The sequence below is a fragment of the Quercus suber genome, unplaced genomic scaffold, assembly GCF_002906115.3.
Source record: "Quercus suber isolate HL8 unplaced genomic scaffold, Cork oak 2.0 scaffold_39, whole genome shotgun sequence".
Taxonomy (NCBI): domain Eukaryota; kingdom Viridiplantae; phylum Streptophyta; class Magnoliopsida; order Fagales; family Fagaceae; genus Quercus; species Quercus suber.
Window position 1 is genome coordinate 1,905,292 of NW_027069504.1, and position 124,014 is coordinate 2,029,305.

The 124,014-nt window shown below is 36.1% G+C and overlaps 10 protein-coding genes and 2 pseudogenes across 10 annotated transcripts in view; 6 read left to right on the forward strand and 6 right to left on the reverse strand.

Moving 5' to 3' along the window:
* LOC112014229 (nucleoside hydrolase 3-like) overlaps window positions 1-15,646 on the forward strand; it is a 25,512-nt gene extending 9,866 nt beyond the window's left edge. Inside the window, 11 exon segments of the mRNA XM_065771114.1 lie at window positions 1-146; window positions 342-626; window positions 915-1,037; window positions 1,266-1,463; window positions 1,735-1,988; window positions 13,962-14,023; window positions 14,026-14,113; window positions 14,115-14,142; window positions 14,426-14,545; window positions 14,547-14,732; window positions 15,122-15,646. The exon segment at window positions 1-146 is cut by the window's left edge and continues 31 nt beyond it. Of these exon segments, the coding sequence (XP_065627186.1) occupies window positions 1-146; window positions 342-626; window positions 915-1,037; window positions 1,266-1,463; window positions 1,735-1,988; window positions 13,962-14,023; window positions 14,026-14,113; window positions 14,115-14,142; window positions 14,426-14,545; window positions 14,547-14,732; window positions 15,122-15,403 (1,772 nt within the window). The 3' untranslated portion in view covers window positions 15,404-15,646.
* A 615-nt stretch (window positions 15,647-16,261) lies between these two features.
* On the reverse strand, window positions 16,262-18,442 carry LOC112014215 (histidine-containing phosphotransfer protein 1). The gene is made up of 7 exons (XM_024046593.2): window positions 18,215-18,442; window positions 17,990-18,068; window positions 17,704-17,834; window positions 17,461-17,529; window positions 17,034-17,105; window positions 16,671-16,743; window positions 16,262-16,562 (listed from the first exon to the last, which is right to left on the reverse strand). Exons 2-7 carry the CDS (start codon window positions 18,047-18,049, stop codon window positions 16,503-16,505), a joined length of 465 nt encoding a protein of 154 aa, XP_023902361.1. The 5' UTR covers window positions 18,050-18,068; window positions 18,215-18,442; the 3' UTR covers window positions 16,262-16,502.
* An 11,091-nt stretch (window positions 18,443-29,533) lies between these two features.
* LOC112014223 (probable prolyl 4-hydroxylase 4) lies at window positions 29,534-34,297 on the reverse strand. Its single transcript, XM_024046600.2, has 7 exons — window positions 34,000-34,297; window positions 33,839-33,896; window positions 33,646-33,750; window positions 32,541-32,598; window positions 30,767-30,942; window positions 30,276-30,345; window positions 29,534-30,170 (listed from the first exon to the last, which is right to left on the reverse strand). Exons 1-7 carry the CDS (start codon window positions 34,131-34,133, stop codon window positions 29,872-29,874), a joined length of 900 nt encoding a protein of 299 aa, XP_023902368.1. The 5' UTR covers window positions 34,134-34,297; the 3' UTR covers window positions 29,534-29,871.
* Window positions 34,298-41,941: 7,644 nt separating this feature from the next.
* Window positions 41,942-42,376, forward strand: LOC112008350 (uncharacterized). The gene has a single exon (XM_024040683.1). The coding sequence runs from the start codon at window positions 41,942-41,944 to the stop codon at window positions 42,374-42,376; it is 435 nt and encodes a 144-aa protein (XP_023896451.1).
* Window positions 42,377-54,742: 12,366 nt separating this feature from the next.
* LOC112014220 (receptor-like cytosolic serine/threonine-protein kinase RBK2) lies at window positions 54,743-59,106 on the reverse strand. Its single transcript, XM_024046598.2, is given in 10 exon segments — window positions 54,743-55,168; window positions 55,170-55,238; window positions 55,664-55,813; window positions 55,912-56,047; window positions 56,147-56,226; window positions 56,863-57,017; window positions 57,112-57,363; window positions 57,523-57,882; window positions 57,996-58,099; window positions 58,952-59,106. Coding segments are annotated over 10 exon segments (1,455 nt in total). The 5' UTR covers window positions 58,987-59,106; the 3' UTR covers window positions 54,743-55,054.
* Window positions 59,107-61,567: 2,461 nt separating this feature from the next.
* On the reverse strand, window positions 61,568-66,290 carry LOC112014218 (uncharacterized protein At4g15545). Its single transcript, XM_024046596.2, has 9 exons — window positions 65,794-66,290; window positions 65,646-65,714; window positions 64,202-64,258; window positions 63,989-64,058; window positions 63,263-63,358; window positions 62,819-63,076; window positions 62,672-62,714; window positions 61,878-61,956; window positions 61,568-61,795 (listed from the first exon to the last, which is right to left on the reverse strand). Exons 1-9 carry the CDS (start codon window positions 66,085-66,087, stop codon window positions 61,703-61,705), a joined length of 1,059 nt encoding a protein of 352 aa, XP_023902364.2. The 5' UTR covers window positions 66,088-66,290; the 3' UTR covers window positions 61,568-61,702.
* Window positions 66,291-75,107: 8,817 nt separating this feature from the next.
* On the forward strand, window positions 75,108-79,721 carry LOC112014224 (putative pentatricopeptide repeat-containing protein At5g08490). The gene is made up of 2 exons (XM_024046601.2): window positions 75,108-78,827; window positions 78,908-79,721. Exon 1 carries the CDS (start codon window positions 75,951-75,953, stop codon window positions 78,570-78,572), a length of 2,622 nt encoding a protein of 873 aa, XP_023902369.1. The 5' UTR covers window positions 75,108-75,950; the 3' UTR covers window positions 78,573-78,827; window positions 78,908-79,721.
* A 1,094-nt stretch (window positions 79,722-80,815) lies between these two features.
* LOC112014211 (VQ motif-containing protein 31-like) lies at window positions 80,816-81,409 on the reverse strand (annotated as a pseudogene).
* Window positions 81,410-97,664: 16,255 nt separating this feature from the next.
* On the forward strand, window positions 97,665-99,101 carry LOC112014210 (anthocyanidin 3-O-glucosyltransferase 5). Its single transcript, XM_024046589.1, has one exon. The coding sequence runs from the start codon at window positions 97,665-97,667 to the stop codon at window positions 99,099-99,101; it is 1,437 nt and encodes a 478-aa protein (XP_023902357.1).
* Window positions 99,102-104,466: 5,365 nt separating this feature from the next.
* Window positions 104,467-111,343, forward strand: LOC112014209 (putative pentatricopeptide repeat-containing protein At5g08490). The gene is made up of 7 exons (XM_065771115.1): window positions 104,467-105,990; window positions 106,091-106,251; window positions 106,349-108,198; window positions 108,954-109,007; window positions 109,150-109,216; window positions 110,121-110,378; window positions 110,457-111,343. Exon 1 carries the CDS (start codon window positions 104,471-104,473, stop codon window positions 105,752-105,754), a length of 1,284 nt encoding a protein of 427 aa, XP_065627187.1. The 5' UTR covers window positions 104,467-104,470; the 3' UTR covers window positions 105,755-105,990; window positions 106,091-106,251; window positions 106,349-108,198; window positions 108,954-109,007; window positions 109,150-109,216; window positions 110,121-110,378; window positions 110,457-111,343.
* Window positions 107,596-108,123, reverse strand: LOC112014208 (VQ motif-containing protein 31-like; annotated as a pseudogene).
* LOC111989670 (uncharacterized) lies at window positions 108,978-120,790 on the forward strand. Its single transcript, XM_065771045.1, has 3 exons — window positions 108,978-109,007; window positions 109,150-109,216; window positions 120,408-120,790. Exons 1-3 carry the CDS (start codon window positions 108,978-108,980, stop codon window positions 120,788-120,790), a joined length of 480 nt encoding a protein of 159 aa, XP_065627117.1.
* Window positions 120,791-124,014: the final 3,224 nt, after the last annotated feature.

Below are 124,014 nucleotides of genomic sequence, written 5' to 3' on the forward strand. Positions count from 1 at the left end.
TTCCTCTGGATGCAACAAACACCATCCCAGTAAGTAAGAATTTCTTTGACACATTTGAGAAGAGTCAGAATGCATATGAGGCACAATACTGCTTCCAGTCATTGAAAACAGATCGTTATACAACACTTGGCCACCTGTTTTATACGGTAATTTCTTAAAGGTGCTTGAGGTTGACTTGAAGTCAGTGTATGTTACCATTATCTTACTCTTTTCAAGACTTTTCTTTTGACTGCCGATTATGAGTATGATGTATAAATACATACAAAGCAATGAAACACATATGATTTGCATCAATTACAAGGATCAAGTAAGTTAATGTAATACAATTTAACATGTTGCAGAACTTTTATATGTGGGACGCCTTTGCAGCTGGTGTGGCAATTTCAATCATGCATAAATCCAACAACACCAATGGCGAAAACGAATTTGCTGAAATGGAGTATATGAATATAACTGCAGTTACTTCAAACAAACCTTATGGGGTGCATGATGGCTCCAATCCATTCTTTGATGGCCGTGACGTTCCAAGATTCAATTTGACAAAGGGTGGAGTACATAGTGGTCATGTTCAGACTGGACTTAGAGATCCATTCTGCATTGTGAAGAATGGGACAGGAAAATGCCAGGTAGTAGCTTTTGTAGCTTGCTTTAGTCTTGTAACACTCAATAGACTGATAGACAACCTTTTAGTAGTTACCATCAATTGGACTCATTTTTTATCTGTCTCACCCACAAAAGCTCTAGCTTCTTTTCCTCCAAAATTCAGCATTGTTAGGGGGATACATACATATAAAATACTTAAGCTCAGGCTGAGCTGTAGTTTTCTTCATTTGTAGAGAATTAATAATATTACTTGGACTTATATTTTGTCTTGTTCAAATGTTCATGCCCTTTCTAATGCAATAATCCAACAGGATGGTTATACAGCAGAAGTAACTGGTCCAGAAGCAGTTCATGTGCTAGTTGCCACGGAAGCAAAGCCAAATCAGAACAATGACAGCACACTAGACAAACAATTTTATATAAGTTTCTTGGATGTGAGTTCATCTGCGTATCTTTCCTTTCATAAATTCTTGAATATTATTTATTTAACACCATTTTGTTATTTTATACTTGATACACATGAATATACATACACACACAAAATTTCCATGCACAATTCATGTCTAACTGTATCCTGAAGTACACCAATGCATTCATTATGGTTGTCTTTCATCCTTACAATGACATATATATTGATGAAATTATATCACACTTTCTTGCAGACTCTAAACCGCCCTCCAGATACTGGCAGATTTAATTTTACAACACAATTTCCTTATTACAAAGAAGTTCTTTACAAACCAGATTTTGGATCTAAAAAACTTGGGAAAACTGTTGTTTTTGACATGGATATGAGTGCCGGAGATTTTCTAGCTCTGGTCTACCTCCTTAAAGTACCTGTGGAAGTGATCAACCTCAAGGTATAGTGGTCTTTATTTTTCATGTTTCACCCAGCATCCTCTTTTAGGTTCTTTTATGATGTTGCCTTTTAGTTGTCCCACCTTTCTAGCAATACATAATTTGAGCACTTTGTACAAGCTGCTTTCTGCTTAAATACTACTACTCATTCTTAACATATTGCACAATATAGGTTTTATCCTAGAATACATGGCTACTATTTTGGTTGTAAAATCTCAATTGATACCAAAAGCAAGTAGTTTTGACATGAATTTTACTTCTTCTTTCATCAAGGCAATAATAGTAAGTCCAACCGGTTGGGCGAATGCTGCAACAATAGACATCATTTATGATTTACTTCATATGATGGGCTGTGATGACATTCCAGTTGGTCTTGGAGATATATTTGCAATGAACCAATCTGATTCAATCCTCTCAAGTGTTGGAGACTGCAAATACATTAAGGCTATCCCACGTGGGAGTGGTGGACTTATTGACTCTGACACTCTCTATTCTCTAGCGCGAGATTTGCCACGAAGCCCTAGAAGGTACTTAAAATTATGTTCCTTTAAGAAGTACACATAAAGGCTAATGTTTTATACATAGCGCATCAATTTCTTAAATATCTACTTAGTCTTTTTTATTATTTTTTTTATTTTTAAATAAAATATGCAATGTGAATTAAATTGTCTGCTTTCTTTTAAAAAGTATGACAACTAGTAGGAATTATGATCTCTTGGGTTTCCACTCTCACACAGTTAGTTCCTTCTTCATCATATATCAATAATATTTAGTTAATCCAATCCATTAGCATTAATTTTCCATCATTATATATGTAGGGTTGGTATTTGTGGCTCAAGCCCAAAAACAATTAATTTGTAGAGTATGGGTGAAAGAGCTGGGTTAAGTATGGGATTGATAACAATGGATCACAGCCTTCAAACACAGGCCAACATTAATTTGGACGTAGAATTTGATAATCCGAAGAGCTACACTATTTGTTTTTCTGATGAACAAAAATCTTAGGGTTACAATCAAGCTCCCTCTCCCTGTTAGGAGCTACCTTCCTTTATATTGTCACTCTTCTCCTCATCTCCATCGTCCACGTGTTCCTCATCCATGAGTTTGCTGAAGTACATGTCACGTTAGGCATCCTCTTTTAGCTCTGTGTGAGTGGCGTAGATTAGGATGCACTGTTCAGGGGTCTTCTCCACATAAATGCGGCCAGAAAAGTTGCTGCAGTGCATTAAATACGGTGGCAGCAGCTTTCCCCTTAGATATTTCTCCATCCTTATTGTTCCATAGCATACTCAGAGCTTATCTTGATCAGGTGGAGTCCTCGGAAGGTCATTCTGGCCTTTCACACATTCAATTGATTTATGATATTGCATCAGAGGATTATAACCTCTTCGGACATGAGATATCCTCTTCGGATTGTGATAATTCTTCCTTTTGAGGGTCCCACTTCCAGCCGGGCCCTGCCTTTTCCATTTTCTTCTTCTCGGTCGCAAAATAGCCCTTCTATGGGCCTTCAACCCATTATGTTGGGCGGGGCCCTTTTTTCCCCACAATAGCCCCTCAAAATTTTAGTTTTTCCCTCACATCCGAGGAGAAAATGTAAGATTTTGATTTGCCACGCTAGAAAAAAGAGATAGAAATAAGAAAAATTAAGAAATTTAGAAGTGGGAAGTCATAAATACCCTCGTTTACAGGCGCGAGGGTATAGAGACACGCGCCTCATTATTGCCGCTGTAAATCCCATATTCCTAAAGCGCTGTATCAATCACTCCAAGCGGTTTTTTGTCTTTTGCATCCAACGGTGGATTGTTGATCAAACTGCCAAGGTTCGTCTTCGGGATTTGGGCGGAATGAATGACACCGCTTCATCTGTCTCCGTATATAAACCTCTGAAGGAGGTTATTTTTCTTTACTTTACACATTTTCAAAGTACCCAGAGCATTCTCAGAGCACCCAGAGAGTTCCTTCCTTCGAAAGCCTTTCACGCCTCTTCGGATTCCTGCGTTCTTTGCCTTCAAGATCTACAAAGAGTTCATTTCGAGTTTAAGGACCTCACTCCAATCTTGTTTGTGTAAGTTTCGGCGTCTCCTAATCCTTTATTTTCTTCTCGGCTAACCTTTTCTCCCCTCAAAACCATTCTTCTGTTCATTGCTTCAGCCACTCTCTTAGAAATTGGCAAATTCCAATATCTCGTCGATAGTCCGGCGTTGATAGAGGAATTCAAGAGAAATTATAATATCCCGCGGGGGGTAAATCTAAGGTATTGTCCTCCAGAGAGGGTATTAACGGCCCGAAGAGAAGGAGAGGTCATAATTCCTATAATAGCCTTCATTAAAGGGGGAATGACCCTCCCAATGGGCTCCATCACCTTAAACTATCTCCGCAACCACATCCTGAGCAGTGCGCGCCCAACACCTTTAGGATACTAGGGGCCTTCGATGCCTTGAACGAGCAGTTAGGACTAGGGCTAACTTGGCATGACTTAGCATACCTATATGAGTGTCGTGGCCAAAAAGGGGCGGGATACTATCTCAAATCCCGCTCTGACGTCGTTAGACTGTTCTCCTGCCTTCCCAAATCAAATAAAGGGATGAAAGACAACTATTTGATCGTCTCGGGCGCATGGCATGACGGTCTACATTGTCCGACCGAGCCAAGAGAGCCAGGTGTACCTTCTCGGACTTAGAGTCTCTAACAATAGTCTTAGGGCTTTCATTCTCCATAGCTACTTTTTTTTTATATCAGCCTGTTTTTGTTTTCTGACCCGACTGGTTTGCTTGTTTTACAGATAAGGCGCATACTGCTCCTCGGCTCAGCCTTATTAACGCCCCCGCCCTCAATTATCTACTACGCTCGGAGATATTCTTCAGCAAGGACGGACAACTGCGGTCCATCCCTCTCATACTCGGCTACACACCCAAAAAAGCCGACATCCAGCCAGCAGGTAATGCCATCACCCAAGGTGATTACCGGCTGCGACGAATAGATGTTGCTCAGAAAAACTTTTTGGCCCCCTACAACCTCGCACCTGTTCCACACCCCAACCCCCAGGGCGTTCCGTTGCTAATCCGACCAGTTCAACAAGTCCCCCTTGAACCGTCGGTCGCAAGAGAAAGGGTCGGCTTTTCATCCACTTCATTAGAAGAGCAAATCGACAAGTTTAAATTTGAAGGGGACACTGAAGGAGGGTCCAGATAATACCCCTTTCAGATTCTGAGGAGGAACCTGACAGGCAATCCTGCATCCGTCCACCCCTGCTGTTGACCACAGTCCTTGAGGACTCTTTGGAGGAAGAAATGTCTGACCTAAAACTCCTTCTGAAGAAAAGGGGCAACAAAGTTGAGGCCAAGGGGACGGGGACCTCTCGGCCGGCAGTGAATCTACCTCCACCTCCACCCCCACCCCAGGTCTCCGATCCGGCTCTCAAACCGATACCGGATTTAAAGAAGAAGAGACCAATTGATCCCGAGGAGAGGGAGGTGGTATTACCACCAAAGGCTAAGCAGCAGAATGTGGGAAAGGACCACCGCAGTAAAAGGGCCTCCTCTATGGAGAGTAGGGAGGAGCCCCCAATGGCCGACGTGCGCCGAGGGCAACGTACGTGGTCTCCCAGGCTAGAACTTGATGGCATCCCTTTTTCCTGGGAGACCTCTGTCAGGAATTATGATGGGGGTAGGGATGGTCTTATAGCCGAAGCGCTGCAGCAACCACTACTCCTCCCCTGAGACGTGGAGTCATATAGGCGTTTCAGCCAATATGAGCTCTTTATGTCCTTGAAGAGGGACTTGGCCATGGTAAGCACGCTCATTCAACTCCTCGGTCATAGTATTAATTTTCTATGTTTATATGCTAACACTATTACCTTTTTTGTTCAAATCACCCAGCAGGTCTTCGTGGCCAAAGAATGGAACTGCAAGGCCTATGTGGAAGCCCAAGCAGAGGCCCAGGCTAGGTCTGAAGCGGAAAGGGCCCTGGGTGGCCTAAGGACGAGGTCTCTCAAATCTCGGACCAGCTAAAGGGAGTGACCCATGAAAGGGATAGCTTCCATGCTGGTCTTAGAAATGCTGAGACCCAGGCCAAAGCCCAACGCAAGCTACTGAACGAGACTCAGAAAAATCTGGCAACCGAGAAGGATCTTGTGAAGGAGCTTCGCACCGAACTGCTGAAGGCTAAGAAGGATGCCAAGGAGGCTTGGAGGGATGCTCAGCTGGCCAAGGAGGCGACCGAGGCCGAAAAGAAAGCATCCTATCAGCTGGGAGTAGAGACAACGGAGAAAGGTCTTACCGAGCAATTCGCTTCGGTCGCTCGAGACTACTGTGATCTGACCTGGGGCAAAGCGCTGGACGCTGCTGGAGTGCCTGCTGATTCAGAGCTGAGACTGCTAGAGAATATCTTTTATGATGAAGACATCCGACAGCTTCCAGAGGCTGATGCCCCTCCTCCAGCACAACTCCCAGAGGCCTCGGAGCAGCCTTTGGTTGACCAAGCTCCCCCAGTCATCCTTGAGCCTACCAAGGATTCCAACCCGCTAGGTGATCAGGCCCCCTCTACTGAGCCACAACAGGAAAAGGACGAGGTTTTGGAGAGAGAGAAAATGCCCTCAGATCCCCAAGACCAAGCTCCAACAAAAACTTAGGCTTTAGTTATTTTGTTGTTGCTGTTTTTTTTTTTTTTTTTTTTCCTTTACTGTAGGGAGTTGTAAACTATCTTACTTTGATTAATGAAATAGTTTTTGTTTTAGCTTTGGTGTATTTGTTGCATTTTGTATGACTTTCTTTTGTTACAAGTAATTTCACTTTGTGGTTATAGCCATAGAGATAGACATAATTACTCTGCCTCGCTGACAACATATGCAATTAAAATTGGTTCCGAAGAAGGCAGTACATAGAGGTTACAGCTAAAGGATGACCCTACCAAATATTACAAGAATGGACAAATCCTTTTGCATGTATACTTAGGAATGTTAACACAGGCTTAAAGTTGACATTAAACACAGTCACTAATACCAGACAAGATTTATTCTAAAAATAACTTAGTATTAATAATGGTACAACAATATTAACTAACTAAAAATCACCTGATCGGAAGATCACCAACATGATTGGGTTTAACCATAAGTATTTAGGGAACCAATAGGGAGTGTTAACTAACCCACAATCATCTGGTCCGAGGATTACAGGCATGATAGGGTTCGAGTTTAAACACTCAGAGAACCAATAAGGAGTGTTAACTAACCTAAAATCATCTAGTCCGAGGACTACAGGCATGATTGGGTTTAAGTTTAAACACTTAGAGAACCAATAAGGAGTGTTAACTAACCCAAAATCATCTGGTCCGAGAACTACAGACATGATTGGGTTTAAGTTTAAACACTTAGAGAACCAATAAGGAGTGTTAACTAACCTAAAATCATCTGGTCCGAGGACTACAGGCATGATTGGGTTTAAGTTTAAACACTTAGAGAACCAATAAGGAGTGTTAACTAACCTAAAATCATCTGGTCCGAGGACTACAGGCATGATTGGGTTTAAGTTTGAACACTTAGAGAACCAATAAGGAGTGATAAGTTATCATAATAGACAAAAGAACGATTCGATTAATAATAGTACCTTTTGAGGTTATTTACATTCCAGGGGTGGGGTATTACATGACTATCCAAGTCCTCTAGGAAACATGCCCCAATGCCAACACATGAAGTAATGCAATATGGTCCCTCCCAATTTGGTCCTAATTTTCCCCAGGCTTAGTTTTTCGCAGTGCCGACGACTTTCCTGAGTACCAAATCACCAGGTTCTAAGGGTCTTAGCTTGACCTTGGCATCATAGCCCTGCCTAAGCTTCTGCTGGTAGTGAGCCAGCCGAACCATTGCACTTTCTCTTCTTTCTTCGATCAAATCCAATCCTGCTTCTAAGAGCTCATCGTTGCTGGCAGGACTGAACAAGCTAGTTCTCAAAGTTGGGAAGCCTGTTTCTAAAGGAATGACAGCTTCAGCCCCATAAGTCATTGAAAAATGAGTCTCTCCAGTAGATCTGCAAGGTGTAGTTCTATAAGCCCAGAGCACATGTGGCAACTCTTCGACCCACTTTCCCTTTGCGTCGTCCAACCTCTTCTTTAACCCACTAACTATGACTTTATTAACTGCTTCAGCTTGCCCATTCCCCTGAGGATAGGAAGGAGTAGAGTATCTGTTCGTGATTCCTAGTTCGCTACAATAACTTCGAAATGCACTACTGTCGAACTGTAAGCCGTTGTCCGAAATGAGAGTATGAGGAGCTCCGAAACGAGTGACAATACTTTTCCACACAAATTTTTGCACATCCACATCTCAGATATTGGCAAGAGGCTCGGCTTCGACCCATTTCGTGAAATAGTCGGTGTCGACTAGAAGGTACTTCCTGTTTCCTGCAGCCTTAGGGAATGGACCCACTATGTCCAAACCCCATTGGGCAAACGGCCATGGACTAGATAGTGGGTTGAGGACTCCACCTGGTTGGTGTATGTTCGGTGCGAATCGCTGACATTGATCACATTTCTTCACATAGTCATGGGCCTCTTTTTGCATGTTCGGCCACCAATACCCCTGAGTAAGGGCTCGGTGGGCCAATGACTTGCCTCCAGTGTGGCTCCCACAAATTCCTTCATGCAATTCTTCTAGTAGCGACTCAGCCGCCTCTAGGTGAATACACAACAGGTATGGTCCCGAGTAGGAACGTTTGTATAACTTTCGGTCTTCGGATAGCCAAAACCTGGTAGCCCTCCTTCAGATCTTGTCAGCCTCTCTCCGCTTTTTTGGCAAGGTGTCATCCTTCAAGAATTTGATTAGGGGATCCATCCAACATGAACTTTCTCGAATCTGGTGCACTTGAATTGCATCCCCTCCTATTCCAGTGGGCTCATGGAGATCCTCAACGATGATAACTCTCGACAAATCTTGATCCGAGGACGTAGCTAGTGTGGCCAAAGAATCTGCGTGTGCATTGCTACTTCTAGAAACATGTAGCAAGCTAAAAGATTCGAATTCCCCTTGCAGACATTTGACTCGATTCAAGTATCCTTGCATCCTTTCATCTTTGCTTCAAACTTCCCTTCTACTTGGCCCACAACTAATCTTGAATCCGAGAACAATTCCACGACCTTTCCTCCCATTTTTCGGACCATAGCCATTCCCATCAATAGGGCTTCATACTCGGCCTCGTTATTGGTCGCACCAAAATCCAGCCTTAGCGATTTTTCAATGATGATTTTTTCTGGAGATGTCAAGACCAGCCCCACTCCAGAACCTTTTCGGTTCGCAGCGCCGTCTACATATACTTCCCATCGGGCAGGATCTTGTTGAGAGATCATGCCAACCGATTTTTCATCCATGCCACTCTTTACCGTTACTTCTTCTAAACTGGGCTCCGTGAACTCGGCCACCAAATCCGCAAGGATCTGTCCTTTGACTGAAGTGCGAGGCATATACTTGATATCAAAAGCCCCTAGAATAGTGCCCTACTTGGCTATCCTCCCCGTGTAATCGGCACTTCGAAGTACTGTCTTAAGTGGGAGTTGCGTAAGTACCACGACAGTATGGGCTTGGAAGTAATGGGGCAATTTTCGTGTTCCAAGTACTACGGCCAAAATGGCTTTCTCTAATGGCAATTACCTGATCTCGGCTTCATGTAGAGACTTACTTACACAGTAGACCGGCCTTTGTATGCCTTGATCCACTCTTATCAGCACTAAACTTACAGCGTGGGGGACCACTGCAATATAGGCAAATAAGACCTCATCTGGCTTAGGGCTAGACATAATTGGTGGCCGAGACAAGTAGTCTTTAAGTTGTTGAAAAGCCGAGGCACATTCTTCAGTCCATTCGAATCCTTTCCACTTGTTGATCAGCGAGAAGAAGGGCTTGCATCTGTCCGCGGACCTGGAGATGAATCGGTTTAAGGCAGCTGTCATTCCCGTTAACTTCTGGACCTCTTTCGGATTTCGAGGAGGCTGCAGATTTTGAATAGCCTTTATTTGATCAAGATTGACCTCAATTCCCCTGTGCGTTACCATGTAACCCAAAAACTTGCTTGATCCCACACCGAGTGAGCACTTTGACACGTTCAAGCGCAACTTATGTCTCCTCAGAGTCTCAAAAACATTATCAAAATCCTTCAAATGCTCAGAAATAACCTTGCTTTTAACAACCATATCATCTATATAGACCTCAATGCTTTTACCCAGTTGTGATTCAAACATCTTGGTCATCATCTGCTGATAGGTAGAACCTGCATTTTTCAGACCAAACGACATCACTTTGTAGTGGTAATTACCAATAGGGGTAACAAAAGCGGTTTTCTCTTGGTCATCTGGGGCTAGTGGTGTCTGATGATAACCTTGGAAAGCATCTAAGAAACTCATCCGAGGATGGCCAACAGTAGCATCTACTAATTGATCAATCTTCGGTATAGGGAAAGGGTCCTTAGGACAAGCCTTGTTCAAGTCTGTGAAGTCCACACAAACTCGCCACTTTCCACTTTTCTTTTTTACCACCACGGTATTTGCCAACCATTCGGGGTAAAAAACTTCTTTAATAGCCCCAGCCTGTTTGAGCTTCATTACCTCCTCCTTGACTGCCTCAGCATGCTATCTGGATGGCCGCCAAGGAGGTTGCTTCTTTAGTACACTCAGAGGGTTAACCCTTAAATGATGGCAAATGAACTCCGAGTCCATTCTTGGGGCTTCATAAGTACTCCATGCGAATACATCAATATTTCTTTTAAGGAATTCAACTAGCTCTTCTTTCTCTGACTGAGGTATCTGAGATCCGATTTGAAAGTATCTTTCAGGATTGGTCCCAACCAAAACCAGTATTAAGTCCTCGCATTTTACGCTTTCATCCTATCCCTCGGCGGGTGACAACCGTCCCTTTAACTGCTACAGGTCTCCCTCCACCCTAGCCGAGGATTCACCCTCGGGCTCGTGTCGTATGGCCACCACCAGACATTGCCTAGCCGAGGATTGATCTCTGTGGATCTCACAAACGTGCCCTTCGGAAGGATATTTGACTTTCTAATGCAGAGTGGAGGAAACGGCCCCTAGCGTATGTAACCAAGGCCTGGCTACAATCGCCGTATAAGAGGAATAGACATCTACCACAATGAAGTCCACCTCAACTACTTCCGAGCCAGTCTGCACAGGCAGCCGTATCTGTCCTTTCGGAGTAACCATCCTTCCCTCAAAGTTGACCAGGGGAGAACAGTATGGAGTCAAGTCACCAAGCGTGAGATTCAGCCCCTTGAAGAGGTCAGGATACATGATCTCCACCGCGCTACCCTGGTCCACCATCACCCTCTTCACATCATATCCCCCGATCCTGAGTGTGACTACCAAGGCGTCATCGTGAGGTTGAATGGTCCCAACTTTATCTTCATCCGAAAAGCCTAAAACGGGTGGTTCAGCCTGTCTAGGGCTCCTCGGATTTCGGTCAGCATCTCCTACTGGCAGCCGAGCCACCGACATAACCTTTGTCGGCCGGGATCCTGTTCTCCCTAGCGCTGCAAAAATGACATTAATAATACCTAATGGGGGTTTTGTAGAATCTCTCTTTTCGGACTCAGAATTCGATTGACCTCCTCGGTCACTGGAGTGATGCAGAAGATGCCTCAACTTGCCTTCACAGACCAATTGGTCCAAATGATCCCATAGGCTTCTGCAGTCTTCAGTAGCATGCCCATGGTCCTGGTGATACTGACAATAGAGATTATGATTGCGTCTCTCCAGATTCCCTACCATTTTACTCAGCCATCTAAAGAATGACTCGTTCTTGATCTTTTCCAGGACTTGATGAACGGGCTCTTTGAACACTGTATTAACTGCTTGAGCATTTGCTGAGCCTGAGTGCCTGGCGAAATCTCTCATCGGCTTATTGTTGTTATAACGATCTGACCTAAAGTTCTTCTTGTCTTAGGGGGTAACTTTATCCTTACCCTTCCCTTGCTGCTGATCCTCTTCAACCCTTTTGTACTTCTCAATAAGGTCCATAAGCTGGCGCATGTTAATAACAGGCTTGCCGGACAAGGATGTTCTTAAACCATGATCAGTGGGGAGGCCTAGCTTGAACGTCTCTAAGGCCATCACATCAAAGTTGCCCTCCATATCATTAAACATCTCCCAATATCTATCCGAGTACGCCTTAAGTGACTCGCCCTCATGCATCCTTAAGGATAGCAGAGAAGACAAGGGTCTGGCCACCCTTCGGCATGTGACGAAACGTGAACCAAAAGCTTAAGTGAGCTCTTGATAAGAATCAATGGAGTCAGCTTTCAGGTATCAAACCACCTCATGGCCACGGACCAAGACTAGAGGGGAATACCTTGCACATCAGAGCTTCATCCCTGGAATAGACAGTCATTCTTTGGTTAAAATGGCTGACATGCTCCACAGGGTCAGTTTTGCCGTTATAAATCATAAAGGTTGGCTGGTTGAAACACCGAGGAAGCTTCGCTCCTTCGATCCTACGCGTGAAAGGTGACCTGGAGATCTAATTCAAGGCCTTACTCATGGCATCATTACCCACCCCTCCATGTGGTGGTCCTTAAGGTTGCTTCTTACGAGGGTGCTCGTCCTCATATGAAAAAGTTTCATTGATTGGAGTTCGAGACCTCTGCTCATAGGTGATGTCTTGTCCGTCATCCGAGTCGTCATCATGATGCGAGGCAGCACGTTTTCTCTTCTCATGGCGCAGCTCCCTTTTTAACCTCTCAATCTCTATTTGCATATTGTTTTTCTCTGCATGAGAAACGTAACTTCCGCCACGAGGTTGAGTTCGTTCAGTGTATGTAGTATGCACACTGCCTTCACGGTCTTGCCTTTGCTCCAAATTGAGAAAAGGATCAATATGCTGGGATGCCTCAGATTCCGCCGGTTGTTGCCCCTGTTCAGCCATGATCAACTGCTGCTACTTTCCCTTACACTCAAGCCCTTCCCACAGACGGCGCCAATTATAGGGTTGGTATTTGTGGCCCAAGCCCAAAAACAATTAATTTGTAGAGTATGGATGAAAGAGTTAGGTTAAGTATGGGATTGATAACAATGGATTACAGCCTTCAAACACAAGCCAACATTAATTTGGACGTAGAATTTGATAATCCGAAGAGCTACACTATTTGTTTTTCTGATGAACAAAAATCTTAGGGTTACAATCAAGCTCCCTCTCCCTGTTAGGAGCTACCTTCCTTTATATAGTCACTCTTCTCCTCATCTCCATCGTCCACGTGTTCCTCATTCATGAGTTTGCTGAAGTACACATCACGTCAGGCATCCTCTTTTAGCTCTGTGTGAGTGGCGGTAGGTTAGGATGCACTATTCAGGGGTCTTCTCCACATAAATGCGGCCAGAAAAGTTGCTGCAGTGCATTAAATACGGTGGCAGCAGCTTTCCCCTTAGATATTTCTCCATCCTTATTGTTCCATAGCATACTCAGAGCTTATCTTGATCAGGTGGAGTCCTCGAAAGGTCATTCTGGCCTTTCACACATTCAATTGATTTATGATATTGCGTCAGAGGATTACAACCTCTTCAGACATGAGATATCATCTTCGGACATGAGATATCCTCTTCGGATTGTGATAATTCTTCCTTTTGAAGGTCCCACTTCCAGCCGGGCCCTGCCTTTTCCATCTTCTTCTTCTCGGTCGCAAAATAGCCCTTCTATGGGCCTTCGGCCCATTACGTTGGGCGGGGCCCTTTTTCTCCCACAATATATATAACCATGAGTCAAAACCATGAGTCAACATTAAGATATACCATACTTAGTTCGTAAAAAATTAAAAAGCCATACTTAGAGATGACAAGATGCAATTACTTAGATGCACTTTTTTTTTAATGAAAGAAGAAACAATTTTAGTATTTGAGTAAATGTTGCTTGGGAGAAAGCAACAAACTTTATTCGTCTCCTATAGAAAATACCCTGAACTAGAGGAAGCCATTTAATCAACCAAAGCTAAAATATACCCTTGATTGACTTGGAAACATTAATGGTATAAAGTTGGATGAGACATGCATGAGTTTGGTAACTATTGTACTGTTGACTGATGCCCAGGTCTTCTTTTTTTGCTTTTCAAGACGCTTCTTATAATGATATATTTTTTGCTCAGAACAGATCTCTGTTAAGGAAACAATCCCTCCTATATAAACAGGAAAAATCCATCTCTTTATAGGTTTATGGAGACAAATCGCTATGTTAGTAAAAATTAAATAAGCAGATGATAAGTCAATGGCTGGTTAATGTAAAGTAAATCACATTTGTTTTATACATTAATAATACATTGGCATGATATTATACTTGTTTCAATATTTCCCTCACGCATCAGAACAATTGGCTTGTGTCATGACTCATGAGCATGTGTATATCTGAGTCTGACCTGGTCATAGTTATGTTGGTAATGACAGTGTTTTGATGTTGTTGTCTAGCCTATATGTGGCTGAATAGTCTGATAGTGAGACTGAAATCTAGACTTCTGTACCAGGTACACACAAGATGACTCTGCAAACGATGGAGCTACTCAGAAGCAGCCTCTAGCATTGGAAGTTTGAAGTCTGTAGTGAAAACACTTGATCCAGGATCTAAGATTACCATACTGACCAATGGACCCCTTACTAATTTAGCAAAGATTATTCAGTGAGGAAAATACAACCTCTTTTATCCAGGTAAGTAATTTCATGCACTAGTTAATTTCTTATGTAAATTTGAAGAGGAATTGAAAAGTGCTTGAGCAAGCTAAAGATTTTGAAATTGATGCATATCTTACCAGAAATATATTTAGAGATTTCTAGGTGAAGCATGATTTTCTTTTCACATTACAATAGTGTTGTAATGATGAATTGGACGACATGAGCTCAACATTTGTCTTGACATATGTTAAAATAAATCAAGTATCAGATGATAGGCTAGTTGATGGTATTAACATTATGATTTCAAATCTCATTGCAGGATGTATATATAGTTGGAGGACACATCAGCGGTGGTGACTTCGACAAAGGAAATGTCTTTACTATTCGCTCCAATGAATATGCAGAATTCAATATGTTTCTTGACCCTTTGGCTGCAAAGGACAGTCTTTGATTCAAACCTTAACATCACCCTCATCCCACTTGGAATCCAGCGTAGAGTCGGTTCATTACCAAGGATCTTACAAAGATTGCAGGAGACAAAAAGGACACCTGAAGCTAAGTTCGCCAGCCGATTACTGTCAATGCTTTATGGCTTGCAACAAAGTCACATTTTATATCATCATGTGGTAAATGTTTTAATCTGTGAATAGAAGTACTTACAGCTACTCCTGCACTTTCCATGATTTTCATTCTAAGAATAGCATTCTCATCCACACACAATACAGAATGATCCAACCTAATTTCAACTTTTTCTTTTGCTTTAGATAAAAGGCTTTTGGCTTCTTCCATTGATTGACCTATTAGTCACTTTTTGACTTTCTGCAAAAGATTTGAAAGATTGTAACATTAAAGACGATTTTTGTAGATTGTTGCCCACATAAAACGCTAAAAGTTTAGCAGATGGATACAAATTGGATACATGTATATGTTGGATCTGCATGAATTGAAGAATCTTGGATGTCCCACATGTTATTTCCACTGCTTAGCTACTAGACTGAATGTTATTCTTCTACAGGATATATTCTCTGGGGAAATCCTTGGTGCAGTTGCACTCGCTGATGATCTGAAGCCAAACGTGCAAGTAAAGCCTGTCAAAATCTTTGCTGAAGGTGTTGAATCCACAGATGGACTAACTGTGATTGATGAAAAAGAACGAACATTTGTCAAAATTTTGGAAAATGTGAATTCTACAGTGTTTTATGACCTTTTTGCCGACAGGCTAAACGATACCAAGCAGTCTGCGGTGATAGGAAGTTTTTATGGTCAAAGGCGGCAGTGGAGTAGACCACCCATATGAATTTGATTTTGCTTGAAGGGAGGCAATTCTCTGACAAAGGCATGGCAGCATTTTTCAGTTGTATTACTGATTTTCTTTAAAGATATTTTTTAATAAGACCATTTTTGATACAGGAAGCGGTCACTCTGCTTTGTATTTAGCTCAATGAAACCAAAAACAGATAAGATAGAAGACTAGAATAATACCATTCAAAGTTTTTCTTTTTCCTATATCTTTATTGAAGCTAATGTTCATTGTCTATAATTACCCCTCTCTCTCTCTCTCTCTCTCTCTCTCTCTCTCTGTGTATGGGGTTTTGCTTTTACGATCCTCCATCATACGAGATTGATATCTTTAGCCCCATTTTCCCAAGCAATAGAATAAGTTCTCTTTAGCAGTGTCACTGTGTTGAAGCATCGTGGACCTGACATGTTCGAAAAATATGGAGAGAGCCCCAACATCAAGATTGACCTTAAAGAATCATATCTTTGAAAACGGATTCATATTCCCAAGTCCCCCTAATTTTACAAAGTAGTTGGATGTCCATTTCAATGGATTATGCTAGGCGTTCAACATGATCCCCTTTTTTAATACTTCCAAGATACGATGCCAACTAAAAGCTCCAAATGGCTCATTAACAAACAAACAAACAAACAAACAACAAAACTTTACTTCTCTTTAGCAGTGTCACCAAGCACCAGCCGAAAGGCCAGATTTTCATGTTCCTGATGTGATATGGACAAATTGATTCCTTTTTCAACCTTAACTCCTCTTTCATTTTATAGTGCTTTCAACCAAAATTGTGTTTCCCAACTGATAAAAAATGCATGGAAGCCATGCATTGCATTTATAAAGCATTAAAATAACTCAACAGCATGATTATCTAGTTAATATCATATGAATAACAGAAGAAAATACAAGTTAAATAAAGAAAACCATAGTTTGAGATCCAAATCTCATAATGAGAAATGACTCTAAATAGAAAGCTCTTTTCATTCATACAAGCATAGGAGTTAAAGAGAACCATGAAGTGACAAAAGTGGTTACAGAATTCATATAATAGCTTCTCTACAGCAAACCCCCCCACAATTAGACTTGCTTTCCCAGCAATTTGGTAGCCTTAGAAACTCAATTCCATCATAGGAACTGACCCACCAGCTGCTACAATTTGTTGCTCCAGCTGCAACCATCAATATTTTTTAAAAAAAAAATAATAACAATAACATATATAACAATTGTTAGTCTTGCAATAATCAGCAATCTTTGAGCGAAAGTCTAATCTACTCACCCTGAATAGTGCCTCAAGCTTGTTCTTCACGTGGTAGTACTCTTGTTTTATTTGTTGCAAACATCTCAAGCTCCTGCAATCCAACATAATCATCATCATTAAAAAATGAAATAAAAGAGCTAACACAACCTTTTTTTCACAACTTGTTATAGTGACAAGTTGTAATTGGAGCAACATCACTTTCACACGGAATCACCGTTCACAACAGGCCATAACAAGTGTTAAAACAGTTGCAAAAAATTGTGTCCCTGATTCCCAATCCTTATTAAAAATAAATTCATCTTCCAAAATTTTAGGTTCAATTACTGATAATTAAAAAGACAATTATGCTTGCAATATGTGAGGTAGAGTACAAGAACTCACCCATCAACGTTCTGTTCCTCACAGAAGTTGCGAAAAGCAATGCAGCCATTTTTAACTCTCTGTGCACCCACGCTGTTAACCAAAAACAATCCATTTGTTCTTTAGACAAAAGATGAAGAAAAAAAATTCATCATGACTGATATATTACTCTTGTTTTTCTTTTCATTCTAAACCATATATATCAAATACAGTACCAAGTTTCTGGTGAAATTCAATATATAATTCAAGGGTGTAAAAGTGGGGTTCAAATGTTCAATAAACACAACATGGAGAAACATAGGAGGAGCTTAATTACTAGGGTAGGGACCAACAATTTAAACGAAGATCATATTGCATAGTAGGAGTTTGTAAGAATAACAAAAGGCAAAAAAAAAAAAAAACAAAAACAAAACTAGTGGTTGATAGGAGAAGGAAAATTAATGTGTACCTGGCACTACTACCCTTCAGCTGGTGGACATGAGCATCAACCTTTGGGAAGTCTACACTTTGCTGATCTCTGTACAAAGAAAAGTGGGAAGCCAAGCCCACAAGAAAAAATGGAAAAAGTTAAAAACTTTTTATGCTCAACTCAGAGTATCCAAAAGCAAACCATCCCCAAGAAAAAAGGAAATCCAACATGATTATGCGTGAGCGAGTGAGAGAGAGAAAAGGAGGGAACTTGGATACTCACAGAGCGCTAGTGATATCATTGAGAAGCCTCTCAGCATCTTGAAAGAAAAGAGAGACCACTTCAACAACAAAATCTGGGTTGCTCTCATCTTGAAGTTGTTGAAGCTGCAAAAACTGATCATCCAGGATCCCCTTCTCTCACCAAACAAAAATAAAGCAGAAAAACCAACACATTCAAAAAAAAAAACAACAACAACAACAACCCCATCAGATTCAGACATAACAGAAACAAAACAAAACCGAAGGAGAATTGCTTATATACTTATAATACATTTTCTTGGTTTTACCTCCATAAACAAGGACTTGGTGTATTCAATCAACCGTCTCTGCATCTGACCAACCTCCATGCTTAGTGTTTGCTACTCTCTACACAGACAAAAAAAACCAAACCACTCTCAACTTCAAAAGGCTGTGACCCAATAAAGCTTAAAGCTTGTGTGTTAAATTTTGCAGATCTTGAGGTACTAATATTATTGCAAAATCAAAGACCCATAAATGCTTAGTTAAAAAACCTTGAATGGGAATTGATGAATCGAATGAGCAGAGCTGAATCCCAAGGTTTCTGGCTTTTGGGTATTGGGTATTGGATTTGGATGTGTCTCTACTGGCCAGGTAGGGTCAAGTCTTCAACCCCTACTTTTATTATCCTCCTCTCTCTCTCTCTCTCTCTCTCTCTGCTTTTGAGTGTTTTCTGATCTCACGGTATCACAGGCCCCCCACCATTCTCTCTTCCTTTGCATCATTTATAAGCATTTATTTATTCAGCTTCAGCCCCCATTACCAGTATTTTTTTTTTTATTAGAGTTTTAGGACATGTTTAGTTAGGGTGAAAATAAGTTTGATGAAAAATAGGGGGAGGAAAATAGGGTGAAAAATATTGTTTTTCTCTGTTTGGTTAGGAAAGAAAAATGGGGAAGATAAAAAACCCGGGAGAAAGATTTAACCTTTTAAATATTTCTGTTTAGTTCTTTTAACACATTTTTTTTAAGGAAAAAATTCTAATACCACAAAAAATATATATAATTTAAGTATAGTATTTATGTACAGTTCTTTAAATTTTCTTTTTAAAATTCGTCCATATAATTGTACTTAACTAAAAATATATTTCTATTTCATAAAAAAAATGTATAATTTTTATTTAATTACTATATCTAAAAAATAGTATCTAATTACTGTAACTAAGTTTTACTCCATAAAAAATACATAATTTTTATTGCAAATTCTTATGTGACTATTTGTATTTTGTAATTAATTAAAAAATGGTAAATTTATGTAAAATTACTAGCAACCGGTTAAGGTTGATGTAGCCAATTTTGAATTGGTCATATCATCCTATGGCATATCCTAGCTAGGTACTAAAAGTAATATGTCTAACCATTTTTGAAAAAAAAACAAAAGAAAAAATAAAAGATTGACTTAGAGTAAAGATAACGCGATAAAAAGAGTTCTTTTTACTATCGTAAATAAACTAACAATTTATGCTACAATTCTTTTAAGTAGTAAACTGTGGCAAAAATTATGTATTTTTTGTGGTACTAGAATTTTTCTTTAAAATATGTTTTAAAGAACTAAACAGAAATGTTTGAAACTTTGACGAAGAGAATAATTAAACCAAACAAAACTATATTCTCAAATTTAAAAAAAAAAAATTTAAAAAAAACTTCAAATCAAGCGCTGCTTGTGGACTTGATTTAGAGTTTTCATTTACCACATAATTGTTTTTTTCATCCACTAATTGATAAATTTTTTTTTTTTTACACGTTTAAAAGGCCAAGGACTTAGTTAAAATATTTGAAAAGTTAAAGATGATTTTGAAATATAAGACAAATGTTAAATATGAAATATATAATTAAATCTATTATTATGAAGCAGACGTTATATATTTGTAGGATTGGGATTTGTGGCCCAAGCCTAAAACAATTAATTTGTAGAGTATGGGTGAAAGGGCTAGGTTAGGTATGAGATCAACAACAATGAATCACAACTTTCAAGCACAAACCAACATGAGTTTACACGTAAAGAAGGAATATCCGAAGAGTTATCTTATTGATTATCTGATGAACACAAATATTAGGGTTACAGTCAAGTTCTCTCTTTTTTTTCCTCCCCCCTCTACATTAGGAGCTTCTTTCTTTTATATAACCTCCCTTCTCTTCATCTCCATCGTCCATTTGTACCTCATCCATGAGTCTACTTGAGTATGTGTCACGTCAAGCATCTTCTTTAGCTCTGTGTGAGTGGCGGTAGGTGAGGATATACTTTTCAGGGGTCTTCTCCACAAAAATGCGGCCAGAAAAGTTGCTGCAGAGCATTAAATACGGTGGTAGCAGCTTTCCCTTTAGATATTTCTCCATCCTTATTGTTTCCCAGTATACTCAGAGCTTATCTTGATCAGGTGGAGTCCTCGGAAGATCATTTTGACCTTTTATACGCTCAATTGATCTATACTATTCGCGTCAGAGGATTATAACCTCTTCGGACAGAGGATATCCTCTTCGGACTGTAATCATTCTTCCCTCTGAGGGTCTCACTTCCAAATGGGCCCTGCCCTTACCATCTCCTTCTTCTCGGTCGCACAATAGCTCTCATATGGGCTCTCGGCCCACTATGTTGGACTGGGCTCTTTTCCCCCCACAATATTTATAATTAAAATTTTTTTAATTTTTTTTATTCCTTTTATTTTTCTAAAAAAAAATATTATATTCATGTCCCAATTTCACAAGAAGATGATATGGTTGATTATAAGTGGTCAATTAAAAGTGATACGTCTATGTAAATAAAAGTCGATAAAAAGTGTAAATCATTTATAATTGACCACATTAACAAATTGTAAATTGAATGCATCCCTAATATTACTATTTATCTAAATACCCTACAAATTATTATTTACGAATCAGTGAATCTTACTAGCAACCGGTTAAGGTTGATGTAGCCAATTTTGAATTGGTCTTATCATCTTATGGCAAATCCTAGCTAGGTACTAAAAGTAATATGTCTAACCATTTTTGAAAAAATAAAAACAAAAGAAAAGAAAAAAAATAAAAGATTGACCTAGAGTCAAGATAACGCGATAAAAAGAGTTCTTTTTACTATCGTAAATAAACTGACAGTTTATGCTACAATTTTCTTAAGTAGTAAACTATGGCAAAAATTATATATTTTTTGTGGTACTAGAATTTTTCTTTAAAAGATGTTTTAAAGAACTAAACAGATTTGTTTGAAACTTTGAGGAAGAGAATAATTAAACCAATCAAAATTATATTCTGAACCAAAAAAAAAAAAACTTCAAATCAAGCACAGCTTGTGGACTTGATTTAGAGTTTTCATTTACCACGTAATTTTTTTTTTCAACCACTAATTGATAAAAACTTTTTTTTTACACATTTAAAAGGCTAAGGACTAAGTTAAAATATTTGAAAAGTTAAAGATCATTTTGAAATATAAGACAAATGTTAAATATCAAATCTATTATTATGAAGCGGACGTTATATATTTATAATTAAACTTTTTTGCTTTTATTCTTTTTATTTTTCTAAAAACAATATTATAAACATGTTCCAATTTCACAAGAAGAAGATATGATTGATTATGAGTGATCAATTAAAAATAATAGGTCTATGTAAATAAAAGTGGATAAAAAGTGTAAATAATTTATAATTGACTACATTAACAAATTGTAAATTTAACGCATCCCTAAAATTTTTATTTATCTAAATACCCTACAAATTATTATTTGCAAATTAGTGAATCTTATTAAAAGATACACATGGATTTGAGGATAGTAGTGAAGATACACATGGATTTGACTATAAAAGTGACTTCACATATATGTAACTTTTCCATGTGCATCTTTTTGGTGTATCTTTTTCCCCTAAACCTTTTCTTTAAGTAAATGAAAAAAAAAAAAAAAAAGGGTGTAATTAACTTGCTTCATTGTTTTTTTTTTTTTTTTTTTTTTTTTTTTTATAAGATGTACAAGATAGTCTTGAGAAGGTGGGCAAACTCCATGATTGAGTATTGGATATTGTATCTGCCTCAAATAAGGATAACTTGTTTTGTCCTACATGTATTTCCTCCTCCCAAAAAAGGGAGGGTTTTTTGTCTTATTCCACAATTTCCCAGAAAAATTATATCTAGTACCTGGCATACATGCCGGGTCTCTCACACAAATACAGGCCTCACATGTTGTGTGACATGTTGTGTGACTCGCTGTGTGTAAGAGATTGCATGTGGGGCCCGCCTTTATGTGAGAGACCCAACATATATGCTGGGTACCTCCTTTCAAGCCTATTTATAATTTAATCTTTTAAACATATTTTATTACTATAAACTAAATGCACTTGTTTTTTACTCTCTACTTACTCTTGCCGTTGCCTCTCACTTTCATTTCTCAGTTCTATCTAATCAATGATAAACTGCCAAATTAGGGATGGTTAAAAACCTTCATCTCGTGCTCTGCAAGAAACCTATGACCCGACCCACACCCCACGATATTGTCATCTCTAGCCTCAATGAAGAAGACTTATCAAATCATCATGACATTGGTTTGCTAGTTCGATGGCAATAATGTAAAGAACGCGAGACTAAACTATACTATAGTCGTTAAGAGCTTCAATAAATGCTATTGCTAACACTAATCACAATCAAACTACTTTGAAGCTAATAATAGTGAAACATAATTTTGAGAATGGAGGTTAATGAAACGAAACTGTATACTTGTATTAAAGATTACAGTAAACGATCTACTGTGAGCGAGGCTTAATCCTATTCTACAAATTAAAGGAAATACATAGATAAATAAGTAAAGTTTGTGTTGTTTTTGTGTGGTTCTTAAAATGCAAGTCTTATTTATGCTTGGAACTCCACAGTTACCAAATATTATATTGAGCATACATGCTACAAACTTTGTTGGAGCCTTTAGGCTTCAACTTACAATAGGAAAATGAAAAATGTGTTCATATTATCAGCAGTGTACTTGTTTCAATTAAAATAATTGTACAATCATTTAAATGCGGTTAAATACTCATGTCTAATGCATATAAGAGAAACACAAGTTATCTTTCTTATTATTTAGTTGAAGCCTAAGAGGCTAAGACTAACTAAATTTGTATCCAAATTTTGTCTTACTTTGCAATGACTAAAAGGAGGAGAGTCAACTTTGTAACAATGATTTTGTACAAACACATAAATGATATACAAAGTCTCTTTGCTTTGCAATGACTAAAGGTGATTTTGTACAAACACATAAATGATATATAAAGTCTCTTTGCTTTGCAATGACTAAAGGGAGGAGAGTGAACTTTCAAACCAAAACCCTCCATTTTCATAAAAGAACACCTACAATAAGTTTATGAATTGCTTTAAAAAAAAAAAAAAAGAACAGAAGATTTGAATCATAATTCTCCTTTTATAGACAATCAGTGAATAACACTAGTTTTGAAACTCTTAACGAAGAACATCTACATTTAAATCATTTATGGAATAAGAAAAGATGAGAAGGGAATGTCAAATATTCTTGAGGATAACTGAAAAAGAAGATGAACCAAAGATAACTGAGACTTAAAGAAAATTACACTTATGTTGGTTAAGGAAGATAACCTTATACAATTATGATAGTCAAATTCAACTTTTTCCAGAATCTTATAAAAAAAAAAAAAATCTTAAATAAGTATTTTGAAGAAAAAAAGCTCATTTATTAGTTATTGTAATATGTTGAATTTCAATTTACAAAATTTTTTTAATGAAAAATTTCAATTTAAACTTTTTTTTTAATAGAAAACTTTCAATTTAAACTTAGTGGGAACAGAATTGTCATGATGTAAAAAAAAAATTAATAAGATAATTGACTCATTGGAAAAGTTAGAAATAATATTTGACCCTCCTAAGATCCCTAATATAAAAAGAATAATATTAAAAATTTCTACTATCATTATTAAATAATTAATAAAAAGCAATAAGACCTATAAGACAAAAGGAACAATATATGAGAGTCAGACTATCAATATGTAAAAATAAAAATAAAAAAGTTGGCGAAAAGAGAAATAAAATTTTGTGGCTCTAGAATTTTTAATGTGAATGGGAGAATTCACATGATGCTTTTTCATGCAAGTTTCATGCCATTTATAAGACCGGTCTGCTATATGAAAACATTCTAAATAAATTGTCAGTGTCAAAAATCATTCACAATAAATTATTATATAAGCATAAAATAATTACATATTATATATATAAGTCTTGTCCAAAAATTACAATTAAGTTCATGCAATGCAAAAGCCTTTAACTACTTTATATATATATATATATATAAACTCATTTTTGAGTTCATCATTACAATGGACAGGTTCCATTTCCATATGATTATTTTTTGTCCACCACAATCTTTTGTGGGTCCATTGTCTAAAGACTTGCCAACTCAACTGGCTTGTTGAAGATATGCTAACCTAGTCACAGATTTACTAATCAATATTCAATAGAAAGAAGAAGAAGATATAAATATAAGTCTTTGCACCTCCAGATTCTGAGATATAAATAAGGGAACAGGTCCTGTCAAAACAAGCTGGTTAATGCTTTCCGGATATCATATATATAGAGTTTCTTGCACCAAGTTGTCCAAGGGTAGAGTTTTTATTTTTATTTTTGTTTATTTTCCAATTTTTATTTATTTATTTATTTGAGTTTATGTTTCATTTAAAGTAGTAATTAATTAGCGTTACAAACACAACTTTATTTCACAAAAGTTTTTACAATTATTGAAGTGCTCGACTATGACTCTATAAATGATGAGTTTAAGAATGTCAATTACGTCGACCACCATTAGCCAATCGCAAAAGGTTCATCTGGTCTAGCAACTCTTAACATTCCATCCCAGCATCTCTTCACGTTTTTCGTTTATTTTATTTAATTTTTTGAAAGGGGCTCTGAAGGAATCTTACAACACAGCCAATCCTACAGCTATTTATATTGTTTAAATTAGTTGTTTAATTTAATAATATAGGAACAGTTAGGAGGGAAAAGCAGGCCAAAACTCTAACTTTTCTTTTTCTTTTCCATTTTGAGGTAAAGATGCTCTAATAATAGTCTAATATATGGCCTTTGCAGTGGTCCATTGGGTTATCTCTTTGACACCATAATTGTCAGTGGAAGAATCCTGATCAACATTTTATCATGAGCTTTTCAGTTTTAGGTTACATGAAATGTATATGGTTATTGTTCTCATTTTTAAAAAAAAAAAAAAAAAAACCCTTGTATAGGACCTTGTCGTTATAAATAATAATGTTGGGTGGAAAGGTATTTTCGTATCTTTAATATATAAATATGCACACTATTGTTCAATGACTCATTTATAAACATTGTTTTGAATCGTGGGTTTCAATTTACTTAATTGATAAAATATTTTATTATCAAATGAATTTTAAAAAATAAAAATTAGTAAATTTAATGATAAAAGACGAAATATGTGCCCATTTGAAATTATAGCTATTTAAAAAAAAAAAATTTTTGAATGTAGAAATTTCCAGTAACTGGCTGGTATTAATCTGGACCAATATTGACGTAGAAGCTGAATATTGGAAATAGTAATGGTCATATAATTGAAGTGGAAATGGCCAGCTTTAATTTAGCTTTAATCATTTCGCCCTACTTATTTGCCATTAAGTGCAAATTGATTACACTGATGGATGAGCAATGTTCTTTTTGTGACATAAACTAGGGAAAAGTAAATTGCTTTACCTTGTCACTTGTGAGAGAACGAAATATGTCCCCATTTGGCATCAATTATGTTGTTGAGAATTAAGATATATTCTTTTCTTCTTCTTTTTTTTGCTAAAATAATTAAGATATATATTCAGAACTTGAATTTATACTATGCTGTAGACAACACTATATTTAAAATTCGTATAGAATTTGATGTTTAAGATAACTTTATACAAACTGGTTTAGAAACTAAATAATTTATAATTTGACCATTATAAATAAAATAAAAATTTTCTAAAAAAAAATAAAAATAACCACGAACATTAATAAATATCTTATTTAGCATAACAAAAATTTTATTTTATAAAATTAACTATATAATTATTTGTATGGGAAAAAAGCGAAAAATAAAACTTAAGTATGACAATATTAATAATTCTCCCAAAAGTAGGATAACATTTCATATATATATATATATATATGCGCGCGCATGTGTGTGGACGAGAATCCGAGGATAGGGTCAAAAGTGAGAAGTTCGATGTCAGAAGAACAAACCTCAAAAAACACTGATAGCGAGCCCTCAGAAAAATATGAGCAATTCATCACAAGTCTAGGGAAAGTACAATGCCTAAGGACCCCGAGGATACTCTTATATTCTCAGGAGGGTCGAGGACCAATTCTAAAGACCATCGGGCATAAACCAAGGAAGAGGAGGAAGATTTGTCGATGAGCAAAGAAGGGAAGAATGTAGATAAATCATCCATCACCTTCACTTTCAATACTTTGAACCCACTTAGCTGGCTATATTAATGAGGAAATGACCCCTAAACAGTGTCATCACGGCTCATAACTTGGTGTAGAAGCCTTCTAGTGAAGTCCTGATGGGACAAGTTTCAAGGGAAACACACCTAAACCCTCTAAGTGGAAGGTTGAGATACAACCTGGGAGGCTATATAAGGTGGAAAGACCTCTGTAAAAAAGGGATGGAAAATTAGAGAAGAAAAAAGAACATAATAGTGTAATTGTAAGCCAAGAACAAGTGTAACCAATACCTCGAATCAAACCTGAGGAACATAATATTAGTCTCCCGAGGCCTTTTTTGACCAACTTTCATCTTTTACTCTTATGATTAATGTTGACTCTTTCAGTTTTAGTTAATCAAGCACGTTTAAACAGGGGTATCAAAGGTTGATTAGCATCCCACCTCTACAAATTAATTGTGTGAAGAAAAAAGCAAGTTTGACTTATTTTTACCCGCTACAATATATATATATATATATATTCATGAGAATTAAGATGTTTAGGGAAATTATAATTCTCAAGAATTTTGTCAAATGAATAATCAAATATTCTCAATTATTAACATTTCTCTTATTGAATTCTTAGGTAAAGAATACATCCTTAAATAGTTAAATCTTCTTTCTACGGTAATGTACACTTCAAAACATTCACATTCTCATGACTAGGGAATATTTTATTTTTGATAAAGCTAGAATAAAACTCTCAGTTAGAAATCTTTCAATGGACAAGAATAAACTTTCCTTTATTAGATTACAATTCCTCACCCCCCCCCTCCCCCCCTTTTTTCTTCTATTAGGTTTAAGAAAAGTTTAATTGTACTTCAACCTCCAACAGGAATATGACATATGTTCCTATCATGAATAATGCATATAACTCACTTGATTGGTTAAATTAAGTAAGTTGTGTACATTACACATAACAGAGACACATATAATTTTTTTTTATAGGAGGTTGAAACGTAGGGCTCCAACCATGTTTGAAACCAAACTTTGTCCTTAGATTCATGGTATTGCTATTATGGACATATTTTTTCTCTATACTGGTTTGGAGAAAAGTTCATCCAAACCATTATGTGGAAACTCAAAAAACTATCCACGTGTAATTGTAGTCATGTGATTTGTTTATATGATTTAATACATGTATATAGTTTTATAAACAATCATATAATGAGTTTAAATAGATTTATCCAATTTATGTAACCACACTCATATGAGTGTGGTTATAGATCAACAAAAAGGCCTTTCAATCCAATACTTGATTGCCATAAATCATGGAAGAAGCAGAATCATTTTATCATTAAGTACTTTTTTTTTTGGTACTCTAATATTAATAATTTTTCTAATATAGTCTTTATTTTATTTAAGAAGACAATGACAAAATTTAGCTACAAAATTGATTGTAATTTAAGGTTACAACCTTACTCAATATCATTAAAATTATTACATATTTCGAAAATATAAATGTTGGATTGTATGTTCTTTATGTCTTAATACACATGTCAAATTTTTTTCTAATCGGATATTATTTACTATATAATCTATAAGATTATATTTTATGCATAATTTTAAACTATAAAAACTTGCAATTTAAAAATTTTATTGATAAAATTGCTACTAATCTTTAATTTTGTAGAAATTTTACAAGCATGAAGAATAGAAGAAGAAAATGTAATCCAATTGTGGATTTGTCAAAATTCACATCCAATAAAAAAAATATTAAGTAAGGTTGTAAGGTTGTAAGCTTGTAACCTTAGATTACAACCAATTTTGTTCAAAAGACAATACTTCCCATTTCTTTTTTCTATAATTTTATGCCTTTATTTGGATTTAAATTAAGGAAATTTTGAAAGCTTTTGTAGCTTTTATTTGAAAAGCAATGCATATATTAATGTTACCTTAAAATATGATTTGGTATACAGAACAAAACCAACAAAAAGAGCATTAGTTTGGTTTGAGATTAAAATGTTGAGCCTTGCATTTCTTTTATTTTCTTTTTTCTAGGGATCGAACCTAGATGTTCCCATTGGAGACACCAAAAGGTGTCATCCAAATCCAATCACAGGTATTACCAATTCATTTGCAACGAGCATGGTGCCCTCCTTCCTTCTAGCCTATGCATTTAGTAATTGACCCATAAATTGCCAAACTTTTATAACAAGGATACGAGAGAGGACACCCATGACACTTAATGCCCGTTTGGATTGAGGGAGAAGGGAGGGGCAGTGAAGGGGAATAGAGTTGAGTTAACTACAAATAGACTAATTTTAAACAAATTTTACTCTACTCTATCCTACTCCCCTACTTCTCCTTCAATGACCATTAGTCTCTCTTTTCTTTCTTTGCCTCTGATATGATGGGAATCTAAATTCCAGTGTGGTCCATAATTAAAAATTGCTGCTTTTATGGCCTCACTATTTCATAGCAAAGCAATAGTGCGAATACGATAGAATCTGTCAGAGCATTCACATCAACAAATTCTATCCTATTTTATTTTACCATCTCAAAAACTTACTTTATCAATTATACAATATCATTTTACAATACATTCAACATCACAACTTTTATTTTCCTATTCTACTCATTAAAATAATATATCTACATAATAAATTTTTTTTTTCTTTTTTTTTTTTCTTTTTCCCAATTTTCTCCTCCACACGCTACCTTCTAGACTCTTCCATTAACTTTACTTTTCACCTTCTTCCACACAACTCCTCCATCATCCATATCAACCCAACTCCTCCACACAACTCAGATCGACGAAACAACAACAACAACAACAACAAATGATTAACACCCACACCAATCTCTACCGTCGTCAAAACCCATGACCTACCGTCGTCAAAACCCATGCCGACCCATGCCCACGCCAGTCACAATCCCACCACCACTAGAGAGAGAGATAGAGAAACCCACAACCACCAGATGAGAGAGAGAGAGGGTCATTAGAGAGAGCACGGGGTCTTGGGTCTGAAGAGAGCAGAGAGCAGATGAGAAAGAAAGAAGGAAGAGAGAGAAAAGAAGAGAAATAATGAGAGAGGAGAGAGAAATATCAAGGTTACAAAAGGAGAGAGAGTATTAAAAACTATTATTTCGGTTTAGAATTGAGCTACAGTGCAATTCTAAAGGTAAAATTGCACTGTAGCACTATTGGAAATTTTTTGCAAAAGTTGAGTTTTAGAAGTCCGGATGAAGCTTGGTTTTTGTGTGAAAATGGTAAAGCTATCCTACATATGCCATTTAGAAGTCCCAGTGCGAATGCTCTCCGTAGCCAAATCAATAATTAGTAAATAACAAATGACCACAAGTCACCTGGATGGCTTCATGTTCAACCCCTTTCCCTACGAACAAAATGTACTTGGAAATGGAACAAATCCCATTCATTCATCCCTCCAAGAACATGTAATATATGTAAAATTTCAGCACTCTCTATCTCTGTCTCACAACACAAATATTCTCTCATGCATCTAAAATTTTAAGCATGTGAGATTGACATGGAAACAATGTGGCGTCCCTTCCACTTGGCAAGAGAATGGTCTCATATAATATCAAATTATATTTCCACTACTAACCAAAAAAGAATATAAAGTTTCTGTAAAACCACCTTAACAAGACATTAGGATCCACCAAAAAACCCCTACCACCAAAGCTGTTCAATGAGGAAAGTGTAAGTTAACTTTCTAACACACCTTACAACTCCTCCTACAGTAGCCAGGAAGCTCTGGAGATCCAACCATATACTCCGGATTCTTTGTGCACTCTCCAAGTGCAGCCCATCTGTCACAGCTATCATTCAGATCAGTGCAGTTACCACTAGCTGGGTTCAAGATCTTGTCAAACGAGTCCACATGAATCCACTTTGTTGCTGACCATTTCTCACCTTCAATCACAGGGCAACCTGCATGGAGACTGTTTGTGTCTGGAATGGCAGTTGGGTGGAGACTGAAGAAAAGAAGTGCATCCCCCCTTCGTGGTTTCACTAAGTATTTCCAATGCGGGGTTGGAAGATAACAGAAATCATGTCAGCTTATCGAAAAGGCAATATTGTGAATGCACAACAATGATAATCTGACCAGTGGCTCACCTGCTATTCCTTTTTTTGCACATTCAGAGAGATTACCATTCGTTTCAGAAGCTTTACGACGTGGGGGTTCCTGTTGGCAGATTGGCATACATAAATTTAAATAACTAAAATAATATAAAGAAAATAATCAGATCAGCAAATGTTCCAACATGCTCATAGAAGGAGAAAAGTTCCAACCTCCCCCACCCTCCAACAACAAAAGAGAAACCAACAAAAAAGGAAAAGAAAATCCAAATTTTCTGTATTAAATATCAACATTGAGAGGAGCATTGCATCATCCCCACCATGAGGTTAAGCGCATGTATGATGGTTGTGTCCCTCTTTTATCTTTTAAGAGTTCAATGAATATCTGCTTCTCTTTTTCTTTTTTCTTTTTTCTTTTTTTTCTTTTTTCTGAAAAAGTTTTGCCAAGAATGTCAAAGAAGGTTGACTGCAATTATGAATATAAAAAAGTTCTAATGAAAATGAACAGAGTCAATACTTGAACTGACCTCTGCTTCAGGGAACACTGTTTCGCCACCTTTGGCCACATCAGTAAGATACATGAGTACTGTTGCAATTCGGTGTCCACCCCGGGCTATATTAACCTTGTCGGCAAAGTAATCATAGTGTGGGTCATATTTCTGCCCAGGCTCATATCTTAACACTTGTATGTCCTCCCCATTTTCTGAAATTCAAGGAACACAAATCATATCTAGTTCGTGTTCCAGTATCAAGATGAAGAAATCAAGCTATATCATTTCACATATTACAAGATGGACATTGATAATACACTTTCCTAATGATATCTACAATGTAACACACATTTAACCATACATAAAAATGGTGCTTTCCACATTTTTTTTTGGGTAAGTTATACATGCACACAGTGGGTCATGAATCCACTGCCTCACCCTCCATCCAATTAATATGGGAGGAAGAAATGCTAGTTGAGCATAGCTCATTGGCAAAATGCTTTCCGTTTTATTATATCACATTCTGAATTATAAAAAATAAAAAAAAAATAAAAAAAGTTTATTGACCTGTGTAGATGGGATTCAGAAGGCCTTGGTAGCATGGCCAGAATTGCTGATTTAGCAACATTAAGTGAGCAAGGAGCCACAAAAACTTTTGTGGCAGACCCTACATGTAATTTCCCCCCCTCCCTCTCTCCCTCTTTTAACTGGTAAGTTACACACACAGAATGAGTCTTGAAACCACATCTCTACCCTTTATTTATTCTTTATGAAGGGAGAAAATGCCACTTGAGATAAGCCTCATTTCCACAAACCATACCTCTAAATCCTAATCAGTTCTGAATTCTAAGCAGTCTTGCATCATCTGTATATGGAAAGTCCACTGATGAGGCTATGTGACATATGACAGATTGCTCAGCTATCATACCTGATGCAAGAATTAAGCTTACCACCATAAATTTTGTACCTTCGTTTTTTGTTAAGACTTAAGATGACTTTTCTACCTTAAGGTTATCGTCAATGTTGAAACTTTTGTTGGTTGTTGGGGCTTAGAGAAATAGGGAATAGAAAAAAAAGGTTTTACTGGTTCAATTCAATGGTTTCAAGTATGGTTTACTGCAGGAAGTTAACAAAAGTTTTATAGAGCAATCACAATGAGCAAAGAAGGTATCACACCCTTGAGAGCAGCTAAAAAGTCACTTTAAATTCTCCCCATTGATGCCATAAAATTCTATAGATTACAATGCTCTTTTTAAGGGCAGCTGTGACATCCTTTTAAGAATGGGAATCAAATATAAATGGGAATTCAGAACGTATGGCTAGTAAACTAACATGGAAGCTCCTTAACAAGTGAAACCAAACATAGAAAGCCAGGAAATAATCCTACTGAGAATATTTATCCATGGAAAAAATAAAAAATAAAAAAAATCTAACAGAGAATTATACACATGGGCCACATCTAAATCCCTTCCAGAAAATATGGAAATTGCCTGATTATGATTGGCTCAATAAAAAATATGAAGAAAGGAATAAATAAAAATTAAAAAAGAACTGATGGGCGAAGCAGCATAGGAGCATGAAGATTATCTTCACTTATAGACCATCTCTCCTTGTGACACACTTTTGTTATTTTAAGGGTAGACAAAAGCATATATCCAATCAGTAAATCAACTTATTTCTTTTCTTAATAGAATCACAATTATCTTTCATTCAACAAACAAGCTTGAAGTGATTATACAAAAATATCTAGATAATGATTGCATTAAAAGCCCCCACCATAAAAGAAAGAGTGCATACACAAAGGGCATACCTTTTGGAAGAAATGTCCATGTAGCTAACTTGTCCTCTATACCAGAAACAATAGGATCCTACAAAAGAATGATAAGAGTGAAAAACTTGTACCTGTTATAGACAGCAAAATATGAGGTAATTGAAATGGAAAAGTAAGCAATCAAGTATGAGTTTTAAACAAAGGGAAAAGAACTAAAGAAAGCAAAATAAAGTAGACCCACAACGAAACACTAAATCAATAGAAAGGATTAAGACTGTATTTCACCCAAATGAGTACTATAGGTTATTTGGTGTAAAAGAACTCACAAAAGGTACACATAATTTTGATCATTATCAACTAAAGCAAAATTATCAAAGTTTTTTGTGGTTATGTGTTCCTATTTTAGAACCAAAATGTTAAGAGAAGTTTGAAATGCCGACAATTATAATTCAATAATAACTCCTTCTAAGCAAAGAAAATTAACAAAGTAGAAAGACACTAACTTTTACTTCATAAAAGAAACCTACAACATGACTAAACATGCCAAACAAGGAAGATAGCATATATGTTACTCATATAGGAAATATTTAGAGAGAACTCAGATTTTAAATGAATCAAATAAAGTATCAAAGGACAAAGAGTAATCCTAGAGATACTACAAATTTTACTACACAAGTCTTACAAATTGATGACATGTCACCAATCACTATGCTATGCTGTTGAAGTGGCATCAATATCATTCATTGTCACGTTAGTATGTAAAGTAGTAGCTTAATATATGCAAGATTTACAATTTATTAAGTATGTGGATTTGAAATAAGGGTCCAGTTAATGGGTACCCTCAGGACATTTGATAAGTTATTTTTAAAAAGTTTTGATACCAATTGCATTTTTTTTTTTTTCCATAAAAAGTTTCTAAAAATATTCCTTAAACCAATGACCTTTAACATTTTAATTAGATATAAAATGTTATCATACTAAAATTAAAATCAATCTTATCTTTATTAAATTCATATCAAGCAACTTATAAATAGCAATCATTCTTCAATCCCCTTGATTTTAAATCCTCAATCCAAATGCAAGCAAAGTAGAAAAACACAAATGGATTCAAAAACAATAAAAAAATTTCACAATAGAATTAAACCTTGCCCTTATTGATGAACATTCCGGAGCTGGTACGAACTTCGCTGAGCTTGCTTTTACCGGACTCGTTATCCGCCACCGCAGATCTCTTCAGCTCCGATTTCGCCTGAATCACAATTATGCAATCAACGAATTCTAATTAGTAATCGAATCGAAATTCCTAATTGAAATCAAAAATCTCAAATCACACTCACAAGAGAGATCAAATGGTCGCATTCTAAGTCCGTAAGAAAACCTTCGTACACAAACGCTCTGCAAACAAAAATTGAAGTAAATATTGAATCTTTGCGAATTGAGCAATTTTAAGAGTGAAAGAGAGAGAGAGAGAGAGGGAGAGAGAGAGAGAGAGATTGACCTTGGCTTCCATGAAACTTGTTTAGCTTTAGCGGGATTGATGATGGAGCTAGGAGAAGCAGCATAGGAGGACGAAGATTCACGGAGGATCGAAGAGATCGAGACCAAAAACAGGAATAGATGAGACCAAACCATTGGTTGGAATGCTTGGTCGTTGAAGAGAGAGAGAAAGAGAGAGATTTTCTGGGAAAATGTCAAATTTTCTGAGAAAAATTAAATAGTGTTTGTTACTTTGGTTTTGGATTTGGTTAACTCTGTGTGTATCTGTCTGAAGTTCTGACTCGCCTAACTGTCAGTGCCACAAGGATTTGTCTACTGTTTCACGCTGTCGTGTCGACCTCCTACATTAAAATTTTTTTTTTCTTAATAAATACTATACAATTTCATTGTTACGTCTACAATAAAATTGACATCAATCGTAAGAAATTTTAATAATTGAACTCATTGAGGAGTGATTGGTATATGTATTCAAAAACTAAAAATCGTTGTTTAAAAATATGTGTAGAAATATATGTAGATGATAAAGTATGTGAAAATATGTGCAATGTTATTTAAAAATTGAAAACAAATATTTGAATGAATGTACTAAACAAGACCTAAAAATTTAAAACTCCCAATTTAAGGTTTTGCTAATTAAACTAACTAAAACCCACGTTTCAAACCTATATTTTAGCCAACAATGACGCAACAAATAATAAGATTAATGATAAAATAAATTTCACGTCATTTTTCAAAAATACTTCAAAAATACTAGAGATTGTAGGTTTTGATCCTTATATAGAAAAAGCAATGTCAGTAACTGTACTAAAAAAAACTAAAGTTGTAGAATTTATTGTTTTAGATAAATTCTATATAATCATTATTAAATTTAAAAGCCCTTTTTTGTCTTCATAATTCAATATAGGAGGAATAAGAGATTTGAGTTGGAGTCGTCTCCACGTTAAAAAATAAAAACATAAAGAAAAGTCAATTAAGCTGTTAAAAACTAGTGGCATTTAAAATTTATTATATAAACTTTTGGCCAAAATGGTCTAGTATTACTATTTGGCAAAATATGTATGGATATATCACTATTTATATAAAACTTTTGGCCAAAATGGTCAAGTACCACTATTTGGCAAAATATGTATGAATCTATCAATGTTTGCAAAATAAATTCAGGATCTACCACTTTTTTTAAAATTTGAGTTTGTGAAACTTGAGTTTGTCTTGTAACTTGGAACAACCTTTCCAAATAACAATAAATATAAAAAAATTTAGTTAGTTGTCACATTTCAAAACAATGTTGAAAACTAGCATCTCGATTGTCTAAAATTCGAGTTCCAAGATAAAACTCGAGTTTTTAAGTCTCGATTTGTAAGCGGATGGGTCTGATGTGGAAAAAAATTCACATGGAACTCGAGTTTTAAAGACTCGAGTTCCATAAATTACAAGAAAACGCCGCTATAGGACTTTAAAACGTCACTATAGGGCTTAAAAAGACCATTATAGGGCTCCCTGAATCTGGTATGGGGTGATTACACTTATAAAAAATTTTGCAAGAAAATGTCGCTATAAGAATTTAAAACGTCACTATATGGCTTAAAAACGCCACTATAGGGCTTCTTGAACTTGGTATGGGTGATCACACTTAAAAAATTTTTTTGCAGAAAAACGCCGCTATAAGGATTTAAAATATCACTATAGGTAGGGCTGTCCAGACCCGACCGGAGCCCGACAACCCGGCCAAATGGCCCGCCAGAGACCCGATTTCGGCCCGAACCAAAGGTCCAGTCGGTCAGCGATGGGTTTCCGTTCTCAAGAACCGACACCGGCGGGTCAAGTGGCGGATTTGCTTCTCCAAAACCCGAGCAACCTGAACCCGACCGGAGATGTATAAAAAATCCGGCCAAACCTGCAAAATCAGGCCAAATCCGAGGAGATCTCGACCAAATTCGGCTATATCTAGTGGGATTTATCCAGATCCGACCAATTCCAGCAATTTTTAGTCAAAAATTTTAGATTCCAGCGAAAAAAATGCAGATTCCGGCGAGATTTTCCATATTCCGACATAATTTTTCAGATTCCGACTAGATTTTCCAGATTCCGGCGATATTTTTCAGATTCCAGTGACTTTTTTTTTTTTTTCCAGATTTCGAAGATTTTTCTTACTTCGGCGCCCGACCGACCCGACTGACGCTCACCCTCACCCAAAACCAACTCGACCGATTTTTTTGACGGTCGGTTTCTGGTTCCTCCACCCTCCCACCCGACGCCGGTAGGTCGAGTCCGGGTTGGGCCCAAAACCGACCCGGCCCGACCCGTGGACAGCCCTAACTATAGGACTTAAAAACGCCACTATAGGACTTAAAAACGCCACTCTAGGGGTGATCACACTAAATTTTTTTTTGCATGGAACTCAAGTTTCTAAAACTTGAGATCTACGTGGCATTTTCAGTCCAAGTTATCCAGCAAAACATTCGCAAAGTGAGTCTTTGGGACTCAAGTTTTAATATGAATCTCGAGTTTCTAAAACTCAAGATGCTATTTTTCTTAAAACTTTGAAACGTTGCCTAACTTACTACATAGTTGCCCCTCACATTGCTAGTCTGCCCATTTCCCCTGTAACTCGAGTTTCACAAACTCGAGTTCCATGGAAAATAGTCACCATTTTTTTTTATGTAACTCAAATTCCATAAAAAATAGCATGACAAACTTGAAAGCTATTTTTTCAAAGAACTTGAGTTACAAGGCAAACTCGTGTTTCAAAAATGTGGTAAATTGCTAAATATTTCGCAAACAATGGTATATTGCTAAATATTTTACTAAATAGTGATATATGTCTATTTTGGCCTAAACTTTTGGATGGCTATATTTGAACTTCTAAAGTTTTAATTAAAATAAAATTGTTAAGAGTTCACTTTTAAATTTTTTTTCATTTAATGTATTTTTACCTCTAAGATTTGAATTAAAATAAAATTTTTATATTAATAATAAAATATATATATATATATATATATAAACTTTTTTTGCTTTCAGCCGTATAAATTCACCTTCTCGGTACTGTGCGGCTACTGTTCAATGAACAGTAGCCGCACTTGTTGACTTTTGACAATAAACAGTACATTTGTACACTGTTCACGGACCCACAATTTTCACTTTTTAGCAACTTTTTCATTAAAAATGGGTCCCACGATACTATTCACACATTTAAAAATTATTTTGCTACAGTGTTTTCAGTTTTCAGTTTTCAGTTTTCAGTTTTCAGCTGCATCCAAACGGGCCCTTGAGTTGGAGTCGTCTCCACGTTAAAAAATAAAAACATAAAGAAAAGTCAATTAAGCTGTTAAACTAGCGGCATTTAAAATTTATTATATAAACTTTTGGCCAAAATGGTCTAGTATTATTATTTGGCAAAATATGTATGGATATATCACTATTTATATAAAACTTTTGGCCAAAATGGTCAAGTACCACTATTTGGCAAAATATGTATGAATCTATCAATGTTTGCAAAATAAATTAAGGATCTGCCACTTTTTTTTAAATTTGAGTTTGTGAAACTTGAGTTTGTCTTGTAACTCGGAACAACCTTTCCAAATAACAATAAATATAAAAAAATTTAGTTAGTTGTCATATTTCAAAACAATGTTGAAAACTAGCATCTCGATTGTCTAAAACTCGAGTTCCAAGATAAAACTCGAGTTTTTAAGTCTCGATTTGTAAGCGGATGGGTCTGATGTGGAAAAAAATTCACGTGGAACTCGAGTTTTAAAGACTCGAGTTCCATAAATTACAAGAAAACGCCACTATAGGACTTTAAAACGTCACTATAGGGCTTAAAAAGGCCATTATAGGGCTCCCTGAATCTGATATGGGGTGATTACACTTATAAAATTTTTTTGCAAGAAAACGTCGCTATAAGGATTTAAAACGTCACTATATGGCTTAAAAACGCCACTATAGGGCTTCTTGAACTTGGTATGGGTGATCACACTTAAAAATTTTTTTTGCAGAAAAATGCCGCTATAAGGATTTAAAATATCACTATAGGTAGGGCTGTCCAGACCCGACCGGAGCCCGACAACCCGGCCAAATGGCCCGCTAGAGACCCGATTTCGGCTCGAACCAAAGGTTCAGTCGGTCAGCGATGGGTTTCCGTTCTCAAGAACCGACACCGGCAGGTCAAGTGGCGGATTTGCTTCTCCAAAACCCGAGCAACCTGAACCCAACCGGAGATGTATAAAAAATCTGGTGCAAAATCAGGCCAAATCCGAGGAGATCTCAACCAAATCCGGCTATATCTAGTGGGATTTATCCAGATCCGGCCAATTCTAGCAATTTTTAGTGAAAAATTTCAGATTCCAGCGAAAAAAATGCAGATTCCGGCGAGATTTTCCAGATTCTGACATAATTTTTCAGATTCCGGCTAGATTTTCCAGATTCCAGTGATTTTTTTTTTTCCAGATTTCGAAGATTTTTTTTACTTCGGCGCCCGACCGACCCGATTGACGCTCACCCTCACCCAAAACCGACTCGACCGATTTTTCCGACGGTCGGTTCCGGGTTCCTCCACCCTCCCACCCGACGCCGGTAGGTCGAGTCCGGGTTGGGCCCAAAACCGACCCAGCCCGACCCGTGGACAGCCCTAACTATAGGACTTAAAAACGCCACTATAGGACTTAAAAACGCCACTATAGGGGTGATCACACTAAAATTTTTTTTGCATGAAACTCAAGTTTCTAAAACTTGAGATCTATGTGGCATTTTCAGTCCAAGTTATCCAACAAAACATTCGCAAAGTGAGTCTTTGGGACTCAAGTTTTAATATGAATCTCGAGTTTCTAAAACTCAAGATGCTATTTTTCTTAAAACTTTGAAACGTTGTCTAACTTACTACATAGTTGCCCCTCACACTGCTAGTCTGCCCATTTCCCCTGTAACTCGAGTTTCACAAACTCGAGTTCCATGGAAAATAGTCACCATTTTTTTTTTATGTAACTCAAATTCCATAAAAAATAGCATGACAAACTTGAAAGCTATTTTTTCAAAGAACTTGAGTTACAAGGCAAACTCGTGTTTCAAAAATGTGATAAATTGCTAAATATTTCGCAAACAATGGTATATTGCTAAATATTTTACTAAATAGTGATATATGTCTATTTTGGCCTAAACTTTTGGATGGCTATATTTGAACTTCTAAAGTTTTAATTAAAATAAAATTGTTAAGAGTTCACTTTTAAAATTTTTTTTCATTTAATGTATTTTTTTATATATATATATACTATTTTTTTTTTAGAGAATTTCAACCTATGACGTTTCTTTATCATCAGACCAAAACACCAATTAGTTTTTGGTGTAGGCGGTGATTGAACCCTATATCTCTTATACAACCATTAGAAACTTTACCCGTTGAACTAACTGGAACCCACAATAATTAAATTTTTATGAATTAAACAGTGAAAGGATCACAATTGTTGTTTTAAACTATAATTTTCTTTATACATTTATCTATATATATATATATATATGTACAACACCCTACACCAGAGCCCATTTAGGCCTGGGGACCCAGTATGGGTGAAGGGCCCATGGGCCGCGACCTTTTTCTGCTGAGAATCACGTCCTGCAGCCATACAGGTCACAGGCCCATAATATACCACTTCAGAGTTTCTCGGCAAGTCGTCTGTCCCGTTCCCCGAGCATGTATGGACCACCGACATTTGCCCGACCATTGCATGTTCGGCAGTTCAGACAGCACCTCCGCCGAGGACACATGCAGATGGGGAAGAACAAGTTCCCAGGTCGCTTGCACCGCCTCCCACTACCACCTAACCACCCACCTATGAACGATAGCATTGGACCGCTTGGGGCACAAAACCCGAAAGTAATCATAGCCACTCCCCACAGTATGAGCTATAAATAGAATGGACAAAGGAACGAGAAGAGGTTGTTGAAAGTGGAAAAAAGGGAGCCAAGTAGAGAAAGAGAGAGAGAGAAAGAATAAGAGAAGCAGTAAAAAGAGGGGAGTGTTTCTGGCAGGACAAGAGAGAAAAGTGACCTCATTGGGTCTTAGTATTGAGAACTACCCCATGTAGAAAACCCAAGCCCACCACACAAATAAGTTGTCAGCCCAAGTAAGCCTCAGCCTAGTCTAGTGGTCTCGCTTTCGGTGCGCACAATTGGCGCCGTCTGTGGAAATCTCCTACAAAGCCGTAGTTCCAACGAGACTCGCGCGAGGAAATGGCCGGGAGACATTTTGTAAGTGGTGCGGAAAGTGGTTCGACGGGATCTTCTCGGGGATCTTCCTGGCGAGAACGAAGGCAGAAGCGGCTAGAAGATAGAAACCACGAACGAGAGGAAGAAAGGTCTAGTCTCAGTGAGGGATCTTTCTAAACGCAGCGAACGGCGTTAGTAGCATCAGGGCATAGACTGCGCGATTACAGAGATGAAGAGCTTGAACGGTTGCGCAGGTTGGTGAGGGATTTAGAGCTGGAAGCAGAGAATATGCACCGCAGAAGGGCCCGGGATGACCGAGGAAGAAGGTCCGATGCCGGGGAAAATAATCAGGGGGCAGGGTCCAATAAGTCTAGATCCAACCGCCGCCGCGAGCGGTCCCATTCACGGGAATCTCGTCGACAAAGAGAGCGTTCCCATTCGCGGGAATCCCATAGCCATCGAGATCGTTTGCGGTCAGGGGGTATGCGGACCGAGGCTCGGATTCCCCCGAAGAGCGACGTCCCCGTAATGCGGCCATGGATATGATGAGTCGTGCGCTACGGAAAGCTGCGAAGTCACCGTTTTTGGCTAGCATCAAACGGGCACCAATGCCGAACAGGTTCGTGCGACCCCCGTTCAACTCATACGATGGTAAAACTGACCCCGTAGAACACGTTAGCCACTATATCCAGATGATGTCCTTGCATACCCACAATGACGCACTGATGTGTAAGGTTTTTCTCTCAAGCCTCGGCCCTACCGCACTGAGGTGGTTCAACGGTTTACGAAAGGGATTTATTCACAACTTCGTCGAGTTGATACAAGAGTTCAAGATATGGTTTGTGACTTGCAGCCGAGTCCCACAACCGGTGGATGTGTTATTGTCCATGAAGATGAGGGTAGGAGAGACCCTCCGTAGCTACCTCGCTTGGTATTAGAAGCTTTACAATGAGATTGGCGAAGGGAAAGAAAAGATTGCCGCTAGCACTTTCAGGATGGGCCTGCCCAAGGACTCCGGTCTTCGGGAATCATTGACCAAGAAACCCCCCGAAGATATGAGACAACTGATAAGGCACATTGAAGAATACAAACGACTAGAGGACGACCAGCTTCAAAGCAAGGGAAAAGTGCCCGTGTTGAATCGCCCTCGTCAGAATGTTTATCCGCTCAGAATCCGAGGAAACTTGAGGATACAGGAACCGGAAGCACAAGTAGGGGAGGTAAATCTAACGTTTAAAGAGCCAGTGCATAGGATCGTTGATAAGATTAAGCACGAACCGTACTTCAAGTGGCCAAACAAGATGGGAGGAGACCCGTCTAGGAGGAATCAGAGTTTATACTGCACTTACCATAAGGATAAAGGCCACACCACCGAGCAATGCCTAGTATTGAGGGACCATCTCGGATAGCTGGTCAAGGCTAGACACTTAAAGGAGTTCGTAACGGACGGAGGAGACCGAGGAGCAGGGCAGGGCGCCCCACATAGAGGCAATCTCCTTCCACCTCCTCTTGGGATAATCGAGGTCATCCACGTTGCCCCTAGGGGCCTCACTGCAACTGAAGGAAAGGGGATGTTGATCGTGGCCTCCATAGGAGGAAGCTCAGTCGCGCCTCCCGCGAAGAGGATAAAACCGACCCAAGAGTTGAGCGCTTTCGATGATAGCGATTTGGAAGGGACGATTTAGCCGCACGTCGACGCATTGGTGGTCACGGCCCGCGTAGGAGGGTTCGTTGTGAAGAGAATAATGATAGATCAGGGAAGTGGTGTTGAGGTTATGTACCCAGACCTATTCAGGGGGCTCGGGTTAAAGAATGAAGATCTCTCGAAGTATAGCACGCCGTTGGTCGAGTTCGACAGTAAAGTGGTGGTTCCCGAGGGGCAGATATCCCTGCCCGTCAATATGGAAGGCAAGGAGGTGGTGGTGAAGTTTATAGTGGTTGCTTTATTCTCTCCATACACGACGATACTGGGAAGGCCGTGGATTCATGCGATGGGGGCCGTCCCATCCACTTTACACATGAAAATGAAGTTTCCTACCGATCATGGTATCACTATAGTGCGAAGAAGCCAATGGGCAGCCAGGCAATGCTTAGTCGCCGTAGTCAATTGCAAGAAAGAGCAGACCAACCAAAAGGAGGAGGCCGAGAGTAGCGGCCCTTCGTCGGGAAAGCCCTTATAGCAATTACAGAATTCACGGGAGAGGGGGGAGGCATGTGCTAAGGAGATGCTCAAGGTGAAGATATTGCCGGATGGAGACAAGTACTTCCGCATTGGGGAAAGCATGAATGATCGGGAAAAGGTAGAAATGCTGTTGGTCCTAATACAGAATGTGGACGTGTTTGCATGGAGCCCGTACGAAGTACCGGGAGTAGACCCCGAGTTCATAGTCCATAGACTTGGGGTCGATCCTTTGTTCACTCCTAAGAGGCAGAGGCCGAGAAGGTCATCCTGGAAGCACGTACAAGCAGTGAACGAGGAAGTTCGAAGGCTGAAGGATGCTGGGGTAATAAGGGAAATCTTCTTCTTGGATTGGTTGGCTAACACCGTGGTGGTGAAAAAGAACTGCAAGTGGAGGGTTTGTGTGGACTTCATCGACCTGAACCAGGCATGTCCAAAAGATCCTTTCCCTGTGCCAAAAATTGATCAGCTGGTGGACGCCTTGTATGGGCATCCAAGGATGAGCTTTCTGGACGCTTTTCAAGGGTATCACCAAATTGCCTTAGCTCCCGAGGATCAAGAGAAAATGGCATTCATCTCCCTAGAGGCCAATTACCATTATACGAGGATGCCCTTCGGACTAAAGAATGCCGGGGCCACGTATCAACGAATGATGACAAGAATGTTCCAGGACATGATAGGGCGGACGGTTGAAGTATACGTTGACGACATGGTGGTAAAGAGTAAGCAGGTAGCCCGGCATGTGGAGGATCTTCGGGAAGTATTTGGGGTTCTACGGCGGCCCAAGTTGCGTCTCAATGCCGAGAAGTGCGCATTCGGTGGAGGGGCGGGAAAGTTCTTAGGGAATCTAATCACTAGCCGAGGAATTGAGGTCAACCCCAACCAGATCAAAGCAGTAAGGAGATTGAAGCCACCGAGCAGCCCAAAGGAAGTGCAGGTGTTAACCGGGATGCTGGCCGCCCTAAACCGATTCATCTCCAAGTTCGCGGACCGCTGTCGACTATTTTACCAACTTTTGAAGAAATGGATCGGATTTCGCTGGAGTGAAGAATGCGACAAAGCCTTTATAGACCTTAAGGACTATTTGGTAAGGGCACCCGTGCTTACGGCGCCAGAGCCCAGTGAGGATTTGTTCATATATTTGGCAGTATCCAAGCACGCTGTAAGCGCCGTGTTACTGAGGGATAAAGGAATACAGCAACCCATGTACTACATCAGCAAGACTTTCGTCGATGCAAAGATGAGGTATTTACCCCTGGAAAAGCTTTGTATTGGCCCTAATACACGCCACTAGGAAACTGCCGCACTACTTTCAGGCACATACAGTATACGTTCTGACCGAGTATCCCTTACAGTCATTATTGAAAAGATCAGACTTCACGGGCCGAATAACAAAATGGAGGACTAAGCTTGGTTCGTTCGACATACGGTACAGACCACAGAGCTCGGTGAAGGGTTAGGTCCTTGCGGATTTCATTGTCGAGTTTTCGCCAAAGGGGAATGGGGAGATAGTATGCCAGCTAGAAGTTCGCCCATGGAAGGTGTTCGTAGACAGTGCATCAAATTGCACGGGGGCTGGCACAGGGGTCGTAGTGATCACCCCAGAAGGAATACTGCTGGAACACTCGTTTAGATTGTGTTTTAAGGCGTCCAACAACGAGGCAAAATACAAAGCCTTCTTGGCAGGGCTAAGGATAGTTTCGAGCTTGGGTGCATGGGAAGTGGAGGTGTACTCAGATTCGCGTCTGGTGGTCAATCAGGTGCAAGGTCGTTTTGAAGCCTGTGATCCCTGGATGAAAGCATACCTTGAACAAGTGAAACAGGCTATAGCCAGCTTCAGCACAGTAAAGGTATCCTAAATAGCTCAGACACAAAACCGACATGCCTACTCACTCGCCACGATGGCATCGTCTGTGGCCGAAGAGATACCCTGACTAGTTAAGGTCAAGCTTGTTTGTGAGCCGAGCGTCAAGGTGGCGAATAATTCGGTAACTACAGGAATCGATGTCTCGGCAGTCACAATCCTTGGATCGTGTTGGATGGACCCCATCATTGACTTCCTTGCAGAAGACCGGCTCCCAGATGATGAAAAGGAGGGCTGCAAGGTACGTAGAATGGCTCCCCGATATTGGCTGTCTAAGGATCGGATTTTATACCGAAGATCATACGGAGGACCGTACCTATTGTGTTTACACCCCGAGAAGGTGGGCGAGCTTCTGGTGGATCTACATGATGGGGTGTACGGCAGCCATGTAGGGGGACGTTCATTGGCACACCGGGCAATGACCCAAGGGTTTTGGTGGCCTCAAATGCAGAAGGACTCTGCCGAGTACGTACTTAAATACGAACAATGTCAGAAGCATGCACCTTTGATCCATCAACCCGCCAGTCATTTGAACCCGATCAGCAGTCCGTAGCCTTTTGCACTGTGGGGGCTGGATATCATCGGCCCGTTCACCCGAGTGACGGGAAATCGGAGATTCTTGCTTGTAGCCGTCGACTATTTCACCAAATGGGCAGAGGCAGAAGCTTTGGCCAACATACGGGACATCGATGTGAAGAAGTTCGTATGGAAGAATATAGTAACAAGGTTTGGGGTGCCGAACTTCCTCATATCAGACAACGGGCTGCAATTCGACAGTCAGGCATTCCGAGTTTTCTGCAGTGAACTTGGTATAAAAAATAGATACTCGACTCCAGCTTATTCGCAGAGTAACGGTCAGGCCGAGGCAGTAAATAAAGTGATTGTGGACGGGCTGAAGAAGAGGTTGGTGGGTGCTAAAGGGAACTGGGCTGAGGAGCTGTCCAAAGTCTTGTGGGCTTACTGGACAACTCCCAGAAGGTCCATCGGGGAGACTCCTTTTTCTCTCGCGTACGGAGCGGAAGCCGTTATACCAACAGAGGTAAGCCTGTGCAGTGCACGAGTCGCAGGGTTCGACCCTACCCGGAACGACAAGATGGTGGTGGGATGCCTGGACAAGTTAGAGGAATGCCGCGAGATGGTGACCATACAGCTCGCTGAATATCAACAAAAACTCGCCCGGAGATATAACCGAGACGTAAGAACGAGGGAATTCATAGCCGGGGATCTGGTTCTCAGAAGAGTCGTGGGGAACATGCGAGATGCTAACGCTGGGAAATTGGCGCAGACATGGGAGGGGCCCTACAGGGTGACCGCGGTGGTCGGCGCCGGGGCCTACTACTTAGAAGACCTAGACGAGAGACCATTGCCCCGACCGTGGAATGTTCATAACCTGAAGAAGTACTATCACTGAAGGTGTGGTGTCTTGTGTGTATGTGCTTTGTTAATAAAAGAAAACGATGTTTGTCCATGCATATTGGCATTATTCTACATTAAACTCTCGGTTCGATCTCACCAAGCAGGTTGAACTTAAATTATTTATAAGGACAGAAGCCTGACCCTCGGTTCGATCTCATCACCGAGCAAGTTGAACCTAAATTATTTTCAAGGACAGAAGCCTGACTCTCAGTTCGATCTCATCACCGAGCAGGTGGAAACCTAAATTATTTCCAAGGACAGAAGCCTGACTCTTGGTTCGATCTCATCACCGAGCAGGTGGAAACCTAAATTATTTCCAAAGACAGAAGCCTGACTCTCGGTTCGATCTCATCATCGAGCAGGTGGAAACTTAAATTATTTCCAAGGTAAGTTCTCAGCTCGATTCCTATCGCCGAACAATAAAGAAACGGCTGGCGAAGATAGGTCGCTCGGCCGAAATGAAAACATCTGATAATAAAGCATTCATAAACATAACTCAGGACAATGTTTAAAGATTAAACTAATGTCTAGTTGCCGAAAACCGGGCGGCTCAGAAGAAAATAAAAGCGTAAAGGAAATAAATTGTTCCGTCACCACAACCCAGTGACATAGGCAATTCAGTTCGCTTAAAAACGGTAAAGGAAAAAGGAAATAAAATGGAAGAAACCCGGTACGATTATCAACATCATAGATCTGTTGCTTGAACAAAAGATGGATCCTCGGGAGCTGAAGATGCTTGCAATTGGGCGTCCCCTCCGGCCTGAGGATGGCTAGTCGCCTCCATGTCAACTGGCTCCACATGAGAATCGATGGCGTTCACTAGTACCCTCATACTGGTCGTCTCTTCCTCATCAATCACCAAAGGGGCATTCTGCGCGGTAGCTGAGGGGTTCGGGAAGGGGATTTTGCCGTAATCCCTAAGGGAAGAATCCTCGGGAACTCCCATGGCTTAGAGGGCAACGAACCAGCCCTCTTTAAAACAGAGCAGGTGAGCCTGGCAAATGATTGGCTCTGCTGAGCTTTCCGCATCGGTGAACCCTTCGTTGTACCACTTGCTTTCGCAAGCTTCCAATGCCGCCTTCGAATCGGCTAGTTGTCCCTCCAGCATGACGTTTAAACTCTGGGCTTCGGCCAACTTAAGCTCGATCCCTCCCAACTGCACTTTAAGCTCTGTGGACCTCCCTTCAGCTAGAGCCTGGGCCTTTTCTACAGCAGCAACTTTTTCCTCTGCGTCCTCGGCAAGTTTCATCTTCTCCTTGGCCGTGGCCTCGGCAACATCTTTCAAAGCTTTTTCCCGCTCGGAATATTCAGCAAGCTCCTTCATCCGCTCGTCCACAATATATGATAATTGCGCGGCCTGCCCACAATAACGATATTTATAAGGGGAAAGAAAAAGTATGAGGATGAGTAGTAAGCCAGGAACGATAAAAAGGACGAGACAGTTGCCGCTATGGTGTGCCACTGCAACCGCCTTCCTAAAGACTCATCCGTTCCTTCCGAGAAGGTGTGCAAGTCCTCGGGCAAAAGAAGGCCGCACGCGAGGCTCTAAGCAACGCGACCCCCGTGACCTTTTTCCCACATGCGAACGGAGGCTATCGCAGGAAGGGGCTTGCCGTCTAGATGGAAAGGGGCTGCCATTCTGCTGAGGCCCGGGACGAAGATGCCAAGTTCGCCGAGGTGGGTGCTGTCTGCTCTCGAATTACAATGCCAGATGACGGCCGGAGAGGTTGCCTAGGAGGCGCATCGTGCGAGCTTGTTTGAGTTTGCTCGGTCGTGCGCTTCTTCTTTCGGGCACGGCCCACGGGGGCAAGGGGAAAAGTGAGATCTGGGCCAAGGGATTGTTGCTGCTTCTGTGCGGGTTGGGTGCTCGGGATGAAGCGGTTGATCGTCATTCTTCTCCTGACCACTATGGCGTTGCCCTGGTCGGATTCTGTTTCGAATGAGCTTATTGATTCTGCGGCTGCACCTTCAACCTCCTGAGCAGGAGCCCTGAGTTCTATAGGGTCCTCGAGCGGAGGGGGATTTTCTTGCTGAACTTGCTTGTGAGCTCTCTCTCAACGCACTCGCGACACGCGTTCGGCCGATTCGTCATGAATGGGCGATCGTTCGTCTGAACAAATAAACCTGGGACCAAGAGCACGTGCTTCACCAACGGTAAACTTAGGAAGGAGGAAGTTTGCATGTCGTACGTCTATGTATGAAAGGAGCAGGCTGTCCACTAGCAAGGCTTGACTAAACCTCTGCCAAGTCGAGTAAACGGGATCTACGCCGAGGATAAGGTGAGATGCCCGGAGTTGCCCATCGGTGTGAACAAAAATTTCCGACCTGAGAATAAAATTCAGGTCCCGAACATGTACCACCCTAAGATCTGGCTTGAATCTTTTACTTTCTGCACGGGAAATAAGAGTTAGACGGTAGTTATACACAGACTGAAATTAAGAGATAAAATGAATAATGCGTTGTACTGACCAACATCGCGCGGCGAAAATGCGCATGGAAGTTCCTTGGCAAACCAGTTGCCACTCACTCGAACAAAGTCTCTAGCCGAGTTTCTATTTGAGTCCGGTAGGCACGAAATGAGCCATACCCTTACATCTCTTGTTTTTAGGTAATAATCCGATTCAATATTACCACATAAACTATACATGAAATTAATGTCATGGTGATTTAGTTGTAACCCGTACAACTGGTTCAACCTACTCACACAACTCACTACCCGGTAAAAGTTAAGAGGGAGCTGGTCGGGGCAAAGGCCATAAAACCTAAGGGTACTAAGGATCATGGGGTCAACCGGGAACCTAAGTCTGCCCTCTAAAATAGCCATCAAGGGAAAGAACACCGTATTTACACCACGGTGCCTTTGAATGTCAATATCACCCATTTTACAGTAGGCAATGTCAACGTCCCTAGGAACATTGAAGGCATCCCTAAAACTAGCCAAAGCATTGGCAGAGGAAAGGAGGTGGGAGTAACCCATTCTACAAGCAAAGATGTTAGGAAGAAATGAAATAGAGTATTAAAAAACAAAATGAAATGGAACAAGCAAGAAGAAGAGGAAGAGGGAGAGGAACTTACTGGGCTCTAAGGAGGAGGTATGCTCTGGGCTGGGAGATGAACCTCAAAGAAGTATTGCTCGGCAGAGAAGAAGGATGAATAGTGAGAGATGCAAAAGTGGATGAAAGAGACAGGAGTGGTTATTTATAGGGATGAAGAAGCAAGGCGAGATGCATTAAATGATCCGCTGATGGGGAACCACGCGAATCGCCATCTTAATTGCCACACGCGTGACGCCTCGGTTCACGAACCATCAGACAATAATGATGGCTATACCATCAGTCAGGTTTGGACGCGTCTTTTGAGAGGCGCATTAACACGTTCCTTAGTTGACGGACGCAGACTCTTCAGTTTCCTGGGAGGATTGCCACCCCTTGGGATCCTTGATTCTCCCCGAGAGTGGGGACGAATCAAGGGGGGGATAATGTACGGCACCCTACACCAGAGCCCATTTGGACCTAGGGACCTAGTATGGGTGAACGGCCCATGGGCCGCGACCCTTTTTTGCCGAGAATCACGTCCTGCAGCCACACAGGTCACAGGCCCATAATATACCACTTCAGAGTTTCTCGGCAAGTCGTCTGTCCCGTTCCCCGAGCATGTATGGACCACCGACATTTACCCGACCGTTGCATGTTCGGCGGTTCAAACAGCACCTCCGCCGATGACACATGCAGATGGGGAAGAACAAGTTCCCAGGTCACTTGCATCACCTCCCACTACCACCTAACCACCCACCTATGAACGATAGCATTGGACTGCTTGGGGCACAAAACCCAAAAGTAATCATAGCCACTCCCCACAGTATGAGCTATAAATAGAATGGACAAAGGAACGAGAAGAGGTTGTTGAAAGTGGAAAAAAGGGAGCCAAGTAGAGAAAAAGAGAGAGAGACAGAATAAGAGAAGCAGTAAAAAGAGAGGAGTGTTTTTGGCAGGACAAGAGAGAAAAGTGACCTCATTGGGTCTTAGTATTGAGAACTACCCCATGTAGGAAACCCAAGCCCACCACACAAATAAGTTGTCAGCCCAAGTGAGCCTCAGCCTAGTCCAGTGGTCTCGCTTTCGGTGCGCACAATATATATATATAAAAGCTGAAGCGTAGCATTTATTGTTGTTACACTCCAGTTAAGCCACATCAGCACCATATTATAATTTCTTTTCTTCCTTTCATTTTTACTTTTTGATTTACCGGTTGATATTTATTGAACATCTCTTTAGATTCAAGTGTTACTCTATCTCCAACTCTATGTGTCTCTCCATTAACCCAAACTCTTCAGATACTGCTATTATATGGAATTTGGACAGTCATCAATAGATTGCAATCTCTTCATCTCCTTACCTCTCATTTTTTTTCTTTATAATTTCCAATTATTCTCTCTCCACAAATTGATTGGCATGGCCTTCAATGGGATAGTTTCTTGAGTGTTTTAGCTGTTCTTTTGGTCATGACTTAAGTCTGCCAGCTAAAACCTAATCAAATGAATGCAAGAGATAGAGAGTGACTCTAGAGCTTGCGGACAAAATTGAAGCACATGAGAAGCGAACATTAGTTGCCCAGGTCCAAAGGGTATGAACTCAAAATTAGTTTTGTTATTTGTATTATTATTATTATTTTTTTTATTTCTATCTCATTATTAGGAAAAAAAAAAGTAGAATATAATTCAATTTTGGGATTTCATGATGAATGAGTTTGAGTTTTCAGTCTCAAAAATATTCACATATATTTTTTCTTTTTCAAAAATGATTTGAGTTGGCCATTTGATTATGTTTGTTGTAAATTGCTTTATAGTTGCCCTTCTCTAGACTACAGGAGTGACTCTCAATATGTTTGCTAAAATGTTTTTCTGTTTGATAATTAGCTTTAATGTGATGTTTTTGTTCTGGTCTTCATTTTATAGTAAGAGTGTTATTCATTTTCATCAAAGAGAAATTGATATTGTCTCTTTTTCCTATCATTTTAAATGTGAACTAAATTTCATTTTTATCTCTGTTCTGTTTGTCAATTCATTGACAAATGTCAACGATCAAGTCTTGCAATCACTAAAAGCTTTTTGTTCTTTTGAAAGTCATACCAATCAATTGGTAACCATTTTTTCTTAGATCCTTTTGAAGCAAAGGGGAATAAAGTTGTTGTTTTTTTTTTGGGTGGTGCTTGATAATTTGCTTTTTATGGTTCAATACACAACAACTATATTAGATTTCCCTTTCCTTATATTAATCATTTGTTGTTTATTATTTAATTGGACCATTTGGTGCCCTAGAAATTGCGGGAAAATGGAAGAGAAAAGAGAGTAGCATTTGAATCTTAATTTTTATTTTTTTGGTTGTATGGAACTTGGGATGTAACAGTTTAATTTTTTTTTTAGTCTTAATTTTTTAAAGGAAACATAAATTCTTCAAAGTACATTGGCTTAAGTAGGCTATTGTGTTGTGGTTGGAATTTTTGTGTTTTGAACCTTAGTTGGCCTGTTTGGTTTTGACAAACAACTTTGTGGATTGTTTAGCTTTTGAGAAATTGTTTGGGATTCTAGGAGTGAGAAAATTCAAATAACTGAATTCTTTTTAAATTCCATTAGTATCTAGCTTTAAGTTAATTATTGTGTGGATGGAAAAACTAATTGGTTCTTGATTCTTGAATACCTATCTATAATATTGTGCATATGAAAAATAGTTGGGTTTTTAGTTTTAGATTTTGGATTATGCTATTTTTTTTCAACAACTTGATTTTCTTTTTAGAATTTTCTCCTCTTGAATATCTAGAATACTGTGTACATGAGTATTAGACAAAACTTAACAATACTACTATACCGCAAGTTTAAAATTTTGGATTTTGCTATTTTTTTTCCTTATTGAACACATTATGATATGGTTGATGTGATCCAATGAAGACAAAAACAATTACTATTTTTGAGGCATAGCAACTGATACAATCTAATAATTTCTTGTAACCTTTTAAAGTTCATGAGCCGGAATGCTAATAGCCATCTTCTCTGAGGCAATAACAATTGTCCGAGTTTAGCAAGTTTGCTACCAATTTCGACCTCAACATATTGCACAATTTTTATAAAATTATTATTATTGATTAAATGGTCATTTAAGTGGAAAGATCAAATTAATTTAATTTTCATAATCTTTTTATTTTTCATATCCTTTTCATCAGTTCTCTTTTTTACCAACTTTTAAGCTTTTTAAATTGCATTCTATTTAACAATTAATCCCACATAGTGATATAACGTATGGTTTAATTGTTTTTTGGCCACAAACTTAAGGCTTTGTGTTGAAGCTTTTCAAGGTTCTTTAAATTCATAAACATTACGTATACCACTATGAATCAATGGGGAGAAAAAACTTGAATGCAATTAAAATATGGACTTAATTTGGGAAGGCTACGTCTGACCACCAAAAATATATATATATATATATATATATATATGTATGTATGTATGTATGTATGTAAATGTGTGTGTGTGGATGTGCATGGTTAGGTTAGTAAGATATAATATATACACCTATGTTCTTAACCCACTTACTTACAATTCATATGCGCGCTATTTTAATTCTTTGTGAGAATTCAAAACATTGATAAAATGAATGTAATGACAAGTGGGTGATTTGTATATGAACACATTGATGAATCATGAATGTGTGTGATGGATATGGGTGGAATCAATGTGAGAATGCAGAACATTGATAAAATGAATGTAATGACAAGTGTTTTGTATATGGACACATTGATGAATATGTGTGAAGGACATGGGTGGAATCAATGACACAATACTGTTTAACAATTTGTATATATATATATATATATATATATATATGTATGTATGTATGTATGTATGTAAATGTGTGTGTGTGGATGTGCATGGTTAGGTTAGTAAGATATAATATATACACCTATGTTCTTAACCCACTTACTTACAATTCATATGCGCGCTATTTTAATTCTTTGTGAGAATTCAAAACATTGATAAAATGAATGTAATGACAAGTGGGTGATTTGTATATGGACACATTGATGAATCATGAATGTGTGTGATGGATATGGGTGGAATCAATGTGAGAATGCAGAACATTGATAAAATGAATGTAATGACAAGTGTTTTGTATATGGACACATTGATGAATATGTGTGAAGGACATGGGTGGAATCAATGACACAATACTGTTTAACAATTTGTTCTTTGATGAAAATTGGTATAAGTGAGGGTCTATTAAATTTGATCAATTTGCTGAAGTAAGGTTTGTTTAAAACATATTTTATTTATTCACCTTATTGTAGATAAATTTTTGTATATGATGATTCTAACCGATTAAACCTTACTTTAATTTTTTTTTTTGGGTGGTCTTATCATTTTTTTTGGCAACTAACTAGACATCACTTTTAGGAATTAAGAATCCATGTAGCTGGTATGAAGTTGCACCTCAAAATTCAGAAGAATTAAAATATGATACAATCTTATCACATGAAGAAAAAAAAAGGAAATCTAATGTTGTGTTAGCATGTCCTCCCATTATAAGGTTAAATATCAAATCTCAAATCTCAAAAAAAAAAACAAAAAAAAAAACAAAAAAAAAGACCAAAATAATATAATGATATATTTGTAAAGATAGAGTTGGAAATACTTTTAAAAATAGTTCAATTTTTGAGGTGACCATATTATCTTCAATAAATTTTAGAGAATAAATTATAGATTATAGCATATTACAAAATAATTATATATTCCCACGCATCACGTGGGTCTGCGACTAGTTTATAATAAAAGTAATTGTGCCGGCGACCTTAAATGTTTGGAGTCAGCCACTTTTAATTTGAAAGCACTATTTTGATTGAAATGTGTTGTGAAATCTTTATTAAGGCCTATGTGAAGACAGCTTCAAAAGTGTATAGTTTTTTATTCAAAATTATCTGTTTAAGCCCATCTTATGTGGCTAGCAAGTGAGAAAGTCTAATTTCGGAGGCCAAGTTAGGTATGAGACACCCATCTTACATAGTAAACTCCTCTTTTAAAGTCATTATAATTTCCCTTATCCAGAACACTACCTCTCATCGAGACATTTAAGAAAGGTTTTAAAAATGAACATTTGATCTAAATTCGGACGCCAAGTTATGAGGTGAGAAAATATTAGACACTCATCTTACTTGGTGAATCCGTCTTTTAAACTATGATAGCTACTATCATGTCACATCATGCAAATAATTAATGTCATATAGAAAAACATAAAAAAGCATGTCATTCTTAAGAAAATCCAGATTAAGCATCTAGAGTTTCTAAGAAAAACATTAAAACATGTGAGCGTGATTGCATGAACATCATGTGATTGACTAAAGAAAAAATTAACAGGCATAGCATTTGTAGAAACAAATGATCTAGCATGTGAGCATCTCAAGAATATCATGAAATCATGTAATTTATTTCAAGAACATCAAGTGATTTTTATTCCTTAGAAATCACCATGCTTTTTGTGTATAATATAAGGAGAACGATTAGACAATCCAAAACAAGGATATTGATCAATTAAGAAACTTAAGTTCTTGATCAAGAACCCCAATCTGAATCCAACTCCAAAAGTCCATGCTTTTATGTATAAGCCACTCGTTGTATTTTTAGACTAATAGGGCATTTATGACTTAAGAGACTTAGATTGAAAGAAGGAAATGGTTTCTGAAGTGGTAGGTACTAGGTACTTACCACATTAAAAATCTAGGCAAAGTTGCAATTTATGTGCTCACCTTTTAGAAGTATGCATAAATAACACTGTAAAGAGTCATAAAGTTGCCAAAATGTCAACATTATCAATGTATCCAAAGAAAAAGAAAAGCAAGCCATAATGTTCATTACTAATTTATTAAAAAAAAAAAAAAAAAAAAAAAAAAAAAAAGAGGAATGGCTTGTAACACAAGAACAATGAACTTCATTATCTCAGTTGTTAATTAAATAGGTTTAAACTTATTTAATCAAACTTACATTCAAAAAAAAATATTAAATAAGTTTAAACAACTTTGACATAAGGATATAGCAAACCACCATTAATGAGAATATTAGCAGAAAGTACTATTTATCATTCAAACATCTTTCCCAGAAAAACAGTGGCTCTCAAAATGCAACCTAAGCTTGTAAACTTCACAGTTTTTAATCCACATTTCTATTATACTCATGATACATGATACATCATATATGCAAGTCATAGAAGCAATACATTTAGCATTTAGGCCTTTCTGATGATGTTCCTTCTTTCTTCCAAACTGTTTTAGTCCCTCTATGTTGGGTTGTAGAAACAAAATCAAGTCCTAGAAACTCAAGCTCCCTTGAAATCATAGTTATTGGTCCACACAAATATTTTAAGCATCATTACTGGGCTCCAAAACAATCTCCCTATATCGACCCAGATCTTTTAAATACTTAGTTGAGTTATACTCTTCTGCATCAGACAGCTCCTCAGAGTATGTCCTTTGAAACTATAGATTGTTGGCATTGTTTTATGGAAGCTAAAGTGTGGGCATCGCCTTTCAGAATCTTTTCAACCTGCATCAAAGCAGTTTAAACCAATCAAAAAACACATGACAAATTAGTAACAAATTTACCATTCTTCGCTTGTTATGCACTTGCTAATTCAGATTCATAGTAGTGTCAAGAACCTTGTCAAGCACTTTGCAGCTTCCTACAAGTTCTGTACATTTTTCTTCTTTTTTTCCTCCATGTATATAGAGAAATGGCCAACCCCAAAATTTTGGAATTAAAGCTTGGTTGTTGTCGTTGTTGTTATGTGTATATAGGGAAGGCAGTAGCAGGTTATTTTTTTTGCTTCTGGTGGTGCCATAAAGTAGGGCCTATATTTTGTGGATCCATGTCCACCCCTATAACCCCAATGCTTGGAAAGATGAATATGATGGTCTAGCTCACATATAGTAGATTTTTTTAATATATCATTTTTAGATAAAAAGACATGCCTCGCTCATTTGAGGACGATGGATTGAAGACTGATGGATGCATAAAGAAGCTGTCAAGGCCATACGATTCATCTGTTCTGAGTCGTAGGCATCCACAAGAAATGGATCAACAAGCTCCAAGATACAGTTCTTAGAGAGCAAAGGTTTGGCCTGCAACAAATTGGCCAAAAACAGCTTTCATTTTCAACATTATTCCACAATGCAGTCTCAATAATACATGGAATTGGAGCAGAAAGAAGCAGACATACCCACATCACGAGGCTTTGCTGTGAGCTATCCAGAGCTTTCCGTCCAGTGATGAGCTCTAAGATTAGTACTCCATAAGAATAAACATCAGTTTTCTCATCTACAATGCCATGCATGAAGTACTCGGGAGGAAGGTAGCTGTCATGATTTTGGAGGGAGGAAGGATGTTAAACAGTTGGAAAGCAAGAGCTTTTAAAGAATAAGAAACAGTACTGTTGAGTTTTGGTATTTACAAACCCAAATGTGCCTTCAAATTTTGATACAGTATGGTGAGTCCATTGATCGGGTAGCCACTTTGCAAGCCCAAAATCAGAAATCTAGATCAAGTTTTAAGTCACACATCAAATCATGAAGACTCAAACTATCGATATATAGATTCTGTAATTGTGTTTTACAGAAGTCACTTATCATATGGGGTACAGGATAACTTAAAATCTATAGACCTAACAAATTAGACAAGTTTATATTTAACTAAAGAGTAATGACAGTCATACTCTTACACTCCTTATCATATACTCACCGTACATGCCACATGGACTGAAATCGTGTTTTTAAAACACAATTTCAGTTAAAAATGTGAAATTGTGTTTTGAAAACACAACTTCAAAAAGGAGTGTGCAATAGCAAGTGTGTAATAATATTTTTCGTTAACTAAATAATTCAAACACCATCAATACTCTTGTTTGCCAATGCTGATATATTCATCAAAAAGCACAGAAATCGATTTTGTCAGTATAGTGCATTAACATAATTTTCTCTGAGATACATTAGAAGCCTTGATGTCTTTATTTAATAGTCAAAATCTGTAGACCTAATGTTCTCTCAGATTTGATGTCAGTATAGTGCATTAATATAATTTTCTCTCAGATAAATTAGAAGACCATAATACAGAACCAAAAATAGTTGCAAAACGGGATGTTAATCATTAAATTACATTCAGGTTATAAAGTTACCTGAGGCTCAAAATCCTCTGCAAGCAATATATTAGAAGCCTTGATGTCTTTGTGGATAATTCTCCTATGACATCCCTCATGAAGATAAACAAGGCCCTCAGCAATCCCTAATGCAATCTTATGTCTGATTCCCCAATCCAATTTCTCCCTTGGCCCTGACAATAGGTAACAAAGAAATGAACTTACAAATTTTATTGTTTGGGAACTTCAGAGGATTCAAAATTCATAGCTTCATGATGATGAGCAAACCATAAAGTATAGATGCTAGACTCCCATGGGGAGACAATTCAAGAACAAGGTGCATCCCCCCTTCAACCCCATACCCAATCAATTTAGCAATATTAGGGTGATCCACATGGACTATAACCCCAAGCTCAGATAAGAAGTCGGCAGTCATTTCTTCTTGAGTTCCTCTTGTCAGTCGTTTAATTGCAACCAGCTGCCCATCTTCCAATGCGCCCTTGTAAACTTCAGCATAGCCTCCCTCCCCAATTAAATTATCTTCATAAAAGACAAACAGAAATTGTTTATCAGACTAGAAATGTAGCATTAAAATGACAGAAGAAAAACATTCTTCCTTTTAATCAACATCAGTACAGTTAAAAGGTTAATCTTCACATTCAAAATGTAAATTAATATCTGAAGAAAGTAACTACTGACCATGGCTGAAGTTGTTGGTTGCAGCTTCGAGCTCTGAGAGTGTGAAATTCTTCCAGCAAGATTTGAAGCAGCAAATTTCACCGTCTATAGAAGGCCTGAGTGCTGGAACCATTTCCTCTCTAATTCTTTTGTTTTTCCTCCTAGTGAGTTTTGGGACACTTTTCCATTTCTGAAAGCCCACATTCGGTCCTTTCTTCAACATATGAAAGAAGCCATTCCAGCGTGTAGAGGACCCTGGATCTTGGTTACCTTCCGAGTCAGAAGTACTGGCCCCGGGAGAAGCTGTTTCAGATTCTAAGCTTCTTGAGCTGCCCTCTAGAACTCCTCTTGGAGAGGACTCATACATGCCCCCCTCCATGTCTATTGAATTATATTGAATTTAACACTTGCATTAGTACCATTACAGATGATCCTTAAGTTCAAATGCTCATAAATCATGATATCTAAATGACAAATAAAGACAGATAATTTACCCTGAGATGAAAAAGAGTCAGAGAACCCAGCTCGTGGCCTTCTGCCTATAGAAGTATTAGCTTCCCATTCTTGATTTTCTGTGTCAATGTCATGAGAACCATTGCTGCACTTATAGTCCTCATGTGTCAAAAGGCAACAAAGGATATGACAAAATTCAATAGAGGCAATTAAGTGCAAATTCAAGGCAACCCACAATTGCAGGTACCAACTACCCAAGTTGGACAAATAAGAAGAAACGGCCAAATTTTTTTTTGAAGAAATATCCCAAGATAAAATCAACATGTAATTGATTAGCATTAAGAATAATCAATTAAACATAATAAAAGAGGAAGAAAAGGGAAATTAATGGACACTAGACAACAAAGCAACGATGTAACAATAAAAAACATATCCACTTTGTTAACAAGCTATGCCATATATTACCAAAAACAAAAGCAGAAAACCAAACTTAACAAATATTGGCAAAACCCTGTATATAGGAAACAATCATGATGGGTCTAGATCAAACAGTGGTAATTTTTAAGCCCCCACCTTTCATACAGTTAACAATTCCAAGTTCCCCTTTTCTTTTTCAGGTGTGTTTTCAAACAGTGGTAATTTTTAAGCCCCCACCTTTCATACAATGAACAATTCCAAGTTCCCCTTTCTTTTTCAGGTGTGTTTTCACAAACAAATGAAGCATTATGGAAAACAAAACCATATGCAAGTAAATTTGCCATTGGCTTTTTTTCTTTTCTTTTCTTTTTTTTTTATTCACGTCTCTTAGTTAATAACATAAATGTAACCGTCCATATACAATTAATAAAGCAGAGGAACTCATCAATGCAGCCACAAAAGTAGAGGTTAGAAAAAAAAAAGGTATCGATATAATTATCTCAACTGTTACTGCGCATTAATACAGAAAAGAAACCAAACCCAGAAACTTAAAAGCTCAATAAGGAGCCTCAGCAACTACCATGAAGAAGCAGAAGGTTCTCCAGCATTTTCCATGAAACCCCAGAGAGGGAGAGAGAGAGAGAGCTCAGAACTCAGAAGCCAAAAGGGAAATGAGAGGGACAAAGCAAAAGAGAGAGAGGGAGGGAGGGAATGAAAGTAACGGTTGGCATGAAATGAAATTTGTGTGCCATTCTCTAATATTATCCAAATATGTTTGACATTTCAGCGGATATCCCTGCTACAATATCGGCTTTCTTTGTCATTGTTGCTTGTCAATCCAACTTCCGTTGCTCTTTTAGTTTAGAAATAGTAACAATTAAGTAAAAATATCAACTTGAAACTTGAACATCAACATGGGATAAATAAAGTATGTTTAATTTGATATTTGTGGAGATCTTGAAAAGCTTGTAAGCATGCACGTAGAGACTATTCATCTTTCTCCGTACATGCACAACACAACTCAGAGGCGGTATATCCTGTACCCAGCATATAGCGGTATATCCTGTACCCGGCATATATGCCGGGTACAGGATAAACAAAATCCACTCGGACAGCTTGACTCCCACTTTTGGGCTTCCAAGTTCCAACACGTGGACCAAGTCTCTCTCTCTCTCTCAAATCAAGAAGTTCCAACACGTGGCCAAGTCTCTCAAATTTTTATGATTGAATAAGAGATCTGGAATTTAATCTTACCTATACCAAAAACCGACTAGTGTTTTGGTCTAATGATAAAAAGTATAGATTGAAACTCTCTCTAAAAAAAAAAAATGTTATATTTGGAATACAAATTCTCTAACTACTTTATGTTCAACCAATCACAATTTGTAATGTATTTAATTTTTTTTCATTTTAAATATTGGCTATTTTTAAAGAAAGTAAAGTAAATTCATGGTAAGTTATAATTGGTGAAATATAAAGTGAGACAAAAAGTGATACAAAGAATTCTTATTCAAAAATTCTTATTCAATTGTCATTGCCACGTTTATTAGATCCAAGGTGTTAGGAATACTAAAATCCTTATCCATGATTAGTCAAGGCTGTTCTTTCTTTCATTTTCTTTTTTTGGGTCCATTAACAAGTGCCCTCAAGGCATTTATTAGTTAACCATTATAGGAAAGTTTTAAAACCGTTTTGATAGGGAATATAAAAAGTTATCAAAAAATCACTTGTTCTTTTTCCCATAAAAATTTTTTAAAAATATTTTCTAAACTCATGTCCTTAAGGCATCCGTTAACATTTTTCTTATTTTCTTTTTTTTTATTGTCTTTTGTTTGTTTTTTCTCTCTTATTTGGCAATTTGCTCAGCACCAAGGATTTTGGAATTAGGATTTCTAAGATTCTTAGGTAAAATCCACCACAAACTTCCTAAAATCATTTTCATTGTAAAATTAGTGGGTTGAATTTTACCATGTGATTAACTATTTTAGTATCTATTTAAATTATTAACAATGTAGCAAAATTTAATCCATCCATTACAAAAATTGATTGAGAGAATTTCAAAAACTTAACCAAAAAGTTATCCTTACAAATCTAAAATCTAATCCTTAATTTTGTGGGGCTAAAAAAAGCTAAATCTAAACCCACTTAGAAAGATGTCAATTTCAATTTTGAGTGATGTTATATCACTAATTACAAAAAACTAATTTAAGCATTCATTTATTAGAATGTCAAAGTCCACCGATCACATTCATTGTCACATCAATTTGTAAGTATTTTAAAATCTGAAATAACTTTTCAAAAAAAAAAAATCTATAATAACTTTGCATTTTCCTTCAATATATCAAAACTGCCAACCCAAATAAAGAAATTAATTTGTTTCCGGTTTATCTTAGCTGGATTATGCACACACCCATGTCACAGAAGAAGTATATTGCCAAAAAGCCTTTCTTGAAGAAGAGAAAAGGCCTACCTTAAAGGCAAGATCTCACTATTTTTAAACTGCATGTGAGGAATTGTTTGTGTCTGAGCCAATATAGCATAAGTAAAGTGTATTACCATCTTAGAATTGGTATCCAACTGACTAGTTCATGACTTGAAGAAATAGTCATCCGATGATATTAGCACGTCAAAGTCCATCAAATGTTGAAGGATAACCTTGAGTGGGACTTTGCTCATCTTGGAAAAGAGAATTTTGCAACAAAACTGAGGTCAGATGTTTTTAGATTTCTGAGTTTACCTATTGTTGTTCTAGCAGCAACATGTATAGGAACTCTGGAAGAGCATTGACTGAGTTAGAGGATACTTCTAAATATGAGGCAATTTTTATCAGACACAAAAACACAAAAAATATCCTGAATCACATTGCTAGGATGATGTCAGGCACCTAAACTTTATAGTGCTCGCAATATATATTACTTTAGTTTAGTGATGTGTATTCTTCTTGGTATAACGACACAAAGGACAATATCCTAAACAACTAAGGGGGTGTTTGGCACATGTGCTTAAAAATTGAAAACGTGTCTGAAAATATGTGTGGAAATATGTGTGAGTGAAAAAGTGTGTAAAAATACGTGTAATGTTGTTTAAAAACTGAAAACATGTGTTTGAGCGGGTGTACCAAACACGGGCTAAAGTTTCAAAACTAGTCATTTATCACAATAACATGCAAATTCACAACCGGGTATGCAATTGAACAGGAGTTCAAAGAATAGTTTCATTACACTTTGAATTAGTGTTTAATATATAGAGTGGAAACTGCTAAGAAAACCTATAGTAATAAACAGCAGTGCTTACAAAATGTAATTACAATTCCAGTGTTGGCCTCAAAATTTCAGCGGACATTGCGAGTAATCAATCCCTCAAATATAGCATAAAGGTCCTTGTTCTCTTGGCCAAAGATCTCATCAGCCTTCTGTAGAGTCTCCTGAAATATTCCAGATATATAAATAGATGTTGGACACTTCATAAAGTGTTGTTAACAAGAAGAAAATGGAGAGAGCACATACCTCTTTGGTTTGCTTGTGCGCATTCAATTCCTTAACATTTGCAAGAAAGGCACCAAATTGCTCATAAGACAAACGGCTCCTGATGAAAAGAAGGGAAGGGATCAGATGAACAGCTACTTTACTTGAAAAGCCTAGAACATTTTTCTTTTATTGAAAACAAATACACCTGATGCATCTTGAACCCACAATTTCATCCTTAACATTATCCCTTTAAGAGGTGGAGGCACCATTTGAGACAAAGATCAATGGCAAGAAGCCAAGAACCAAATCATAAGCACATTAACACAAAATTCATTTTTGGGGTTCCAAGACTGCTGTTACTTGGTGTTCAAGATTACTTAATAGAAATAAGAAAATCTACTTGAGTTGAGAATGGGAAAAGCTACGCATGATAGGAAAGGAAGTGAAATTTTTTGCCATGGCTCATGATTTATCACGTTACATTTACTTAAATTAAAATTAACAATAGCTCGTGATTTGCCATGTTACATTTATTTGAATCAAAATTTGGCAATGGTATGAATAATTGTTATTCCCTATATCCAGATATTTTGTTTGAATGAAAACCTTTGGATTACCAAAGGACTTAAAAGTTTGGTCCACCTCAGGATTGCAAGAAAGCTGCAAAATGTTGCATTTATGGAATTACATTGCCAAAAGAAGCACCATTTTAGCCACAAAATGGATGTGTGAACTCATTATATGAATTCTTGATTTTTGCATAATTTAGACACAAATGTGTTTTTTAAAAAGTTACTTCCACCATTCTGGATCTAAAAGCTCAGTGCCTTTACCTTACTTGGCGGAAGAACTCTTTCCCATCAACCCGTGTTCTTCCTGAAACAGATGAAAATGAGGACAAGTGAAACAGGTTAAATACCCAATAAATAATTTTCCATATGCAATCTTCTTACACAGGTCCATGGGTGTGAAAGAGGTACCAGTTTGTGATCCTGTGTCAGAGCTTGATACTGAACTGTGATGGCTCGAGTGCATAGAAGAAAACATTGAAGACCGATCATCAAACAGGCCTCTTGATGATGAAAATGACATTGAATGTCGTCTTGGGGATACAGGTTTAGATGTTCCTGTTGGGGACACCGACGCAGATAAGATAGGAGGGGAACCTGGAGGAGTAAGCCGAGGTGTGCTAGTTTGGGATGCTAACAGGAGGCCATGAGATATGCGAGGTCTTAAGGCTGCAAGGGTTAGCAAGCAACAAAATTAAGGTTAGAACTGACAAGCTCAGTTGCAGGGTTTTAAATCCACAAGCAATACGACATATGGGCTGCATACGATGCATTAATTCATGCAATACACTTATTCCAATTGCCTAAGGGAAGAAAGTCTTATATTAGAATGCATCCTTTTTAACATGCACATACCATCTGTCTCATGATCCTCTGCAAATGAATATCCTACTTCAGACGTCTCACTCCGGACTGAAGGGAATCTAGGAGGTGGAAATGTGGCATCATCTTCTGAAACAAAATAGACAGTCTCCTTCAGATTAATGGTGGCATGGATAAAATCATATACCATAATTTGAATCAAACGCTTTACTTTAAAATGTTTGACAAGTCATTGCATAGCATTAGGGTGAAAACATTGGTGTAAGTTTCAGGAGCAAGCATTTTCAACCCACCAAAAAAATGCAGTATGTTTTGGAGCACATTCAAATGTTAAACAGACATATTTAATAACTTCCAATTTATTTCAGTCATATGAGATATTGCAAAATTTCACAAAGCAATTCAAGAAACCTATGGCTTTGGATGAATTAAATTCACTTGTTTTCATTTTTCATTTAGATTAGATGGCAATAATATGCATAGCTAGTCCTCCCTCACCCCCCAAAATCTCCTCCTTAACAGGTTGATTAGTTTAGACCTCACCCTTTTAAAAAGGGCCCTTTCCACTTGGCCATAAAGGCCAAGTGTTTCAGGCCCAAAAGATTCCTCTGCAGGAATTAAGACCCATTAATCAGTAAGTTTCTTGTCCATGTGCACACTGTTGGGACATTTATCAACATGATATGCAAATAGATCACCTAGAATCCACTAGTTTGAATAAAATCAATATGAAAAAGGAACGCAAGTAATATAGAGGACCTCCAATCTGCGATGTGGAAGATACACTTGACTGGCTTTGTAAATTAGCAACAACCTCTGGAGCTCCTGCCTGTAGGAAATACCAGATTTAGTGCTGACACAACACCAACCAGAATATACTAACACATTCGGCTAGTGTTCATGAAATTGCTACTTTAAGATAGACAAAATCTTCTTTATAAAACTTGAGAATGCTGAGAGAAGATTACTCACAGGATTTTCATCATCCTCTTGAAGTGATTTCATGAGTGTCTTCCTAAAGACCTCCAACTGCACACACATTCGAAACAATAAGACCCCGACCTCCAACAATAAAACCACATTCTACTCTCCTTCAATTATATATACTCTGTATCAACTCTGTACTTTTCAATGGACAAAATTTCTGCCAATGAGCTCTAGCTCAACGGACACCTTCTCCCCCTTTTTAAGTATTAGATTGAGAGTGAGGGTGAGGTTGTGGGTTCAAGAACCATCAAGTTTGTGTAACTTACCAATAAATAAAAATGTCAAAATTTTGGAGGAATCTTTTCCAACTCATTACATGACAATCATCTACGCATATTTTAATCACATGACTAGTTAAATAATTTACACAAGGGAAAACTTAGATACAATTTCTTATATGTTGTATTTTAGGTTCCATGATGAAATTCAATCACGTGACCTTGAAAAGTTGTAACCTAGGAAGCATGGACACTTCAATTAGGGTGTCATATTTGTGTCATATCAGTGTCGTATTGGCCGTTTTATGTTATAATTTTTCAGAAATTGCTCGTGTCGTTATGCCGTACCCATGTCTGTGCTTCCTAGGTTGTAACTATATACAAGGAAGTGCAATGGCTAGTAAGTCAATAAACCAAAATGGTTGTGTTGTATTGGTTGGTAAACAACATTGTTGAATTTAGTAAGTTTTGCCTTTTTAATCAATCCCATGACTATAAATAGTTAGTCATGGGACTTAAAGTACACATATATGATCATTTATCCACACAAACATTTCTCTTTTGGATTTATGAGAAAGATTCATACTTGATAGACCACTATAAAGCACTGTACAGTTAAAAAAAAAAAAAAATCAACTCAAAGCATTTCATGGTTAGAAAATTTGCACTCTTTATGAATAGAAACTAACGTTTCAATTTCACCATTTAACAGCTGAAATAATAATAACATCTAATCACTGCCCTCACAAATCTTGCAACCATATTTTTTAAAATTTATTACTAATTATTAAGCTTTTAAAGAAAACCAATAATTATACAAAAACAACGAAACCGTTAAAGCAGTTGCATGAAGTAGTTAGAAGAACTCAGTACCTTGGAGACATCTCGGTTAAGCTTCTTCACAGTGTTCGAAAGCAAAGCGTTCTCTTTCACCAACCTCTCCTACAAATACCCCTAAAAAAAAAAAAAATCAACTCAAAGCATTTCATGGTTAGAAAATTTGCACTCTTTATGAATAGAAACTAACGTTTCAATTTCACCATTTAACAGCTGAAATAATAATAACATCTAATCACTGCCCTCACAAATCTTGCAACCATATTTTTTAAAATTTATTACTAATTATTAAGCTTTTAAAGAAAACCAATAATTATACAAAAACAACGAAACCGTTAAAGCAGTTGCATGAAGTAGTTAGAAGAACTCAGTACCTTGGAGACATCTCGGTTAAGCTTCTTCACAGTGTTCGAAAGCAAAGCGTTCTCTTTCACCAACCTCTCCTACAAATACCCCAAAAAAAAAAAAAGTTAACAAACAATTTGAAGAACCCGGGTTGGGGAGAACAGGGTCGGGTCGGACCTTGTCAAGGCCGGCTTGGGCGAGTTTATCGGAGACATCGGAGAGGGAAGCGTCGAGGGAGTGGACCTGGGATTGGAGTTCGGCGATGAGAGAGTCCTTCTCAGCGAGCTTGGCGCGGAGAGTGGACGACTCAGATTCGAGGGCGGCGACACGCGTCGAGAGGGCGATGGATGTGATTTTGCGGGCCACATCGAGCTGTTCGAAAGGATCGGAGGGCAGAATTTGCAAGACCTCCTCGGGAAGATCGTAGTTTGAGGAGCCACGCCCACCAACATCCGACTCATTCGCTAACATTTTCCAAATTCTAACTTTTGTTTTTGTTTATTCTATTTTTTTTTTCTTTTTTTGGGATTTTCTTTTTTTAAATTTTTTAATTTGGGACTGTGATGAGGTACAGTATTATATAATAATAATATTATTATATAGTACTGTGTATTGGTAGGAACATTTTGTTTGTTTTTTTTAATGTATGATGGTGGGAGAATAATATGTGTGGTCTTGGAAAAGGTTTGTGATTTCTGAATGGATAGGACATGGATACAATAGACAAAACAGCACCAGTGGTGTGGAAATGACATACAATCCTCTTTTCTTGTCTTCTTTGAACTTCTTGTTGCCTTGTTGGGTTAATTATATTAAAATTTATAAATTACTTTTTTATTTACCATAGAAAATATTGTGAGAATATTCAACTGCTTTAATTGGAACCGTGCCATCAACAAAATATATATATTCTAGTCTTATCACACGTTTCGCGTGTGTGATGAGTCTTTTTTTTTTTTGTTAGTGGTCTTATTTTGTAAAAAAAAAAAAAATTTTTAAATTTTATATATATATATATATAATTTTTATTTTGAAATTTTAATTTATAAGTGAATAAATTAATTTGAAAATTAATAGGAGAATGGTCCTATTTTTTAGCAATGTTTTAGTAGGAGTTAAAGTTACATTTTTACCGGATTGTCCTTTAATTTTGTTTCTACTTAAACATAGGAGTGTAAGAGCATTTTTGAACTAAAAAATGAGGAATCCAAATAGGAGAACCCCTTAAATAATAAGTATAGATATATGTGTGTATGTTTGAGACCTAAATCTTCTTTACAAATCAATTTGAACCATTGAAAAAAAATGGTCAAAAAGTGCGTTTTATTTCTAGTTCTATAAATATATAAAATATATATTATGTAAGTGTAAATGAATGAGCTAAGTAATCTTTTTGGGATTAAAACTTTGTTGTTGTTAATTTATGTAACTTTAAAGAAAGATCATTTTATAAATATATATATATATATATTGTAGGGACACGTTTTGTATCCCAAGCCCAAGATGTATGGGATTTTGGCCTAGTGAGCTCAGTACAATAAATTTGTAGAGAGTAGGTTGAAGAACTAGGCCCTAATGAATTTGACAACGGCTAATATGGATCTAAAAGATGACCAAGCAAGAATAAGGAAAATAAAGCTGAATGAATTCACTATCCGATGAGGTATTTTTTCATATAAAGTAATAATAGTTGGGTACAAGTACCACTTTGATTGCTACAGTATTTTTTCTTTATTTTTCCGATCCCCTCTTCATGGTGGGTCTCTTACATTATATAGTTCCCTTTGGATCATCCTGATCCTACACTTGTTGATTATTTGAGTCCTTACTTGAGTGCCCGTCCTATCAAACACCCTCTTTGAAACACCCTATTTGGCTTTCTGTGAATTGTGGTAGCCAAGGCATCACTCTTCAGGAGTCTTCTCCACATAAATGCAGCCAGAAAAGTAGATGCAGTGCATTTAATGTGGTAGTACCAGCTTTTCCTTAGATATTTTCAAACTCACTTCCTTCTTGTATGTTCATAAGGCACATCCCTATCANCTGGACTAGACTTTTTTTTTTTTGGAGAGAGAGAGGCTGGACTAGACTTGAAATAAGGAAATGAACATTATTGTAGTCCTCGTTGTCATAACGTGGACTAAATGAAACCTTTTTTTCAACCAAAAAAAAAAAAGTCTCAAAAGTCAAAACTTACCGTCATGTTTGGTAACTATTTTTATTTTTTATTTTTAGAAACTTGTTTGTAGTAATAAAAAATGCTTTTTTTTTTTCAAAGTTAAAAACATGTTTGGAAAACTTTGGAAAAAAATATTTTTCCAAGAACATAATACAAAAAAAATAATTATTTGGATTGTTAGCTAAAAAAATAATTTTTTTAGAACAAAAATTAAAAAGGAAACCTAATACCTCATTGAAAGGCGAATAATATCCAAAACTATCAATAAATAAATCAAACAAGTGAGCTTTATTACAAGTTTACAACATTGCTCTAATAGAATTTTAAGCACAAATTCTTTAATGATTTTACCTAGTAGAAGGGATGGGTACACATTATTTATTTTTATTATTTTTTATGTTGGTACACATTGTTTAATGATACCCACTAGGAAAACAAATGCATAATTCAATTAAAGCAGCCACTGTCGTGACTAAAAAAAGATAAATTTTAAGAGAATATACATACAAAGTCCATTAAAATTTATCACAAAAAATAAAAGTTTATTGAAAATTTTTACAAATTTTTACAACTCAGTTAATGCCTTACGCGGGTTGCGAGCCAATTGCAAGCTAGTGATGGCAAAAATTATTTCAACAAAAAAGAATGTGTTTGTTCAAGATATGGCCATAACGGAGAAGCGTCAAACTAATCAAATCCGTTCTACCTATGTAGACTATATATGCCCTCTTACATACTAGCAAAGGGCATACGCAAACCAATAGACACAATTTTTACAAATTTTTACAAATTAGTTAATGCCTTTCGCAGGTCGTGAGCCAGTCGCAAGCCAGTGACGGCAAAAATTATTTTAACAAAAAAGAATGTGTTTGTTCAAGATATGGCCATAACGGAGAAATGTCAAACTAATCAAATCTGTTCTACCTATGTAGACTATATATGCCCTCTTACATACTAGCAAAGGGCATACGCAAACCAATAGACACAATTATTTGCAACTCAAAATATGAAGAAGTAGAAAGATTACATATATATTGACCTCTTGGGAAAAATTATGTAAGCCTAAAAAGAAAAAAAACAAAGGGGATTTAAGTTTTAGGAGTCAATCAACTACATGGTTTTTATTTTATTTTCAAGCAAATTTATGATATTTAGTCCCTGCATTAACAAGAAGCAAGGAGAATATAAAATTAACTATATAACTTTTCATTTCATGACAATCAACCTAGAAATATAGGAAGAATACAAAGAGAGGTAAGAAGTTGTTAATGGTTTAGGCTAACTCACTAGGAATGGCAGCGACCATGGTTCCACCCTCCAAAAGCTCTTAAATAAGAAAAAAATTTTGGCTGGGCCTTTAGAAAAACCAATAAGTAACACCACGTTTAGATGGTGATCCATTCCTAAATACAACTTTTCAGCCTAACACAAAAAGTAAAACAAAGCAAAGCAAAGCAAAGAAACAAAGATGAGAAACTTGAAGAAAACAGAGAAGAGGAAAGCTTGAATGGTAAGTAAAACAATAGAGATAAAGGTAGCTCCTTATTTTTGCTACCTCATATAGTTGGGCAATCCTAGTGCTCTTTGAGTGTGACTTCTTCACAGCTACATTCCGCTTAGGTAGGTTATGTGGGTTGTTTTCAGGAATTACTCATTGAAATGTGCTACAAAACCCACCTCTCTCACCAAGTTGCTTTGCAAACTCGTTGGTAAACTTAGGAAAAAAATAGTTTTCTGAGAACATAATAAATAAAAATAAAAATAAAACTTGTTTGGATTGTTAGCTAAAAAAAATAATTTTTTTAAAAAAAAANAGAACGTAATAAATAAAAATAAAACTTGTTTGGATTGTTAGCTAAAAATAATAATTTTTTAGAAAAAAAAAAAAACCTAATACCTCATGAAAAGTGAACACTATCCAAAACTATCAATAAATAAATCAAACAAGTCTCATAAAATCAAAAATCAAAAAATCAAAAAAAAAAAAAATCAAAAAAAGTGAGCACATAGGGTTTTTTTTTTTTTTTTTTTTGAGAAACAAGTGAGCACATAGGTAGTCTATCAATATAATCACTCAATACCCTTTTAATGAATGCTATTACAAGTTTACAACATTGCTCTAATAGAATTTTAAGTACAAATTCTTTAGTGATACTACCTAGTAGAAGGGTGGGTACACACTGTTTATTATCTTCTTCTTCTTTTTCTTTATTTTATTATTATTATTTTTTTTTATGTTAGTACACATTGTTTAATGATATCCACTAGGATAAAAAAAAGCATAAACCAGTCAAAGCAACCACTTTAGTGACTAAAAATATAAATTTAAAGAGAATATAGATACAAAGTCCATTAAGATTATTAAAAAAAAAAGTTTATTAAAAATCTTTAAAATTCAATTTAGGTGTGCAAAAAACCGAGGAATGAAAAAACCGCTTCAAATTGACCGAACCATTGCAAAAATTTCGGTTCGGTTTGGTTTCAGTTTTATTATATAAAAAACCGAAAATTTTGGTTTAGTTTTCGACGATAGATTTGAATGCACCGAATTGACCGAACCAAACCGAAATATATTATTATATTATATTTTATATTAAATATATAATATAAAGTTTGTAAGTATTTGAGCTTTGGGCCTCTAACTTGTGTTATTATATATGCTTTGCTTTGGGCCTCCATCTTATTTTAAAACAATTAGGCCTTTTTTTGTTTATATGATCAAACAGATCAGTCATCAAATCCGACCCTAGCTTAATGGCTTTTCTGCCTTTTCATTTTATCTTTTTAAACATGGCATTTTAAAACCCATTAGATTAATTAACTATAATTAAACTAAAACTAATTAGCCTATAAAAACAAAAGTTAGAAACCCAATCCTACATACCCTACACTTTTCACTCTTACATTTAGACAGCCTCCACTCCACACTCCCTCTCACGCCAAATCTGCCTCTGCCACCTCCTTCACATGCTGCCTTCCCCTCGCCACCCTCCCCACGCTGGCTTCATCATCGGCTTCTCATCTCACGATGAGTCTCTTTTGAAAATCTCGATACCCTCTCTCTGTTTTGTGTTTGAGTTTTGTTTAATACTGAATTAATAAAGTTAGAGCTTTGAAAATAGTGAATCTCTGTTTTGTAGTAACAACATAAGATGAAGATGTTTATTTTTTTCAAGTTTTATATGCAAATAAAGTTCGGATTTTGAAAAATCAATAACCCATGTGCTTGGCTACTTGTGCTAGTTGGTTTCTTTATTAAAGTTAGTTGATTGCCTTTCTCTCATGTGTTTTTTGAAAATCTTGATAAACCTCTCTCTGTTTTGCATTTTGGGTTTTGTTTAATACTGAATCAATAAAGTTAGGGTTTTTAAAATACTGAATCTCTGTTTTGTAGTAACAACATAAGATCAAGATTTTTTTTTAAAACCAAAACCGAAACCGATTGAGTTCCAATTGTTTTGGTCAGTTTCGGTTAAGAACTTTGCAAACTGAAAATTTCGGTTTCGGTTGGTCAGATAAAAAAAATACCGACTGAACCAAACCGATTATAGCCCTAATTTAGTTAAAGTCTTTAACAAGTTGCAATAGTCGCAAGCCAATCACAAGCAAATCACAAAATCCCCTATTCTAGTAGTTTTACTTGAATTGGGGGTCTAAACTAGCTCTAGTAGTTTTACTATCAAGCTTTCAATAATATTAGTTCATTGAAATAACTAATGGAGTAAATGCATATATTAATTATATATGGTTATACATCAATTGTTTATATTAGAGGAATTTAAATGATTATTATATGTATTATATAAAAAATTATCTTTATTTATAATTATAATGATTGATTTAAAATATGAAATTCTTCCTTATATGAGAAAATATTTTTATTTATAATAATAATAATTTACTTAGAATGTTTAGTCGTTTTGACAACAATTGACTTGTGTGGAGTCAAGTACCCACAATTATTATTATATGAATTATATAAAAAATTATCTTTATTTATAATTACAATGATTGATTTAAAATATGAAATTCTTCCTTATATGAGAAAATATTTTTATTTATAATAATAATAATTTACTTAGAATGTTTAGTCATTTTGACAACAATTGACACAAAGACCATAAAAAAAAAAAATTTGTGAATTCACTAAAATTAGTCCTAACCATTTAGATTTCTTAACTTCTTTTAGTGATATTATATATATAACCAATATTGTAGTATTTATTCTATGTGATTAAAAAGATTACTTATATGATAAATAAATATATATTTTTATATAAATTATTTTAAGTGGTTCATTAATTATTTAAGTATAATAAAATTTTGATGTTAGTTTTCTAAGATTTATATGATAAAAAAATTGATTAGAAATATGGTATTCTTGCACAAATTTAGTTACTTTTGCAACCTTATCGAGGTTCGATCAGGTCAGGTCAAACCTTATTAAGGTCGACTTGGGCGAGCTTATTAGAGATTTCGGAGATGGAAGCGTTGAGGGAGTTGAACTAGGATTGGAGGTCGATGATGAGAGTCCTTGTTGATGAGTCTGGCCCAGAGAGTGGACGACTAAGATTCGAGGGTGAAGACACATGTCGAAAGGGCAATGGATGTGATTTTGCGGGGCCATATCGAGCTATTCGAAAGGATCGGAGGGCAGAATTTGCTAGACCTCCTCAAGAATATTATAACTATTTCTTATTTGTTCTTGTTCTATTTTTAGGCAACAAAGAATGAGAGAATAACAAAGTATATGATACTGGCCTTTATCAGCTTCGTCTCCCACATAAAATAGAGAAGGCATAATAATCAGACAGAAAGAGAACACAAGCCAAAGTCTCCTTGCCATTAAAATGAACAATTTATAATAGCAAATTCAAAAATATTTTTGGATAATATTTTCCTTGAAGAAGATAGGGTTAAGTGAGGAACAAAAGAACACTAAATTAATGAATGGTCAAGATCAAAAGAACACTAAATTAATGGTTTAGATTTATATAAGTACCGTAGGGTAGAATGACCCTTTCTTCATACTTTGTTTTATACATAAAGGAAACAAAACTAATGCTAAAATAATTCCTCTTGCACTATCTGGACGCATCAACACATATCAGAAAAAAGGGCCAAGTTAAACTTTTCTTGGGTCTACATTCTAATTCTAATTGCAAACATTATATATAGGGAAAAGAAAAAAGGGTGCATCACTAATAGAGAAAATAAAGTCTTTTACAAAGGATTTAATAAACAGATGCCCTTGAAATCAAGTCTCTACTTCTTCTCCTTGTTCTCCTTCACCATCTGTTCAATCTTGCCTACAAAGGACTCCAACCTATCCAAAGAAGATGCATTGTTGCTCAAACTAGACTCCATTGATTGCATTCGAGCATCAATTGAAGTTTCCAAGTGCTCTTTTATGGATTCTAGGTGTTAATGACTCTGTTATAGAAAAATTCATAGCCTGCAAGAATAAAACTTTTGATGGTTCTAGTTGAAGTAACAAAGGCTGTAATGGCCGAGGAAGCACGGGTGCGTCGATTAGGCTGGCGCACTCGAGTTAGATACATATGGATGTGCTGTGCAGGCGTGGATGTGGATGCACACGCATCTGTGGCTGAACTTTTTTTTCATTTCCGATTCGGCCCAATTCGGTCTGAAACGGGCCAAAACAGGCCCGAATCAGCCAGTATGAGCCGAAATAATTGTTAAAAAAAAAAACGTAAAATAATTCATCAAAATACACTATTTTGACAACCTACTTTAAATAAATAATACTAAAATCATCTCAAAGTCTCTCTCGTTCTCTCTGTCTCCACTCTCTCTCTATAACCCATGGCTCCAGAAATTGAGCTCTCCCTCAAAGTCCTTCCATCTCTCACTTTATTATCTACTAATACTCTTAAATTGCTATATGTTTACCATAATATGAAAAAAAAAATGCTTAACAATATATAGAAAATAAAAATAAATATATATTTATTAATAAACGTATCTGACCGTACTCGTATTTTATTTTTTCAAAAATTGTCGTGTTGCCGCACCGCACCCGTACCCGAACCCAAATCCACATTTGTGCTTCCTACCGCTACTTTCCAATTATTCCTCATTTTCTCTTCTCAAGGGAGACGAAATCCTCATAAATGGTTGTTTATAGCAAGGTGTTTAGAATGTGATCTTTTTGCAATTTAACACCAAAATGCCAACAATTTTGTTAGTTAGCATTGTTTCCAAACTATTTAGGAAACTAATATCTCAAGTCTCTTACACTCGAGTTCACTGTAGCAACTCGTGTCATAGAGACTCGAGTTCAATGTGCTGGCAGAGCTAAGGTGGAAAATTTTTCCACGTGGAACTTGAGTCTTAAAGACTTGAGATCCCTAAATAAAACCCAAAACACAATACCCATGCTCTCTCATCTTCCCTCAACAAACCTAGACCAAACTCCAATCCTAATCCCAAGCCCACACACTCATCTTCTCTCAACAACAAACCCAGAAAACAACAACAACAAAACAAGAACCAAACCGTAATCCTAATCCCAATTCCATGCTCTCATCTTCTCTCAGGCAATCGATTTCAAACTTCAAAGCAATCGGCGGTGGCGGTGATGAGAAGGGAGAATGAAGAGTTGGTGTCCAGCAGAGCTCTAAGTGGTGGCTGGGTGGTGGCGGTGGCTGCTGTGCTCGACCTAAATGAAGCTGGATCAGATGCCTTGTTGTCTCATAGCGTCATCTTCTTTCTTCTTCTTCACTTTGTGGTCTGTACTCCGTACGCCTTCTTTTATTTTATTTTAGCTATATGGTACTCGAGTGTTTCAAACTCAAGTTCCATGTGGATAATTTTTTCCATATCAACTTGGAACTCGAGTATTTCAGGCTCGATTTTTACATTGAACTTGAGTCTTTTAAGACTCAAAATATTAGTTTCTTAAATAGTTTTGGAAACCTGCTAACTAACAAAATTGTTCTTAAAATGGTGTTAAATGGCAAAAAAATCTGTTTAGAATAATATAGAAAGGAAACATTCAGTACAAGCCATACAAACAATTAACAAGTTAACATAAAAGATGAAACACATGTAAATGTTAATTTTAGCAGTAAAAATTCCATTAGGTTTTTTTTTTTTGGGCGAAATTCCAATAGTTGAATACGTACTATTACCATAAAATTACGTATACTAAGATGAAACACATATTGTTTTACCATATGGATTATAAATACGTCACACAGAGAATATGTCACACAACAGAGAACAAAATGAGAAAATGATGTTTTTACCATGTGGATTATTTAGACTATGAAAAAGAATATGGCACACAACATAGAACAAAATGAGAAAATGAGTCGCACCTTGGTCTTGAAGATCTAAGCAACGTGAGAAAAATGATGCTGATGGAAAGACAAAGAAAGCTGAATAGTAGGCAAAAGGAGTACGGGAATAGTGGAATGGTATTCGTATTTATAAGCGTCTGGATAATTTTCTAATACCAAAATGGCCCTTTGCATGGTGAGCAAGAATGGGCTTGGCTCTCAAGCACTTCCATTGTAAATTTGTCGCCAAACGTGCTAGCAGCAAAGGGCATTCATGGAAGATAGAAATTTCCCTAAAAATGAGGAGAGAGGCTGTGAGCTTTAGGATTGCTAGTGCAACAGCACACTGTTTCTATCAGCTGCCACGTACCAACAATGCCAAGCGACACAAACATAATCCGACAAATTATTATAGATGGTGATGATGTCAAAAATTTCAAAGAAACAAACGGATCCAACGGTTCTTATTTCAATTGAAACGGATTCAGGTACCTCTTTCACTTTCCCGCCACTTCATTCCCATTGAGCACTTGTTTTTACAAGCAAAGTCACAGCCTTGAATATTAATCCAACTACTCCTGTTTATTTTTTCAATGATTGCTTCCCTGATCATAGCAAAGAGAGAAGACACAGAACGCGTTTTTGGTTTTTTAGTGAAAATTAGATCTCAGTGAATCAGTAATATAGGACTCGAAGTAATTATTCGAATATGCACGAAAGGTGTATGAGGAAATGATTGTCGGAGGAGCATTTTCCTGAATGGGGTCTATTTGATTCAGTGTTTGAACACCACGAATTACAAGTTGTTTTGCTGCATAAATTACTCTGATTTTTTGAAACTGCATGAGGATATGATTCACCTGGATTTTGGAACATGGAGTACCATAATCAGGAACTTTTGTGTAGAAGCCAGGCACAATGAAGCTTTGTCTATTTTCCTTCAAAATGTACGATGTTCGTCAGGCTACAAACCTGATCACCAAGTCTTTGCAGCCATTCTTAAATCCTGCACTGCCCTCTTGGCTATCAAATTGGGAAAGGTTCTTCATGGTCATGTTGTGAAGCAGGGTCATCTTTCCTGCCACTCTGTGTCTAAAGCTTTGCTTAACTTGTACGCCAAATGTGGTGAGCTTGATGATTGTCAGAAACTTTTTGGTCAGATGGGTAACTCTGATCCTGTCAATTGGAACATTGTACTGTCTGGATTTTCTGGTTCCCGAATATGTGATGCTGAGGTGATGAAATTTTTTTTTGCAATGCACTCAGGTGGCGAGGCTAAACCTAACCCTATCACTATCGCAACCACTCTACCTGTGTGTGCTCGCTTACTAAATTTATATGCAGGGAAGAGTGTGCACTCTTATGTAATTAAATCTGGATGGGAAACAGATACCCTTGTTGGGAATTCGTTGGTATCATTGTATGCAAAATGCGGGCTAGTATGCAAGGATGCGTATGCTGTGTTTACTAGCATCAATCACAAAGATGTTGTTTCGTGGAATGCAATTATTGCAGGGTTTGTCGAGAATAAGATCGTGGTTGATGCGCTCGAATTGTTCAGATGGATGTTGAAAGGACCAATAGAACCGAATTATGCAACAATTGCAAATATTCTGCCTGTTTGTGCTTTTTTAGATAAGGATGTTCCCTACTGCTTTGGTAGAGAGATACATTGTTATGTACAGCGGCGGACTGAATTGCTAGCAGATGTTTCTGTCTGCAATGCTTTAGTGAGCTTCTACTTAAGAGTTGGATGGATGGAAGAAGCGGAGTCATTGTTCCGGAATATGATATCAAGAGATTTGGTTTCATGGAATGCCATAATCGCAGGATATGCATCACATGGTGAGTGGTTGAAAGCTTTGGACCTGTTTCGTGAATTACTCTCTTTAGAGGTGACTGGGCCAGATTCTGTAACTGTTGTTAGCATTCTTCCTGCTTGCGCACACTTACAAAATCTACGTGTGGGGAAAGAGATTCATGGTTATATTCTTCGACATCCTTACCTATGTGAGGATACAACAGTGGGCAATACCCTAGTTAGTTTCTATGCAAAATGCAACCACATAAAAGCTTCATTTCAGACATTTTTGATGAATTCTGAGAGAGACTTGATATCATGGAATTCTATGCTAGATGCCACTGTAGGGAGTGAGTATGATACTCAATTTCTGGGCCTATTAAACTGGATGCTCAGTGAAGGAATTAAACCTGATTCCATTACTATCTTGACCATAATTCATTTTTGTACTTCTGTATTTGGAGAAGACAAGGTTAAGGAAACACATTGCTATTCAATTAAGGCTAGTTTATTACAAGGTGATGTTGAACCTACTGTTGGAAATGCATTGCTTGATGCATATGCCAAGTGTGGTAACATAGAATATGCATTCAAGATTTTCCAAAGTTTGTCGGAGAAAAGGAATTTGATCACATGCAACTCAATGATCTCAGGTTATGTCATTTGTGGATTACATGATGATGCATATAAGATTTTTAATGGGATGTCTGATGCAGATCTCACCACCTGGAATCTAATGGTTCGAGCTTATGCAGAAAATGATTCTCCTGTTCAAGCTCTCAATGTGCTTCAGGAGTTACAAGCTCAAGGAATGAAGCCTGATGCAGTGACAATCATGAGCTTCCTTCCAGTATGTGCTCAAATGTCCTCAGGTCACTTTCTGAAGCAATGTCACGGATATGCAGTTAGAGCTTGTTTTGTGGATGTCCACTTGAAGGGAGCTTTGTTAGATGCATATGCAAAATGTGGGGCTATAAAGTATGCTTATAAGCTTTTTCAGTCAAGCTCCCATAAGGATCTGGTTATGTTTACAGCTATGGTTAGTGGGTATGCCATGCATGGTATGGGAGAGGAAGCACTTATGGTTTTCTCTAATATGCTTGAATTATGTGTAAAGCCTGATCATGTTATCATCATTGCTGTTTTATCTGCTTGTAGTCATTCTGGCCTAGTAAATGAAGGGTTAAAGATATTCAATTCAATAGAGAATATCCATGGGTTAAAGCCAACAATGGAACAGTATGCCTGTGTGGTGGATCTCCTCGCTCGAGGTGGAAAGGTAGAAGATGCATATTCTTTTGTGGCTAGGATGCCCATTGAAGCTAATGCAACTGTGTTGGGGACACTGCTAGGTGCCTGTAGGACTCATCATGAGGTGGAACTAGGCCGTCTTGTGGCAGATTGTCTTTTTGAAATTGAGGCTGACAATATTGGGAACTATGTGGTGATGTCAAACCTGTATGCAGCAGATGCTAGATGGGATGGGGTCATAGAAGTAAGAAAGCTTATGAGGACTCGAGATCTGAAAAAGCCCACAGGATGCAGCTGGATTGAAGTGGAGAGGCGGGAAAATGTTTTTATTGCTGGGGACTCTTCTCATCCACAAAGAAGCCTGATATACACTACACTGAGCACATTAGATCAACAGATCAAGGAGCGGATTCGTTTTTGAGTCACTTATGGGTTTAGTTATGGCATTTTTGGTGTCATAACTCATAAGGCCGGCAGAACTACTTTGCAAATGAGCTCAGACTTGATTCCCTGCAGCTTTTTGAGGCAGAATTCCTGTGTGGCTTTTGGGTGCAGATGCATCACTTTACTTGAGTGACTCCACTCCATTGACAATACTGATTGACCTTCTACTACAGTCATACTCGGTTTAGTTATGTCCAACTTTTTTCTCAAATGTAAAGGATGGTTTGCTGCTGTAAGTGCCACATTTCTAACTACAGAAACTTCCATTTTGAAATTTCTTGCTTACTCTTCTCCTCCTTTTCCCTTTTGTAGGTGAGTTTCAAATTTCAGGTAAGCTTTTGAAGACCATGTGTGACTGCCTGCTTTAGCTTAATCGCTGGGATCACTCTGCATCCCTATGGATGAGATGGATAATGTTAAATCATTTCGTTGAAAGTTCTTAGGGTTATCCCTTCAGTTGCACACCTTGGTAGGTCAGAGGCATTGGGATGAAGTTTTTCACGATCTTCAGATACTAAGGGTCTGTTTGAATACAGCTGAAAACTGAAAACAGAAAACAGAAAACACTGTAGTAAAATAATTTTTAAATGTGTGAATAGTAATGTGGTACCTATTTTTAATGAAAAGTTGCTGAAAAGGTGTTGAAAAATTGCTGAATAGTACACTGGTGTGCACTGTACACAAACAGAAAGTACACTGGTGTGCACTGTACACGGGCAGAAAGTCAAAAAAACATGGCTACTAAAAAAAAAAAAAAAAAAAGAGAGAAAAACGCAAAACACAAAATGCCATTTCATCCGAATCCAAACGCAACCTAAGAGTTTCATATCTTATTTCATCTTCAAATTTTCATTCTCTCTCTTTATGCAGAATACCAAATCGGGTTCTTGGCATTCCGTTTGTGGGAAGTTGGGAAAGATGAATGAACTACAAAGTTAAGGCATAATCAAACAAATTCTTTTGTTATGATGTATGCTCACCAAACATGGTTTCACACATACATGAAGTGCATTATCCTCAGTCCTCACACCTTCTAAACTCCACTTTCCTGTCCTTTTACACTTGTCCATGTGCTATTTCTGGGTTAGACATTTTAGCAAATATGAAATACACCCTTCTTATAGGATATACCATAATTTGTTAAATACTAATCTTTTTGTTATATAATTGACTTCATAGTTATAGCTGCTCCCACATTTTCTTTTAAATGCAATCCAAATACAGTTTTTCAGTTTTTTACCATCTATTATTCTGCTTGTTATTGCTCTCTTAGGAATATGCTATGTTAGAAATATTGTTAAATGACTAAATTCACCGTTTCCTAATAACTTAAGTTTTTGGAACAATCTGCTTGTTATTGCTCTCTTGGGAATATGCTATGTTAGAAATATTGTTAAATGACTAAATTCACCGTTTCCTAATAACTTAAGTTTTTGGAACAATCAATAATTTATCATCATATCAGAGTAGAAGGTTTTGAGTTTGATCTCTTACTCCACTCTCCTTCCATTTAAATTGTTAAAAATACCACATGTTGGACCTTACTTATTAAGGGGGAATTTAGGTCCAAACATGAGGGGGTGTGTCAGAATTATGACTAAATAATTAAATTCATCATTTTCTAATAGTTTTAACTTTTAGGACAATCGGCAATTTATTATGCTAAATTGAAAGTGTTGGCAAGGTTTGAATGTGTTAATTTTGAATGATTGCTAAGCTTGAGATCATCACAACAAGATCTGAATGCAGGCAACGGAAAACCGATCATGCCTCTATCCAAAGTAATTCAACATGGGGCTGGCTGCAGGAATTTTAATGTACACTTGATCCAGAGCTATAAATCTAAAGCCTACAAAATACAAATTCCTCTAAAATCTGCATTGGAGATTTGGAGGTCCAAACTTTAACTCATTTTTATTTTCAAATATATGCCCTAAGTTGTCCTATTTTTCTTAACAAAAAGTTAGTTTTTATGCCTATTGCTGTGGGGAAAAAATAAATTTATTAAGATAGATTTTGATCAAATTAAAAATCAAGTAAGAGTAAAAGATGATTAGTTTCCAAAAGAGAACTACCCCCCCCCAAAAAGAAAAAAGAAGAAGAGAAGAGGGATTTAGAAGTTATTCTTCTTTTTGAAAGATGTACTCTCTATATGGTGACATAATGTTCTGTAGTTTGAAGCCGCCAAAAACAAAGGTCTTAACAGGATCAGCTGCATTGTCAAAATTTTGGTTTCTCACTTGTTTTTGGAGATGTCAGAGGGCACAAGGTAAGCAACTCTGGTTCAGTGTATCCTGGTTGGGACCGTGGTGATGAATGCAAATAAATTGCAGCTCTTTGATGGCTTTCTCTTCTTGGCTATTCTATTCAGGTATTGCTGATTCTTTATTCTTTTCCTCTTCGAAGATGGAAAGCTTTGAGAACATTTTAGAAGGGATCATGGTGCTTGGAAGAAAACCACAGTTCCCTGATTTGATGGGGGAGAAGCTGTGCTGGTCAGTTGATCCAGTTAATGTACCAGGTTTAAATGGGCAAGTGGGTTTAACTATCGCAAGCTTGGGCCTAGAGTATTGCCTTCTCTTGGACAATGGCCTTTTTTACACCCACGACCTTTGTTGCTGCCCCTTCTTGTGCTGCATTAGTTTCTAATGGGCCTGTTAAGCGCTGTACTACCTCTTGGAAAGTATGTGCGTCTGTTAATACGAATGTGGTTAAAGGTTTACAACAGGTTGTTCCCCCGATTATCCATGGATGTCTATTTCATTTGACAAGCTTTTCATCTCTATCAGGCTCTGACCTGCAATAGAGACCCATTTATAAACTGGTTTGTGTTCTCATTTTGATAGCATCATTGTAGATAGGAGTTTGACATCTCAAGCTGATTTGAATGATTGTATGACCTAGTGATTTATCAAGCAAAACATATAAAATTCAACAATGTTGCTTATTAACCAATACAAGACATATGTTTCTTTTGATCTCCTGTAGTTCTTGGTAGCTGATCTGCTAAATTTATTAAATTCACCATGTGTGTCTTTTGGTGGTGGTGCTGTTTTTTTTTTTTTTTTTTTTTTTTGGGAATGACAGTTTATTGCTTTTGTGGGGAAAAAGTGAGCCAAAAAACAAAAAAGTAAAAAGATTTTTCCTTGTGTATAGTTAACTTTCCAAGGTCACATGATTGAATTTCATTAGGGAACCTAAAATATAACATATAAGAAATTTTATCTAAGTTTTCCCTTGTGTAAATTATTTAACGAGTCATGTGATTAAAATATACATTGATAATTGTTATATAATGGGTTGGAAAAGATTCTTCCAAACAAATTTGGAGAAAAATTTTGTCCATTTTTATTATTGGTAATTTACACAGACTCAACAAGTCTTGAACTCACAACCCCACCCTCCATCTAGCACTTAAAAAGAGAAGGAGGTGTCAGTTGAGCTGAAGTTGGTTTTCAGTAATTTTGTCCATTCAAAAGTACAGAGTTGATGCAGAGTATATATAATTGAAGGAGAGTAGAATATGGTTTTATCTGTTGGAGGTTTAACGAGGTCTTATTGTTTAAGATATTTGTGCAGCTGAAGGTCTTTAGGAAGACACTCATGAAATCACTTCAAGAAGATGAAAATTCTGTGAGTGATTTCCTTTCAGCATTCCCAAGTTTTTTAAAGAAGTATTTGTCTATTTTAAATTAGCAAATTCATGAAAATAGCTGAATGTGTTAGTATATTCTTGCTGGTGTTGTGTCACCACTAAATCTGGTATTTCCCACAGGCAGGACCTCCAGTTGTTGTTTCTAATGTACAAAGCCATTCAAGTTTATCTTCTGCATTGCAGATCGGAGGTCCTCTATATTACTTACATTCCTTTTTGTATTGATTGTATTATAACTAGTGGATTCTAGGTGATCTATTAGCATATCATGTTGATAAATGTCCCAACCTGTGTGCACATAGAAATGAAACTTGCTGACTAATGGGTCTTAATTCCTGCATAGGAATCTTTTGGGCCTGAAATTGAAAAAATTAGCTCACTCCTGGCCTTTATGGCCAAATGGAAAGAGCCCTTTTTAAAAGGGTGAGGTCTAATCGACCTGTGAAGGGGGAGATTTTGGGGGTGAGGGAGGGCTAGCTGCACATATTATTGCCACCTGATCTAAATGAAAAATGAAAATGAATGTATTAACTCATCCAAAGCCATAAGTATCTTAAATTCCTTTGTAAAAATTTTCCATATCTTGTCTGACTAAAACAATTGGAATTTGAAAACATACTGCATTTTTTTGTGGGTCGAAAATGCTGGCTTATGAAACTTATACCAATATTTTTATCCTTATGTTAATGCAATGACTTGTCAAATATTAAAGTGAAATGTTTGGTTCAAATTATGGTATATATAATTCTATCCGTACAACCAATCTGAAAGAGGCTGTCTATTTTGTTTGAGAAGATTATGCCACAGTTCCAACTCCTAGATTCTCTTCAGTCCAGAGTGAGATGTCTGAAGTAGGAAATTCATTTGTGGAGGATCATGCGACAGATGGTATGTGCATGTTAAAAATTAAGGATAGAGTTTAATATAAGAGTTTCTTCACGTAGTCAATTGAATTAATGGGCTATTTGGATGGAGGGGGGAAGGAGGGGGAGTAGAGAGGAGTAGAGTAGAGTTGGCTAAAAATAAGCCAATTTTGTGCTAAATCAACTCTACTTCCCTTCCCTCTCCCTCAATCCAAACAGAAGTGTCTTGCATGAATTAATGTGCATTGTAGGCATGCCATATGTGGTATTGCTTATGGATTCAAAACCCTGCAACCGAGCATGCCAGTTCTAACCTTAATTTTGTTGCTTGCTAACCCTTGCAGCTTTAAGACCTCATATATCACATGGCCTCCGGTTAGCATCCCAAACTAGCACACCTTGGCTTACTCCTCCAGGTTCCCCTCCTAGCCTCTCTGTGTCGGTGTCCCCAATATGAACATCTAAATCCCTAAGGCAATATTCAATGTCATTTTCATCATCAAGAGGCCTATTTGATGATCGGACTTCAATGTTTTCTTCTATGTTCTCAAGCCATCACAGTTCAGTATTAAGCTCTGGTTCAGGATGATAAACTGGTTAGCTCTATCATACCCATGCACCTATATAAGAAGATTGCATGTTTTTGGAAATTTTTATTTATTGGTCATTAAACTGTTTCATTAGTCCTTGTTTTATCTGTTTCAGGGATGAAAGCAGTTTGATCGGAAAGAGTTCTTCTGCCAAGTAAGCTAAAGACAGTGTTTAGATCCAAATGGTGGAAGTAACTTTTTCAAAAAAGATCTTTCTAAATTATGCAAAAATCAAGAATTCATATAATGAATACACACATCCAATATGGCTAAAATGGTGCTTCTTTTGTCGATGAAATTCCATGAGTGCCATATTTTGCAGCTTACTTGCAATCCTGAGGTGGACCAAACTTTTAAGTCCTCTTGTAACTTGAACATTTTATTTAGACAAGAGGTCTGGATATAGGGGATAACATTTATTTATACTATTGCCAAAAGCAATAGCAGTCCTGGAACCCAAAATTTAAAATTTTTTGTGCTTATGATTTGGTTCTTGGATTCTTGCCATTGAGCTGTAGCTCAAATGGTACACCCTCCCCTTAAAAGAGTAATGTTAAGGGTGAAGTGGGTTCAAGACCCATTGAGTTTGTGTGTAAGTTATCAATAAAGAAAAAGGTTACTGGCTTCTCAAATGAAGCAGTTGTTCATCTGATCCCTTCTCTTCTTGTCATCAAGATCCGTTTGTCTTGTGATCATTTTGGTGCCTTTCTAGCTAATGTTAAGGAATTGAATGCCCACAAGCAAACCAAAGAGGTAGATTCTTTCTCTCTCTCTCTCTCTTTTTTTTTTTTTTTTTTTTTTTTTTGTTTGTAGTGTCCAACATCTATTTATGCTTTTTTTTTTTTTTTTTTTTTTTTGTTTGTAGTGTCCAACATCTATTTATGCTATATTTGAGGGATTGATTACTCGCAATGTCCACTGAAATTGTGTAACGCTAATGCTGGAATTGTAATTACAGCTTGTAAGCATTGTTGTATATTACTAACTTACTATATAGTTTCTTTAGCAGTTTCCACTCTATAGTAGAAGTTAATTCAAAGTGGAATGCATTCTTTGAACTCCTGTTCAATTGCGTATTGGGTTGTGAATTTGCATGCTATTCTGATAAATTACTAGTTCCAAAACTAGAATAGGCTATGGAATATTGTCCTTTTTGTCATGTATGCTAAACTAATACAGCCCTGTTAATTACTTACCCGTGTGTACGGACGTGTGTATCACATCAGTTAAAATCGTAAGTTCAAAACACAATTTCAGTTAAATTGTACAATCATGTTTTTAAAATACGATTTTACCATTTAAAATTTATAATTAAAATCGAGTTTTGAAGACATAATTTTCATGTGCTATGTGTATGGATGTGTGCACTTTGCAGCGTGCAACAGCAATTTCCTTAAGTCTCTTACCAAAAAAAAAAAAAGACAATTTCCTAAAGTGATTTACATACGTTGTAAAGCAAGATAAAATTTAGGTGGCCAGACATCATGTTAGCAATGTGATTTATATATCATTTAAGACAGCTTTGATGGAACTTCTCCAGGATCTAGCTGTTGGATGCAGCTTTTTGCTAAAAGTAGGAGTTTTTTTTTTTTTTTTTAAACAAAAAAACACTCATAAGACACGATGGTGTTTGGTGTGTGCTCTTGGCTTCTTGTTAAAAATTGATTAAAGTGTAATTGTAGCTATAAAAAACACGTGACTTTGAAAAACTGCTCATAAAGACACGACAAATAAGAAGCATAAGCAATTTTTCCTCTACTTTTAAAACCATAGGTAATTCCCAATAGGAGAAAGTACTTGTGCATTACTTTCGACGTGTGCTAAAATGAGTTTCCCTTATGTTAATCTCTCTCTCTCTCTCTCTCTCTCATCATTCCAAATTAGTCCTTTCTTGTGAACCATTAATTCATATCATGGTTACTAATTGAGCAATGTTACATACACAAAATTTAACAACATTTTTGACATTTGTTATTTGAGAAACATTTACTGATTTTTATCTTGGTCCACTATTGAGTATTGACATCACTTTTTTTTTATCTATTATTAACAATATGTTATATCAACGATAGTTAAATTTGTTGTCAAATTTTTTGTGTCTATAGACTTTCTGTTATCAATTGGTCTTGGTCTTCACCTCTTTGTTTGTAAGCCTATTTATGTACTGTATTTATTACTCACGGTGTGTGTAAATACTCTAAAAATATTTTTACAGTTACACACCGGGTGCAATATATTTTTTCCTATATTTATTTATTTATGCTGACATGAGAAGTGAACTAGACTCTCCAAGCAAGCCAACCAAAATACTATACATGGTAAGGTAACAAAAGTGATCCCAACACAAGGAAGATATTTATCTATCTTTCCGTAAAGTTTTTTGCACCTACCAAATTGTAAAATTAGTAAAATAATTTATTTCGCTTTAGGAATAGAGAAAAAAATAAAACAATAATGCCAGCCGGGTTGGAATTGATTGGTGAATCTGCAACACCTGTTGCCTTATATTATTACTCCTTTATTCCGTTTTGAAATGTTTCAAAATATAGTACACTTGAAAAAGTTAAAAGAATAAGAAGTTGTTAGTACCTTTCTAATTTACTTTATATTTTATTTAGCTACAAAATTAATTGTAACCTAAGGTTACAACTTTATTCAATAAAATAAACATTACTGCATATTTTGAAAATCTAACCGTTAAATTGCATGTTCTTCATGTTTTTAATACACATAATAAATTTTATGTCAATCGGATATTATTTATTATATAATCTATAAACTTATATTTTATGTTTAATTTTAAACTACAAAAACTTACAATTTAAACAATATATTAATGACATAGTTATTAATCTTTAATTTTTTAGAAATTTTGCAAGTATGGAGGATATAAGAAGAAAATGTAATCCAATAGTGGATTTGTCAAAATTCACCTTTAATAAAAAGATATTGAGTAAGATTGTAATTTTAGGCTACAACCAATTTGTAGCTAAACTTTGTCTATATAAAAAATAACAATTTATTATATAATATTTTCTTAAAATTTCTATTTTTGTAAGTAAGATCAACAAATTGAGAGAGAGAGAGAGAGCGTAAGAAGACAGCTATAGTCCTAAGGATGACCATAGCATCTTTCTTTCTATCTTCTTCTTCTTCTTCTTTTTTTTTTTTTTTTTTTTTTTTTTTTCTAAAGACATGAATATAAGCTTTCATGATTCTTCTCTATAAACTTTAGCACGAGTTATCATATTTATTTTTCTTTTCAGATAGGTGGATGTTTCCACTACCCTTCCCAAAATACCTACTTTATAAAGGTTGGTGGAAGACTAGACTAAAAGAGGGAGCATCATTGCTTCCTTCCAATTCATTTCTTATCAAAAGGTTCATTTGACCCCACATTTTTTTAAAGTTTCATGGATTTGTTCCATCTTTTCCTTTTTTTTCTTCCTTTTTTTTTAACCGAATAATATTGTGTTGAAGAATTAGGTGGGGACAGCAAATCAAAGTCTACTGATTAATCTTGTTAAAAAAATAGTTGCAATTAATAATAGAGGCTGAAGGATCAAATAATCAAATGATTGAATTGAGCACTCTAAAGGTGACAAGCTGGAGTCCTCTAAGTCCTCTTCCTCAAGAGTGCTTGAGAAGCAGAATATAGAATGCCAAAGTTGCCCTCTGCTTGGAAAATGAAATAACAATACATATGTAACAAAGAATTGGTATAGTTTAATCGATAAAGTCTTTTATCTATAGGTAAAGAACTTAGATTTAAATTCTGCCTAAAAACTGATTTTGCTTTTATTTGCTAATAAAGAATAACTATCATTGAACAATCGTTCAAATCCTGTCATATCCCCCCAAAAAAAACAAAAAGTTTAATTCTTGCAATACAAACTTATTTTATGGCAACATGGTAACATAATTATATTCATTTAGTTTTGTATCTTCATTGATCAAATTTCGTTAACATAATTATATTACTTTAGTTTTGTAACTTCATTGATCAAATTTCGTTTAAAATATACGCTTAAAGTTCCTCACTTTTGATAGGGACTTTAATTTTCATAACCATTTCTAATTAAAGAGTCCTCTTTGCCTTTTCTGGCATCCAATTCCAAATTGTATGCAACCATCACATCAAAGTCTCCCATACTCGAACGAGTCTATGTGATTCTATCTGAAAGATCCGATCTTAGGGTTGGTTTTGGAATGGAATTAATGAGTCTATTGTAATTTGCAATAGAGTGAGATGTCAAAGGATACCATGCTGTCCGTGCCAAGGTCCCAATTCCCAAGATCATCTCAAACCTACCTTATCACATCAAGTTCTCCTTCTCTTTGCTTAAGGGGCCTTCAATGTAACTATGTAGCGGGCCGGTTCACTACACGTGAAAGTGGTATAGTGGTAGAAAACTCTTATGATTCATCATTTTGTAACTCTAAAGATGTAGGTTTAAGTAATAACTAGTATCATTATTACATAGGTGGCCTCACGTCATTTATGAGTAAAGTTTAAGTGGGCTAGGGACAGTGACCACACATATAAACTTTTTTTTTAATTAAAAAAATGTAATGGACCTATATGCAACTAGCTATTTGATTAAAAAAAAAAAATAAAAAAAAAAAAAAAAAAAAAAAAAAAAAAAAAAAAAAAAAAAAAAAAGTTTAATTCTTGCAATACAAACTTATTTTATGGTAACATGGTAACATAATTATATTCCTTTAGTTTTGTAACTTCATTGATCAAATTTCGTTTAAAATATACACTTAAAGTTCCTCACCATTGATAGGGACTTTAATTTCCATAACCATTTCTAATCAAAGTGTCCTCTTTGCCTTTTCTGGCATCCAATTCCAAATTGTATGCAACTGTCACATCAAAGTCTCCCATACTCGAACGAGTCTATGTGATTCTATCTGAAAGATTCGATCTTAGGGTTGGTTTTGGAATGGAATTAATGAGTCTTTTGTAATTTGTAATAGAGTGAGATGTCAAAGGATACCATGTTGTCCATGCTAAGGTCCTAATTCCCAATATCATCTCAAACCTACCTTATCACATCAAGCTCTCCTTCTCTTTGCTTAAGGGGCCTTCAATGTAACTATGTAGCGAGCTGATTCACTACACGTGGAGGTGGCATAGTGGTAGGAAGTTCTTATGATCCATCACTTTGCAACTCTGAGGATGTAGGTTTAAGTAATAATTAGCATCATTATTACACGGGTGGTCTCACGTCATTCATGAGTAAAGTTTAAGTGGGCTGGGTACAGTAACCGCACATATGAACTCCTTCTTTTATTATTAAAGAAATGTAATGGACCTATATGCAACCAGTTATTTGATTAAAAAAAAAATGGACTTTGGAGCCATTGGTTATTTGATAAAAAATGAACCTTGGAGCCATCTGAAAGGATTTGATCCATACCCCTCTCAAACAATGGCCATGCTTTAACTAGGCCTCTCCAAATCACTGATTGACCATCCTTTGCTTTCCTGGCTATTGTAGATCGCCAATTCAAGCATTTTGTTTGATTTAAATTTTCCTTGTGTACCAGCCTCCATTTCATGCTTGGATAAAAGACTCATATTTTTTGCTTCAATGTTTACCATTATGTTGTAACTAGCATAAGGCAGATGATTCTTGATCATAATATTTGGACACTATTAACTATTGTAGTTAAGTGATGCCACTTCCAAGTCCTAACTATAAAGTGTTGCATGGTCTAGTGATTACCAAACCGATTAATCAAATGTTTTAAGAGCATAATGTATCCCCTTAATTAAAAAAAAGAATAAGAAAAAAAAAAAGGAGATGAAGAAGAAATGAAGGAAAATCTAATACTTGATCATTTGGCACGCACTTAAGCTTCTATGGAAGAGAGAGCACTCGGATCTTAACTCAAGATATCATTATTATTTTTCGTTATCTTTAGGTTGGCAAAAACTTATATTAAAAAAAAATATATATATATATATCTTTATGTTGGGCTTGGAATATTTAACAAATATAAACTTGCTTAAACGTTTCAATTAAAGTGACATGATTTATTGATAGAGCGAATCCTTGACTAAATCAATACCCAATATCATCATGAACCACATTTTTTTTTTTTTGATGGGACATCATGAACCACATTAACACAGATAGTAGATCCCTTTTTAACTTTTCGGACTATTTTTTTTTATCTACAATATTTGTCATCTCCAATGAATTCTTGCTTAAAAAGTGAGATTACCTTTTATTGTTATTTATTTTTTATATACCTTTACTTATTATAATAAACAAAAATATACTAGTGGGGACTGTGGTGTAATTAACTGATTATATATTTTAGAGAAACAAAAGTCAGATCCTAAGATAAGTTTCGATTATAAGCAATTGGTATATATTTTAGATTATTAATTAACTAGTTAGTGGCTTTTTTTTTTTTTTTTTTAAGGAAAAACTAGTTAGTGTGCATGAATGATGCAATTATAAATTCGGTATTAGAATGATGCAATTCTAAATTCGGTATTAGTTCCCCCTAGGCCGTAGGCCCCCAGTTATATTGCAATTTGCAAGTTGCTGGATGGTTTTGCCTGCATTATGTGAAACATGCATAACTGTTATTATCAGACCGACCAAGACATTTTTGTTTTTATAGTGGAAAATTATCAAGGACCAAGACAATTTCAATGCATAGAAACTTGGACTTGCCTCACTTACCTTGGTTTACAAAGAGACCCTTGAGAATATTGCCGGGGAAAATTAAATGCATTCACATCCGCATTATATTTAAATATTACATGCATACGTTAATATAGTCAAAAGTATTCTCACAAAAAGAAAAAATAAATAACGTTGGTATGCCATAATAGCTTTCATAATAGAATACTTATTCTTGGGTAATAACTATTCTTTTTTTTAGAGAGTTTTAACTTATGGTGTTCGCTCTTAATGATAATTTTTTATCATCAAATCAAGACACCAATCAATTTTTGGTATAGGTAGAGATTGAACCCCAAATCTCATATTCAATCATCAAAGACTTTACCAGTTGAACTAACTAGAACTTACGAAATAACTATTCTTTAAATTGAAGAATAATTATTCCTCTTTAAAATGGATGTAATAGCTATTCGGTGGTGCATATAATAAGTTTTAAAATAAATATATTTCCACAAATATAAAATTTCCTTATATATCATCTTTTACAAGCTTTTCATATGTAACAACCAAATTTATGGATTGTTAAGTTATGATTTTTCTCATAACATTTGTATTGGCTTATTCCATGACGAAAAGTGTTGCAATTACATAAATTTATTTCCTTGTATTTTTGTGAGATTTATTTGTAATGGGTTTAGTATTTAGTGGTGGAGATTTGATCAAGACAGTCAAAAGTCACATGAGTAGCACATGCTAGAAGCTGAAGAGTTAAGAGCCAGCTGTGGAAGTTGAAGAGACATGTGCTCGCTATTTCTGCGACTCAGTCAACCCGCGAGTGACTCGTGAAAAACACTGGTTTGAGGATTTTTTAGTGTAACCTATTTGTCCATCACCTATACTATATATATACCCTCATTACCCACAAAAATGGTAAGGAGCCTATTGAGAGAAAAATCCTAAGAGAGGCTTCTACAACACACCCACCCTATTAGAGAGAGGTACTCATTCTTAGAGAAAAATCTTTGTAGTCTTTTCTCATTCCCTCTCCCATTGTTATATCCATTGAGAGGAGATTTGTACCCAAATACTACCTACACCCATTTAGAGTGTTGAGAGTGTTTTTGGAGCTTTGGGAAGCATTGGAAGATGCCAAGGATGGTGGATGCAATATGGAGCTTATTGCGGGATCCGGTAAGCTAGAGAAGATAAGGTTCGGCGTAACCCTGTTGGAGCAAAAAGCTTGGAGAGCTTAGGTGCACTAGGTAGATTAGGCTTAGAGGGTCTTCTGCTATTTATGTATTCCAACTTTATTCTCTAGTGGATTATTGACCGCTTGGAGGGCGGCGGAGAGGTTTTTCGCTGAGTACTTCGATTTTCTCTTCGATAACACATTGCCGTGTTATCTTTGTGTTTGCATCTCTCTTTCCTTTCTCTTTACTTTTTAATTGCTGCTGTATTTGTAATTAATTATGGTTTAGAGTATGTTACCAATTTGGTTATAACTTATATTTCATATTCTGCACATATATTGTTTGATTTTAAGCTTGTGTTGGTAATTTTATATATGGGAGTAAACGCTCATTGGTGTTTTATACTCTATTTGAACTTTCATGGATAGTAATAGTTATTTCATTACAATGTTTTATATTCTCAGTAATAAATATTATTATTCATAATAATCTACATTCAGTGTACCAGACGTACCTTTAGTATTAATGTATGTACAATTTTATAGTATAGCATAAATTACAACTTACCAACCTGTGATTTGGACAAAATTTAAGTTGCCTACCGGTAATTTGAAAATTGACACTTCACTCATCTGAAATTAGCTCAGTTAGAGTTTTGTAACCCACTTATGTTAAAAATATGGCTCAATATGTAATTTTATTATACTTTTATGTCTCCCTCCTCTAAAAACACAAAAAATATAAAAATACAAGATCAAATAAGATAAATAAAAGAATCTAGTGGAACACTTGCATTATGAGATTTCAAACAGTAGGTAGGCAACTTAAATTTCGGTCAAATCTCAAGTGGGTAAGTTGTAATTTACCCTATAATGTGTGTGTGTGTGTGTGTGCGCGCACGTGTGTAGAGAGAGAGAGAGAGTATTTTGAAGAAAGCATGTGCAAAATAAAAAGCTGTGAGACGTTGGAACGTGGAACCAAGTGAACAAACATTCAATTATTTTATTGCCTAAGCTAAAGAATTATCAATTTTTAGAGAAGCATAGTTGTTTGTTTGTTTTGTTTTGTTTTGTTTTTTGGTGAGAAACACACATAAACACAAACTCCACTCAAAAGTCAAGAACACATTAATTAAAATCCATTTTAGCTAATAGATTTATAATCCAATGTGATCATTTTTAGGGGTTTATTAAGCATATTTTGGTTGAAATAGTATTTTACCTAATTTATTGTGAATAGTCTAAGAACATGTAGTTTATAAAAAATGCAAAATTGGATGTGAATCTCTACCTATGCAACATGTTCTTTAATTTCTCTAAAGTAAAGTCCTCTTAGCCAAGATAATTTCAACCTTAACCCTAAGTCTTTTTCTTTTTCCCTGTAAAATTGCAAGAAGGAGAGAACGAGAATGATAATATTTATAAGTGAACTTCCTGTTGGGGTTTATGCCCTAAAATCCAATTTATTGGCATTTCATAAATAATTAAATTGTTTAATTATATGAGACTATTTATAAATGAACTAATGGGACATTATTCTAGTCCATGAGATGCATAGTATGTGATTTAGTCACAAAAGATATAAATCACAAGTTCTTCATAAATTCAGAATTTTAGTTCGTAGTCGGTGATGAAATTGGGCATTTTATCTGCGAAGATTATAATATATCAACTAAGATGATTTGTCTTGATCATGGAAGTGGAGACTTCTAGTTGATATGTTTTAAGAGTTAAGACATTGAACTGGACCGCCGTGAGATTTATTATTCTCCTAACGACTGTCAAATGAATAATAAATTTCACTACTTCTGTTTACATCAACTCTAAATCCTGAAAGAATAATGAATCTAATCATGAGGTGTAGGTTGTTTTGATATATCATGAGTGAGATCTAAAGTCACGATCAAAATCTCAGTATGTTGGGTAGCCGCATTTAATGTTAATAGAACATATATTCTTAAGATTGAATTCATAATCTCTTAACGGAGATATAAAATATTCCATTGAGATAAGTTTAATGGGTTTAGTTATTCAGAGTGTTTGGCTCAATACTAAAGTATATATTTATGAAATTGAATTTTATAAATATATGATGAATAACTTAAATGATTAAATCGGTTACTCAAAGATTAAGATGTAGTAATTTTCGAAGTGGCAGTCAACTTTCAAGACTTTATATTAATACAAATATTTTTAATGAAGGAGTTGCATGTATAATAAAGTCTTGGGATATAATTTATTAATGAGGCATAGAGTGCAATTATATTCATATAGTGGTATTGAATATAATTAATGGTAACTTTGGACTCGTCAAGAGTTGACAGAAAAGCCCAAGACCTATTGGAGCTAGTATCTTATTTGTTCATTTTTGGTCTCACTCCAAGCCACATACTAAAACCCAATTGGAATAGTCCAAAAGATTAGCCCAATTAGATAATCAGTTATATATAAGGAGAGAAACATACATAATTTCATAAGAGTTTTTATTAAAAGTTTTATATAAGGAATGAAATGTGTGTGTGTGTGACTGTAAGACATTCTTTTATTCTCCCCTTGGAAACTGATTGAGAGACCACACTTCTTAGGCATAAAGTGAAATTAAAGTGAAGATTAAAAGTGTTCCCAAGTACTTCTAATCTTTTGTTTTTGAATTTCACCGCACCAAGGTATGCTTTCTTATTCTTAAATTCTGAAACTTACATAATACATGTTATTAATTGCGAATGAAGTAGATCCGTTAATTTTCCGCTGTGTATGTTTTGTATGCGATATAAATATGTATTTTTCTAACACTTCCAAACTTAACTCAAAATGAATATTTTTAATTATTAACTTGAGCATTTATAAATTAAAATCCTGTTAACAAGAACTTTATAATTCAATGCAATTATTTAGTTTCTTTTATAAAGAAAACCAGTGTATAAGTCTCCCTCCCTCACTTGTTGTAACAAAACATTGAAATGTTCGAATGCTGTGATTTTCTCTCGAATTTATAGATCTCTAGATTTTGTCATTGTTTTGGGGTTTGAGTTTTTGTTTTTTAAATTGTTTTTTTTAATGAGTCTGTTAGTAGAATATTGAAATAACATGATTTGGACTTTTATATTTTTTTTTAAAATGTTAGGATTTAGTGTTTGTTTGGATTTGGCATCTGTGTGTGTGTGTGTGTGTGTGTGTGTTTTTTTTTTTTTTTAAGTCCCATGCTTGTTGCACTGTTCATGGGACATGAACAGTGCAATCAGGCATATGAACAGTAACCAAAACTCAAACAGTAACTTTTTTTATTATTTTCAGTTTTCAATTCTCAACAAAATAAGCGGTATCTAAACGCACATTTAATGTGATAGAGTTTCCTAAGTAGAAGGACTTTGATTCTTCTTGATAAATATTATAATTAATTAAAAAAAAAAAAATCAAAGATCCTCATTCAATCAAAGTATCTTCAAATAGGGTACCCCATAAACTAAGTGACGTGTCTTCCCAAAGGAATATTGAATAATTTCACCGACGTGGCGACATGCACATTAATTTTGAAAATGATACATATAGTAACATCCATATGCCCTCGAGGTATGGTTGCAAAATCTCTTTTAGTAACAAATGCAAATACGACGGCCTTCGAGGGCCATATGCCCTCGCTAATAGCCTTTTGCGACGATATTTGAATTTTTGCGAGGGAATATGGCCCTCGCTAGTAGACTCTTTTCTTGTAGTGCATGCATGTCAGTATGACAATATGTCCCTTGCAGGTGTGTGTCTATATATATATATATTTATATTTATATTTATATTCCATAATTTACATTTCTCTTTTCTCTAGTAAAATATCTTTACTTTTTTTCTCTCACAGCCACTCATAGTCTCACCATCAAATTCATTCTCAACCTTTGAATACCGACCAAAGTCCTCTAATAAAGAATAAATAAATAATTAAAAAGAATAAATAAAGAATATTTAAATAAAGTGGTAAAAAGAATAGAGCATGTGATATAGAATGTATTATAAATTATTGTGTCAAAATAGAAAAAGTATATTTTTAATGTGTTAAAATAGTATTTTTTTAACAATACTTGATGCTACAGTTCTAGCATTTAACAAACCACTCTGAGTCTCTGACCAAAGTTAGTGATTGTGTGTGTGTGTGTGTGGAGAAAGAACAAATGTACGAAGTCAATAGGCATTTTTCAGTTTTTTCTTTTCAATTTCTTTGAGTTTTAAACATGTAAATTTTTTTTATAAAATTCGGTACACACAATATCACCTAAAATGCTAATTTTATTTTTATAAAATTTGGTACACACAATATTACCTAATTAAAATGCTACTTGCCAGTGCTAGCAAACCCAATTTGATTGTCATTCACATCACATGGTACCGGCCGGTTCCGATCTAACTCAGTAGCATCTGTGTAATAGCAATTTGGTACACACAATATTACCTAATTAAAATGCTCCTTGCCAGTGCTATTAAACCCAATTTGATTGTCATTCACATCACATGGTGTGGGTTTGGATTGCAAGTTTTGTTGCGGCGCGTTTTGATCTTCACGTTTTCTCTTTTTTTTTTTTTTTTGGCCGGCATTTTTGACTTTGGGGGGACAAAATTCACTGTTCATGCATTGTTTACGCACTGTTCACACAATATTTAATATTAAAAATGGGTCCCACAATATTATTTACACATTTAAAAATTATTTTGCTACAGTGTTTTTAGCAACAATTAGTTTTTAGCAACTTTCAACAACAATAAGTGCTATCTAAATGGATCCATGGTACCGGCCGGTTCCTATCTAACTCAGTAGCATCTGTGTAATAGCACCATTATTGCTATATGTTTTCAACGTACTCAATAGTCAATATTGTTCAAGCTGATTGTACTGATTAGCACCGGATGTTTCTTCTCTGTGAGCTCTGTTGTTGTCCTTTTCTCTGCTTGTCTGTTTGTAATGGCAAGCTTTGCATTAAAAAAGAAAAAAGAAAAGAAGCACATCTGTAACTGCTTGAAGGGGACTCGGCAACATTCATAAACTACATCAAAGATGGCCCACCTTCTCTGGCTTCATTTGGGCAAATTATTGAGGACGCCATTGAACTGACTTCACACCTCTGAACTGCTCCTTTTCACATGTGCAACAGAAAGGTAATACTGTAGCTGACAGGTTAGCTAAATTAGCTAAGTTCTGTTCTGTACCCAAAATTTGGACGGAGGACATCCCATATGATGTCAACTCTCTTGTAGTACTTGATAGCAACTTTGAGTTGATGGTTGACTGGTTTCTTAAAAAAAAAAAAAAAAAAAAAAGCACCTTTTTGCAATGTTTCTTTAATTACTTGATAGCAACTTTGAGTTGATGGTTGACTGGTTTCTTAAAAAAAAAAAAAAAAAAAAAAGCACCTTTTTGCAATGTTTCTTTAATTCTTTCGCATGTAGTTTTCACTTTTCACTTCGAGGAAAAATTGACATAAATACTTGAGTTATTGGGTTTGTTTGGATACAGCTAAAAATTAAAAATATTATAATAAAATAATTTTTAAATGTGTGAATAATATCTTGAGATTCATTTTTAATGAAAAAATTATTAAAAAATGAAATTTGTGGGTCTCATGACTAAAAAGTTGCTAGTAAATTGTGTAAAAGGTATTGAAAAGTTGATTAAAATAATTTTTAAATGCTGAAAAGTTGATTAAAGTGCTGACAAGTTGCTAAGGTGTGCAATAAGTTTGGTACCAAAGTCAACAATCATTCACATCACTTATATATTAATATATTAAAAAAGAGAGTAAATTTTTGTAAATTTTGAAACGCTTGCACATCAGATGCAGTACGACCTTATCGACTTATCCTACTAGCCAGTGCTGGCAACCCTACCATGAGACCCACCTGTGTGAGAGTACGACCTTATCAACTTATCCTACTAGCCAGTGCTAGCAATCCCACCATGAGATCCACCCATGTGAGATAAGGGAGCATTGCTTCCCGAGCACCTAAGTTTGATAGTTCACATCACATGATACTGGTTCCTATATAACCAAGTATCATTTCTGTAAAATAGCCCCTTCATTGCCACACCATTTTGCCTTTTGTGTCTACAGTTCCCACTTATTCTTCTAATAAGTACATCCATGGAAACCTCAAAGCCTCATGTAGCATTACTTCCTCTCCCAGGAATAGGCCATATGATCCCATACCTCGGTCTTGGCAAACTCTTTGCCACTCACCACAACTTCAAAGTCACAATCTTCCTTGTCAGCATTGATCACTTATCACAAAAACAGTCCAAAACTATCATCTCAGAAATGAGCAATGGGCTCTTCAACGTTGTGCAACTCCCCCAAATTGACATCACAAAACTCATTGATCCAAATGCTACAATGGGCATCAGACTCCCAGTAATAATGCGTGAAATCGTTCCAGCGTTTCGGTCATCAATAGCTACAATGAAGCCACGTCCCTCGGTTCTCATCACTGACATTTTTGGAACCGATGCTTTCTCAGTCGCTGAGGAGTTTAACATGTCAAAGTACGTTTTCCCTGTTGTACATGCATGGTTAATTTCATTGACTATATACACTCCGATACTAGATAAGGAAGTGAAGGGTGAGTATGTTCACCAAAAAGAGCCACTGAAGATTCCAGGTTGTGCTTCTATTCGTGTTGAGGATTTGTTTGATCCTTTATTGGATCGGACTAATCAACAATATGATGAGTATGTGCGTGCAGGGATTAGGCTGAGAATGAGTGATGGGGTTTTGATCAACTCTTGGGAGGAGCTTGAGCCTAAAACATTTGCAGCTTTGAGAGATGATAAACTACTTGGTTGTGTATTGGAGAGACCAGTGTACCCAGTTGGTCCAGTTGTAACACAATCAAGTGACTTGTCCAAGAGTGGCTTGCTGTTTGATTGGCTAAACAAGCAACTAAATGATTCTGTGGTGTATGTGTCATTTGGGAGTGGTGCAACACTATCACACGAGCAAACGACTGAGCTAGCTTTTGGGTTGGAGTTGAGCAAGCAGAGGTTTATATGGGTGGTACATGCACCCACTGAGGAATCTGGGGATAAGGCATATTTGAAAGGGAGGAGTGGTGATGAAAATCATGACCAATTTGGGTACTTACCCGAAGGGTTCATGTCAAGGATCCAAAATGTTGGATTTGTGATCTCAGATTGGGTTTCACAAGTGGACATCTTGAGCCACCCTTCTATTGGAGCGTTTATATCTCAATGTGGATGGAATTCAACACTGGAGAGTATTTTGAAGGGTATCCCTATAATTGCATTTCCACTCTTTGCAGAGCAAAAGATGACTGCTACGATGCTTACAGAGGAATTTGGAATGGCAGTTCGATTGGAGGTTTTGCCATCAAACAAAGTGGTGGGAAGGGAGGAGATACAAAATAAGGTAAGGAAGATCATGGTAGACAAAGAAGGGCATGGAATAAGGGATAGGGTTAATGAACTGAAATATAGTGCTGAGAAAGCTATGTGCAAAGGTGGTTCCTCCTACAGGGCACTGTCTGAATTGGCAAAAAGCTTTGAGGCCCACATGCAACTCTAGAATAAGAAAGCTCCATTACCCATAACCCATGAGTGATCATGCTTTTTAGGATTATGATAAGATATGGTGTATCATTTGCCAATGTTTAAAGTTTCTCTCGAAGTGCCAAGGTCTTTGTAGTTAATTGGCATATTATGGTATTGCTAATTGAAATATTGGTGTTGGTAATTGAAATATTTACGTTTCAAATCCCTCTCAGTCTTGATTATTAAATTATTCAAAAAAAGAAAAGAAAAGGTTTTTGATACTATGCGCATTAAACAAGATACAAGACCTATACATGAACACTTAGTGAGATACAAACTCACACATGATCATTTTAAGATAAATGTTTGTTTGAGATCTATTTTTTTTGCTGAAACTGAAAATTTTTTGTTAAAAATACTGTAGATAAAAGTAAAAGTTAACTGAAATAGTACAGTGAGACCTACAAATAGTACCAAAAAGTGCAGTTGGGCTCCTGAATAGTAGCAAAAATAAGTTTTTTTTTTTTCTTGGAGGAAATTTGTAAATTCATTAAAATAAACGGGCTAAATCAGCTCCAAGTACATGGGAAAATTGTGGAGGAACTTCCTCCATCTATACTAAAAAATCTGAAACATTAATTGCGTGTCTGACCAGACTATGAGTAACATTATTACAATCTCTCGTTACATAAGAGTACAGTAATTTTTTAAAACTATTTGAGAAGTGCTTAGCATCATTGATGAACGGATCTACGGAGGACATGAAACTCTCGGGATCTGTCAGAGCTTTCATAACCAGTAAGAAATCGCCTTCCAACACCGCATTGTTGATGTCTATCTTTGTAGCAAAAGACAACGCCCATGTTGCTGCCATTGCTTCGACCTCGTTGCTGTCATACGCCTGGTGAACCAGCTTGGAGCAGGAAGCCATCACTTGACCGGAGCTGTTTCTGACCACCACGCTGAGACCAAACTTATTTTCGTCAGAGAACACCGCACCATCGAAGTTAATTTTCACCATCTCCGCTGGTGGTGGTCTCCATCTCTTCCTGATACGAGCTGTATTCTCCTTCAAAGATACTTGGCAAGCTTGGAATTCATTATACCAATCTTTGGATTGTTGGACTATCTGGTGGAGAGTGCTGTTTGTTAAGCCGAATCTGGTTCCTTTGTGTCCAAACAGACCACATTATCATTGCCACCATTTCCACATCACTAAGCTACTGCAGTAGCGTGGACAATAGATGTTTGAAATCCTGGAAATTTGATTGACATCGAATAGGCCCACTGTCGTGAGTATCCCACACAATATCGAGTTCTTTGCATGTCCACAGAGCATGCAATGGAGTTTCATGGGCAGCATGACATCGTTCACATAACGGGTCGTTGGTAATTGTTCTTCGCACCAAGTTCGCTTTGGTGGGCATCGCATTACGGCAAGCACGCCATAACAAATTTTTTACTTTGTTAGGCACCCTGAGAGCCCATAATCTTCTCCATAGTGTTGAATCCACATTTTGGGGCTGTTAAGAAGGTGGCGCTTAAGTTTCCTCCTTCAAGAACCTATATCCTGACTTACAGTTGTACCTGCCATCTTGTGAATGGGGCCATATAAGAGTGTCTTCTGATGCAATACGGCTGAGTGGAATTTGTTTGATCAGGGTAGCTTCCTCTTCGGCAAAAACTCCATCAATAACATCACTGTTCCATTGTCATGTGTTGTTATCTATCAATTCAGCTACTGTGGCTGATTCCATGGATGCTATAGGAGCCGATGTCACTTGTGGTGGGTGCTTCCTAGGGAGCCAGTGGTGCTGCCATATTTTTATTGACTCTCCATTCCCCACTCTCCACGTTGCCCCCCTCTTCAATACATCCCTACCGTACAAGATGCTCCTCCAAGCGTCTGACCTGGATCTTGACTCCTTGGCTTCCATAACTGAGTAATTTGGGAAAAACCTTGGTTTGAAAATCTTATAAAAGAGTGAGGTCTTATTGTGAAGTAGGCGCCAAGCTTATTTGTAGCAAAAATAAGTTAAATATTAAAATAAGCTGGATTTTTAATTTAGAGTCAAACGCACACTAAGAGACCGTTTGGGGCGTGCGTTGCGTTGCACGTTTGCGTTTTTTCCATTTTTTTTTTTTTTTTTTTTTTGCTTTCAGCCGTAAAAGAAGACTTGAATCACTGTTTACTAATTTAATATTTTACATTGCTTTCTCAAAAAAAAAAAAAAAAAAAAAAAGTTTACATTGTATTACATCATTATTTCAAAATTTATCATGTTCCATAAAATATGATGTAAAGAATATGTAATTTTTATCGTGGAGCAATTTTTGTTAATGTTGTACCCTTCAATATATTTATAATAGATGTATTTTTTGACAACTCGACTGATGGATCATATTCTAGGGGTGTCAAATGGATGGGTTTGGGGTGGGCATAATTGGGTTGGGTATATAAAACTCATTTACCCGTTTAAAACTCATTTAACTAATTGATTCTAACCCAAATCCAATCCAACCCAATTATTATGGGTAAACCCCAACTCACCCAATTATCCAAATTACCAAAATGCCATTAAAGTGAAAACCCCATACTTTCTTGGCTTCACTTTACTTTCCCGAGAAAAAGTGGCTCCACTCTACTTTCCCAGAAAAAAGACTTTCCCGAGAAAAAGAAAAAACTTTTCTTGATCTAAAATTTCTTTTTCTTTCTCCTCCATTACCTCCCTACTTCAATTCTGACCAAAAAACTCTCAATTCTGCTCTCTCTGTTTGATTTCCTATTGAGATTTGATTCGAACTTTCTGAGAAATTTTAATTTTTTTTTCTCAGACATTTGCTATGGCTAACGAGAAGATTGACGGTCAAGATCGCGTGAACTAATACGACATGGTGGACTCAGTTTCGTTGTGTAGTGTTAGATCCAGAGTGAGTTCGAGCGGTTCGCGGGAGAACAACGAGTCGAGGAGCGAGATTGGGCTGACGAAGCGTTTGACGGATATTCTCGTGGACGGAGATCTATTGCTTTAGCGGAGCGATCGAGCGGACCGCATTCTTCAAAGATCTGTGCTCGATCAAGGCAGACAACAAAACGCGCCGTGATCGGCGATGGAGAGAATTCTGGGTTCATGGGTTTTGGATTGTTGGGTTTGTGGGTTTTCGATAAGTTGTTGTTGTTGTTGTTGTTGTTGTTTTTTTTTTTTTTTTTTTTTTTTTTTTTTTTTGTGCTGGTGTTTTTGGTTCTTCGCATGGGTTTTTTGGTGTTTGATTTTTTTTTTTTTTTGTGCAATTTTTTTATCTGAAAATCTCTCAATGAAACTGCTAGGTTTCTGACTAAAACTTGATTGGGGCCGAGAACATGAGGGAAAATGAGAAAACCCTTGTGAAACCCTAAAATGTCTGAGGGCTGGGTTTTTCTTTTTTTTTTTTTTTTAATGGGAAGGTCTGGGTTGAATTTGATAATATTATTTTTGGGTTAAATTGGGCTCAATGAGTTTTTAATTAAAACCCAATAATTATTGGGTCTAATTGGGTTGATGCTCATTTAACCCAACTAATAATTTGGTGGATTTTGGTTCAATTAGAGTCGGTGATTTTGGGCAGGCAAATGGGTTTAGGCTTACTTTACCACCCCTAATTTTTACTATATCATATTTTCAAAATATCAAGATAATAAGAGATCAATGCTTTTCTCATTTAGAAAAATGATAAAAATCAAGATTTGACATATTATATAACAAATAGCATTTTGATCAATCCGTAAATTTGACATATATATTAAAAAAGAGAAGAACATGTAATCCAACACCAAAATTTGCAAAATAACAATTTTCTAAAGTAATAATTTGTAAACAATTACACTAAAAACACTTGTTGAACCTTTTTTTTAATCATTTGGCCAAATAAAGAATGAAGAACACCTTTTAATTCTTCATTATTAATTAATTAATTCCGACATGCCAAGATTTTTATTTGTTGATTATATATATATATATATATATAGGGAGTAAACAAACCCTGTGAAGTTGTTTGGCTCACCAGAAAGCACCCAAACCCAATCCAAAAGACTAATATATTTATATATGACTATTATTGGTCATCATACGGCTACCTCAACGTGGTCCCCACCCACCCAAAAAATAATTTTTATTTCCATCGAAAAGATAGAAACACGACAACTAACCCTACCCTCCATCCCCAGATTTAACGACGTCAACCTCGTAATTGGTGCCAGACGCCGACAGCCAAGCAAAACCCCAAATTACAAACAAATCACCAAACTAACTCCGTCGTAACGGCAAACCAGGTCGCCCCACCACTATAATAACACACCATTTCTAAGAAAGTGAGAGAGAATGTATGAATGCTTGAATTTTTGTTTTGCTGCTTTACGGTAATTCTGACTTGGCAGATAAAACTTCATAAAGGGAAAATAGTAATTTTATGTTAAGGACATTTACCTTGGAAATGACATATGTTATATGAAAAAAAAATTTAGTATAAAAGTCTAAAACTTCTCACACATTNGTGCTGGTGTTTTTGGTTCTTCGCATGTTTTTTGGTGTTTGATTTTTTTTTTTGTGCAATTTTTTTATCTGAAAATCTCTCAATGAAACTGCTAGGTTTCTGACTAAACTTGATTGGGGCCGAGAACATGAGGGAAAATGAGAAAACCCTTGTGAAACTAAAATGTCTGAGGGCTGGGTTTTTCTTTTTTTTTTTTTTTAATGGGAAGGTCTGGGTTGAATTTGATAATATTATTTTTGGGTTAAATTGGGCTCAATGAGTTTTTAATTAAAACCCAATAATTATTGGGTCTAATTGGGTTGATGCTCATTTAACCCAACTAATAATTTGGTGGATTTTGGTTCAATTAGAGTCGGTGATTTTGGGCAGCAAATGGGTTTAGGCTTACTTTACCACCCTAATTTTTACTATATCATATTTTCAAAATATCAAGATAATAAGAGATCAATGCTTTTCTCATTTAGAAAAATGATAAAAATCAAGATTTGACATATTATATAACAAATAGCATTTTGATCATTCGTAAATTTGACATATATATTAAAAAAGAGAAGAACATGTAATCCAACACCAAAATTTGCAAAATAACAATTTTCTAAATTAATAATTTGTAAACAATTACACTAAAAACTTGTTGAACCTTTTTTTTAATCATTTGGCCAAATAAAGAATGAAGAACACCTTTTAATTCTTCATTATTAATTAATTAATTCCGACATGCCAAGATTTTTATTTGTTGATTATATATATATATATATATAGGGAGTAAACAAACCCTGTGAAGTTGTTTGGCTTCCAAAACCAGAAAGCACCCAAACCCATCCAAAAGACTAATATATTTATATATGACTATTATTGTCATTATTAAACTGGATGCTCAGTGAAGGAATTAAACCTGATTCCATTACTATCTTGACCATAATTCATTTTTGTACTTCTGTATTTGGAGAAGACAAGGTTAAGGAAACACATTGCTATTCAATTAAGGCTAGTTTATTACAAGGTGATGTTGAACCTACTGTTGGAAATGCATTGCTTGATGCATATGCCAAGTGTGGTAACATAGAATATGCATTCAAGATTTTCCAAAGTTTGTCGGAGAAAAGGAATTTGATCACATGCAACTCAATGATCTCAGGTTATGTCATTTGCGGATTACATGATGATGCATATAAGATTTTTAATGGGATGTCTGACGCAGATCTCACCACCTGGAATCTAATGGTTCGAGCTTATGCAGAAAATGATTCTCCTGTTCAAGCTCTCAATGTGCTTCAGGAGTTACAAGCTCAAGGAATGAAGCCTGATGCAGTGACAATCATGAGCTTCCTTCCAGTATGTGCTCAAATGTCCTCAGGTCACTTTCTGAAGCAGTGTCACGGATATGCAGTTAGAGCTTGTTTTGTGGATGTCCACTTGAAGGGAGCTTTGTTAGATGCATATGCAAAATGTGGTGCTATAAAGTATGCTTATAAGCTTTTTCAGTCAAGCTCCCATAAGGATCTGGTTATGTTTACAGCTATGGTTAGTGGGTATGCCATGCATGGTATGGGAGAGGAAGCACTTATGGTTTTCTCAAATATGCTTGAATTATGTGTAAAGCCTGATCATGTTATCATCACTGCTGTTTTATCTGCTTGTAGTCATTCTGGCCTAGTAAATGAAGGGTTAAAGATATTCAATTCAATAGAGAATATCCATGGGTTAAAGCCAACAATGGAACAGTATGCCTGTGTGGTGGATCTCCTTGCTCGAGGTGGAAAGGTAGAAGATGCATATTCTTTTGTGGCTAGGATGCCCATTGAAGCTAATGCAACTGTGTGGGGGACACTGCTAGGTGCCTGTAGGACTCATCATGAGGTGGAACTAGGCCGTCTTGTGGCAGATCGTCTTTTTGAAATTGAGGCTGACAATATTGGGAACTATGTGGTGATGTCAAACCTGTATGCAGCAGATGCTAGATGGGATGGGGTCATAGAAGTAAGAAAGCTTATGAGGACTCGAGATCTGAAAAAGCCAGCAGGATGCAGCTGGATTGAAGTGGAGAGGCGGGAAAATGTTTTTATTGCTGGGGACTCTTCTCATCCACAAAGAAGCCTCATATACACTACATTGTGCACATTAGATCAACAGATCAAGGAGCGGATTCATTTTTGAGTCACTTATGGGTTTAGTTATGGCATTTGTGGTGTCATAACTCATAAGGCCGGCGGAATTACTTGGCAAATGAGCTCAGACTTGATTCCCCGCAGCTTTTTGAGGCAGAATTCCTGCGTGGCTTTTGGGTGCAGATGCATCACTTTACTTGAGTGACTCCACTCCATTGACAATACTGATTGACTCTTCTACTACAGTCATACTCGGCTTAGTTATGTCCAACCTTTTTCTCAAATGTAAGGGATGGTTTGCTGCTGTAAGTTCTACATTTCTAACTACAAAAACTTCCATTTTTAAATTTCTTGCTTACTCTTCTCCTCCTTTTCCCTTTTGTAGGTGAGTTTCAAATTTCAGGTAAGCTTTTGAAGACCTTGTGTGACTGCCTGCTTCAGCTTAATCGCTGGGATCACTCTGCATCCCTATGGATGAGATGAATAATGTCAAATCATTTCGTTGAAAGTTCTCAGGGTTATCCCTTCAGTTGCACACCTTGGCAGGTCAGAGGCATTGGGATGAAGTTTTTCACGATCTTCAGCTACTAAGAGTCTCATATCTTATTTCATCTTCAAATTTTCATTCTCTCTCTTTATGCAGAATACCAAATCAGGTTCTTGGCATTCCATTTGTGGGAAGTTGGGAAAGATGAATGAACTACAAAGTTAAGGCATAATCAAACAATTTCTTTGTTATGATGTATGCTCACCAAACATGGTTTCACACATACATGAAGTGCATTATCCTCAGTCCTCACACCTTCTAAACTCCACTTTCTTGTCCTTTTACGCTTGTCCATGTGCTCTTTCTAGGTAAGACGTTTTAGCAAATATGAAATACACCCTTCGTATAGGATATACCAAAATTTGTTAAATACTAAACTTTTTGTTATATAATTGACTTCATAGTTATAGCTGCTCCCACATTTTCTTTTAAATGCAGTCCAAATACATAGTTTTTCATTTTTTTACCATCTGTTATTATGCTTGTTATTGCTCTCTTAGGAATATGCTATATTAGAATTATTGTTAAATTATTAAATTCACTGTTTCCTAATAGTTTAAGTTTTTAGAACAATCGGTAATTTATCATCATATCAGAGTAGGAGGTTTTGAGTTTGATCTCTTACTCCACTCTCCTTCCATTTAAATTGTTAAAAATACCACGTGTTGGACCTCACTTATTAAGGGGGAATTTAGGCCCAGACATGAGAGGGAGTGTTAGAATTATGATTAAATAATTAAATTCATCATTTCCTAATAGTTTAAACTTTTAAGACAATCGGCAATTTATTATGCTAAATTGAAAGTGTTGGCAAGGTTTGAATGTGTTAATTTTGAATGATTGCTAAGCTTGAGATCATCACAACAAGATCTGAATGCAGGCAGCAGAAAACTGATCATGCCTCTATCCAAAGTAATTCAACATGGGGCTGGCTGCAGGAATTTTAATGTACACTTGATCCAGAGCTATAAATCTAAAGCCTACAAAATACAAATTCCTCTAAAATCTGCATTGGAGATTTGGAGGTCCAAACTTTAACTCCATTTTTATTTTCAAACATATGCCCTAAGTTGTCCTGTTTTTCTTAACAAAAAGTTAGTTTTTATGCCTATTGCTGTGGGGAAAAAATAAATTTATTAAGATAGATTTTGGTCAAATTAAAAATCAAGAGTAAAAGATGATTAGTTTCCAAAAGAGAACCCCTCCCCCCAGAAAAAAGAAGAAGAGAAGAGGGATTTAGAAGTTATTCTTCTTTTTGAAAGATGTACTCTCTATATGGAAACAAAATGTTCTGTAGTTTGAAGCTGCCAAAAATAAAGGTCTTAACAGGATCAGCTGCATTGTTAAAATTTTGGTTTCTCACTTGTTTTGGGAGATGTTAGAGGGCACAAGGTAAGCAACTCTGGTTTAGTGTATCCTGGTTGAGACCGTCGTGATGAATGCAAATAAATTGCAGCTCTTTGATGGCTTTCTCTTCTTGGCTATTCAATTCAGGTATTGCTGATTCTTTATTCTTTTCCTCTTCCAAGATGGAAAGCTTTGAGAACATTGTAGAAGGGATCATGGCGCTTGGAAGAAAACCAGAGTTCCCTGATTTGATGAGGGAGAAGCTATGCTGCTCAGTTGATCCAGTTAATGTACCAGGTTTAAATGGGCAAGTGGGTTTAACTATCTCAAGCTTGGGCCTAGAGTATTGCCTTCTCTTGGGCGATGGCCTTTTTTACACCCATGACCTTTGTTGCTGCCCCTTCTTGTGCTGCATTAGTTTCTGATGGGCCTGTTAAGCGCTGTACTACCTCTTGGAAAGTATGTGCATCTATTAGTTCGAATGTGGTTAAAGGTTTACAACGCGCTGTTCCCTGATTATCCATGGATGTCTATTTCATTTGACAAGCTTTTCATCTCTATCAGGCTCTGACCTGCAATAGAGGCCCATTTATAAACTGGTTTGTGTTCTCATTCTGATAGCATCATTGTAGATAGGAGTTCGACATCTCAAGCTGATTCAAATGATTATACGACCTAGTGATTTAACAAGCAAAACATATAAAATTCAACAATGTTGCTTATTAACCAATACAAGACATATGTTTCTTTTGATCTCCTGTAGTTCTCAGTAGCTTATCTGCTAAACTTATTAAATTCACCATGTGTGTCTTTTGGTGGTGGTGTTGTTTTTTTTTTTTTTTTTTTTTTTTTGTAAGGACAATTTATTGCTTTTATGGGGAAAAAGTGAGACAAAAAGCAAAAATGTAAAAAGATTTTTCCTTGTGTATAGTTAACTTTCCAAGGTCACATGATTGAATTTCATTAGGGAACCTAAAATATAACATATAAGAAATTGTATCTAAGTTTTCCCTTGTGTAAATTATTTAACGAGTCATGTGATTAAAATATACATTGATAATTGTCATATAATGGGTTGGAAAAGATTCTTCCAAACAGATTTGGAGAAAAATTTTGTCCCTTTTTTTTATTGGTAAGTTACATAAACCCAACAAGTCTTGAACTCACAGCCTCACCCTCCATCTAGCACTTAAAAAGGGAAGGAGGTGTCAGTTGAGCTGGAGTTGGTTGGCAGTAATTTTGTCCATTGAAAAGTACATAGTTGATGCAGAGTATATATAATTGAAGGAGAGTAGAATATGGTTTTATTTGTTGGAGGTTTAATGAGGTCTTATTGTTTAAAATATGTGTGCAGTTGAAGGTCTTTAGGAAGACACTCATGAAATCACTTCAAGAAGATGAAAATTCTGTGAGTGATTTCCTTTCAGCATTCCCAAGTTTTTTAAAGAAGTATTTGTCTAGTTTAAAGTAGCAAATTCATGAAAATTGCTGAATGTGTTAGTATATTCTGGCTGGTGTTGTGTCACCACTAAATCTGGTATTTCCCACAGGTAGGACCTCCAGATGTTTCTAATGTACAAAGCCATTCAAGTTTATCTTCTGCATTGCAGATCGGAGGTCCTCTATATTACTTACGTTCCTTTTTTGTATTGATTGTATTATAACTAGTGGATTCTAGGTGATCTATTAGCATATCATGTTGATAAATGTCCCAACAGTGTGTCTGTGTGCACAAAGAAATGAAACTTGCTGACTAATGGGTCTTAATTCCTGCATAGGAATCTTTTGGGCCTGAAATTGAAAAAATTAGCTCACTCCTGGCCTTTATGGCCAAATGGAAAGAGCCCTCTTTAAAAGGGTGAGGTCTAATCAACCTGTGAAAGGGGAGATTTTGGGGGTGAGGGAGGGCTAGCTGTGCATATTATTGCCATCTGATCTAAATGAAAAATGAAAATGAATGTATTAACTCATCCAAAGCCATAAGTATCTTAAATTCCTTTGTGAAAATTTTCCATATCTTGTCTGACCGAAACAAATTGGAATTTGAAAACATACTGCATTTTTTTGTGGGTTGAAAATGCTGGCTTATGAAACTTACACCAATATTTTTATCCTTATGTTAATGCAATGACTTGTCAAATATTAAAGTGAAATGTTTGGTTCAAATTATGGTATATATAATTCTATCCGTACAACCATATTAATCCGAAAGAGGTTGTCTATTTTGTTTGAGAAGATTCTGCCACAGTTCCACCTCCTAGATTCCCTTCAGTCCAGAGTGAGATGTCTGAAGTAGGAAATTCATTTGTGGAGTATCATGCAACAGATGGTATATGCATGTTAAAAATTAAAGATAGAGTCTAATATAAGAGTTTCTTCACTTAGTCAATTGAATTAAGTGTCTTGCATGAATTAATGTGCATTGTAGGCATGCCATATGTGGTATTGCTTATGGATTCAAAACCCTGCAACTGAGCATGCTAGTTCTAACCTTAATTTTGTTGCTTGCTAACCCTTGCAGCTTTAAGACCTCATATATCACATGGCCTCCTGTTAGCATCCCAAACTAGCACACCTCGGCTTACTCCTCCAGGTTCCCCTCCTAGCCTCTCTGCATTGGTGTCCCCAATATGAACATCTAAACCTGTGTCCCCAAGGCAATATTCAATGTCATTTTCATCATCAAGAGGCCTATTTGATGATCAGTCTTCAATGATTTCTTCTATGTTCTCAAGCCATCACAGTTCAGTATTAAGCTCTGATTCAGGATGACAAACTGGTTAGCTCTATCATACCCATGCACCTATATAAGAAGATTGTTTATGGAAATTTTTAGTCCTTGTTTAATCTGTTTCAGGATGAAAGCGGGTTGATGGGAAAGAGTTCTTCTGCCAAGTAAGCTAAAGACAGTTTTTAGATCCCAATGGTGGAAGTAACTTTTCAAAAAACATCTTTCTAAATTATGCAAAAATCAAGAATTCATACAATGAATACACACATCCAATATGGCTAAAATGGTGCTTCTTTTGTCGATGAAATTCCATGAGTGCCATATTTTGCAGCTTACTAGCAATCCTGAGGTGGACCAAACTTTTAAGTCCTATTGTAACTTGAACATTTTTATTTAAACAAGAGGTCTGGATATGGGGGATAACATTTATTTATACTATTGCCAAAAGCAATAGCAGTCCTGGAACCCAAAATTTAAAATTTTTTGTGCTTATGATTTGGTTCTTGGCTTCTTGCCATTGAGCTGTAGCTCAAATGGTACACCCTCCCCTTAAAAGAGTAATGTTAAGGGTGAAGTGGGTTCAAGACCCAATGGGTTTGTGTGTAAGTTATCAATAAAAGAAAAAGGTTATTGGCTTCTCAAATGAAACAGTTGTTCATCTGATCCCTTCTCTTCTTGTCATCAAGAGCCGTTTGTCTTGTGATCATTTTGGTGCCTTTCTAGCCAATGTTAAGGAATTGAATGCCCACAAGCAAACCAAAGAGGAAGATTCTCTCTCTCTCTCCCTTTTTTTTTTTTTTTTTCTTGTTATCTCTTTGTAGTGTCCAACATCTATTTATATTTCTAGAGACTCTACAGAAGACTGATATTTGACCAAGAGAACAAGGACCTTTATGCTATATCTGAGGGATTGATTACTCGCAATGTCCACTGAACTTGTGTAACGCTAATGCTGGAATTGAAATTACAGCTTGTAAGCATTGTTGTATATTACTAACTTACTTTATAGTTTCTTTAGCAGTTTCCACTCTATAGTAGAAGTTAATTCAAAGTGTAATGCATTCTTTGAACTCCTGTTCAATTGCGTATTAGGTTGTGAATTTGCATGCTATTCTGATAAATTACTAGTTCTAAAACTAGAATAGGCTATAGAATATTGCCCTTTTTGTCACGTATACTAAACTAACAGAGCCCCTGTTAATTACTCGCCTGTGTGTAACAGGTGTGTGTACCATATCAGCTGAAATCGTGAGTTCAAAACACAATTTTAGTTAAATTGTAAAATCATGTTTTCAAGACACGATTTCATCATTTGAAATTTATAATTAATATCGTGTTTTGAAATAATTTTCATGTTCTGTGTGTATCGTTGTGTGCACTTTGCAGTGTGCAACAGCAATTTCCTAAAGTCTCTTATCAAAAAAAAAAAAAAAAAAAAACACAATTTCCTAAAGTGATTTACATACGTGGTAAAGCAAGATAAAATTTAGGTGGCCAGGCATCATGTTAGCAATGTGATTTATATATCATTTAAGAGAGCTTTGATGGAACTTCTCAAGGATCTAAGCTGTTGGATGCAGCTTTTTGGTTAAAGTAGGTTTTTTTTTTTTTTTTTTTAAATGCTCATAGGACACGATGGTGTTTGGTTTGTGCTCTGGCTTGTTGTTAAAAATTGATTAAAGTGTAATTGTACCTGTAAAAAACGTGACTTTGAAAAACTGCTCATAAAGACACGACAAATGAGAAGCAATAACTTGTGCATTACTTTCGACGTGTGCTAAAATGAGTTTCCCTTATGTTAATCTCTCTCTCTCTCTCTCTCTCTCATCATTCCAAATTTGTCCTCTCTCGCGAACCATTAATTCAAATCATGATTACTAACTGAGCAATATTACACACACAAAATTTGACAACATTTTTTTACATTTGTTATGTGATAATTATATACTGATTTTTATTTTGGCCCACTATTGAGTATCGATATCACTTTTTTTTTTTTTATCTATTACTACAGCAGTAGTTAAATTTGTTGTCAAATTTTGTGTGTCTATAGATTTTCTGTTATCAGTTGGTCTTGGTCTTCACTCCTTTGTTTGTAAGCCTATTCATGTACTGTGTTTATTACACATAGTGTGTGTAAATACTCTAATTTTTCTTTTTCTTTTTTTTACAGTTACACACTGTTAGCAATATATTTTTTCCTATATTTATTTATTTATGCTGACATGCGAAGTGAACTAGAATCTCCAAGCAAGCCAACCAAAATACGATACATGGTAAGATAACAAAAGTGATCCCAACACAAGGAAGATATTTATCTATCTTTCGGTAAAGGTTTTTGCGTACCTGCCAAATTATAATAATAGTAAAATAATTGATTTCGCTTTAGGAATAGAGAAAAAAAAATAAAACAATAATGCCACAAGCCAAGTTATAATTTATTGGTGAATCCGCAACACCTGTCTCCCTATTTTATTACTCCTTTATTCCGTTTTGATATATCTCAAAATGTAGCACTCTTGGAAAAGTTAAAAGAATACGATGTTGTTAACTTTTCTAATTTACTTTTTATTTTATTTAAGGANCAAACTTATTTTATGGCAACATGGTAACATAATTATATTCATTTAGTTTTGTATCTTCATTGATCAAATTTCGTTAACATAATTATATTACTTTAGTTTTGTAACTTCATTGATCAAATTTCGTTTAAAATATACGCTTAAAGTTCCTCACTTTTGATAGGGACTTTAATTTTCATAACCATTTCTAATTAAAGAGTCCTCTTTGCCTTTTCTGGCATCCAATTCCAAATTGTATGCAACCATCACATCAAAGTCTCCCATACTCGAACGAGTCTATGTGATTCTATCTGAAAGATCCGATCTTAGGGTTGGTTTTGGAATGGAATTAATGAGTCTATTGTAATTTGCAATAGAGTGAGATGTCAAAGGATACCATGCTGTCCGTGCCAAGGTCCCAATTCCCAAGATCATCTCAAACCTACCTTATCACATCAAGTTCTCCTTCTCTTTGCTTAAGGGGCCTTCAATGTAACTATGTAGCGGGCCGGTTCACTACAGTGAAAGTGGTATAGTGGTAGAAAACTCTTATGATTCATCATTTTGTAACTCTAAAGATGTAGGTTTAAGTAATAACTAGTATCATTATTACATAGGTGGCCTCACGTCATTTATGAGTAAAGTTTAAGTGGGCTAGGGACAGTGACCACACATATAAACTTTTTTTTAATTAAAAAAATGTAATGGACCTATATGCAACTAGCTATTTGATTAAAAAAAAAAAAAAAAGTACCTTGGAGCCATTGGTTATTTGATAAAAAATGAACCTTGGTGCCATCTAAAAGGATCTGATCCATACACCTCTCAAACAGTGGCCATGCTTGAACTAGGCCTCTCCAAATCACTGATTGACCATCCTTTGCTTTCCTGGCTATTGTAGCTCGCCAATTCAAGCATTTTGTTTGATTTAAATTTTCCTAGTGTACCAGCCTCCATTTCATGCTTGGATAAAAGACTGATATTTTTTGCTTCAAAGTTTACCATTATGTTGTAACTAGCATAAGGCAGATGATTCTTGATCATAATATTTGGACACTATTAACTCTTCTAGTTAAGTGATGCCACTTCCAAGTCCTAACTATAAAGTGTTGCATGGTCTAGTGATTACCAAACCGATTAATCAGATGTTTTAAGAGCATAATGTATCCCTTAATTAAAAAAAGAAAAAGAAAAAAGAAAAAAGAAAAAGGAGATGAAGAAGAAATGAAGGAAAATCTAATACTTGATCATTAAGTGCGCACTTAAGCTTTCTATGGAAGAAAGAGCACTCGGATCTTAACTCAAGATATCATTATTATTTTTCGTTATCTTTAGGTTGGCAAAAACTTATATTAAAAAAAGAAATATCTTTATGTTGGGCTTGGAATATTTAACAAATATAAACTTGCTTAAACGTTTCAATTAAAGTGGCATGATTTATTGATAGAGCGAATCCTTGACTAAATCAGTACCCAATATCATCATGAACCACATTAACACAGATAGTAGATCTCTTTTTAACTTTTCGGACTATTTTTTTTATCTACAATATTTGTCATCTCCAATGAATTCTTGCTTTAAAAGTGAGATTTCCTTTTATTGTTATTTATTTTTTATATACCTTTACTTACTTATTATAATAAACAAAATGTACTAGTGGGGAGTGTGGTGTAATTAACTGATTATATATTTTAGAGAAACAAAAGTCAGATCCTAAGATAAGTTTCGATTATAAGCAATTGGTATATATTTTAGATTATTAACTAGTTAGTGGCTTTCTTTCTTTTTTTTTTTTTTTTTTTTTGAGGAAAAACTAGTTAGTGTGCATGAGTGATGCAATTATAAATTCGGTATTAGTTCCCCCTAGGCCCTAGGCCCCAATTATATTGCAATTTGCAAGTTGCTGGATGGTTTTGCCTGCATTATGTGAAACATGCATAACTGTTATTATCAGACCGACCAAGACATTTTTATTTTTATAGGGGAAAATTATCAAGGACCAAGACAATTTCAATGCATAGAAACTTGGACTTGCCTCACTTCCTTGGTTTACAAAGAGACCCTTAGAATAACTTTTTTTTTTTAATAGAAAGTTTCAAACCAAGACATCAATCAGTTTTTGGTATAGGCAGATATAAGTCTTATTCAACCATCAGAGACTTTACCAGTTGAGCTAACTGTAACTCATAGAATAACTATTCTTTAAATTGAAGAATAATTATTCCTCTTTAAAATTAATGTAATAGCTATTCAGTGGTGCATATAATAAGTTTTAAAATTAATATATTTCCAAAAATATAAAGTTTCCTTATATATCATCTATTACAAGTTTTTCATATATAACAACCAAGCTTATGGATAGTAATAGTTATTCCATTACAATGTTTTATATTCTCAGTAATAAAGATTACTATTCCTAATGATCTACATTCAATGTACCAGACGTACTCTTAGTATTAATGTATGTTCAATTTTATAGTATAGCATAAATTATAACTTACCAATCTGTGATTTGGCCAAATTTAAGTTGTTTACCGGTAGTTTAAAAATTGACACTTTACTCATCTGAAGTTAGCTCAGTTAAAGTTTTGTAATTCACTTATGTTAAAAATATGGCTAAATATGTAATTTTGTTTTACTTTTACGTTTCCCTCCTTTAAAAAAAAAAAAAAAAAAAAAAAAAACATAAAAATACAAGATCAAATAAAATAAATAAAATAATCTAGTGGAACACTTGCATTATGGGATTTCAAACCGCAAGTGGGCAACTTAAGTTTCAGTCAAATCTCAAGTGAGTAAGTTGTAATTTACCCTATAGTGTGTGTGTGTGTGTGTGTGTGTGTAGAGAGAGAGAGAGAGAGAGTATTTTGAAGAAAGCACGTGCAAAATAAAAAGCCGTGAGGTGTGGGAATGGGGAACCAAGTGAACAAACATTCAATTATTTTATTGCCTAAGCGAAAGAATTATCAATTTTTAGAGAAGCACAGTTGTTTGTTTGTTTGTTTTTTTTTGGGGGGTGGGGGGGGGGGGTGAGAAACACACATAAACACAAACTCTACTCAAAAGTCAAGAAACATAGTATTAATCTCCATTTTAACTAATAGATTTATAATCCAATGTGATCATTTTTAGGGGTTTATTAAGCATATTTTGGTTGAAATAGTATTTTACCTAATTCATTGTGAATAGTCTAAGAACATGTAGTTTATAAAAAATGCAAAATTGGATGTGAATCTCTACCATTTTAACTAATAGATTTATAATCCAATGTGATCATTTTTAGGGGTTTATTAAGCATATTTTGGTTAAAATAGTATTTTACCTAATTCACTGTGAATAGTCTAAGAACATGTAGTTCATAAAAAATGCAAAATTGGATGTGAATCTCTACCTATGCAACTTGCTCTTTAATTTCTCTAAAGTAAAGTCCTCTTAGCTAAGATAATTTCAACCTTAACCCTAAGTCTTTTTCTTTTTCCCTAAGGGTCGTCAATGGGCCAGGTCGGACCGGCCCGACCCATTTTTACTTGGCCCATGGGCACAATAGGCTGGGCATAATGGGCTATTAACTAGTTAACGGGTCGGGTCGGGCTGGGCCGAAAGAGAAAACCTTAGCTCATGACCCTGCCCATGGACAGTGCCCATTTTGTCTTTAGCGAGCTGGGCTATCGGGTTAGATCTAATGGGTTACCCATGAGCTTGTGTTAGCCTATTATTTTATTATTTTTATAAGGAAAAAATCAATCTATTTTTTTAAAGGAAAGAATTAAAGAATTTAATATTTAATTACAAATTTTTTTACGGTCAAATCTATTTAGTTTTTTGTTTTGTTGATGGAAACTTATGTAATTTTTTATTTATTAAGGCTTTAAATTGTTTTTTTATTTTTATCTTTAATAAAAAAAATGTCAAATGGTTAATTCAAATTTGATAGACTACTAGAAAAAAACATATTTAGTAATCTAAGTTTAGTATTGTAGGGACTCAATTTGGAAAAGCCTCCTAAAATGAAATGGAAAAACGGTCCAACAAGCCCAAACAATAAATTTTTAGAGAGTGGGTGAAAGAATTAGCTCTACTTGATAGGAAAAGCCTCTCGTTTCTTTGTCTATTTTTTTGTCCCCTCACTATAATATCATTTCCTTTCATGTTATATACTACATTCCTCCCCTTACTTTCGCCGTACACATGTAGGTTCTATTATGGGAACTCCTTTCTGTCCCATCTCCCACTCTTTAGAATCCTCAACCAACCATCATAAGGCTGCTTGATCACTGTTCAGGCATCACCTCCACATTAATGCGGTCAGAGAGTTAGCTGGGAAGTATTTAATGTGGAGGTAGCAGCGTCAGAAGATATTTGTTGCCTCCATTATCCCATATCCGTTTCTCAATTACAATACAACCTTATAGATTATCTAAGGTAATCAGATAGTTACATCCACCTCGGACTATCATTTTGAGGTGAATCTTCTCCTCGGACACATTTTAGATTTTCATTTGCAGTCCTCGGCTCTTCTTCTTATATTGTTCGTATCATGCCCTTATTAAATCATTCTCGGGCGGATTACTGTCCTCGGATTGGGCCATTGCGGCCCATTCCCTACAAACTTACCAATACCACCTTATATAGTTGGCCCCACAAGTACAATTACTTTAGGTATCTTAGTGGTTGAGGGAGTCCTCTTAAGAAATTCCTCTATAATATCTCAAGATCAATACTTCATACACTTCATATATATTTTTGTTATGAATTATGAGTTATTAGGCTGGGTCAATGGGTTAGGCCAACGGGCTAGACAACAGGTTGGGCTACTGGGCTAGCCCACCAGGTACCCATGGACATAAAAACTAGCCCACAGCTTGATCCACTGGGGTAGTAGGCTACCCATGGGCCTTAATAACAACAGACCGGGCAGCCCATTAGCCCGGTGGGTCATCGAGTTTCTGGGTCGAGCTGTGGGCCGTGGGCTATTTAATGACCCTTATCTTTCCCTATATAATTGCAAGAAGGAGGGAAGGAGAATAATAATATTTATAAGTGAACTTCCAAACTTACCTCAAAATGAATTTTTTTAATTATTAATTTTAGCATTTATAAATTAAAATCCGTCAACAAGAACTTTATAATTCAATGCAATTATTTAGTTTCTTTTATAAAGAAAACCAGTGTATAAATCCCCCTCCCTCACTTGTTGTAACAAGACATTGAAATGTTTGAATGGTGTGATTTTCTCTCGAATTTATAGATCTCTAGATTTTGTCATTGTCTTCGTGTTTGAGTTTTTGTTTTTTAAATTGTTTTTTTAATGAGTTTGTTAGTAGAATACTGAAATAACATGATTGGACTTATATATATATATATATATATTAAATGTTAGGAATTAATGTGATAGAGTTTCCTAAGTAGGAGGACTTTGATTCTTCTTGATAAATATTATAATTAATTAAAAAAAATCAAAGATCCTTATTCATTCATATCAAAGTATCTTCAAATAGAGTACCCCATAAACTAAGTGACATGTCTTCCGAAAGGAATATTGAATAATTTCACCGACATGCATGTTAGTTTTGAAAATGATACATAGTAACAACTAACACGCATGTCAGTATGATATTGTATATATATTAAAAGTTGAAAAAAGTAACTTTTAATCTCAATCATTAAATATAAAAAGTTGAAAAATAGATAAAAAGAAGTTAAAATATTAAAGTTAAAAATTAATAATAGTAAAAATTTATGTGAAAAGAAATAGAGTAATTGTATCTAGTTCAATACCTTAAATATTGCACCGGATCCAAATCTATACATATGCATATATATATATATATATAATTTTTTTTTTCATAATTGGCATTTGCATGCTACGGTACAGTTCTATTTATGATTCCATATGGTCATATGCTCTATTTATTTTTTGTGCATTTTTTAATCAACTTTCTCTTTTCTCTAGTAAAATATCTTTACTTTTTCTCTCTCACATGTGTATATATATATATATATATTTCCATAATTGGCATTTGCATGCGACGGTACAGTTCTATTTATGATTCTATATGGTCATATGCTCTATTTATTTTTTGTGCATTTTTTAATCAACTTTCTCTTTTCTCTAGTAAAAAATCTTTACTTTTTTCTCCCTCACAAGTCACAGCCACTCATCCTCTCACCCTCAAACTCTATTGCCCCCTCTCTCTCTCTCGCAGCCACTCATCCTCTCATCATCAAATTCATTCTCTCACCCTTTGAATACTGACCAAATTCCTCTAATAAAGAATAAATAATTAATTAAAAAATTAAAATTTTTTTAAATAAAGTGATAAAAAGAATAGATGATGTGATATAGAATATATTATAGAGTGTTGTGTCAAAATAGAAAAAAAGTAACCTTTTAACGTGTTAATTTTTTTTTTTTTTTTTTTTTTAATTTTAACAATACTTATGCTAAAGCTCTAACATTTAACAAACTACTCCGATTCTCTGACCAAAGTTAGGGAATTTTATTTATTTATTTTTTTTTTGGTGGAGAAAGAACAAAGGTTAGTGAAGTTGATACGCATTTTTCAGTTTTTCCTTTTCAATTTCTTTGAGTTTTAAACATGTAAATTTTTTTATAAAATTTGGTACACACAATATCACCTAAAATGCTACCAAACCCAGTTTGATTGTCATTCACATCACATGGTACCGGTTCCTATCTAACTCAGTAGCATCTGTATAATTAATATATAGCACCATTATTGCTACATGTTTTCAACGTACTCAATAGTCAATATCATGTAGCACTATTTTCTTTAATAAAAAAAAAAAAAAATCACCTTTTTGCAATGTTTCTTTAATTCCTTCGCATGTATTTTTCACTTTTCACTTCGGGAAAAGCTGACATAAATACTTGAGTTATTATATCTGAGAACGTGATTTAAAAATTACATTTTTAGTTTATGGAAACACGGTGTAAAATAAACACTTCTTTTTAACTTTTAATTAGCTATAAGTCTATAACTAAACTCAATGGAGTTGATATGTATTTTTCCTTTCAATCTCTTTGAGATTTACATGTAAGTAAAGTTTTGTTCCCTCATGGGTATCTGAGTGGTGAGTTTATTAATTTGAGATTTAACGTAAACTATACCAATATAAAGTCAATTTACAGTACTATCAATCAATAGAATTTCTAGTATGTCTTGAGTAAAATTGTCTGTTTAAAAGCTAAAACATCACTTATATATTAATATATTAAAAAAAAGAGTAAATCTTTGTAAATTTTGATACACATGAAATATAACTTATCGGCTTATCCTACTAGCTAGCCAGTGCTAGCAACCCCAGTTTGATAGTCATTCACATCACTTATATATTAATATATTAAAAAAATAAAAATAAAAAGTAAATTTTTATAAATTTTGAAACGCTTGCACATGCAGATGCAGTACGACCTTATGGACTTGTCCTAGTGCTAGCAACCCCAGTTTGATAGTCATTCACATCACATGATACTGGTTCCTATATGGTTCAGCAAGTGCCTTTGTAGCTGAGTTGTGGGGACTTAGAGATGGATTAATCCTGTGCAGTAACCTTAATATCCTTTGCCTAATAGTTGAAGTAGATAACAGTGCTCTTGTGGATGCCTTGCTTAACTCTGAGTATGTTAATCTTGTAGTTTCTCCTTTATTGGATGATTGCAGGCTGTTATTGAGCCAATTCCATCAGGTGCAGATCAGGCATTGCTTCCGGCAAGCGAATCGTTGTGCTGATGTTATGGCTAGAATGGGTTCTGTTCTTTCTTTAGATTTTCCTGTTTTTCTAAGTCCGCCTGTGGACGCTTTGGAAGCCTTTGAGGCTGATTTGAATGGCTTGTGTTTTGTCAGGAGATGTCCTGTTCGTGTTGTTGGCTTTTAGGCCTGTTTAATGTATCGTCCATTTTACCAAAAAAAAAAAAAAAAGATACTGGTTCCTATATAACCAAGTATCCTTTCTGTATAATAGCCCCTTCATTGCCACACCATTTTGCCTTTTGTGTCTGCAGTTCCCACTTCTTCCTTAATAAGAACATCCATGGAAACCTCTAAGCCTCATGTAGCATTACTTCCTCTCCCCGGAATGGGCCATTTGATCCCATACCTTGGTCTCGGCAAACTCTTTGCCACTCACCACAACTTCAAAGTCACAATCTTCCTTGTCAGCATTGATCACTCATCACAAACAGAGTCCAAAACTATCATCTCAGAAATGAGCAATGAGCGGAATAATTCAATAACCGGGGATAGAGAGATTTGAAACGTAAATATTCAATTACACAACACCAATATTTCAATTAGCAACACCATAATATGCCAGTTAACTACAAAAACCTTGGCACTTCGAGAAACTTTAAACATTGACAAATGATACACCATATCTTATCCCAATCTTAAAAGTATGATCACTCATGGTTTATGGGTAATGGAGCTTTCTTATTCTGGAGTTGCATGCGGCCTCAAAGTTTTGCCAATTCAGACAGTGCCCTGTAGGAGGACCACCTTTGCACATAGCTTTCTCAGCACTATATTTCATTCATTAACCCTATCCCTTATTCATGCCCTTCTTTGTCTACCATGATCTTCTCACCTTATTTTGTATCTCCTCCCTTCCCACCACTTTGTTTGATGGCAAAACCTCCAATCCGACTGCCATGCCAAATTCCTCTTAAGCATCGTAGCATTCTATCTTTTGCTCTGCAAAGAGTGGAAATGCAATTATAGGGATACCCTTCAAAATACTCTCCAGTGTTGAATTCCATCCACAATGAGATATAAACGCTCCAATAGAGAGTGCTCAAAATGTCCACTTGTGAAACCCAATCTGAGATCAGAAATCCAACATTTTGGATCCTTAACATAAATCCTTTGGTAAGTACCCAAATTGGTCATGATTTCATCACCACTCCTCCCCTTCAAATATGCCTTATCCCCAGATTCCTCAGCCGGTGCGCGTACCACCCATACAAACCTCTGCTTTCTCATCTCTAAACCCCAAGCTAGTTCAATCATTTGCTCGTGTGAGAGTGTTGCACCACTCCAAATGACACATACACCACAGAATCATTTGGTTGCTTCTTTAGCCAGTCAAACAGCAAATCACCCTTGGATGTAGTTGATTGTTTACAATTGACCAACTGGTACACCGNATATGGTGTATCATTTGTCAATGTTTAAAGTTTCTCTCGAAGTGCCAAGGTCTTTGTAGTTAACTGGCATATTATGGTGTTGCTAATTGAAATATTGGTGTTGGTAATTGAAATATTTACGTTTCAAATCTCTCTCATCCCCGGTTATTGAATTATTCAAAAAAAAAAAAAAAAAAAATTTGTTACTAGGCGCAATAAACAAGATACAAGACCTATACATGAACACTTAGTGATATACAAGACCCACACATGATCATTTTAATATAAATGTTTGTTTGAGATTTGGTTATTTTGTTGAAATTAAATTTTTTTTTACTTAAAATAATGTAAATAAAAGTAAAAGTTAGCTGAAATAGTAAAGTAAGACTCATAGATAGTATCAAAAAGTGGAGTTGAGCTCATAAATAGTAGTAAAAATAAGTTGAATAGTAAAATAAGCTGGCTTTTCAATTTAGAGCCAAACACACACTAAGTGAACGTTTGGATCAATATAGCTGAAATGATTTTTCAACTGCATCCAGTGTCTGGCAGTGGGTCTCATGCACTGTTCACGAGACCCACAAACCTCTTTTTTTAAACAAAACTTTCATTAAAAATGGGTCTCACGGTACTATTTATACATTTAAATACTATTTACTTTTCAGTTTTTTCTTTTTAGTAATAAGCGGTATTTAAACAGATCATAAGTGTCACACATATGTGTCACATTGAATTTGCACAAAAGCATTAAATGCAATTCTAACCCTTTTTTAATATTTTATTTATTTAAGGATTGCTTTATGACACATTTTGTTAATTTTTAATGGCATTTAACTATGTAACACCCACGAAAAAAGAATTAACGAAAAGGATTGTCCAACCTTAAAAGATTATAGTTTGTGAACAAATAAACCCAAATGAGGTGGAACGTTTTTTGCAATAATTAAGATGTGGAATTTGTATTAGGGTTAATTTTGATAGTCCAATGCTTGGAAGAAAAAGATAGTCAAATAAAATGATATCAAAAGGGAAATCTCAATTTAAAATACTATATAAGTATATGTGGCATCCTAATTAATATGATAACTTCACAATTAGGTTGTTGAACTTTCTAAAAAAAAATGATTGTTGAACTTTTCTTGTATTAGGATTGTAGGACAATTCCCATTCTAAACTATCAATTAACCTATTTGTTTGGAAATAGAGTAAGTTTATTTATAATAAAGATTTAATTTTCATGAATTTAATATTTTACATTGCTTTCTCAAAAAAAAAAAAAAAAAGTTTACATTCAACAACAACAACAACAACAAACTTATCGAAAACCCACAACCCAACAACCAAAACCCATGAACCCAGAATTCTCTCCATCGCCGATCACGGCGCGTTTTGTTGTCTGCTTGATCGAGCAAGATCTTTGAAGAATGCGGTCGCTCGATCGCTCCGCTAAACATAGATCTCCGTCCACGAGAATATCCGTCAAACGCTTCGTCAGCCCAATCTCGCTCCTCGACTCGTTGTTCTCCGCGAAACGCTCGAACTCCTCTGATCTAAACACTACACAAGAAACTGAGTCCACCATGTCGTATTAGTTCACGCGATCTTGGTCAATCTTCTCGTTAGCCATAGCAAATGTCTGAGAAAAAAATTAAAATTTCTCAGAAAGTTCGAATCAAATCTCAATAGGAATCAAACAGAGAGAGCAGAATTGAGAGTTTTTTGGTCCGAATTGAAGTAGGGAGGTAATGGAGGAGAAAGAAAAAGAAATTTTAGATCAAGAAAAGTTTTTTCTTTTTTCGGGAAAGTCTTTTTTCTGGGAAAGTAGAGTGGAGCCATTTTTCCTCGGGAAAGTAAAAGTGAAGCCAAGAAAGTATGGGGTTTTCACTTTAATGGCATTTTGGTAATTGGATAATTGGGTGAGTTGGGTTTACCCATAATAATTGGGTTGGATTGGATTGGGTTAGAATCAATTAGTTAA

Coding starts and splice junctions, on each gene's coding strand:
- LOC112014215 (XM_024046593.2), bottom strand. CDS start 18,049: ATGGAGGTTGGTCAGATGCAGAGACGGTTGATTGAATACACCAAGTCC. Junction 17,106..17,460: donor CTGAAGGGTAGTAGTGCCAG/GTACACATTAAT, acceptor TTTGGTTAACAG/CGTGGGTGCACAGAGAGTTA. Junction 16,744..17,033: donor GAGGAACAGAACGTTGATGG/GTGAGTTCTTGT, acceptor GTTGGATTGCAG/GAGCTTGAGATGTTTGCAAC.
- LOC112014223 (XM_024046600.2), bottom strand. CDS start 34,133: ATGGTTTGGTCTCATCTATTCCTGTTTTTGGTCTCGATCTCTTCGATC. Junction 33,897..33,999: donor CAAGTTTCATGGAAGCCAAG/GTCAATCTCTCT, acceptor TTTTGTTTGCAG/AGCGTTTGTGTACGAAGGTT. Junction 30,346..30,766: donor CAGTGTTCCCTGAAGCAGAG/GTCAGTTCAAGT, acceptor ATCTGCCAACAG/GAACCCCCACGTCGTAAAGC.
- LOC112008350 (XM_024040683.1), top strand. CDS start 41,942: ATGATAGATCAGGGAAGTGGTGTTGAGGTTATGTACCCAGACCTATTC.
- LOC112014218 (XM_024046596.2), bottom strand. CDS start 66,087: ATGTTAGCGAATGAGTCGGATGTTGGTGGGCGTGGCTCCTCAAACTAC. Junction 64,059..64,201: donor AAGAGGATGATGAAAATCCT/GTGAGTAATCTT, acceptor TATTTCCTACAG/GCAGGAGCTCCAGAGGTTGT. Junction 63,077..63,262: donor AGAGGATCATGAGACAGATG/GTATGTGCATGT, acceptor TAACCCTTGCAG/CCTTAAGACCTCGCATATCT.
- LOC112014224 (XM_024046601.2), top strand. CDS start 75,951: ATGATTCACCTGGATTTTGGAACATGGAGTACCATAATCAGGAACTTT.
- LOC112014210 (XM_024046589.1), top strand. CDS start 97,665: ATGGAAACCTCAAAGCCTCATGTAGCATTACTTCCTCTCCCAGGAATA.
- LOC112014209 (XM_065771115.1), top strand. CDS start 104,471: ATGCTCAGTGAAGGAATTAAACCTGATTCCATTACTATCTTGACCATA.
- LOC111989670 (XM_065771045.1), top strand. CDS start 108,978: ATGAAATCACTTCAAGAAGATGAAAATTCT. Junction 109,008..109,149: donor TTCAAGAAGATGAAAATTCT/GTGAGTGATTTC, acceptor TATTTCCCACAG/GTAGGACCTCCAGATGTTTC. Junction 109,217..120,407: donor TTCTGCATTGCAGATCGGAG/GTCCTCTATATT, acceptor TATATGGTTCAG/CAAGTGCCTTTGTAGCTGAG.